The sequence below is a fragment of the Oncorhynchus gorbuscha genome, linkage group LG01 (genome assembly GCF_021184085.1).
Source record: "Oncorhynchus gorbuscha isolate QuinsamMale2020 ecotype Even-year linkage group LG01, OgorEven_v1.0, whole genome shotgun sequence".
In the NCBI taxonomy this organism is placed as follows: Eukaryota; Metazoa; Chordata; class Actinopteri; order Salmoniformes; family Salmonidae; genus Oncorhynchus; species Oncorhynchus gorbuscha.
Window position 1 is genome coordinate 31,566,947 of NC_060173.1, and position 115,910 is coordinate 31,682,856.

Consider the following 115,910-nt stretch of genomic DNA (forward strand, 5'->3'; position numbering starts at 1 on the left):
TATCTTGTGTGGTCACCATCATTTTCCAGCACTGCCTTAACCCTCTTGGGCATAGAGTTCACCAGAGCTTCACAGGTTGCCACTGAAGTCCTCTTCCACTCCTCCATGACGACATTACAGAGCTGGTGGATGTTAGAGACCTTACATTCCTCCACCTTCCGTTTGAGGATGCCCCACAGATGCTCAATAGGGTTTAGGTCTGGAGACATGCTTGGCCAGTCCATCACCTTTACCCTCAGCTTCTTTAGCAAGGCAGTGGTCGTCTTGGAGGTGTGTTTGGGGTCCTTATGTTGGAATACTGCCCTGCAGCCCAGTCTCCGAAGAGAGGGGATCATGCTCTGCTTCATTATGTCACAGTACATGTTGGCATTCATGGTTCCCTCAATGAACTGTAGCTCCCCAGTGCCGGCAGCTCTCATGCAGCCCCAGACCATGACACTCCCACCACCATGCTTGACTGTAGGCAAGACACACTTGTCTTTGTACTCCTCACCTGGTTGCCGCCATACACACTTGACACCATCTGAACCAAATAAGTTTATCTTGGTCTCATCAGACCACGGGACATGGTTCCAGTAATCCATGTCCTTAGTCTGCTCGTCTTCAGCAAACTGTTTGCGGGCTTTCTTGTGCATCATCTTGAGAAGAGGCGTCCTTCTGGGACGACAGCCATGCAGACCAATTTGATGCAGTATACAGCGTATGGTCTGAGCACTGACCGGCTGACCCCCCACCCCTTCAACCTCTGCAGCAATGCTGGCAGCACTCATACGTCTATTTTCCAAAGACAACGCTGAGCACGTGCACTCAGCTTCTTTGGTCGACCATGGCGAGGACTGTTCTGAGTGGAACCTGTCCAGTTAAACCGCTGTATGGTCTTGGCCACCGTGCTGCAGCTCAGTTTCAGGGTCTTGGCAATCTTCTTATAGCCCAGGCCATCTTTTTGTAGAGCAACAATAATTTTTTCAGATCCTCAGAGAGTTCTTTGCCATGAGGTGCCATGTTGAACTTCCAGTGACCAGTCAGTATGAGGGAGTGTGAGAACTGCTCCCCATTCACACCTGAGACCTTGTAACACTAACGAGTCACATGACACCGGGGAGGGAAAATGGCTAATTGGGCCCAATTTTGACATTTTCACTTAGGGGTGTACTCACTTTTGTTGCCAGCGGTTTAGACATTAATGGCTGTGTGTTGAGTTATTTTGTGGGGACAGAAAATGTACACTGTTATACAAGCTGTACACTCACTACTTTACATTGTAGCAAAGTGTCATTTCTTCAGTGTTGTCACATGAAAAGATATACTCAAATATTTACAAAAATGTGAGGGGTGTACTCACTTTCGTGATATACTATATATACAGTGGGGCAAAAAAGTATTTAGTCAGCCACCAATTGTGCAAGTTCTCCCACTTAAAAAGATGAGGCCTGTAAATTTCATCATAGGTACACTTCAACTATGACAGACAAAATGAAAAACAAAAAAAAAATCACATTAAAAATTTTTATGAATTTATTTGCAAATTATGGTGGAAAATAAGTATTTGGTCACCTACAAACAAGCAAGATTTCTCTCACAGACCTGTAACTTCTTCTTTAAGAGGCTCCTCTGTCCTCCACTCGTTACCTGTATTAATGGAACGTGTTTGAACTTGTTATCAGTATAAAAGACCCACAACCTCAAACAGTCACACTCCAAACTCCACTATGGCCAAGACCAAAGAGCTGTCAAAGGACACCAGAAACAAAATTGTAGATCACAAGAATGGTGAGCAAAAATCCCAGAACCACACGGGGGGACCTAGTGAATGACCTGCAGAGAGCTGGGACCAAAGTAACAAAGCCTACCATCAGTAACACACTACGCCGCCAGAGACTCAAATCCTGCAGTGACAGACGTATCCCCCTGCTTAAGCCAGTACATGTCCAGGCCAGTCTGAAGTTTGCTAGAGAGCATTTGGATGAGCCAGAAGAAGATTGGGAGAATGTCATATGGTCAGATGAAACCAAAATATAACTTTTTGGTAAAAACTCAACTTGTCGTGTTTGGAGGACAAAGAATTCTGAGTTGCATCCAAAGAACACCATACCTACTGTGAAGCATGGGGGTGGAAACATCATGCTTTGGGGCTGTTTTTCTGCAAAGGGACCAGGACCATGATCCATGTAAAGAAAAGAATGAATGGGGCCATGTATCGTGAGATTGAGTGAAAACCTCCCATCAGTAAGGGCATTGAAGATGAAACGTGGCTGGGTCTTTAAGCATGACAATGATCCCAAACACAACCACCCGGGCAACAAAGGAGTGGCCTAGCCAGTCTCCAGATCTCAACCCCATAGAAAATCTTTGGAGGGAGTTGAAAGTACGTGTTGCCCAGCAACAGCCCCAAAACATCACTGCTCGAGAGAAGATCTGCATGGATGAATGGGCCAAAATTACCAGCAACAGTGTGTGAAAACTTTGTGAAGACTTACAGAAAACATTTGATCTCTGTCATTGCCAACAAAGGGTATATAACAAAGTATTGAGATAAACTTTTGTTATTGACCAAATACTTACTTTCCACCATAATTTGCAAATAAATTCATTAAAAATCCTACAATGTGATTTTCTGGATTTTTTTTCTCATTTTGTCTGTCATAGTTGAAGTGTACCTATGATAAATTACAGGCCTCTCATCTTTTTAAGTGGGAGAACTTGCACAATTGATGGCTGACTAAATACTTTTTGCCCCACTGTATATATTATATACACACACACAGTAGAGAAAGTTAGATAGCTGGGTTATGTACCAGACATGAGGGAGATGAGTCGCTGGCGGGCCTCGTTAGAAGCCCTGGGGGTTCTGATGCGGTCAATCCACTGGTACTCCGGGTCCTCGTTCACCACCAGCTCCTCAACAAAACCATGGACCAGCGCCGCGCGGTAACACCTCGGGATGGATGTTGCTAACACACGCATAAACACCTTATCATCATTTACTATCATCATCAGCCATTTCTTGTGACTAGATTTCTCTACTATAGTACATCCCCATAGGGAACCAGGACTCACTGCAGAAGAACTTGACCCCACAGGAGGACTGTCTGAAGCGGTTTAGGTCGTTGAAGAGGTCCACCTTTACCAGAACATTAATCTCCCCTCTGATACCTGTAGGAGGACAGAATGAACAGAAACATTACTACCAGACAAAAACACCACCGAACCATAGAAACTAGAGGTCGGCCGATTAATTAGGGCCGATTTCAAGTTTTCATAACAATCGGAAATCGGTATTTTTGGGCACCGATTTCCGATTATTAAAAATAAAATAAAAACAACTTTTTTCATACCTTTTATTTAACTAGGCAAGTCAGTTAAGAACACATTCTTATTTTCAATGACTGCATAGGAACAGTGGGTTAACTGCCTTGTTCAGGGGCAGAATGACAGATTTTCACCTTGTCAGCTCAGGGGTTCCAATCTTGCAAAACACAGTTAACTAGTCAAACGCTTTAACCATTGCACTCCACGAGTAGCCTGCCTGTTACACGAATGCAGTAGAAGCCAAGGTAAATTGCTAGCTAGCATTAAACTTATCTTATAAAAAACAATCAATCCTAATCACTAGTTATAACTACTAATCCAGTTTAGCAGGCAATATTAACCAGGTTAAATTGTGTCATTTCTCTTGTGTTCATTGCACGCAGAGTCAGGGTATATGCAACAGTTTGCTGCCATTGCAAACTAATTTGCCAGAATTTTATGTAATTATGACATATATTGAAGGTTGTGCAACGTAACAACAATATTTAGACTTAGGGATGCCACCCGTTAGATAAAATACCGAACAGTTCCGTATTTCACTGAAATAATAAACGTTTTGTTTTTGAAATGATAGTTTCCTGATTTGATCATATTAATGACCAAAGGGCCGCGGTTTTTGTGGAGCGATGGGTAACGATGCTTCGAGTGTGGGTGTTGTCAATGTGTTCCTGGTTCGAGCCCAGGTAGGGAAGAGGGGGACGGAAGCTATACTGTTACACTGGCAATACTATACTATAGTGCCTATAAGAACATCCAATAGTCAAATGTATATGAAATATAAATGGTATAGAGAGAAATCCTATAATACTATATTAACTACAACCTAAAACCTCTTACCTTGGAATATTGAAGTCTCATGTTAAAAGGAACCACCAACTTTCATATGTTCTCATGTTCTGAGCAAGGAACTTAATTGTTAGCTTTTTTTTTACATGGCACATATTACTTTCTTCTCCTACACTTTGTTTTTGCATTACTTGAACCAAATTGAACATGTTTCATGATTTATTTGAGGCTAAATTGATTTTATTGATGTTTTATATTAAGTTAAAATAAGTCTTAATTCAGCATTGTTGTAATTGTCATTATTACAAATGTATTATTTTTTTTTATTACGTTTTTTTTAAATGATTTTTTAAATATATATATATATATATATATATTTTAATCGGCCGATTATTCGGTATTGGCTTTTCTGGTCCTCCAATAATCGGTATCGGCATTGAAAAATCGGAATCGGTCGACCTCTAATAGATACCCCAACTCTTCACAAGCACACTCCTCTCCCCTCTCAAACCAGGAAGACAGGCACTACTTCATCATTACTAGATAGATACCGTTAAATAACAGCTTTTAGTAAGTTTTTACAGCAGAGGAACAACATGCATTTACAGGCTGTTACACAGAGAACACTGTGTATTTCTTGAGAGGCCTGGTTATGTATCTGAAAAGTACCACTGTGGCCATGCACTTTTGATGGGTAAGTATATAACTTGTGTCATAGATAGTGGAAGTATAAAACTGACTGTGTATAGTGTGGTAGATGGGGAATTACACTGAAGAAAAATATAAAACACAACATGTAAAGTGTTTGTCTTAAGTTTCATGAGCTGAAATAAAAGATCCTAGAAATTTTCCAGATGCACAAAAAGCTTATTTCTCTAAAATGTTGTGCAAATTTGTTTACACCCCTGTTAGTGAGCATTATCCTTTGCCAAGATAATCCATCCACCTGACAGGTGTGGCATATCAAGAATCTGATTAAACAGCATGATCATTACACAGGTGCACATTGTGGTGGGTACAATAAAAGGCCACTCTAAAATGTGCAGTTTTGTCACACAACACAATGCCACACGTCTCAAGTTGAGGGAGCAAGTAATTGGAATGTTGACTGCAGGCATGTCCACCAGAGATGTTGCCAAAGAATGTTAATTTTTCTACCATAAGCCGCAGCAATGTTGTTTTTGAGAATTTGGTTGCATGTCCAACCAGCCTCACAACCGCAGACCACGTGTATGGCGTCACATAGACGAGCTGTTTGCTGATGTCAACGTTGTGAACAGAGTTCCGCATTGTGGTGGTGGGGTTATGGTATAGGCAGGCATAAGCTACGGACAGTGAACACAAGTGCATTTTATCAATGGCTATTTGGATGTAGATACCATGATGAGATCCTGAGGCCCATTGTGAGGCCCATTTTCTTTAAGGTATCTGCGACCGACAAATGTATATCTGTATTCCCAGTCATGTGAAATCCATAGATTAGAGCCTAAGTAATTCATTTAAATTGACTGATTTCCTTAAAGGATGTTTAAAATCTTTGAAATTATTGCATGTTGCGTTGATATTTTTGTTCAGTATCTATAAGAAACACACCGTGTATAGTGTCATAGATGGGGAACCATCCAGAGATGACGGTAGCAGCCTCGCTGGACAGCAGAGGGTCGATGTCAATGTAGACCTTCCCTATTGCATCGTTGGCACTGTAAGTGTCATGGTCCAACACTGTGATCTGTAACGGCTCATCCTGCAAATCCTCATCATCCACCTAGAGGAGGGGGGACAAAGTTGGGGAAACAATAATACAGGACAATCATGTTGACTCTACTGGGTTCGCCCCAGAATTTTTTAACAAGGTGGTGCTGCTGAGTATGGCCGGGGGATGCCCGGAGGGGCGCAAAGATTTTAGCATGTTTTAACACATGTAACTGACATTTCCTGCAATCTAGAGCAAAAATGGCAAATATAGTTTTTTTACATTGTGGCGCAGCCAGTCCACAAAGTGGCGAAGCGCCCCTCTTACATTCTTTGTGGAGAACCCTGCTGCAGCTTCTTCACCCTGTAATCCTATACCATTCACAAACACCTTCCTTCACAGAGAAATAAGTCAAGAAGTCATATTCACACATTTTACCTCAAATTTGAACCACTCTGAGTTCCACTGTGGATTAAGGGACTTGGGGTAGACATCCGTTTTGAAAGTTGTGTTGCCAAACTTGACCTGTAAGACACAACATCAATGAAGAACACCACAAGGCTTGTACTGCATCACTGTAACGAAGTATATGTGTTGGAGGGGTTGTAAGATTACATTGACCTGATGTTTTTTTCAGGGTAAACTTAGAATGGACCATGCTCACCTCTACAAAGGCATCAGTTAGGTCGCTGGCTCTGTCCATGACTGGTAAGTGACGCCCCGCCACAATCTTAGCTTTCAATTTACCCGGCATGATTCAGCTTTGTCATAACCTTCGGATCAAAGAATTACAGGTAAATAATTGCATTACTACAATAGCAATATTGTGTATTTTACCTGTATTCACCAGATCATGATAAAACCTGGCCAGCAGCATACCACCCTGCATCCCACTGCTGGCTTGCTTTTGAAGCTAAGCAGGGATGGTCCTGGTCGGTCCCTGGATGGGAGACCAGATGCTGCTGGAAGTGGTGTTTGGAGGGCCAGTAGGAAGCACCCTTTTGTCTGGTCTAAAAATATATCCCTAGGGCAGTGATTGGGCCATTGCCCTGTGTTAGGTGCCATCTTTCGGAAGGGACTCCAAAAGGGTGTCCTGACTCTCTGTGGTCACTAAAGATCCCATGGCACTTATTGTAAGAGTAGGGGTGTTAACCCTGGTGTCCTCGCTAAATTCCCAATCTGGCCCTCATACGGTTACCTAATCATCCCCAGCTTACAATTGTCTCATTCAGCTCCCCTGTAACTATTCCCCAGGTCGTTGCTGTAAATGTTCTCAGTCAACTTACCTGGTTAAAATAAAGATGAACTGATTCATGTGCTACCAGATCTAATGTCACACTGCAGTTGTGGCTACTGAGTAGTAGAAGGCTGATGCCAGTCCTGCTTGGTCCTGACATGGTGAGGCGACATATGTTGGTGACAGTTGACATACAGAGATTGACCAGCAAAGCAACATATTCTGGCCATATAGCTATAGCTAATACAGTGGTCGTTCTACCTTATTACTTGTTTCACTGACGTTACTGTTATATGTAAGATAAGTTAGCTAACTGATTTATAGAACTAGGTTACTTGGATGACAGACTTAGTTAGCCAACTACTGATTCTGTTAATCAGCCAGTTAACTAATTGAAAGCTTATTGCAACAGCCACACGGTTAGCTTAGCGTTACTGCATAGCAGTTGACTGACATGCATGCATAACGTTACCCCCTGTATTTCTGTGCGACCGGGTCGCCACACAACATAATGAAATCTATGTTACAAACAGTATAACAAACTGGCTGTTATTAGACGTCACTGAGTGTCCTTACCTGGACTATGTAAAACGAGAGAGCTGGGGAAACAGCAGCGTTTTTTCAGACGGACTTTGTTGGCAGCCCGCGCGCCAGACCTCCGCATCTCTACCAAACATGACGAGATCTTCTCTCAAAAGCCCGGTAGATGTGGCTAATATTTACTATAACTACGCTTTATGGCCATTGACTGCTTGAAAAAAAGCTCATTCAAATTCACTGTACACACATTGCGGTTAGCATCCCCGGCCAGCTCAACGAATGCAAAATGCTAGCCAGCGCGGTCTTCTCTTCTGGTGGAAAGGTGGTGACTAAATCTTGTTCACGAGATGTAAAACTGTAACACCGGCTTCATCTTCACGTTTGGCTTTCTCATACTTAGCCCAACTGACCGCATGATGTCGCTATTATTCCATTTACGTCGTTTGTTTCTTACTTTACGCTTTACTATTTAACTAGGCAAGACAGTTAAAAACAAATTATTATTTTCAATAACGGTGGAACTGCCTTGTTCGGGGGAAGAACGACAGATTTGTACTTTGTAACCTCCTTAGCTCGATTTAATGGTTTGTTGGTGAAAAAAACGGGGGACATATGCACACGGTCTTAATAAAACAACATTTTCAACCACCATGCTAGAATGGCTAATGCTAACGTTACTTGCTGATGTTGCCCACCATGTTCAACCAGGGGTAAACAACAAGCGCAAGAGGGGTGCAACATCCAGAAGTTGTCCGAAAATCACAAAAACATATGAGTTGAGTAAATCAACGCCTGTGCACCTTGAATGGAGGATGTTTCATGTACAAACCGGTCCATGGGGGCATAAGTTTTTTACCGGCTGGTCTCGTTAGTCAGAAAACAACATAAAATGAACAATAGCGCCACCTTGCGGCCGGTTGGGCCTGTCCCATACACAATGAGGTGAAGTGTGTACAGTATTAATATAACAGTAGATGTAATATGCACTAAAATAGATACATATGCGTCAGATTTTGCCATATCACTTATGCCCTTGTAACAGTATAATTTTAAACCGTCCCCTCACCCATACCCGGGCGCGAACCAGGGACCTTCTGCATACCATCAACAACAGTCACCCTCGAAGCATCGTTACCCATCGCTCCACAAAAGCCGCGGCCCTTGCAGAGCAAGGGGAACTACTACTTCAAGGTCTCAAAGCAAGTGACGTCACCAATTGAAACGCTATTTAGCGCACACCGCTAACTAAGCTAGCCATTTCACATCCGTTACACCCTTCAAAATGATCCACAATGAGGGAGAGATGGAGTGTGCGTGTGGCTGTAAGTGTGCACATGTGGACGTGTTTAACTATACTTGTGGGGACCATAAGTAAACAAATAGCAATAGCAACCTCCCAACTGGGGAGGTCAAATGCTATTTCTAAGGGGTTTACGGTTAAGGTTAGAATTAGTGTTAGAATTAGGGTTAAGAGCGAGGGTTAGGTTTAGCTTCGGTTTTATGGTTTGGGTTAAGGTTAGGTTTAGTGGGTAGGGAAAATAGGATTTTGAATCGGACTGAATTGTGTGTCCCAAGTTATACAAGACTGTGTGTGTGTCCGTGCTGTTTGCTAGGTAGATTTGTCTGAATTAAATTATAAAGCCTTCTTCTTGACACCTGGTTAGTTTGTCCCCAGGGGTGTGTGAGGGGATAGGCTGATATTTTAATCTCAGAGCACACAGATATCCATAGCATCCTTGGAACCTTTTTTCTCCTCTCTGCCAAAGACCCAATGGCCGCTATCAAGGTTACATGGCAGGCTGAGTGGCCAAGCTCATTTCCATTTCAATCTCTCCTTCCTCTCCTAACCCCCACTCCTAGGAATGGATAGCAGTTAGGATACAGAGAATAGACTGCTGTATACAGAAATAGACCCTGGTCATTACACACTTAACATAATATATACATTGCACATTACCCCTGTTATACACATTGTACACATCTCATAGTCACATAATACATATTGCACATTTCCCTTGCATCACAGGCACTCTTACCACTGCCCCTGAAAACCGGAGGCATCGGAGTTCCCTGCTGAGTCTGGCTAGTCGGGAACACCCCTCTGCTTCAACTGGCCCTCCTGTTGCAGACCCAACTGCCATTGCATGCCCTTCGTGGAGAACGCCTTTATTTGTGACTCTAAACAGTAAACACTGTGGATGCCATAAAAAGCATAAGTCAATGGGGAGGGCACATTATGGTGTGTCAGAGTAGTCATTAATTATGATTTCTGAGCACAGACACATGCAAGACTGTTAGTCTAAGCACTGGAGATTGGGCAGGGCTAGACTGGGGCTGAGGAGGGGGCTGGAGCTTGGGAGTTGGGGCTGGGCTGTAACTGGGTTAGTTTGGGCTGAGATACAGTGCTATAACAGAAGGCTGGGTTAGGTTAGTGTACAGGGTTATGAGAACACTGAGGCTGGGTATAGCACAGGGCTGTGGTGAGTCTGTCACCTGTGAATGATCTATGGTGAGGCAGCGGCTGGGTGGGAGACAGATGGAGGAACGGGCCGCAGCATTGTGTTGAGGACAGAGATAGCAGCAGAAAGGTTACTGAATAAATAGAACACAGAGGAACATCTGCTGTTGACTTAATATAACATACCCCAGGCTCTAACAGTAGACTATGGGAGAATCTCAATTGCACTCTCCTTGCGTCCCCTCTCCTCGCCTCCTTCTCAAAACCCATTGGAGGAGAAAGTTAGAGGGAAGGGACCTCTGGCTTTCTCATCCAATGGGTTTTGAGATGGAGGCGAGTAGAGAAGAGAGAGGACGCGAGGAGTATGCAATTGAAATTCTCCCTATATTCACAAATAAAAGGTGCTGTCTGGTACCTCAAAATGTTCTTCAGCTGTCCTCATAGGATAACCCTTTGAAGAACCCTTTTGAGTTCCATGTAGTGGTTAGAGTGTTGGGCCAGTAACCGAAAGGTTGCTGGATCAAATCCCCTGGCTGACAAGGTACACATCTGTCATCATCCCCCTGAACAAGACAGTTAACCCACTGTTCCCTGGTAGGCCATCATTGTAAATAGGAATTTGTTCTAAACTGACTTGTCTACTTAAATAAATAAAAATGTAGGACCCTTTCCACAGACGGCTCTATGTGGAACCAAAAAAGGGTTCTCCTAGGCAAAAAAACCCTTTGGAACCTTTTTTAAAATGTACCTCTCTCTCACACACATACAGTGCCTTGCGAAAGTATTCGGCCCCCTTGAACTTTGCGACATTTTGCCACATTTCAGGCTTCGAGATCCAATCGAGAATCTGTGGAAAGAACTGAAAACTGCTGTTCACAAATGCTCTCCATCCAACCTCACTGAGCTTGAGCTGTTTTGCAAGGAGGAATGGGAAAGAATTTCAGTCTCTCGATGTGCAAAACTGATAGAGACATACCCCAAGCGACTTACAGCTGTAATCGCAGCAAAAGGTGGCGCTACAAAGTATTAACTTAAGGGGGCTGAATAATTTTGCACGCCCAATTTTTCAGTTTTTGATTTGTTAAAAAAGTTTGAAATATCCAATAAATGTCGTTCCACTTCATGATTGTGTCCCACTTGTTGTTGATTCTTCACAAAAAAATACAGTTTTATATCTTTATGTTTGAAGCCTGAAATGTGGCAAAAGGTCGCAAAGTTCAAGGGGGCCGAATACTTTCGCAAGGCACTGTACACTCACTCAAACAGCACAGCTCGATCACACCAGATCATTACAGTAACTTATACGAATACAGTAATAGAGCTGTGTCTTGTGTGCTGTTTGGGTTATAATCTTGTCATGCTGTGGGAATCTGTAACATGAGTTAACAGTCTGAGATTTCCAGTTGATCCCGCATGATGGACTGATTGATTTACAGCAGTGTCACCGGGTCACAGGAGGGATGGCATGCTTCACACATGCAGCCAATACCATTGTCTGGTGTGTGTGTGTACTATATATACCAGCCGATGCCCACATGCTTGCACAAAGCCTTCAGTCCAAAAGCTTTCAACAAAGAGAGCACCTAACAGTGCAAAACAGGTAAGGGAACAACAGTAGAGGATTTAGTGATTATTATCAATCAAACTGTCTTATTATTGATTTGATAATGTATTGCACTGATTGGTAGCTAGTTAATGTTAATTTATCATACTCATACCATGAGGGGTTTATGGCTCAACTGTAATTTTTCAGGGATGTCTCTCTGACTCTACGTCTCTGATACAAAACAGACTGCTCTCTCTCAAAGGTTCAACAATGGCTGATGAGTAAGTACTACTTTTTAGAATGTTGTTACATAGGCAGTGTTTATTTATCCTAAATAGCTAATTTGTCATATTGAAATAAATGCTTTGTTCAGAAGTGAGTGAAGTCCATGCATTCATATGTCTGTCTGTCTGTCTGTCTGGCTTTCTCTCTCTCCCTCATTAAACTCTAAATGGCCATTGCAGTGATGTAAGTTTTTCTTTTAACTCTTTTGAAGTAAATCTAAATGAAATGTTTTGATATGTGTACTGACTGTGTGTGTGTCCTCAGAATGCCCCCATGCCAATGGCTCCAAAGGTCGAACACACCAAGGTAGATCTAATGTAATAATTGTCCATCTGTTACAATGGAAATGTGTCTGGAACTCTGCTACCAACACAACACACAAAGCGCTCCCAACACATCTACAGGTGTTATCAATATCAATGTTAACTCTCCTCTCTTGTTTTACCTCTCTTGTTTTATTTTCAGGGAAAGGTATGACAGGTGTGGGTAGGACTGAGTGGGGTACGCCAGTCAGAGAGACTTTGGCTAATTGTAGAGCTGGATGCCATGTTGCTGCCTCTGAACATTATATTAATCCAGTCTTAACAAGTATTTGCATTATAATTTTTGCAGTTCAGTTAGCTAGCTTTGTGTAGTTAACTTAATAAAATAATATGTGAACTGCTAGGCCACTATTGCCCAGGAAGAAGCAAAATGGCTGCTGCTGAATTATGTAATGCTGTTTAAATGTGTCTTCATGTGCTTTTTGGTTGAAACCAACATCCCCAATCTCTCTATGTTTATGGCTCTGGGATAGACCTGTGTGGGGTATGGCTGTAGGAATGTGTGGGGTAGGGCCATTGCGCTCAAATATAATGCGTACCGGAACCTAAATATAAAGATTACCGGCACCCAAAATGAATACTGGCACCTATTTCAGTCCACCTCGAGCACTGGGTAGGACTGTAGGAATGTGTGGGGTAGAGTTGTGTGGGGTAGGCTTTTTTGAGGGGTAGGGCTGTGTGGGGTAAAAATGCATGGGGTAGGGACTTGTGAGGTAGGCCCGTGTGGGGTAAGTCTGTGTGGGGTAAGTCTGTGTGGGGTAGGGATTATTGGGGTAGGGATTTGTGGGGTAGAGTTATGTGGGTTAGGGTTGTATATACAGTATTACAGTCTTAGGAAAAAAGGTGCTACTTCGAACCAGAAAGGGTTCTTTGGCTTTCCCTATAGGATAACCCCTTTTGGATCCAGGTACAACCCTTTTGGTTCCAGGTAGAACCCCTTTGGGTTCCATGTAGAACCCTTTCCAGAGGTTTCTACATGGAACCCAAAAGAGTTCTATCTTGAACCAAAAAAAGTTATACCTGGAACCAAAAAGGCAGATCTATTTAAGGAGCAATACCACATATTCCAACTGTTTTGAAACAAGCAAACTTCCACACTGGCTTTACACAGATGTGGCCCAAATCTAGGACCTTGGAACAGAATGTCACACCCTCAATTATTAAACACTTATTTAAATATAATTTATTGTTTTTATTTTCAGCCCAAGTCCAAGATCTCATCCTCCCGCAAGGTGTCACTGAAGGTAACAAAAAGGTCACTGAAGGTAGCAAGCATGGACGCAAACACATGCACACAAAAGCACAATCTCCTCCACACCGTCAAGGTGCCCAAAACAGCTGATAGAGTAACAGACACACAGACACACACACACTACCTCTCCAACCTCCGTTCGTCTACCCCCACCAGATCCTCCTATTGTCACGTGCATTAGAGGAGCTGGAGGCAGAGAAACAAGCCAGAGAGGAGGAGAAGGTTCGCTACCTGGGGGAGCAGCTCCCGCCCCTGCAGGTGTCTGGCCTGTCCTTGGAGGAGCTGCAGGTGAGTGACAGAAACTACAGCAAATCTAGGAGGAGCATGAAGAACTACAGAGGTACTTTACCATTAGAAATAAGGGATACCTCCCGAGTGGCGCAGCGGACTAAGCCGCTGCATCGCAGTGCTTAAGGCGTCACTACAGACCCGGGTTTGATCCTAGGCTGTGTCATAGCTGGCCGTGACTGGGAGACCCATGAGGTGGCGTACAATCGGCTCAGTGTCGTCCGGGGTAGGGGAGGGTTTGGCCGGACGGGACTTTCTTGTCCCATCACGCTCTAGCAACTCTTTGTGGCGGGCCGGATGCCTGCAAGCTGACTTTGGTCGCCAGCTGGTGCGGCTGGCTTCCGGGTTAAGCGAGCAGTGTGTCAAGAAGCAGTGCGGCTTGGCAGGGTCGTTTATCAGAGGTCACATGGCTCTTGACATGCGCGTCTCCCAAGTCCATAGTGGAGTTGCAGCGATGGGACAAGACTGTACCTACCAATTGGATATCATGAAATTGGGGAGGAAAAAAAGGGTAAAAGTACAAAATAAAATAAAAGTACAAAATAAGGGCTAAATGTATACTGTGTGTATGTGTTGTAGAAACTGTGTAAGCAGCTCCATACCAGGGTTGACCAAGTGGATGAGGAGCGCTATGACTGTGAGGCCAAAGTCTACAAGAACGGCAAAGACGTATGAAACCACGTAACCACCTAGAGTACTACACACATTCACACTTATTTAAACAAACATCAAATCATCCATCATCTAATTGATCATCATTTTATTAGTTTAATGTCAGGGACCATGTACAACAAATCGCAGTCATCTGATCCCTCCCCCCACTGCAGATCCACGAGTTGAAGCTGAAGGTGATGGACATGGGGGGTAAGTTTAAGAAGCCAGCTCTGAGGAAGGTCAGAGTATCAGCAGAAGAGATGATGAGAGCACTGCTGGGCACCAAACACAAAGAACACATGGACCTCCGATCCAACCTCAAGTCTGTTAAGAAAGAGGACATCAAACAGGAGAAGGTGAGCAAACATGAAACGACAGACAGAATACAGACAGCAAAACCGGGATCTAACAATAAGCCTGATGAATTGATTCGGGCTAGCTAGGACTGGTCTGATGTGGTTATTTCTGGTCTGATGTGGTCTTGTTTGACCCTGGCAGGAGGGCAACCTGGAAGTGGGAGACTGGAGGAAGAACGTGGAGGCCATGTCTGGCATGGAGGGCAGGAAGAAGATGTTCGATGCTGGTGGTGGCCAATAAGGTGGTTCCTCACCACATGGGGGTGGGGACACAGACTTCCATGACACTGAGGGGTAAAAACAATGTTGGAGAGAGAAGAGAGGAGAGAGAGTGGAGATAGTGAGAGGGACTGGGAAAACCTGTGTCCATGACTGAACTAAAGGTGCGCAACTCAGGTCCTAAACCAGGGCTTTAAGACACCACACTTCTGAGTCTCTGTGTCAAAGGTATTACTGCTGTAGAGCTCATGTTGCCTGCTGCAGGTTATACCGTAGCTACAAAAGTGTCTATCAAATCACTACTGTATTTAGTCTAACCAATGTTCTCTCAAGTTGTATCTTTAAAAAAAAATCAAGTTAAGTAAGGAATGTGAATATACAAAACTGCCCAATGTTATTTGTAAAAAGTCAGAAACTTGTAAATAGTAATTGTGTTGACTTAGCCTACACATACGGACTTGTCTGTAGTAACATAGCCAAATAAAATGACATAAACACAAAAACATATTAAAAATCACTGTAATTCAAAAACCAAAGGTTGTATGTATGAATGTTTGACAGCCAGTTGCACAACATGCTGTAACACCACTATTATAGTATACTGTATACTGAACATAGTAGTTACACGGTTACCCCTGTGGTGTCTCATGAGTCAACAAAACAATTAGATGCTTCATTTTCTATTTTATGAATTGACAATTTCAATATAAATTAGACAGTGATGAATGTACTCTGCATACCACCATGCAGGCAGCTGACAGCATATATCAGTGTGTGTGGAATGGGATGACCTTGTCTTCAGACATCCTGACAGTGTAAAGGCAGAGGCACAGTGTTAACCTCTGACCCAGGATATACTTAGCCTCTGTTCCTTCCAAGAATTCATTCCACTCTGACAAACGCCTCAGACACATCACAGGCGACCGCAGTATAACATCACTGAATGACCTCGGAATGACAGGCGAAGGTTGAGAATCAGAAACACCTCAGGCATGCAAAAACAGAGGCCCCCAGAGGTGGAACACAGGTGTGTGTGTGTGTGTTGGCTCACTCGTTCGATGTCTGTATATGTACAGATTTTAAAAAATACTTGCTCACTCAGAATATTTTTTTTTTGCAATTTTGTGCCACCAAACTTCAAAGAAACGTAATATAACATCACGTTGGATAAAAAAAATTAGGATCACAAACTGTAAACTCTATTTATTGCTAAAACCAAAGTAGATGGCTTGGCAGATGAACAGCAGCTGACGTTTTGTCAAAACTGGTCATAAACCAGTACAACACAGTCACAGGTAAAAGGGTCCTATAAATTACTCTTGGTGGAAGGAGTTGATGTTGCTGTGGTACAGGTGTAGCTCTTCCAAGGATGGTAAGTAAAGGTTGAGGCTGTCTCGTGAATTTGTTTGAACTAAGAGAGAGACCGCTCAGGTTCGTCAGAAGCAGGAATACATTGTGAATGAGACTATCCCTGTCTGTGATGAGTTAAGACTTCTTTACCTAAATGGTTTCCACTCAAAGACAGGTGTTTGAGATGAGAGGGCCAAGAAGGATTCTCCTTTAACTCAATTCTGTTGGGGCTCAAGTCCAGTAAATCAAGACACTTAATCTGATGGGTGTGGTTGGCGATAGCATGGAGTTTCATAAACCTGTTTTTTCTCAGGATGAGGTCTTTGAGCCCTGGGAATATAGGGTTGTGTTCACACTCAAAATGCCAAAACCCTGCAGTCTGTAGGACCTGGTTAGAGAGGTCCAACACCTGCAGGTTTGGCAGGCCTGAAATCAGACCACAGAGCATGAAGTTCATAGGTCATAGTTCATAGTCCCGGAGATCCTCAGCTTTACCAGACTTCTATTAATATGCAGTACCAGTAAAAAATGTGGACACGCCTGCTCATTTTACTTTGTAGAATAACGAATAGTGAAGACATCAAAACTATGAAAAAACACATATGCAAATAATCTGCTCAGACCCCAACCAAGGATCATCAAAAGTCATGCTATAAATTCCCGGACAACCCAAAGATTCCTAGATGCCCTTCCAGACTCCCTCCGCCTGCCCAAGGACATCAGAGTACAAAAATCAGTTAACCACCTAACTGAGGAACTCAATTTAACCTTGTGCAATACCCTAGATGTAGTCACCATCTGGACAGGTTAAAAGCTCTGATGTAAAGTCCCCTGTTTTAGGGGCCCTGCATGGTTCTGGTACTGATTCAGACTGATTTTTAGCCCTTTTTCTCCCCAAATTCGTGGTATCCAATTGGTAGTTAGTCTTGCCCCATCGTTGCTACTTCCGTACGGACTCAGGAGAGACGGTCGAGAGCCGTGTGTCCACCGACATACAGCCCCGCCAAGCCACACTGCTTCTTGACACAATGCCCGCTTAACCCGGAAGCCAGCCACACCAATGTGTCGGAGGAAACACCGTACACCTGGAGTCGATAGAGCACAATGGGACAAGAACATCCCGGCCAGCCAAACTCTCCCCTAACCCAGAAGACGCTGGGCCAATTTGTGCGTCACCTCATGGGTCTCATGAGGAGACTCCGTGCTAGACAGTGCTACTCGTGCTGCTTTAACATACTGAACGAATGAGGTAGTCATAAAAAAAAAATCTAAAACTATCATTGCACATAGTGTGAGTCCATGCGATTTACCATGTGAATTTTTACTCCTGAACTTATTTAGGCTTGCCATAACAAAGAGTTGAATACCTATTGATTCAAGACATTTCAACTTTTCATTTTTAATTAATTGTGTTTATTTTTGTAATTTTGTAATTGTGTTTTATTTTTTGTAATATAAGTCATATCTTAATTGTTATAAATGTATGATGCTCATTTTCCTGAGTCTCTACTCTTTTGTTTGAAAATAAATTGTTTTTACAGCATGGCAGCCCGAGCTCCCAAGACTGGAATGTACAGCAAAACAGAAAGGGAGTGTAGACACGAGACAGAAGGTAGAAACAGCTGCCATGAGTGACTTCAGTAACAAAAAGGTCCGATACAATCACATTGTGAAATGGAACACAAAATGTAGCATTTTTAAAGCGCCAGTGCCGTCAAAAACATGATTTCCAGTTTATTTTGTATTTTTTTCACACGGCATTGACACTGACAATGTGAACATTTTGATAACGCCCTTTTGGTGTAAGAGCCGTTTGAAAAACAATGCCTGGAAATTCAAGCCTGTTCAGGTGGGTGTTTTTTTTGTCCCAGATCATGACATCAAATCTGATTATTCTGACCAATGACCAGCCATCGATAATTTGCATATGCATCCTCCTACTTTGAAGGGGTAAGTGGAGTAGGCTCTCGACTAGAGTTTAGACGATCCAATTCGGGAAATTAGGGCTGTGTATGTAAATATATTAACATTTGTATCAACACGTCCAAATGATGAGACAAAGCATTTCAATGGCAAAAGGAGGCTCATGGAAATAAATTATAAAAATATATTTGGAGATATTTTCATGAAATAAACAGTGATTTATTAGACATACAGTGATGATTTATAAATCTAATGTAAAAGACTACATGGGGGTTTTAACTGACAAGTTCAGGTAGTATTTCCACATTTCAAAAGTTTTCTAAGTTTTGTGTCAACTGAACCCCCTGCTTCGCCGGAGCTGTAGAGAAGGCACGGAGTAACATTTCAAAAATTGTTAACTTGCACAAGGGGTTTGGTGCGGGATCCTCTTAAGTATAATCCATAGAAAATGACATAGACAGCGCTCCCGAAGGATAGATGCAATAGGCACAATGTGACATTCAAGAGTCAGTAATATGTAGTAGAGCTCTACAGTAGCAGAGCTACGGAGCAGGCACTTATGAATACAGCAGGCTTCATAATGCACATTGCATTTTAAAGGAAATATCCCCATCCAGTACAGTAAACTTGCCTGAATCAGAAGTGATCCCCCTTTTCACGTCTTAATTATACGAATAAAACAATGTTTTAACCAAAAAAAAAATACAATTCACAGTGATACAATAACATTGTTGCATTTTGTCATTGTCAATAAATAAGCTGGACCCTGATTACATATAAATGCTGTATGATCCATGACATTTAAAATTGTGTGTGTAGGTGTGCATCGTCTCGGTCTTTGGTTCGGCAGCCCAGGATTGCCCAGACTAGTTCATCAGTACCAGTGACCAGTGCAGGTCATCACTGCTCACAGTTTTCTTATTAGTCTCTTCACACTACCAAAGACATCTGTCATTGTTTAGCCAAAGGAAAATATCCACACTGTGTGGAAAAGGTTTACATTTTTACTACAACAGTATCTCCTTAGAACAGGATCCTCAGTAGTGTGTTGTTAAAATAGAGTAAACCAGTAGTATAATGTTTAAATAGAGTACCCAGTAGTGTTTTGTCCACCTTTTCTCAGATACAGTTGTTGAGGTCTGATTCGGGACTGGGGACTGATTCAGACGCAGGTTGTTATTTATTGTCATTAGTCTTTCCCTGGAGCAGCTTAGCAGTGGTCATAAAATCTGTTTTGCAACCCCAACCACACTGCTAACCCAAACCTTCAATTAAGACCAAAAATCGTGAATTTTTAAGATAGACCATTTTGACTTGGCAGCTGGCCCATCTTGCAGAAACAGCTCAGTTCTGCCTCCAGGGCAAGAATCATGACAATAAACATCAACCTGTGATTCAGACCTGGGACACTAGGTGAGTGACTCTCTGGTCAACCAGCAGTACTGCAGACCTACATGTTCAGATTTGAGTACCTCTGCTCTAGTTTTCAGTAGTGTCTTTTTCCAGAACGATCAGTACTATATTGTGTTCCATCATCACCACACCCTCAAACATTTTGAGTGACAGGGGATATCACCCAATGGTGTCAGGAATCCCCTCTGTCCTGCCCTCTCGTTAACCGGTCGACAGCTGTAAATGGCTGATACGAGGAATAGGGACGTCAAAGTGTGGCTGTTTCCTTGCACCCACGGATGAGTCGTCATGGGTACGGCTGCATCGCTAACGTTTTGGCTGTGTTGTTGTGGGTTACGTGCCGCTGCGTTGGGTGCGTCTGTTCCACATGCCACGTTTAGAGTGGTAGTGATGTAGGAAGTTCCTCATGTAGATACGCTCCACCTCCAGACCCGACTGCAGAATCCTGACACAGAGCAGGGGAGAGCAACATAATTCCTATTAATGATCAGATTGACAGAGCAGGCATGAGCAACAGAACACACAAACATGCACCAAACAACCATAGACAGACAAACACACACCTGTCCAGCAGCTCCCAGTCCTCTCCTCCCCAGCGGTCAGTGAAGTCATGTGTGTTCATGCCTCCTGCAGCATCCAAGTCAGACTTATAGATCCCCAGCAGACCAAACCCATTCACCTCCCAGTAACCTGGAACACACACAGAGAGACGTGTGAGACGTGTGTGTGTGTGTGTGTGTGTGTGTGTGTGTGTGTGTGTGTGTGTGTGTGTGTGTGTGTGTGTGTGTGTGTGTGTGTGTGTGTGTGTGTGTGTGTGTGTGTGTGTGTGTGTGTGTGTGTGTGTGTGTGTGTGTGTACCTCTGGGCTCCCTGGGCGTAGCCCCACAGTCCAGTCTCATGACGATAGGAGCGAAGGCCATGTGTCCCTCCACACAGTGTTTCCTGATTGAGTCGATGATGGAGGGGGGGAAGTGGATGTGGAGGTCACACAGAAACACTATACTGTGCTCATTCTGGGGAGGAAAAGAGAATATTTATGCCCATTTCATGAAACTCAGTTGATGTATGGAACACAAAACAGGACACACCCACTGTCTGTCACAGTGATGATGTCACTGATCATGTCTCACTCACAGTGATGAGGTCGATGCCGGCCTGTAGACCAGCGGAACGCTCAAAGTTCCCACTCAGCTTCAAGTATTGGTACCTGGTACACAGAGGCAAGTTATCAGGGGTGAAAGTAAGCCGCACTGTTCAATCATTTGCTTATCACAATAATTTAAGCAACGATGCCAACACGATAGCATTTTACACCATCCTTTATTATTGCCGCATCTCAGCCAAATGAAAAATTAGAAAATGGGTGGTATATGCTCCAAAATGCAGTGTGGTTTCATATCTGTGACAAGAAAAATTTGAAATTTTATCAAGGCATAGATGAATGTCCAAGACCGAGACAGCAGTGGACAACACCTCAACATTAATGCTGGAATTATTTTAGAGTGGAGGAATGTGCACAAGTAGTCTACGGGAGGCGTTCAGATGACTTGTTTACATACCATTTTTATAATTTATTGCTCAATGAAATGCCACACACTGCGTACCTGTGCAGGGTGGATGCCTTTAGTGCTGCCTCTATGTCCATGTCAGTGCTGTTGTAGTCGGTGATGATAAGGTTGAAGTTGGGGTCTCCAGTGGTCTGGTACAGAGCCTCCATGTCAACTATCAGCTGCTGCACCCAGCGGGCCTGGTTCTTTACTGACACACACAGACACCCACAAGAATAAAGCAATATATCACCCTATAACAGCAGGAGAGTAGCAGTAGGGTGTGTGTTTGTGCGTACCTGGTACGATGAAGTGGACAGTGGCAGTTGGGTTCCAGTGAAAACCAACAGGGTTGCAAAGCAACATCTCAGGGGCAGAGCGAAGCGGCGGGAGTCCCCGGGGGCGAGATAGTCTGTGGCGAATCAGAGTATAGATGTAGTGTGACAGGCGAAGGTGTTGGCCATTCACATCCCTCAGCTCCAGCTCCAGGAAGTACCTGCTGCCCTGAGCTCCATCCACTCTCCTCTCAACGTTCAGCACACGCACCAGGCTGAAACGCCTAAGGAGGGAGGGAGGGAGGGACAGGTTTAACACACTCACACATATACTGTACACACACACACACACACACACACACACACACACACACACACACACACACACACACACACACACACACACACACACACACACACACACACACACACACACACACACACACACTGACCCATGGTGTCTGTGGTTGAGTTTGTCCATGAAGGCCTTGACGACAGGCAGAGCGTCTCTAGGGCGGAGCAGCAGGTTACCAGACACGTTACAGCGGAGGTCTATCCAATCAGAGCGCATCGCTTGGAGGTCTAAAGGGGTCACCTGGAATGTCTGAGCCCAGTTCACCTCAGGATCAAACACTGGTCGAGGGGTGGAGTCATAAGACAAGCCCTCCACCTCTTCAGAGTCTCCCTCAAGACCCCATAAAGACTCACTCACACCCACCTCCTCCCCCTCTCTCTCACCACCTCCCCCTCTGTCAACCCCTTCAACCAGACGGTCCATCCCTCTGACCACACCAGGGGGCAGATCCCCGTGGAGTGTGTTGTCATAGTCAGGTTGCGGTCGTGACTTTATCTGTGGTTGTGCTCGGAGGATGACATCTGTCTCTAGAACCTGGACTCTCTTCCTAGTCACAGTTGCTTTGTGGTCCGACTTAATTAGCGGTGGTTTAACCTCAGGCCGTCGTGTGGTCGACAGTTTGGTAACCGCTGACCACAGCTCTAGTGTACGGTTAACAAGTCTCCGCCCTCGACCGACCTCGATGGACCAATTAGAGACAGTGGGAGGTGGGAGGTGCTTCAGGGGATTGGGTGTTGCGTTACCCCAACCCCTCGGACCAGGCTGTTGAACACGCCAGTGCCTCCCTTGCAGCTGGGGAAGCCTAACTTCTGGTCCGTCTCGCTCTACTGGCAGGTTCTGGTCTAGTTTTTGTGGTGCAGGTAAAATCTTTAACCCGGCTGAGTTCTGTTCTGCTGGTCTCTCTCTTGGTCTGGTTTGTTTTCGGGCTACTGGTCCCATATCTTCGTTGTCTGCTGGCGTCCCTCTTGGTTTCTGTTCCCCTGCTCTGGACTTCACAGGTCTGAGCTGTTCTGCTGGTCTGTCTGCTGGTCTTTCTGCTAGTCTCAGCTGTTCTGCTGGTGTAGTCTGTAGTGATGTATGTGACCAAGGACCAGGGGGGATCCCCAACCCATCCTGTTCTGTTGCTCTGGTCTGGAGTACAGCTTGTTGCTCTACTACAGCTGCTGCATTTGTTTCTCTCCTCTTCCTCCTCTTCTTATACGTGAGAGTATCAGACATGTTTGTGTGTGTAGGTGCCCTGTCGGCCTGTGGCAGGGAGAAGAGTTTACGTCGTCGTCTTTGAGCGTAATCGTCATAGTCGTCTCCATAGTCAGGAGGGGCGGAGTCTTTCTTACTAGCCCCTCCCACATTTGGAGGAGCCTCGCCATCTAACCTCTCCTCTGGGACCGCCTTTCTCCTCCTCAAGATGCCATCAACTACCAAACACGCAGACAGAGAAGAGTGTTAAAATAAAACAAAGGCTGACCTGCGACAGTTCATATACACTGCTCAAAAAAATAAAGGGAACACTAAAATAACACATCCTAGATCTGAATGAATGAAATATTCTTATTAAATATTTTTTTCTTTACATAGTTGAATGTGCTGACAACAAAATCACAAAAATGATCAATGGAAATCAAATGTATCATGGAGGTCTGGATTTGGAGTCACACTCAAAATTAAAGTGGAAAACCACACTACAGGCTGATCCAACTTTGAGGTAATGTCCTTAAAACAAGTCAAAATGAGGCTGAGTAGAGTGTGTGGCCTCCACGTGCCTGTATGACCTCCCTAAAACGCCTGGGCATGATCCTGATGAGGTGGCGGATGGTCTCCTGAGGGGTCTCCTGAGGGATCTCCTCCCAGACCTGGACTAAAGCATCCGCCAACTCCTGGACAGTCTGTTGGTGGATGGAGCGAGACATGATGTCCCAGATGTGCTCAATTGGATTCAGGTCTGGGGAACGGGCGGGCCAGTCCATAGCATCAATGCCTTCCTCTTGCAGGAACTGCTGACACACCACAGCTACACGAGGTCTAGCATGGTCTTGCATTAGGAGGAACCCAGGGCCAACCGCACCAACATATAGTCTCACAAGGGGTCTGAGGACCTCATCTCGGTACCTAATGGCAGTCAGGCTACCTCTGGTGAGCACATGGAGGGCTGTGCGACCCCCAAAGAAATGCCACCCCACACCATGACTGACCCAGTGCCAAACCGGTCATGCTGGAGGATGTTGCAGGCAGCAGAACGTTCTCCACGGCGTGTCCAGACTCTGTCACGTCTGTCACGTGCTCAGTGTGTACCTGCTTTCATCTGTGAAGAGCACAGGCCGCCAGTGGCGAATTTGCCAATCTTGGTGTTCTCTGACAAATGCCAAACGTCCTGCATGGTGTTGGGCTGTAAGCACAACCCCCACCTGTGGACGTCGGGCCCTCATACCACCCTCATGGAGTCTGTTTCTGACCGTTTCAGCAGACACATGCACATTTGTGGCCTGCTGGAGGTCATTTTGCAGGGCTCTGGCAGTGCTCCTCCTACCCCTCCTTGCACAAAGGCGGAGGTAGCGGTCCTGCTGCTGGGTTGTTGCCCTCCTACGGCCTCCTCCACGTCTCCTGAGTTACTGGCCTGTCTCCTGGTAGTGCCTCCATGCTCTAGACACTACGCTGACAGACACGGCAAACCTTCTTGCCACAGCTCGCATTGATGTGCCATCCTGGATGAGCTGCACTACCTGAGCCACTTGTGTGGGTTGTAGACTCCGTCTCATGCTACCACTACAGTGAAAGCACCACCAGCATTCAAAAGTGACCAAAACATCAGCCAGGAAGCATAGGAACTGAGAAGTGGTCTGTGGTCAACACCTGCAGAACCACTTCTTTATTGGGGGTGTCTTGCTAATTGCCTATAATTTCCACCTGTTGTCTACAGCATGTGAAATTTATTGCCAATACGTGTTGCTTCCTAAGTGGACAGTTTGATTTCACAAGTGTGATTGACTTAGAGTTACATTGTGTTGTTTAAGTGTTCCCATAATTTTTTTGAGCAGTGTACTTTTTAACCGAATAAAAATGTGTGTCTCCTACCTCTACCTCTGGCCCGGCCCTCTCCCTCCTGCCCCTCTGGCTCATCCAGCCTCATGTACCTGGAAAACCCATACCTAGAGAGTGGTGATACGGGGGGGGGGTGTTATCATCTCTCTCTGACGACATTATCCATAACTTCAGTGATTGCACCCTGCCCTCTGCTGGTTGGTAATGGTAACAACCTCATACAGGTTAAGCCGTTTCTTAGACCAGAGTCATAGATAGAGAAGTAACAAATACAAACACTCTCCCTTTCCCTCTCCCGGCCTCTCTCCCTCCCCTCCTCACCTGTCCAGGTATAGGGGACTGTCGTGGTAGAAGCAGGTGTTGTCTGTCTCCATGTGTGTGAGCCGCGTGTAGTCGTTGGGATAGATGTAGGACATGTGGACCTGGAGACACAAACATGGCAATAACACGCTCATTTCTGTTAGTTATAGGGTTTCGAGGTGGAATATTTATGGTACTTACAAATTGCAGGCCTTGGTATCGCAGCAGAGGGAAACCTTTGATGATGTAGCTGGGTTTATAGGAGCAGTCAGGTAACACGCCTTGTAGGAACCTACTGTCTAAGGCAGGGACTACACACACACACACACAGAGTTATTTGTTCAATCTAGTGACTGTTGTGTGTGTGTGTGTGTGTGTGTGTGTGTGTGTGTGTGTGTGTGTGTGTGTGTGTGTGTGTGTGTGTGTGTGTGTGTGTGTGTGGTGTGGTCTTACTCTGGTATAGGGTGTCCCGTGGGTCGACTCTCAGCATGTCGGCTGCAGGCTGGTTGCTCAGCTGGTTGTCGGACTGGTTGCTAGGCGAGCGGGTGTGACTAGCAGCCGTTTGGGGTACATGAGTGATGTCACTCATCCTTAGAGCAGACTCATCTGTACACACACACAAACATCTGAAATACATGTCTGAAATAACAGTTAGGTAGTTAAAATTTGTTAGTAATATTGAATAGCTAGAGTGTGTGTGCACGTGTGTGTGTTACTCACTGCTGTAAAGGGATATGTACTTGGAGCTGATGACTGTAAACCTTAGACCCTCCTGGTTCAGCTGCCACTGTGTCAAAACAAATATACACACACATTTAATACTACTGCCCAGATGCGCACGCACGCACGCACACACACACACACAGAGGAAATTGTAGAGAAGAGAAACTCACCGCCACCTCTATGTGGTCTGTTCCTCTGTCGTTCTGTTTATGGACTATCTCAAAGAAGTACCTCCTTTGAACTGACAGCCTGCAGAACACACAAAACAGTTACTGCATGCTAGTTTCTGATAGGCAGTTGTAGACGCCTGTCATGTCATGCCCCTTAACTGTGAATGCCTTTCTTCCTCCCCCTTCCATAGATACCTCCCCCTCTCCTGCCAATACCTGACTATCACCTCCCCCCCTCTATCACCTCCTTTAACCTCTCGCCCCCGGTCCCCCTCCTTTCTACTCTACCCCTCTCTAGCCTGTGGTCCATGCTTCATTATGGTAGTTGTGACAGCTTCTTTTGTCAGGATCAAACCGATGTCTCCCTGCACCATTCATCATTGTACACACACACACACACACTCACCTCAAAAGGTGTGTTTGTGTACATTTCTGAATGCGTGTGTGTGTTCATCCTGGCTAAGTAACATCGCTCCAAGCCACCACAAGAAGAAAAACAACCTCTGCTAAAAATAACTCTCAGCCCTGTGTTTGGATATGTTTTCAGTTATTCACTTGAAACAAATAGATTCATACACAATTTCACTTCCCGACAAACTTCCGGAAATCATAGCCTTCACTCATACACACCCACACAGTGTTTAGCTAACTCACCAAACCGGTCTGGATGTCTGACTGGCATACTTCCCAAACTCACCAGGAGCAGTCCACTCCTTGCCAGTCTGCAAAACACCACACACAGTCAGAGAGCTGCCAGAACCCCAAATAAACACTATCATTACAGTCACTGTAGCCATCGTAGGTCCAAACTGACAAACACTCTCAGAGCCCACCTTGCCAATCCAGGCCAGTAGCTGCAGGTTGAGTGGCGAGTTATCCCGGCTCAGCCAGAACTCAGAGTTATCATCAGAGCTCACCGCAAACACAAACTCACCTGGAACAAAACAGACACACAGAGATGGCAAATCTAGTCAGATAATTCTTTGAATTAGGTGTTCCTCTGGGTTCAGTCACCCTGTGGCATGTAAAGTTGTCAGAACTGATCGTATAATTGAATGGCTGTCTTACTGCACCAAACACAGTTGTCAAAAGCCTTGGTGTTACTATCCACCCAACTTAGATGCTTTACTTCAGAGATCAACAACTACATTCAGCTTTGGGACAATTTTGTCTTGAGTGGATGGTCAGGGTCACGGAACATACTTACAAATAACTCATTTGTAGACTGCGAATTGACTGCAAGAAGCCCAAACATACATAATATTTAACTAAAACAAGCACTTCAAACCTTGCTTACATTTGTATACGATCACATACAGTACCAGTTAAAAGTTGACACCTACTCATTCAAGTATTTGTTTTTATTTTTAAAATGTTGTACTTTGTAGAATAGTGAAGACATCAAAACTATGAAATAACACATGGAATCATGTATTAACCAAAACAAGTATTAAATCAAAATATATTTTCCATTTTAGATTCTTCAAAGTAGCCACACTTTGCCTTGATGACAACTTTGCACACTCTTGGCCGTCTCTCAACCAGTTTCACCTGTAATGCTTTTCCAACAGTCTTGAAGGAGTTCCCACATATGCATATTGTCCTTTTGAAAATCAAATTATAGTGCAAACCAGATGGGATGGGCATATCGCAGCAGAATGCTTTGGTACCCATGCTAGTTAAGTGTGCCTTGAATTCTAAATAAATCAAACCGTGTCACCAGCAAAGCACCCCCACACCATCACACCTCATGCTCCATGCTTCACGGGGGGAACCACACATGCGGAGATAATCTGTACACCTACTCTGCGTCTCACAAAGACACTGCGTTTGGAACCAAAAATCTCAAATGTGGACACATCAGACCAAAAGACAAATTTTCACCAGTCCAATGTCCATTGCTCATGTTTCTTGGCCCAAGCAACTCTTCTTCTTATTGGTGTTCTTCAGTAGTGTTGTTTATGCAGCAAATCGACCATGAAAGCCTGATTCACGCAATGTCTTCTGAACAGTTGATGTTGAGATGTGTCTGTTACTTTAACTCTGAATCATTTATTTGGGCTGCAAGTTCTGAGGCTGGTAACTCTACTGAACTTATCCTCTGCAACGGAGGGAACTCTGGGTCTTCCTTTGCTGTGGCGGTCTTCATGAAAGCCAGTTTCATCGTAGTGCTTGATGGTTTTTGTGACAGCACAACTTTCAAAGTTCTTGAAATTCTCCAGATTACTTTAAGACATGAAGGTCAGTCAATGATGGACTGTCGTTTCCCTTTGCTTATTTGAGCGGTTCTTGCCATAATATGTACTTGGTCTTTCACCAAATAGGGCTAACTTCCGTATACCACCCCTACCTTGTCACAACACAACTGATTGGCTCAAACACATTGAGAAAAGAAATTACACAAATTAACTTTTAAAATCTAATTTTATTTGTCACATACGTGTTTAGCAGATGTCATTTTGGACGTAGTGAAATGCTTCTATTTCTAGCTCTAACAGTGCAGTAATGTCTAATAGTAATATCTAACAATTTCACAACAATACACACATCTAAAGTAAAGGAATTAAGAATATAAATATTGGGTGAGCAATGTCAGAGCGGCATACACTTAGATACAGTAGAATAGAACAGTAAATACACGAGATGAGTAACGCAAAAAATGTCAACATTAAAGTAGCCAGTGAAAAGTAGCCAGGGATTCCAAGTCAATGTAAACTCAGCAAAAAAATAAACGTCCTCTCACTGGCAACAAGAGGGGGGTGGGTCAAAATAAAAAGTAACAGTCAGTATCTGGTGTGGCCTCCAGCTGCATTAAGTACGTCAGTGCATCAGACTGCACCAGATTTGTCAGTTCTTGCTGGGAGATGTTACCCCACTCTCCTTGCTGGCTGTGGCAGAACACTGACATTCCTGTCTTGCAGGAAATCACACACAGAACGAGCAGTATGGCTGGTGCCATTGTCATGCCGGAGGGTCATGTCAGGATGAGCCTGCAGGAAGGGTACCACGAGGGAGGAGGATGTCTTCCCTATAACGCACAGCGTTGAGATTGCCTGCAATGACAAAAAGCTCAGTCCGATGATGGTGTGACATTCCTTCGACGATAAACGCGAATCCGACAAAACTGTGACCCGTCAGTGAAGAGCACTTTTTGCCAGTCCCGTCTGGTCCAGCAACAGTGGGTTTGTGCCCATAGGCAATGTTGTTGCCAGTGAAGTCTGGTGAGGACCTGCCTTACCACAGGCCTACAAGGCCTCAGTCCAGCATCTCTCAGCCTATTGCGGACAGTCTGAGCACTGATGGAGGGATTTGGCGTTCCTGGTGTAACTTGGGCAGTTGTTGTTGCCATCCTGTACCTGTCCCGCAGGTGTGATGTTCAGATGTACCGATCATGTGCAGGTGTCGTTACATGTGGTCTGCCACTGCGAGGACGATCAGCTGTCTGTCCGGTCTCCCTGTAGCGCTGTCTTAGGCACCTCACAGTACTGACATTGCAATTTTTTGCCCTGGCCACATCTGCAGTACTCATGCCTCCTTGCAGCATGCCTAAGGCACGTTCACACAGATGAGCAGGGACCCCGTGTATCTTTCTTTTGGCGTTTTTCAAGTCAGTAGAAAGGCTTCTTTAGTGTCCTAAGTTTTCAGAACTGTGACCTTAATTGCCTATTGTCTGTAAGCTGTTAGTGTCTTAATGACCCCCATATAAACTCAGCAAAAAAAGAAACCCTTTTCAGGATCCTGTCTTTCAAAGAAAATTCGTAAAAATCAAAATAACTTCACAGATCTTCATCGTAAGGGTTTAAACACTTTCCCATGCTTGGTCAATGAACCATAAACAATTAATGAACATGCACAGGTGCATGAAAGACAGGATTCTGAAAAGGGCCGTTTCTTTCTTTGCTGAGTTTATATGGGGCAGCAGCATCTAATGTGCTAGTGATGGCTATTTAACAGTCTGATGGCCTTGAAAAATAGCTTCTATCTCTAGGTCCCAGCTTTGATGCACCTGTACTGACCTCGCCTTCTCGACGATAGCGAGGTGAACAGGCAATGGCTCGGGTGGTGGTTGTCCTCGATGATCTTTTTGGCCTTCCTGTGACAATGGGTGCTGTAGGTGGACTGGAGGGCAGGTAGTTTGTCCCCGGTGATATGTTGGGCAGACCGTGCCATCCTCTGGAAAGCCCTGTGGTTGCGGGCGGTGCAGTTGCCGCACCAGGGTTTTAGGTGCCAAGCCAAATTTCTTCAGCCTCCTGATGTTGAAGAGGCGCTGCTGTACCTTCTTCACCACATTGTCTGTGTGGGTGGCCCTTTTCAGTGCTATGTACACAGAGGAACTTGAAGCTTTCCACCTTAACCACTGCGGTCCCGTCGATGTGGATAGGGGGTCCTCTGCTGTTTCCTGAAGTCCACAATCATCCCCTTTGTTTTTTTTGACATTGGGTGAGAGGTTATATTCCTGGCACCACTCTTCCAGGTCCCACACCTGTTAATTGAAATGCATTCCATTCCACCTCATGAAGCTGGTTGAGAGAATGCCAAGTGTGCAAAGCTGTCATCAAGGCAAAGGGTGGCCACATTGAAGAATTTGTTTGAAGAACACTTTTTTGGTTACTACATGATTCCATGTGTGTTATTTCATAGTTTTGATGTATTCATTATTCTACAAAGTGGAAAATAGTTTTTTTTTTTAATTGTAAAAAAATGGAATGAGTAGGTGTGTCCAAACCTTTGACTGGTACTGTATATCTGGGAAAACTTTGGAACAATTTGCCAAATTTTTTTAAAAATACCGTCGGTATAGGGGTGGAGATAGCCAAAAATCCTGAGGCCGTAGTTCATCCACCTGGGAGAAACAGCCAACTTCTTTACTGTGGTTCTGGACTAGAGGAGAGAGCAAGAGAGGAATGGGTGTAGTCTTCAGTTGAGCTATGACATGTCATGTGTATATGTTGGCTCGGGAACTGTGTTACTCACGTGTGGGTAAAGAGGGTAATGCAGGTTCATGCGAAGCTGAGCTGTAGAGCTGCCACACCAGTCCTCAAAGGTATGGAGATTAGCCCGTCCCTTATACTGGAGGGGAGGGGGGGGGGGCACATGACAGTTTGATCCCATAATAACACCCCCTCTCCATCACACACACACACACCAACACCTGTTAGCGAGACAGTTTTATTTATTCTTTATTTAACGAGGCAAGTCAGTTAAGAAAAAAAAATCTTATTTACAATGACGGCCTAGGAACAGTGGGTTAACTGCCTTGTTCAGGGGCAGAATGACAGATTTTTACCTTGTCAGCTCGGGGACTCGATCTAGCAACCTTGCGGTTACTGGCCCAACGCTCTAACGGTTAGAGTCTAACCACTAGGCTACCTGCCACCCCAATTATCTGAGCTGTGTGAGAGAGTGTGTGTGAGAATTAAGCAGGTCAGATCCAAAGCCTCTAAGGAGGAGCTGTCTTCTAACAGCAGAGAAGCTAATGATTGGTTATTAGCTTGGTGGCTACAGTCACTTAGCTTGGTGACAACTAGTCCCAATGTGGCCATGATTTATTACACAGATGGAAACTAAACACCCCTAGTCTCTCACTAATGTAGGATAAAATTATATTTTAACTTACTCTACCAAAGTCTAACAGTTGCTAAAAACACGTGACAAAATTAAGGAACGACGGACGGCATGTGAACGGCCAGCCGGGCAAATGGCTGGAGCTTTTGGTAAAAAAATAAGATAGATAAGGCTGAGAAGACAGCAGTGTTGACATGTGACATTTCTCTGACATAGCGCAATGCTCATCTATTTATAATGTGAAGCTCTGAGTTGTCTGACAAACTGCACGATTGTGATTGGCTTGAAAAATCTGTAAAGAGTAGGTCAAACAATAGTTACTAGTTTTACATTTGGATAACTGTGTACAAAACATTTGAAAAATATTGTTTTTAAAGTAAACATTTTCTTTATTATAATTTCCCCAAACCCTACCACGCCTCCCCTAACTGGAGTAAACTAATGGACAACAACACTTAGGCTTCTACTTCCAGCTTACATACGTTTCACAGACACTATTTATTAGTGTCATTTTAAGTCCCATCCTTCAGCTCCCCTCAACTCTTCCCATCCATCTCTGAAAACCATCCAGTTTTGATATCTAATTGCAATGCATGTTTTAACGGTGCGGTTTCACAAAAGTTCTGAACCTTTCCATTCTCGTGGAAATTAACATTTTTACTCAGAGTATTGTTATTGATAGATTGACTATGGCTTTAAGTCACCCGGCAATGCTATTTGATATATTAGCTCCAGGTTTTTTTAGCCATTCCTGAACATGCGACCAGAAACAAGCTATATATAGGCAGTACCAAAACAAGTGATCTAATTAGTCTGTCTTCGCAGCAGAATCTGCAGAGCTGGGATGGTTGTATCCCCATATGCATAACATTCTATTGGTTGCAAGAATTATGCATAATAATTGAAATTGCAAAACTTGGTTTTGTGCATCAGTTCATAAACTATGTGCCATGGAAGCGGCACATCGAACATTTCTTCCCAACTACTTCAGCAACCTGTCAATTTTTTGCTCCTTAAATTAAACGGGTATACTTTTATTTATTTATCACAATTTGCTTTAACCAATGTCTTCAATGCAGGGCCGACAGAGGAGATCCTTACATTCTCCCACTTGCCTCCATTTTTGCAGTATTGCTGCAATCAGTTAATTATAATTTTGGATAGATCAGACATTTCCATATACAGTGAACAAAAATCTAAACTCAACATGCAAAGTGTTGAGCTAAAATAAAAGATTCAGACATGTTCCATACACACAAAAAGATAATTTCTCTCAAATTGTGCACACATTTGTTTTACATCCCTGTTAGTGAGCATTTCTCCTTTGCCAATCCATCCACAGGACAGATGTGGCATATCACAAAGCTGATTAAACAGCACCTCGTGTTGGGAACAATAAAAGGCCACTCTAAAATGTGCAGTTGTCACAACACAATGCCACAGATATCTCAAGATTTGAGGGAGTGTGCAATTGGATTGCTGACTGCAGGAACGTCCACCAGAGTTGTTGCCAGAGAACTGAATGGTAATTTCTCTACCATAAGCCGTCAATTTAGAGAACCGACCTCACAACCGCTGACCACCTTTATGGCAGTGTGTGCGAGCAATTTGCTGATTTCAATGGTGTAAACAGAGTGCCCCATGGTGGCGGTGGGATTACGGTATGGGCAAGCATAAGCTACGGACAACACACACAATTTAATTTTATCGGCAAGAATTTGAATGCACTAAGATACCGTGTCATTCATCTGCCGCCATCGCCTCATGTTTCAGCATGATAATAAAACGGCCCCATGCCGCAAGGATCTGTACACATTTCCTGGAAGCTGAAAATGTCCCAGTTCTTCCTTGGCCTGCATACTCACCAGACATGTCACAGGTTGAGCATGTTGTGGAAATTCTGGATCGACGAGTACGACAGGGTGTTCCAGTTCCCGTCAATATCCAGCAACTTCGCACAGCCATTGAAGAGGAGTGGGACAACATTCCACAGGCCACAATCAACAGCCTGATCAACTCTATGTGAAGGAGATGTGTCACACTGCATGATGGCAGACAGTAACACCAGATACTGACTGGTTTTCTGATCCACACCCCTACCTATTTAAAAAAAAAGGTATCCATGGCCAACTCATGCATATCTGTATTTCTAGTCATGTGAAATCCATAGATTAGGGCCTAATTCATTTATTTCAATTGACTGATTTCCTTATATGAACTGTAACGCTGTAAAATCTTTGAATATTGTTGGATGTTGCATTTATATTTTAGTGCAGTATATTTGTTAGCTGCATGTGTGACCCATTTATGATCTCATTAACATGTTTTGTTTTTGTGCACCTGGCTACCGTGTCAGCGTAGCCAGGTGCACAAAATATAAAAATGACAACACTTGTTGAAAATTCCCAGAGCCATTTAAGGAATACAAGTATATTTTTACATTTTTTCACCCCAATATGTGGCTCTTCAAACTCCATGCCCATGCCCTGCGATGACCTGAAATGAACATGACATGGCTTTCTTTCCACTCTCCAAAAATGTCCAGGTGTAGTGCGTGTGCCCACCACAGGAGTCGCTAGTGTGCACCGGGACAGCAACATCCCTGCCGGCCAAACGCTCCCCTAACCCGGACTTCGTGACAGAGCCTGGACTCAAACCAGGATCTCTAGTGGCATGGCTAGCACTGCGATGCAGTGGCTTAGACCACTGTGCCACTCGGGAGGCCAAGCCCTGGATTTTAAGCCCCTTGATATTATTGTTGGATCTGATTTTAATAGTGCCATTTTATTATGGCCAATGAAATGTTAGCTAGTGGACAACCCTGTTTTACTCCTCTTGACAATTTAAATACTTTCTGAGAAGTAGCCATTATTTACTATTTCACACCCGGGGTCAGTATAATAACTTTAACCCATAGTAAAGTATAAGAGATTCTCCAAAATTAAAATAGCCCAGGCATTTATATATAAACTCAAGGACTTTTCAAAAATCAGCTATGAATAACAGATTTGGTTTACCACATTTTTCATGTTGTATTGTTTCCGGTACTTGTCTTAAAGAAAATGTCTGATTAGGATGTATAATATTTGGACAATACATTCAAGTCTATGCATTTTGCTAGAATTATTGCATCACAACGCTGAAGTGTAAGGGGCCTCCAGTTGTTTTTTTAGGTGGACTCAATCTTTCTAATTTACCACCTTGGTTCTGTTTCAGTAATGGTGAAATCAGACCTTCTTGCTGCCCATCTGATAGTCAACCATTTTTATAGGAGTGGTTAAAAAAGGTTTGATATACCTCAACAGGTATGCCGTCCGGCCCTGGAGTTTGTCCAGACAAAGGATTTAACTGTATCAAGAAGTTCCTCTTCTGTAATGTGGCCTTCACCTCAATCTTTCTGTACAGCTCTTCATTTTACACGATAAATAGAAGAAAAATAATTCTTACAATTAACATCAGTTAGTGGAGACTGAAGAGACAAACGAAAACATATGCTCCAAGAACTTTGCTTCCTCTTTCAAAATAGTGTCTGGCAGTCTCTATGGGGGTGCCACAGGGTTCAATTCTCTGGACGACTCCTCTGTATATATCAATGATGTTGCTCTTGCTGTGGGCGATTCCCTGATCCTCCTCTATGCAGACGACACCATTCTGTATACTTCTGGCCCATCCTTGGACACTGTTAACAAACCTCCAAACGAGCTTCAACGCCATACAACACTCCTTCCGTGGCCTCCAACTGCTCTTAAAACGCTAGTAAAAAAAAAATGCATGCTTTTCAACCGTTCGCTGCCTGCACCCGCACGCCCGACCAGCATCACCACCCTGGATGGTTCCGACCTAGAATGTGTGGACATCTATAAGTACCTAGGTGTCTGGCTAGACTAAACTCTCCTTCCAGACTCATATCAAACATCTCCAATCTAAAATCAAATCTAAAGCCGGCTTTCTATTCCACAACACAGCCTCCTTCACTCACGCCGCCAAACTTACCCTAGTAAAACTGACTAGCCTACCGATCCTCGACTTCGGCGACGTCATCTACAAAATAGCCTCCAACACTCTACTCAGCAAACTGGATGCAGTTCATCACAGTGCCATCCGTTACTAAAGCAACTTATACCACCCACCACTGTGACCTGTATGCTCTAGTCGGCTGGCCCTCACTACATATTCGTCGCCAGACCCACTGGCTCCAGGTCATCTACAAGTCCATGCTAGGTAAAGCTCCGCCTTATCTCAGTTCACTGGTCACAATGGCAACACCCAACCGTAGCACGTGCATCTCACTGATCATCCCTAAAGCCAACACCTAATTTGGCCGCCTTTGCTTCCAGTTCTCTGCTGCCTGTGACTGGAACGAATTGAATTGCAAAAAAAAAAACCAAAAAAAAAACTACTGAAGTTGGACATATCTCCCTCACCAACTTCAAACATCTGCTATCTGAGCAGCGAACCGATCGCTGCAGCTGTACATAGTCTATAGTCTAAATAGCTCACCCAATTTTACCTACCTCATCCCCATACTGTTTTTATTTATTTACTTTTCTGCTCTTTTGCACACCAATATGTCTACCTGTACATGACCATCTGATCATTTATCACTCGTGTTAATCTGCAAAATTGTAATTATTCGCCTACCTCCTCATGCCTTTTGCACACAATGTATATAGACTCTTTTTTCTACTGTGTTATTGAATTGTTAATTGTTTACTCCATGTGTAACTCTGTGTTGTCTGTTAACACTGCTATGCTTTATCTTGGCCAGGTCGCAGTTGCAAATGAGAACTTGTTCTCAACTAGCCTACCTGGTTAAATAAAGGTGAAATAAAAAAAAATAAAAGTAATTTGTAACAAGTTACTGTTAATTATTTTGGGGAGCATTTCTACATTTGAAGATTTTTTTTACATCCCCATGTTCCAGCCAGTTTGCTTTATTTTTATAATATATTACACTTGATCTTTCTGGAATAAGTTCCTCCATTTATTTTTATGCCAACTTTCTGTGCCTCTATGGTACCATTTATATTGAATTCCATCTATTGTTAGTTCCTCCATTTCATGACAAACTCACCAGTTGAATCCAGGTGAAAGCTATGATCCCTTGATGTTAAATCCACTTCAAATCAGTGTAGATGAAGGGGAGGAGACCGGTTAAAGAAGGATTTTTAATCCTTGAGACATGGATTGTGTACCATTGAGGGTAAATTTGCATTTTAACGAGGTATGGTAGTAGCTGCCAGGTGCACTGGTTTAAGTGTGTCATGAACTGCAGCGCTGCCGGGTTGTCACGCTCAACCGTTTTCAGTGTGTATATCAAGTATGATCCACCATCCAAAGGACACCCAGCCAACTTAACTGTGAGAAGCATTGGAGTGAACATTGGCCAGGATCCCTGAGGAGTGCATGACACCGTGTAGTCCATGCCCAGACAAATTAAGGCTGTTATGATGGCAAAAGGGGGTTCTAATCAATATTAGGAAGGTGTTGCTAATGTTTTCTAGACTCCGTGTATGGCTGAGGAATATGTAATGCGCCCAAATAAATAATAATATATGCCATTTAGCAGACGCTTTTATCCAAAGCGACTTAGTCATGTGTGCATACGTTCTACGTATGGGTGGTCCCGGGAATCGAACCCACTACCCTGGCATTACAAGTGCCATGCTCTACCAACTGAGCTATGATATACATCTCAAAATAATAGGTCTAATGGGTGAAAAGTAAATTAAGAATTTCCAATGGCTAGATAATAAAATACTGTAAAACTTGAGTAAGACTAAAAAACAATGCCTTCCAATAAGATGAAAGTAAAACGGGAGGTTGACGCATCCTTGTGAAAGAGTTACTTTTATTTTGTGTCATTACAACCTAATTTTGGAGCCACACTTGACTGGTGGACAAATGGAATAATTATTTTGAAATCTAACTACCAATAATTTTATGAAAGTAGCCTATAGCAGGTGCTCCCAAACGTTTTCACTCAGGGCCCCCCTTCCAGCATTGGGGAACATCCAACGCACCCCCTATCGCACAAGCACTGTTCACACCGCTCATTGGTGGAGAGAATTTTGCAAGAATATTTTGCAGTTACAGCAAATTTTCATGCAATTCTATACATTTTGCCATGTCAAATTTTATTTTATTTAACTAGACAAGTTAGTAAAGAACAAATTCTTATTTACAATGACAGCCTACCAAAAAGACACAAAAATGTAAAATAAAAAAATAGAACACACCACAACAGAGACCTAAGAACACAACATAGCATGGCAGCAACACAACATGGTAGCAGCACAAAACATGGTACAAACATTATTGGGCACAGACAACAGCACAAAGAGCGATAAGGTAGAGACAACACATCACGTGAAGCAGCCACAACTGTCAGTAAGTGTCCATGATTGAGTCCCAATGAAGAGACAGAGATAAAAAATAAAAAAAAGTCCAGTTGGAATGGTTTTTTGCAGCTTGTTCCAGTCGCTAGCTGCAGTGAACTGAAAAGAGGAGCGACCCAGGGATGTGCGCTTCTCGGACCTTTAACAGAATGTGACTTGCAGAACAGGTGTTGTATGTGGAGGATGAGGGCTGCAGTAGTCATCTCAGATAGTGGGGAATGACGCCTTAGAGGGTTTTATAAATAAGCATCACCAGTGGGTCTTGCGACAGGTATACAGAGATAACTAGTTTACAGAGAAGTATAGAGTGCAGTGATGTGTCCTATAAGGAGCATTTGTGGCAAATGTCATGGCCGAATGGTAAAGAAACAGCTAGCCATTCGAGAACACCCTTACTTGCCGATCTATAAATTATGTCTCCGTAATCTAGCATGGCAGGATGGTCATCTGAATCAGGGTTATTCTGGCAGCTGGGGTGAAAGGGGAGTGATTACCGTAGAGGAAACCAAGTCTAGATTTAACTTTAGCATGCAGCTTTGATGTGCTGAGAGAAGGGCAGTGTACAGTCTAGCCATAATCCCAAGTACTTGTACGAGGGAACTACCTGAAGCTAAACACTCAGAGGAAGTAATCACACCGGTGGGGAGAGGGGCATTCTTCTTACCAAACCACATGACCTTTGGTTTTGGAGGTGTTCAGAACAAGGTTAAGGGCAGAGAAAGCTTGTTGGATTCTAAGAAAGATTTTGGTGTAGAGCATTTAACACAAACCCAGAGAGGGGCCAACTTAGTATAAGACAATCATCTGCATGTAAAATGGATGAACGAGCTTCCTACTGCTGAGCTATGTTGTTGGTGTAAATTGAGAAGCGCGTGGGGCCTAGGATGGAGCCTTGGGTTACTCCCTTGGTGACAGGCAGTGGTTGAGACCGCAGATGTCCAATTTGTAAGTCGCTCTGGATAAGAGCGTCTGCTAAATGACTTAAATGTAAATGTTCTGATTTATACACTGCACTCATTGAGGGAGCTAGTTTGAAAACCAGGCCAAAGACCACTCAGAGACACCAATACTCTCACAAAAACAAAATGGTCAAAAGTATCAAAAGCTTTGGCCAAGTCAATAAAAATAACAGCACAACATTGCTTAGAATCAAGGGCAATAGTGACATTATTGAGGACCTAAGGTTGCAGTGGCACATCCATAGCCTGAGCAGAAACCAGATTGCATACCTGAGAGAATATTATAGAACCCAAGAAAGCCATTCAGTTGATTATTGACACGTTTTTCCTACACTTTTGATAAAGAGGGTGAAATAGAAATTGTCCTATAACAGTTAGGATCCATTTGATCTCCCCCTTTAAATAAAGGGCACAGTGGCTGAGTTCCAAGCAATGGGAACCTCCCCAGAGAGGAGAGACAGGGGCAGCAACCTATCATCACCAAGCCTTAAAGAGAAAAAGGGTCAAGTTTAAGGAGCTCCTTCAGCACCTCTGACTGACTGCCTGCAGGGAGAAACTTTGTAGCAAAGCAGGGGGGGGGCATGGGCAGCTATGAGGAGGAGGGTTTATTCTCCAGGTCTTTAACCGTTTTGAAGACTTCTTTGAGTTAGACCCACAGAGAGAGAACTGCTCCTTAAAGGAACTAACTTTGTCCTTCAGGATAGCCTGAGTGCAATTACTTCTCATTTGCCTGAACAAGAGCCATTCAGCCCGAGTATGAATGTGCCGAGCCTTTCACCAAATGGAGTTCTTGAGGTTGAGTAACTGCCAGATCATGGTCATACCAGGGACTGAACAGGTTTTTAATTCTCATTTTCTTTAGGGGTGTGTGTTTGTTAACAATACCACTGAAAATATTAAAAAAGAAGGTCCAAGAGTCTCCGACAGAGGGGATCGAACTGATTCTATACCAATTTACAGAGGCCAGGTCATGAAGGAAGGCTTGCTGATTAAAGTTTTTTTAGCAAGCGTCTGACAAATCAGGAGAGATCGTTTCACTGAGCAGCCATTACAAACACAGGCTGTAAAACAGTGATCACAAAGGACATTACAGAAAAAAAACTGATGCCTATCAGGATTATTTGTGAGGATAACATCAAGTAGAGTAGCCTTGTCTGGGTGTTTGGAGTCATAACTTGTGGGACTGGTAATCTCAGAAAGATTTAGGGAGTCCCATTGCTTTAGGACTTGGTCGGGTGGTTTCAGCATGTCCCAGTTTAGGTCACCTAGCTGGACAATTGCAGACTTAGTGGAAGGGACCAGGAGAGCGCTAAGGGCATTTAGGGTACAGGCCGGTGCTGATGGTGGACAATAGCACCCAGCAACAGCCAACAAAGAGCTATTTGAAAGTTTAATGCTTAAAACCAGAAATTCTAATTGTTTGGGGACAGACTTCGTGGAGACAACCAAGCACTGAAGATGTTCCTTGACAAAGATTGCCACTCCCCTGCCTTTGAAAGATCTATCTTGCCAAAAATAATATATATCCAGAAAGGTTAACATCAGTTTTCAAAACACTCTTCCTTAACTACGTCTCAGTAAATTACCAACACGTCGGCATTGGAGCTGTGAACCCAAACCTTCAATTGATATATTTTAGGCAATAGGCTTCTAGGGTTAACATGCAGAAAATCCATGCTTTGAAGCAGATATCAGAGCACAAGTCAGAATTGGGGCTAGCAACAGTAGATGGGCCAGGGTGTAAAGGCACATTTTCAGATATCACCAGCAATAATACAATCAGGGCACGGACGAGGACAGGGAGAGCTCTGCAGTGTTGATTTATGACATTTGAATTTGCATTAGATGTGGGGGGGTGGCGGGGTACCTGTACCCCCGCCACAGGGGGAAACAGTCCAGGACAGACAGTGAACAGATCACCAGGTGGAATCCAAGTAGGAGTGCAGCAGGCAATGAGAGTAGGTGTCACACATCCTTGGGAGAAGCTTTTTTCAGGAGGCAGATTCTTTGTAGAAAATCCCAGCTAGCTAGCAAGTCTCATTTTGAAAAGGAGGTTGTAAGTCATCTTTTTTTATTTATTTTACCTTTATATAACCAGGCAAGTCAGTTAAGAACATATTCTTATTTTCAATGAGGGCAGTGGGTTAACTGCCTGTTCAGGGGCAGAACGACAGATTTGTACCTTGTCAGCTCGGGGGTTTGAACTTGCAACCTTCCGGTTACTAGTCCAACGCTCTAACCACTAGGCTACGCTGCCGCCCCTCTTCAGTTTCGGCGTCCAAATAAAGTTGTCCTGTGGCTGTTGTATTTTGGAGATTGCAAGGAGGATATTTTCTGATGTGATCAAAGCAATAGTACTGTTTCTTATTGAGGTAATTTACAATTGAAGTGTCCTGGCTGTATATCAGTTCAAAATAGAGATGAATCCAGGGGTACTATATTGTAATAACCTCTGCACAGATGGAGGGGGCTTCAAAAGGCATTTGGGTGGGGGAGGCTGTGAAACTCTCCTGCCATTGTTGGGCTAAAAGTATTTTAGTTTCTCACTTCACACCCCAGTGCCAATTGATCTGTTATGTTCTAGCAAGCTCAGTAGCCTTAATTTAGCATTCAGTCCTTATAAAATGAAAACGTATCACTGTCATTTATTTAGCTGACATGGGCTAGCTAATGTGTATTCATATGATATTTGAGTGAATAAAAATGTACAGAAAGTTTAGGCTTTGTGTTTTTAACTTTACAATGTTGTTTTGTAAATTTAGTCCCCTGTAATTACGTCTGTCTTACAACAATATATCCTTATATTAATTAACCACAGAGTGAAGGATGCAGAGGATTTTGATGAGGGTTGAGAGCCACCCCGCTCCCCAGTAAGCACCCCCCTGCAGGTCAAGGTCTTCACCCCCCACTGATTATGTCAATCACCACATCTGATGGTTCTACATCCACTTTTCATAGACCTCTTGAAAAAAGAAAATAAGCGTTTGTGTTACCATTTGTCCTAAGAGCATCGATTTTCCCAAGACCAAGGTAAACATGACAAAGACAGCGGAGAGGGAGACCATACGTTGGATCAGGACTAACAAGGTGCTTTTTGTGAAATGGAAGGACACTAGGGAAGTAACCATGCTCACCACACAGCATAAGGCATTCAATAACAACCATGTCTCAAGGAGGGTGAAATAAACCCCATTCCTGTGAAGGACTACAATGCAAGCATGGGGGTGTCAACCTATCTGATAGGAGCCTGGTAGGAGCCTGGTAGGAGCCTACCAGGCTCCTACCAGGCTACTACCAGGCAGATTTGCTTGCAGTTCTTCCAGGCTCCTACCAGGCTCTCCACAAGACCAGGAAATGGTACAATAGTTTTTTTAACCACGTTGTGGACATTGACACAGTAAATTATTTAATTCTCCAAAAGCAGATGGCCAAAACAAAAAGGTCAAACCCCTCTCTTATAGTTGGCCTTCCCGAGAGCAGCTGGTGTTGGAAATAGCTGAATTGGGGGCCAAAGCAACCATCACAAAAAACCCCACTCAAGGTGAGCGCCACCATCCAACACGCATGCCAAAAAGACAAAAGGAAGCACTGCAAGCATTGCAAATAACATGGGGGGGGGGTTGAAATGACAGATCTTAGTGTTCAAAATGCCAGTTTGCTTTTTGTTTCTTGGCAGAGAGGGACTGCTTCAAAGTAGGAATGCACAATATATGTATATATTTTTCTCCCTCTGAACATTTCGGAATCAGCCGATATTAGATAAAAATGCCAACATCGGCCCAATGTCTAGTTAATGCAGATGTGAAGAAAAAAAACGATGTAAAAGCTGACGTGCATACCTATATAAACGTAGGTACATGACGCAATGACGCCACGTTAAATGTTACGCTACACGTGCCACACAGCATTCCTAACCCACAATGTTTGCTGTGTGGCTCGAGCATTCATTTGAAAGTCTAAATCCATTAACGGCAAGATAATGGATTCAATGCCCTTGACAATCAACGGTTTTCTGTCGTGGAGGAAGTTGGCTTTCGCAACTGGTTGAGCACGGGTACACACTAACGTTACCAAGCGCGCTGTTGTTCAGATGTCGCCCTACCGGAGTTACACAGTAATAGCGTCACTGCTATTAGCTTCATGACATACATACTATGGAACACCGTTTGAGTCCGTGTGAAAAATATACAGTAGCACTGTCAGAGCTGTACAAAAAAGTCTGCAAACATCGGGCACGAACGATGTGTTTACAATACCACATTGGTAATAAAGCATTATTAGTTTGGCCGCAACTTCTGGGGTAGCTAGCAAGCTTTAGTTTGGTACCTAGCTAGCACCAATACAACCAGCCTGAAAACAATGACCAGTAGAAAGTGCAGTCATTTTCATTATTCTTAGCAATGATTTAGAAATCCTTGTGAGTAAGTATTAGCTAGGTAGCCACTTGTTGTTCGCCTATTGAAATTGAACTCCTGTTTATGAAAGCTAACGTTATAAGCAGCCAGTTAGCTTCATCTGGCTAGTGATGCTCGACCGGACAGGGTTGTGTTGTGAGGCTAGTCACAATAGTGTAATTTGCAGTTTCCCTTCAAAATACATGTAAAAGTGATGCAGATGGTTACAAATTGGTGGATTCATGCCATATTTAGACTAGATCATGTTAAACAAGGTTGGAATCTGAAGCAATGAAATATCAATCTACTAGGTGACACCCACAGAACACAACTGAAGAGCGCTGTAGTGCTTATCGCGGGACTGTGGCGGTGTGAAATTACATTTACATTACATTTACATTTACATTTAAGTCATTTAGCAGACGCTCTTATCCAGAGCGACTTAATTACCTCCCCAGTCAGCCTATTGTGTGTATTCTTCTAGGCAGAGTTACTCTGTCCAGTGTCTGTTCTTTTGCCCATCTTAATCTTTTATTTTTATTGGCCAGTCTGAGATGGCTTTTTCTTTGCAACTCTGCTTAGAAGGCCAGCATCCCGGAGTCGCCTCTTCACTGTTGACGTTGAGACTGGTGCTTTTCGGGAACTATTTAATGCAGCTGCCAGTTGAGGACTTGTGAGGCGTCTGTTTCTCCAGCTAGATACTCTAATGTACTTGTCCTCTTGCTCAGTTGTGCACCGGGGCCTCTCACTCTTTCTTATCTGGTTAGAGTCAGTTTTAGCTGTTCTGTGAAGGGTGTAGTACACAGCGTTGTACAAGATCATTCATTTCTTGGAAATTTATTGCCTGGAATAGCCTTCCTTTCTCAGAACAAGAATAGACTAACGAGTTTCAGAAGAAAGGTTGTCGTTTCTTTCCATTTTGAGCCTGTAATCGAACACACTAATGCTGATGCTCCAGATACTCAACTAGTCTAAAGGCCAGTTTTATTGCTTCTTTAATCAGAACAACAGTTTTCAGCTGTGCTAACATAATTGCAAAAGGGTTCTCTAATGATCAATTAGCCTTTTAAAATTATAAACTTGGATTAGCTAACACAATGTGCCATTGGAACACAGGAGTGATGGTTGCTGAGAATGGGCCTCTGTATGCCTATCCATGTAGATATTATATATATTTTTTTATACATATCCATGTAGATATTATATATATTTTTTAATACACATATACATATATATACATACATACATACATATATATATAAATAAGCCGTTTCCAGCTACAATAGTCATTTACAATGTCTACACTGTATTCTGATCAATTTGATGTTATTTACTGGACAAAAAAAAACATTTTCTTTCAAAAACAAGGACATTTCTAAGTGACCCTAAACTTTTAAATGGTAGTGTATATCTGTTGCTTTGATTTTGTTTTTGTTTGTGGGACCAATACATTGGCTATGCCTAGGCTAAACGTTAAGGCACCTGAGATGTTTTTTTTTTTTAACTAAATATCCCCTGTATGCTCCGACACCACCACAATGTTTGAGAGGTTGGTGTTGTGGCCAGTTTTTAAAGTGAACAATAACTTTTCGGCCCATCCAGTTTACTAAAAAAAAAGAAAAAAAAGTGCAATTACCACATTCGGACACTTGGGAGAGGTTGAAAGGACACTTTAACGTACACTGGATACCCCATAACATCACCACAATGTTCACAATGAGTGAGGTTGATATGGTATAAATTGTTTTTGAGACTGAAAAACAAAATAGCATTTGGCGATTGCAAATATGTAATAGCACTGGAATTATCTAATTTACAGACATATGCCACTTTGGAGAAGTTTAGTGACACTTGGAAATGTCCCATGACCACACCTGACACACGATAGTAAAACATCTGCCCATTTCTAATTGTTAGGTCTATCAATACCATTTTTTCATTAAATTGTTCACATGTTGTGGAAGCCATTGATGCGTTTACAGCTCTGGGCATCAATAATTCACATATAGCTTGTCAATGAAAGATTACTTTCTAAATAAAATGCTCAAAAAGCATATAATAAAAACAATTATTTTGTTTATTCTGAACTCTAAACTCTTCCTCAAATGTCTTTCCAAATATACCAAGTTTTGGCATGTCAGAATCAATGTATTACACGTGAATAGCAGTTACTTTTGGCTATGTCTATTTAGGCGTAAATCTACATTTTGCCATTAAGTTAGTGGTGAAGTCTTTTATATAAGATTCTACCAACTTAGCACAGCAGCACACCATGATATAAAAGAAACATGAGGACTCCTACTTAGATTCTGCTCAAACACTGATTACTACGATACACTAGGGCCTAAATACACACACAAGGGGGGGTGTGCAAGCCTGGGCAGGTTGTGGATGCTTCCTGTGAGGTGAATAAGAGAGCGTACCTCGGGCCTCCAGGGCTGTGGGGTGTAGCTGGAACGCCAGGCTTCTGAATCCTCACTCGCATCACCTCCAAACTGGAAACGCAATGATGAAGCAACTAATTATATTTTGTGATAACTGGTATGTGACAAATTCTTTCCCATACACACACACACACGTCTCCTACACGCTCTTACCCTCTTCATACTATCCCTGTCTTCCCCCCCATCCTTACCAATCTCTCTTGGGTAGGAATTCTCCCGAGGCTATCCTCACTAGCAAGACTGAAACCTGCACACAGAGAGAGAGAGGGAAGATATTTTAGAAAGGAGAGAGACACACAATTCTAGGGTCTAGTGAAATGTTAAACCCATAGAATTAAGAATTAGAATACAAGAATGGACATAACATTCTTATGTTGGTCAGGGAGTTGGTCAACTTTGGTTTGCCAGTGCTGTGATAAGATTGTGTAAAATAATGAATGTGAAGAATTGATCTACAGTGTACAGTGCAGTTGGAAAGTATTCAGACCTGGACTTTCTCCATATTGTTACAGCCTTATTCTAAAATAAAATAAACATTTAGTCATCTTCACACAGTACCTCACAAAGCAAAAACTGTTTTTGAAATTTTAGCAAATGCATTACGAATCAAAAACAGAAATATATCATTTACATAAGTATTCAGATCCTTTACTCAGTACTTTGTTGAAGCACCTCCGTGTCACGCCTTGGTCTTAGTATTTTGTGTTTTCTTTAATCATTTGTTCAGGCCAGGGTGTGACATGGGTTTATTGTGTTGTCGTATTGGGGTTTTTGTAGGCATTGGGATTGTGGTTGATTAGGGGTGTGTCTAGTATAGGCTTGGCTGCCTGAGGCGGTTCTCAATCAGAGTCAGGTGATTCTTGTTGTCTCTGATTGGGAACCATATTTCGGTAGCCTGGGTTTCACTGTGTATTTTGTGGGTGATTGTTCCCGTCTCTGTGTAGTTGTTCACCAGACAGGCTGTATTAGGTTCACGTTCAGTTTTTTTTTGTATTTATTAAGTTATTTCATGTATCGTCATTTGTTTCATTAAAGACATGAGTAACCACCACGCTGCATTTCGGTCCGACTCTCTTTCGACAAACGAAGAACGCCGTTACAGAATCACCCACCACACGGACCGAGTGGCGTGGTAACGGGCAGCGACAGCATGAGCAGCGAAAGGAGGATGAATTATTCGGAGAATGGACATGGGAAGACGTGTTGGATGGCAAAGGTTGTTACACTTGGGAGGAGATACTGGCCGGAAGAGATTGCCTCCCATGGGAACAGGTGGAGGCACTTCGGAGCCGACGATACGAGGGAACACGGTTGGCAAGGAAGCCCGAAAAGCAGCCCCAAAAATTTATTGGGAAGGGGCTCAGGGGGCTTACAGGGAGTATGGCTATGCCAGGTAGGAGACCTGCGCAAACTCCCTGTGCTTACCGGGGGGCTACAGAGACCGGGCAGGCACCGTGTTATGCTATGGAGCGCACGGTGTTTCCAGTGCGGGTGCATAGCCCGGTGCGATTCATACCAGCTCTTCGTATTGGCCGGGCTAGAGTGGGCATCGAGCCAGGCATGGTTGGGCAGGCTCGGTGCTCAAGAGCTCCAGTGCGCCTGCACGGTCCGGTCTATCCAGAGCCACCTCTACACACCAGTCCTCCGGTAGCAGCTCCCCGCACCAGGCTTCCTGTGCGTGTCCTCGGTCCAGTACCACCAGTGCCAGCACCACGCATCAGGCCTACAGTGCGCCTCGCCTCTCCTGCGCTACCGGAGTCTCCCGCCTGCATGGAGCAGCCAGAGCTGTCAGTCTGCATGGAGCAGCCAGAGCTGCAAAGAGCCGCCAGTCGGCCAGGGTCCGCCAGTCGGCGCCAGTCGGCCAGGGTCCGCCAGTCGGCGCCAGTCGGCCAGGGTCCGCCAGTCGGCCAGGGTCCGCCAGTCCGCCAGTCGGCGCCAGTCGGCCAGGGTCCGCCAGTCGGCGCCAGTCGGCCAGGGTCCGCCAGTCGGCGCCAGTCGGCCAGGGTCCGCCAGTCGGCGCCAGTCGGCCAGGGTCCGCCAGTCGGCGCCAGTCGGCCAGGGTCCGCCAGTCGGCGCCAGTCGGCCAGGGTCCGCCAGTCGGCGCCAGTCGGCCAGGGTCCGCCAGTCGGCGCCAGTCGGCCAGGGTCCGCCAGTCGGCGCCAGTCGGCCAGGGTCCGCCAGTCGGCGCCAGTCGGCCAGGGTCCGCCAGTCGCCGCCAGTCGGCCAGGGTCCGCCAGTCGCCGCCAGTCGGCCAGGGTCCGCCAGTCGCCGCCAGTCGGCCAGGGTCCGCCAGTCGCCGCCAGTCGGCCAGGGTCCGCCAGTCGCCGCCAGTCGGCCAGGGTCCGGTCGCCGCCAGTCGGCCAGGGTCCGCCAGTCGGCCAGGGTCCGCCAGTCGGCCAGTCGCCGCCAGTCGGCCAGTCGCCGCCAGTCCGCCAGTCGCCGCCAGTCGGCCAGGGTCCGCCAGTCGCCGCCAGTCGGCCAGGGTCCGCCAGTCGGCCAGGGTCCGCCAGTCGGCCAGGGTCCGCCAGTCGGCCAGGGTCCGCCAGTCGGCCAGGGTCCGCCAGTCGGCCAGGGTCCGCCAGTCGGCCAGGGTCCGCCAGTCGGCCAGGGTCCGCCAGTCGGCCAGGGTCCGCCAGTCGCCGCCAGGGTCCGCCAGTCGCCGCCAGGGTCCGCCAGTCGGCCAGGGTCCGCCAGTCGGCCAGGGTCCGCCAGTCGCCGCCAGGGTCCGCCAGTCGCCGCCAGGGTCCGCCAGTCGCCGCCAGGGTCGCCGCCAGTCGGCCGCCGCCAGTCGGCCAGTCGCCGCCAGTCGGCCAGTCGCCGCCAGTCGGCCAGTCGCCGCCAGTCGGCCAGTCGCCGCCAGTCGGCCAGTCGCCGCCAGTCGGCCAGTCGCCGCCAGTCGGCCAGTCGCCGCCAGTCGGCCAGTCGCCGCCAGTCGGCCAGGGTCCGCCAGTCGGCCAGGGTCCGCCAGTCGGCCAGGGTCCGCCAGTCGGCCAGGGTCCGCCAGTCGCCGCCAGTCGGCCAGGGTCCGCCAGTCGCCGCCAGTCGGCCAGGGTCCGCCAGTCGCCGCCAGTCGGCCAGGGTCCGCCAGTCGCCGCCAGTCGGCCAGGGTCCGCCAGTCGCCGCCAGTCGGCCAGGGTCCTCCAGATCCGCCAGTCGGCCAGGGTCCTCCAGATCCGCCAGGATCTTCCAGATCCGCCAGGATCCTCCAGATCCGCCAGTCGGCCAGGATCCTCCAGATCCGCCAGTCGGCCAGGATCCTCCAGATCCGCCAGTCGGCCAGGATCCTCCAGATCCGCCAGTCGGCCAGGATCCTCCAGATCCGCCAGTCGGCCAGGATCCTCCAGATCCGCCAGTCGGCCAGGATCCGCCAGGATCCTCCAGATCCGCCAGTCGGCCAGGATCCTCCAGTCGGCCAGGATCCTCCAGATCCGCCAGTCGGCCAGGATCCTCCAGATCCGCCAGTCGGCCAGGATCCTCCAGATCCGCCAGTCGGCCAGGATCCTCCAGATCCGCCAGTCGGCCAGGATCCTCCAGATCCGCCAAGATCCTCCAGATCCGCCAGTCGGCCAGGATCCTCCAGATCCGCCAGTCGGCCAGGATCTTCCAGATCCGCCAGGATCTTCCAGATCCGCCAGGATCTTCCAGATCCGCCAGTCGGCCAGGATCTTCCAGATCCGCCAGTCGGCCAGGATCTTCCAGATCCGCCAGTCGGCCAGGATCTTCCAGATCCGCCAGTCGGCCAGGATCTTCCAGATCCGCCAGTCGGCCAGGATCCTCCAGATCCGCCAAGATCCTCCAGATCCGCCAGTCGGCCAGGATCCTCCAGATCCGCCAGTCGGCCAGGATCTTCCAGATCCGCCAGGATCTTCCAGATCCGCCAGGATCTTCCAGATCCGCCAGTCGGCCAGGATCTTCCAGATCCGCCAGTCGGCCAGGATCTTCCAGATCCGCCAGTCGGCCAGGATCCTCCAGATCCGCCAGTCGGCCAGGATCCTCCAGATCCGCCAAGATCCTCCAGATCCGCCAGTCGGCCAGGATCCTCCAGATCCGCCAGTCGGCCAGGATCTTCCAGATCCGCCAGGATCTTCCAGATCCGCCAGTCGGCCAGGATCTTCCAGATCCGCCAGTCGGCCAGGATCTTCCAGATCCGCCAGTCGGCCAGGATCTTCCAGATCCGCCAGTCGGCCAGGATCTTCCAGATCCGCCAGTCGGCCAGGATCTTCCAGATCCGCCAGTCGGCCAGGATCTTCCAGATCCGCCAGTCGGCCAGGATCCTCCAGATCCGCCAGGATCTTCCAGATCCGCCAGGATCTTCCAGATCCGCCAGGATCTTCCAGATCCGCCAGTCGGCCAGGATCTTCCAGATCCGCCAGGATCTTCCAGATCCGCCAGTCGGCCAGGATCTTCCAGATCCGCCAGGATCTTCCAGATCCGCCAGGATCTTCCAGATCCGCCAGGATCTTCCAGATCCGCCAGGATCTTCCAGATCTTCCAGATCCGCCAGGATCTTCCAGATCCGCCAGGATCTTCCAGATCCGCCAGGATCTTCCAGATCCGCCAGTCGGCCAGGATCTTCCAGATCCGCCAGGATCTTCCAGATCCGCCAGTCGGCCAGGATCTTCCAGATCCGCCAGGATCTTCCAGATCCGCCAGGATCTTCCAGATCCGCCAGGATCTTCCAGATCCGCCAGGATCTTCCAGATCCGCCAGGATCTTCCAGATCTTCCAGATCCGCCAGATCCGCCAGGATCTTCCAGATCTTCCAGATCCGCCAGGATCTTCCAGACCCGCCAGTCGGCCAGGATCTTCCAGATCCGCCAGGATCTTCCAGATCCGCCAGTCGGCCAGGATCTTCCAGATCCGCCAGGATCTTCCAGATCCGCCAGTCGGCCAGGATCTTCCAGATCCGCCAGTCGGCCAGGATCTTCCAGATCCGCCAGTCGGCCAGGATCTTCCAGATCTTCCAGATCTGCCAGGATCTTCCAGATCCGCCAGATCCGCCAGGATCTTCCAGATCCGCCAGATCCGCCAGGATCTTCCAGATCCGCCAGTCGGCCAGGATCTTCCAGATCCGCCAGGATCGGCCAGGATCTTCCAGATCGGCCAGGATCTTCCAGATCGGCCAGGATCTTCCAGATCGGCCAGGATCTTCCAGATCGGCCAGGATCTTCCAGATCGGCCAGGATCTTCCAGATCCGCCAGATCGGCCAGGATCTTCCAGATCCGCCAGATCGGCCAGGATCTTCCAGATCGGCCAGGATCTTCCAGATCCGCCAGATCGGCCAGGATCTTCCAGGATCTTCCAGGATCTTCCAGATCCGCCAGGATCTTCCAGGATCTCCCAGATCCGCCAGGATCTCCCAGATCCGCCAGGATCTTCCAGGATCTTCCAGATCCGCCAGGATCTCCCAGATCCGCCAGGATCTCCCAGATCCGCCAGGATCTCCCAGATCCGCCAGGATCTCCCAGATCCGCCAGATCGGCCAGATCTCCCAGGATCTCCCAGATCCGCCAGGATCTCCCAGATCCGCCAGATCGGCCAGGATCCCCCAGATCCGCCAGGATCCTCCAGATCCGCCAGGATCTTCCAGATCCGCCAGTCGGCCAGGATCTTCCAGATCCGCCAGGATCTTCCAGATCCGCCAGGATCTTCCAGATCCGCCAGGATCTTCCAGATCCGCCAGTCGGCCAGGATCTTCCAGATCCGCCAGGATCTTCCAGATCCGCCAGGCTTCCAGATCCGCCAGGATCTTCCAGATCCGCCAGGATCTTCCAGATCCGCCAGGATCTTCCAGATCCGCCAGTCGGCCAGGATCTTCCAGGATCCGCCAGGATCTTCCAGATCCGCCAGGATCCGCCAGATCCGCCAGGATCTTCCAGATCCGCCAGGATCTTCCAGATCCGCCAGGATCTTCCAGATCTTCCAGATCCGCCAGATCTTCCAGATCCGCCAGATCCGCCAGATCCGCCAGATCCGCCAGATCCGCCAGGATCTTCCAGATCCGCCAGGATCTTCCAGATCCGCCAGATCTTCCAGATCCGCCAGTCGGCCAGGATCTTCCAGATCCGCCAGGATCTTCCAGATCCGCCAGTCGGCCAGGATCTTCCAGATCCTCCAGATCCGCCAGGATCTTCCAGATCCGCCAGGATCTTCCAGATCCGCCAGTCGGCCAGGATCTTCCAGATCCGCCAGGATCTTCCAGATCCGCCAGGATCTTCCAGATCCGCCAGTCCGCCAGGATCTTCCAGATCCGCCAGGATCTTCCAGATCCGCCAGGATCTTCCAGATCCGCCAGTCCGCCAGGATCTTCCAGATCCGCCAGGATCTTCCAGATCCGCCAGGATCTTCCAGATCCGCCAGGATCTTCCAGATCCGCCAGGATCTTCCAGATCCGCCAGGATCTTCCAGATCCGCCAGGATCTTCCAGATCCGCCAGATCTTCCAGAGGATCTTCCAGATCCGCCAGGATCTTCCAGATCCGCCAGATCCTTCCAGGATCCGCCAGGATCTTCCAGATCCGCCAGGATCTTCCAGATCTTCCAGATCCGCCAGGATCGGCCAGGATCTTCCAGATCCGCCAGGATCGGCCAGGATCCTCCAGATCGGCCAGGATCCTCCAGATCGGCCAGGATCCTCCAGATCCGCCAGGATCTTCCAGATCCGCCAGATCGGCCAGGATCTTCCAGATCCGCCAGATCGGCCAGGATCTTCCAGATCCGCCAGATCGGCCAGGATCTTCCAGATCCGCCAGATCGGCCAGGATCTTCCAGATCCGCCAGATCGGCCAGGATCTTCCAGATCCGCCAGATCGGCCAGGATCTTCCAGATCCGCCAGATCGGCCAGGATCTTCCAGATCCGCCAGGATCTTCCAGATCCGCCAGGATCTTCCAGATCCGCCAGGATCTCCCAGATCCGCCAGGATCTTCCAGGATCTCCCAGATCCGCCAGGATCTCCCAGATCCGCCAGGATCTCCCAGGATCTTCCAGATCCGCCAGGATCTCCCAGATCCGCCAGGATCTTCCAGGATCTTCCAGATCCGCCAGGATCTCCCAGATCGGCCAGGATCTCCCAGATCCGCCAGGATCTCCCAGATCCGCCAGGATCTCCCAGATCCGCCAGATCGGCCAGGATCTCCCAGATCCGCCAGATCGGCCAGGATCTCCCAGATCCGCCAGTCGGCCAGGATCTCCCAGATCCGCCAGTATCTCCCAGATCCGCCAGTATCTCCCAGATCCGCCAGTATCTCCCAGATCCGCCAGTATCTTCCAGATCCGCCAGTATCTTCCAGATCCGCCAGTATCTTCCAGATCCGCCAGTATCTTCCAGATCCGCCAGCCAACCAGAATCTTCCAGATCCGCCAGCCAGCCAGGATCTACCGGAGCCTTCTACCTGCCCCTCAGTCACGAGCTGCCCCTCAGTCACAAGCTGCCCCTCAGTCACGAGCTGCCCCTCAGTCACGAGCTGCCCCTCAGTCACGAGCTGCCCCTAAGTCCAGTGGGGTTCTGGGTGAGGACTATTAGGCCATGGTCGGCGGCGAGGGTGGATTATACCAGGACGCGAAGGGGAGGAACTATGGCAGTAATGGAGTGGGGTCCACGTCCTACACCTTAGGGGGGGGGGGGGGGGGGTCTGTCACACCTTGGTCTTAGTATTTTGTGTTTTCTTTAATTATTTGTTCAGGCCAGGGTGTGACATGGGTTTATTGTGTTGTCGTATTGGGGTTTTTGTAGGCATTGGGATTGTGGTTGTGGGGTGTGTCTAGTATAGGCTTGGCTGCCTGAGGCGGTTCTCAATCAGAGTCAGGTGATTCTTGTTGTCTCTGATTGGGAACCATATTTAGATAGCCTGGGTTTCACTGTGTATTTTGTGGGTGATTGTTCCGGTCTCTGTGTAGTTGTTCACCAGACAGGCTGTATTAGGTTCACGTTCCGTTTGTTGTTTTTTTGTATTTATTAAGTTATTTCATGTATCGTCATTTGTTTCATTAAAGACATGAGTAACCACCACGCTGCATTTCGGTCCGACTCTTTCGACAAACGAAGAACGCGGTTACACTCCGGCAGCAGTCGAGTCTTCTTGGGTATGATACTACAAGCTTGGCACACCTGTATTTGGAGTGTTTCTCCCATTCTTCTCTGCAGATCCTTTCAAGCACTGTCAGGTTGGATGGGAAGTGTCGCTGCACAGCTATTTTCAGGTCTCCGCAGAGATTTTCGATTGGGACATTTAGAGACTTGTTCTGAATTCCCTCCTGAGTTGTCTTGGCTGTGTGCTTAGGGTCTTTGTCCTGTTGGAAGGTGAACCGTTGCCCCAGTCGGAGGCCCTGAACACTGTGGAGCAGGTTTTCATCAAGGATCCCTCTGTACTTTGCTCCATTCATCTTTGCCTCAATCCTGACTAGTCTCACAGTCCCCGCTTCTGAAAAACATCCCCACAGCATAATGCTGCCACCACCATGCTTCACCGTAGGGATGGTGCCAGGTTTCCTCCAGACGTGACGCTTGGCATTCAGGCCAGAGTTCAATCTTGGCGTCATCAGACCAGAGAATCTGGTTTCTCATGGTAAGAGTCATTAGGTGCCTTTTAGTAAATTCCAAGCTGGCTGTCATGTGCCTTTTACTGAAGAGTGGCTTCCGTCTGGCCACTCTACCATAAAGGTCTGATTTGTGGAGTGTTGCAGTGATTGTTGTCCTTCTGGAAGGTTCTCATCTCCACAGAGGAACTCTGGAGCACTTTCAGGGTGACCATCGGGTTACCACCATGAGCAATGCCCTTCTCCCCAGATTGCTCAGTTTGGCCGGGCGGCCAGCTCTAGGAAGAATCTTGGTGGTTCTAAACTTCTTCCATTTAAGAATAATGGCGGCCACTGTGTTCTTGGGGACTTTCAATGCTGCAGACATTTTTGGTACCCTGATCAATGGAAACAGGATGCACCTGAGCTCAATTTCAAGTCTCATAGCAAAGGGTCTAAATAGACATTAACGAGACGTGGTGTACATATTCTTTATCCCTTTACACTTATACACACAAGGTAGTAGTTTTGGAATTGTTAGGTGAGATTACTCGTTGGTTATTACTGCATCGTTGGAACTAGAAGCACAAACATTCCGCTACACTCGCATTAACATCTGCTAACCATGTGTATGTGACAAATACATTTGATTTGAATACTTACGTTTATTTGTAATAGATTTTTATATCATTCTAAACCCGTTTTCGCTTGGCCATTATGGGTTATTGTGTGTAGAATAATGAGGATTTTTTTTATTAAATCCAAAAAGTTACAAAATGTGGAAAAAGTCAAGGGGTCTGAATTACTTTCCAAATGCGCTGCACATGTGTTAGCTAGCCAGTTTTAGAGGAATGATTCCATATATTTTTTCAAATTAACTGCCAATATGCCAAAATTCCATTCAAACTTACTGAAATCAGTTGATAGGATTTAGACTAGTTGTAAATGCAACACATACTGATATTGTATCATAATAGCATTCACAGCTTCCTAGAAAACACAGCTTCCTAGAAAACACAGCTTCCTAGAAAACACAATCTGAGACATGTATGGTCTGTTTACATAGAGTTGAGGCTATTTATACAGAAAATTGGTACAAAACCCGTAAATCTATTAGAAATAAATGACAATATTTTAGGTTGACTATAATTCCATTACACAATTTCTGATACATCACATCCTTTCTATTTTCCTGCATAATCAAAAGCAGGAAATGCATAAACTGCAATTCATTCCAGACTGGTTTGGATTTATCCCAGATGGCTATCATTTAGTACAGCAACCCTAATTTGCTACAGGGGCAAGCGCCTTGCTCAAGTGCACAGACATATTTTTCACCTTGTCGGTTCGGGTAATCGAACCAGCAACCTTTCAGTTACTGGCCCAATGCACTAACCCCTAGGCTACCTGTTGCCCCATTATGGAACTGTTAGGGATAACAGAGATCCTATTAAATTACTAGAGGGGCTATGGTTAAATCATCTGTTATCACACAATCAGCTCATAAAAAAGGGAATGACACATGCACACGAATCTAGTTAGCCACTGCCATCCGTTGAATTATCATATTCCACCGTTTGTAAAATTCATAGTCATTTGAATATAGCGCGGGGGAAATGCCCACTGTGGACAGGGTAGATATTTAAATGTAGGTGTAGAGGCATGACGCGTTTGGAATTCCATGATCAGAACACTAAAGCTGCATGAACTGTCAAGTCTAAACCCGGTCTTTGGTAAAGCCATGGATTGGGTGCATGCATTTAATGATACTCGTTTGCTACAAAACCTTGCTAAAACAAGGACCAGCAAAGTTCCATCCCTTTGTAAAGAGTCAATGTCACCACGGAAATAGTCTCAAATTCATGTCAATGCCGCTGCAGCCCTTCGTCAGCAGTTTGTTACACAACGTAAACATTTCATTTAAATAAATTAAATTATCCTCTCATTGCTCCTTTTATCAGCTGTTAGATGTGAACCAGGCTTACCTTTACTGCTCTTGGGTTAAGTTAGTCAATTTGAAAATTATGTTCATAAAGCGAAAAATATAGATTTATACATACAGTAGATATTTTACGGCTATTTTCATGACTGTCTTCATCCATAATCGTCAGTTACACGATTGTATAATTACCGCGCCAGCCCTATTTAACCCTTTGTAGTCGTGGGAATTGGCCTATATGGCTAGGGATAAAGAGTCATTCCACCTTATAAAGCACAGATTTTAAACACCCACCATCTCAGATTGTTCTGAAATTGTTACTTTTCTTAGAAACATTAGCCTTCCTGCAACATTATCTTGTTGAAATAGAATTTGATCTCTTTGAAATGAACCTAATGGATTAAATTTAAATGATAAAATTGTAATTTATAGGAAGAAAGAATACCTAACATCCAAATTGGACAAAACTTTAGAACAATGAGCTAAACATGAGTAAACGAAAGGACTGGTCAAAAGCCACCCACGGACCCCCACACCAATTCAAAGGTTTGGCGTCACAAATGTTGTTTTTGAAAGAAAAGCTCATTTGTCCATTAAAACAACATCATATTGATCAGAAATACAGTGTAGACATTGTTAATGTTGTAAATTAATATTGTAGCGGGAAACTGCAGATTTTTTATGGAATATCTACATAGGCGTACAGAGCCCCATTATCAGCAACCATCAAACCAATGTCATGTTGTGTTAACTAATCTAAGTTTATAATTTTAAAAGGCTAATTGATCATTAGAAAACCCTTTTGCAATTATGTCAGCACAGCTGAAAACTGTTGTACTTATTAAAGAAGCAATACAACTGGCCTTCTTTAGACCAGTAGAGTATCTGAAGCATCAGCATTTGTGGGTTCAATTACAGACTCAAAATGGCCAGAAACAATGACAATTCTTCTGAAACGCGTCAGTCTATTCTTGTTCTGAGAAATGAAGGCTATTCCATGTGAGAAAATGCCAAGACACTGAAGATCTCATACAACGCTGAGTACTACAACCTTCACAGAACAGCAAAAACTGGCTCCAACCAGAATATAAATAGTGGGAGGCCCCGGTGCACAACTGAGCAAGAGAACAAGGACATTAGAATGTCTAGTTTCAGAAACAGACGCCTCACAAGTCCTCAACTGGCAGCTTAATTAAATAGTACCCACAAAACACCAGTCTCAATGTCAATAGTGAAGCGGCGACTCCAGGATGCTGGCCTTCTAGAGCGAGTTTTTCCCCACAAAAGGGCTTTATTACAGACATAAATACTCCTCAGTTTCATCAGCTGTCCAGGTGGCTGGTCTCAGATGATTCCGAACGTGAAGAAGCCAGATGTGGAGGTCCTGGGCTGGCATGGTTGGGCGTACTGCCAAATTCTCTAAAATGACATTGGAGGCAACTTATGGTAGAGAAATGAACATTCAATTCTCTGGTAACAGCTCTGGTGGACATTCCTGCACTCAGCATGCCAATTGCACACTCCCTCAACTTAAGACATCTGTGGCATTGTGTTGTGTGAAAACACTGCACAGTTTAGAGCGGCCTTTAAATTGTCCCCAGCAAAGTTTCACCTGTGTAATGATCAGGCTGTTTAATCAGCTTCTTGATGTGCCACACGTCAGGTGGATAGATTATATTGGCAAAAAGAAAAATGCTCACTAACAGGGACGTAAACAAATTTGTGCAAAGAATGTAAGAGAAATGCAATTTGTGCGCATATGGAACATTTCTGGGACCTCATTTCAGCTCATGAAACATGGCACCAACATTTTACATGTTGCGTTTATATTTTTGTTCAGTGTAGTATCAGTTCTGTGTCTGACAAGTAAGGATGGAGCTGCGGCTTGGGGGATATTGTTAATTCATCCTATGTAATGTAGTTCCAATGAATGTGGTGATGTTTTTACTTCCCCTGTTCTCAGAAATAAGTAATTTCGGTAGTTGGGCTTATGTCCCATTCTACATCCTGTTATTAACAGGTTCTCACCACTAGATGGTGGTGTTCCTTCTATTAGGTTAAACAAGTTTGAATATTCGCCACCCCCCCAATTAAAAAAATCAATTATTAGTTACAATGGCGGCCTATCCCGGCCAATCACTGACTACGCTGGGCCAATTGTGCGCCACCCTATGGGACCCAATCACGGCCGGGTGTGATACAGCCTGGATTTGAACCAGGGACTGTAGTGATTCCTATTTCACTGAGATGTAGTGTTTTAGACATCTGCACCACTCGGGATAGTTTAAAAAAAAATTACATTATTGGTTTCAGCCTGGAAGCAGTCTATGGACAAGGTATGACAGCAACCCATGATTTGGTTTTGTTGGCCAGTTTGAAACAGGGGTTCTGAACCGGATCTAACCCCAAAAAAAGTTACATTTTACACTGAGTGAACAAAACAAGTTTGAGTTGCACACCCCCTTTTGCAATCAAGATGACGCCGGAGGAGATGGCCGCCGTTTTATGGTCCCCTAACCAATTGTGCTATTATGTGGGTTCTCTCGCGATATTTGTAAATGATTTTGTACATAATGTTTCTGCAACCGTATCTTACGGCAGAAAAGAGCTTCTGGATTTCAGGAGAGCGATCACTGACCTCTGATTAGATGAAGATTTCTTCAACAGCAGCAGCAAGCTGGACTCACACGATATTCTCCAAACAACCCACAGGGCAGACATCCCAATTATTTGCAAAAGGAAGCGACGCAGAGGAAGACGAGCCGGATGCCTCGTCCGGACCAGCAGAAGGCAACAAGGAAAGCTGCCGTTACCGTCAATATTACTCGCCAACGTGCAATCATTGGACAACAAACTAGACGAGGTACGATCACGAATATCCTACCAACGGGACATCAAAAACTAGTATTGTATGTTTCATGGAATCGTGGCTGAATGACGACATGGATATTCAGCTAGCGGGATACACGTTGCACCGGCAGGAGAGAACAGCACACTCCGATAAGACGAGGGGGGGCGGTCTGTGCATATTTGTAGATAACAGCTGGTGCACGAAATCTAAGGAAGTCTCTAGATTTTGCTCACCTGAATTTTAGTATATTGTGATAAACTGCAGGCCACACTACTTGCCTAGAGAGTTCTGAGCTATACTTTTCTTGGCTGTTTATTTACCACCACAGACAGATGCTGGCACTAACCGCACTCAGTCAGCTGTAGGAAATAAGCAAACAGGAAACCACTCACCCTAGTGGCCGGAGACTAATGCAGGGAAACTTAAATCAGTTCTACCAAATCCCTATCAACATGTTAAATGTGCAACGAGGGAAAACAAAAATCTAGATCACCTGTACTCCACACACAGAGACTCGTACAAAGCTCTCCCTCCATTTGGTAAATCCGACCACAACTCCATCCTCCTGATTCCTGCTTACAAGCAAAAATTAAAGCAGGAAGCACCAGTGACACTGTCTATAAAAAAAGTGGTCAGATGAAGCAAATGCTAAACTACAGGACTGCTTTGGTATCACAGACTGGAACATGTTCCGGGATTCTTCTGATGACATTGGGGAGTACACCACATTAGTCACTGACTTTATCAATAAGTGCATTGAGAACGTAGACCCCACAGTGACTGTACTTACATACCCCAACCAGAAGCCATGGATTACAGGCAACTAGCTCAGTGGGAATAAGGGTAGAGCTGCCACTTTCAAGGTGCGGTACTCTAACCCGGAAGATTACAAGACATCCCGCTATGCCCTACGACGAACCATCAAACACGCAAAGCGTCAATACAGGGCTAAGATTGAATCATACTACACCGGCTCCGACGCACGTCGGATGTGGCAGGGCTTGCAAACTATTACAGACTACAAAGGGAAGCAGAGCCGCGAGCTGCCCAGTGACACGAGCCTACCAGACGAGCTAAATCACTTTATGCTCGCTTCGAGTCAAGCAACACTGACGCATGCATGAGAGCATCAGCTGTTCCGGACGACTGTGTGATCACGCTCTCCATAGCCGACGTAAGCAAGACCTTTAAAAACAGGTCAACATACACAAGGCTGCGGGCCAGACGGATCCCAGGACGTGTGCTGACCAATTGGCAGGTGTCGTCACTGACATTTTCAACATGTCCCTGATTGGGTCTGTAATACCAACACGTTTCAAGCAGACCACTATAGTCCCTGTGCCCAAGATTACTACAGACCTGGTAAATGGCTCACATCAACACCATTATCCTAGAAACCCTAGACCCACTCTAATTTGCATGCCGCCCAAACAGATCCACAAATGATGCAATCTATATTGCACTCCACACTGCCGTTTCCACCTGCCACGCTGATCCTCAACACTGGAGCTCCACGGGGGTGCGTGCTCAGTCCCCTCCTGTACTCCCTGTTCACCCACGACTGCATGGCCAGGCACGACTCCAACACCATCATTAAGTTTGCTGACGACACAACAGTGGTAGGCCTGATCACTGACAACGACGAGACAGCCTATAGGGAGGAGGTCAGAGACCTGGCCGGGTGGTGCCAGAATAACAACCTATCTCTCAATATAACAAAGACTAAGGAGATTATTGTGGACAACAGGAAAAGGAGCACCGTGCACGTCACCATTCTCATCGACGTGGCTGTAGTGGAGCAGGTTGAGAGCTTCAAGTACCTTGGTGTCCACATCATCAACAAACTAGAATGGTCCAAACACACCAAGACAGTCGTGAAGAGGGTACGATAAAGCCTATTCCCCCTCAGGAAACTAAAAAGATTTGGCATGGGTCCTCAGATCCTCAAAAGGTTCTTCAGCTGCAACAGAGAACATCCTGACCGGTTGCATCACGCCTGGTACGGCAATTGCTCAGCCTCCGACCGCAAGGCATTTCAGAGGGTAGTGCGTACGGCCCAGTACATCACTGGGGCAAAGCTGCCTGCCATCCAGGACCTCTATACCAGGTAGTGTCAGGAAGGCCCTAAGAATTGTCAAAAAGCCCAGCCACCCCAGTGATAGACTGTTCTCTCTACTACCGCATGGCAAGCGATACCGGAGTGCCAAGTCTAAGACAAAAAGGCTTCTCAACAGTTTTTACCCCCAAGCCATAAGACTCCTGAACAGGTAACCAAATGGTTACCTGGACTATTTGCGTTGTGCCCCCCAACCCCTCTTTTACACTGCTGCTACTCTCTGTTCATCTATGCACAGTCACTTTAACGATACCTACATGTACATACTACCTCAATAAGCCTGACTAACAGGTGTCTGTATATAGCCTTGCTACTCTTTTTCTAATGTCTTTCTGTTGTTTTATTTCTTTACTTACCCACAGACACACCTTGTTTTTGGCACCATTGGTTAGAGCCTGTAAGTAAGAATTTCACTGTAAGGTTTACACCTGTTGTATTCGGAGCACGTGACAAATAAACTTTTATTTGATTTGAGAACAGCCTCAATTCGTCAGAAAATGGACTCTACTAGGTGTCGAAAGCATTCCACAAGGATGCTGGCCCATGTTAACTTACAATGCTTCCCACAGTTGTATCAAGTTGGCTAGATGTCCTTTGGGTGGTGAATCACACTTGATACACACGGGAAACTGTTGAGCATAAAATACCCAGCAGCGTTGCAGCTCTTAACACGCTCAAACTGGTGCACCTGGCACCTACTACCACAGCACGTTCAAAGGCACTTAAATATTTTGTCTTACCCTCTGAATTGCATACATACACAATCCATGTCTCAATTGTCTCATGGCTTAAAAATCCTTCTTTAACCAGTCTCCTCCCCTTCAACTACACTGATCAAAGTGTATTTAACAAGTGACATTAGTAAGGGATCATAGCCTTCAACTGAAATCACCTGGTCAGACTGTCATTGAAAGAGCATGTAGAGCACGACACCATTCTGTATACTTCTGGCCCTTCTTTGTACACTGTTAACAACCCTCCAGGCAAGCTTCAATTCCATACAACTCTCCTTCCATGGCCTCAAATTGCTCTTAAATACAAGTAAAACTAAATGCATGCTCTTCAACCGATCACTGCCTGCACCTGCCCAACATCACTACTCTGGACGGCTTGGACTTAGAATACGTGGACAACTACAAATACCTAGGTGTCTAGTTAGACTAAACTCTCCTTCCAGACCCACATCAAACATCTCTAATCCAAAGTTAAATCTAGAATTGGCTTCCTATTTCGCAAACAAAACATCCTTCACTCATGCGGCCAAACATACCCTTGTAAAACTGACCATCCTACCAATCCTCGACTTCGGCGATGACATTTACAAAACAGCCTCCAACTCAACAAATTGGATGCAGTCTATCACAGTGCCATCCGTTTTGTCACCAAAGCTACATATACTACCCACCATTGCGACCTGTACGCTCGCATTGGCTGGCCCTCGCTTCATACTCGTCGCCAAACCCACTGGCTCCAGGTCATCTACAAGACCCTGCTAGGTAAAGTCCCCCCTTATGTCAGCTCACTGGTCACCATAGCATCACCCACCTGTTGCACGCACTCCAGCAGGTATAGGTCTCTGGGCACCCCCAAAACCAATTCTTCCTTCGGCCGCCTCTCCTTCCATTTCTCTGCTGCCAATGACTGGAACAAACTACAAAAATCTCTGAAACTGCAAACACTTATCTCCCTCACTAGCTTTAAGCACCAACTGTCAAAGAAGCTCACAGATTACTGCACATAGCCCATCTATAATTTAGCCCAAACTACCTCTTTCCCCACTGTATTTATTTATTTAGCTCCTTTGCACCCCATTATCTTTATTTCTACTTCGCACATTCTTCCACTGCAAATCTACCATTCCAGTGTTTTACTTGCTATATTGTATTTACTTCACCACCATGGCCTTTTTTTGCCTTTACCCCCCTTCTCACCTCACTTGCTCCCATCTTATATAGACTTGTCTCTACTGTATTATTGACTGTTTGTTTCACTCCATGTGTAACTCTGTTGTATGTGTCAAACTACTTTGCTTTATCTTGGCCAGGTGGCAATTGTAAATGAGAACTTGTTCTCAACTTGCCTACCTGGTTAAATAAAAGTAAAATTGAAATAAATAAATAAATGTAATGTTTCGCACACTCAGTGTATATCGTTCCTTTTTAAACCTCTGGAATCAAACGTTAACATTAGCTAGACTTCAAATTACTTCAAATCAGTGAGGATAGAGCAGCTTACTATGGAGGGGGCAAGCTATTGTTTACATGCATTGCACAGACAAGTGTAGGGCACGAAAGACTGAAATTTTGCAGGTGGGGTGAAAGCGAGAGTGGAGGAGGACGGCTGGCTTGAAGCTCAGGGCATGTTGTTATGGCATGCATTATCGGAATTTGGCCGACAGAAATATACCAACGGGGGAGTGGCTTCTATTAAGGAACTTTGAATGTCTTTGAACTACTGAGAGTTGGATTAATGTTGGACAAGCTGGTGTATGCAGTGCAGCACCAGATTAAAATAGAAAAACATCTTGCATTTATGTAGGTAATGAATCCAATGTGAAATGTTCGAACTATATCATCCTTAATTAGCATTGAAAGGTAGGTAGTTTACACACAGATTCAGCTAGCAGGAAGAGATTGGAAAAAGTATGATTGACAGAGTGAGGACCTTGAATAGGTTCTTTGTTGCATTTTTTTGTGGGATTGAAAAACAAAATTACCCTGCATGTAACAGTATTAAGCAGTTCCCACAATTTCAAAATAACAGTTATGTTCAAACAGTATAGATCCCTTTCATTCCAGGTTGCGATTCTGTTCCTTGAAAAATGTACCCTTTTTTTCCATTTTCGGTTCCCTGACCCAGATCCAACCCCTGGTTTGTAAACAAGTAAGTAAACAATTATTTACCTAATAGCAGGAACAGCACCATCTAGTAGTAAGAACCCAGTAATATCAGGATGTAGGTGTGTGTGTGTGGGGGGGGCAACACTTTCCATGTCACAGCTCTATATTGTTTGTGTACATCGAGTCATTGTAAATGTACAGCATTTCCCTCACTTAGACAACAAATTTGCAAAAGTTGAACAATTACCGGGATGATTTGGACCAACTTACTGTTGCACGACAAGTGGAAGTTCAGAATGGCTGTCAGTCAAAACTCTAACAGCACTGTGAAGTACAGAGCCAGAGCTTTGAGGTCATGTATAGCATGTTACTGTACAGCAATTATGTTCCAATTTAGGCACTTAAGAGTCCAAATCTGCATTTTATCAACCCTTATACAGGTATGAGTGTAAAGGGTAAGCACACACACTCCTCACCTCCAAATACAACCCTCTATGGCTGATGTTCCAATAAGGGTTGTCTGCTCGATTCAAGACCATGTTAGCCCAGAGAGCTCAAGCCTAGGAATCAGGTCTGAGATAAACACCAGCCTTCTGGACTCAAACACAAACCAGGCACGTACAACAACAAAAAATATACAAAGAAAATGTAGGCTACCCTGTGTGTACAGTGGGGCAAAAAAAGTATTTAGTCAGCCACCAATTGTGCAAGTTCTCCCACTTAAAAAGATGAGGCCTGTAATTTATCAAAAAAAAATGTAAATCCAGAAAAATCACATTGTAGGATTTGTAATCTATTTATTTGCAAATTATGGCAGAAAATAAGTATTTGGTCAATAACAAAAGTTTCTCAATACTTTGTTATATACCCTTTTTTGGCAATGACAGAGGTCAAACGTTTTCTGCAAGTCTTCACAAGGTTCACACTGTTGCTGGTATTTTGGCCCATTCATCCATGCAGATCTCCTCTAGAGCAGTGATGTTTTGGGGCTGTTGCTGGGCAACACAGACTTTCAACTCCCTCCAAAGATTCTCTATGGGGTTGAGATCTGGAGACTGGCTAGGCCACTCCAGGACCTTGAAATGCTTCTTACGAAGCCACTCCTTTGTTGCCCGGGCGGTGTGTTTGGGATCATTGTCATGCTGGAAGACCCAGGCACGTTTCATCTTCAATGCCCTTGCTGATGGTAGGCTTTGTTACTTTGGTCCCAGCTCTCTGCAGGTCATTCACTAGGTCCCCCCCGTGTGGTTCTGGGATTTTTGCTCACCGTTCTTGTGATCATTTTGACCCCACGGGGTGAGATCTTGCGTGGAGCCCCAGATCGAGGGAGATTATCAGTAGTCTTCCATTTCCTAATAATTGCTCCCACAGATGATTTCTTCAAACCAAGCTGCTTACCTATTGCAGATTCATTCTTCCCAGCCTGGTGCAGGTCTACAATTTTGTGTCTGGTGTCCTTTGACAGCTCTTTGGTCATGGCCATAGTGGAGTTTGGAGTGCCAGAAATCTTGCTTGTATGTGACCAAATACTTATTTTCCACCATAATTTGCAAATAAATTGATAAAAAAATCCTACAATGTGATTCTGGATTTTTATTTTGTCTGTCATAGTTGAAGTGTACCTATGATGAAGATTATAGGCTTCTCATCTTTTTAAGTGGGAGAACTTGCACAATTGGTGGCTGACTAAACTTTTTTGCCCCACTGTATTTATAGGCAATGCTATGGGGTTAGCATGTGAGTGTAGCGGGGGTTGAGGTAGGTAGAGAGAGTACTGGTGCTTTGGAAGTCTGTCATTATCACACGGGTGGAGAGTAGCTCTCGAAAACCCTACTCCATGTGTTGGGTTTACAGCAGTTACAGTCACCCACATTTGGCTCCATGTGAACTACAATTCCCACGCTGTGTTTTAACATTTAGAAAAGTCTATAATCATTGTTTAAACCGGTTTTCAAAACATTTGCAGATACGCCCCTTATCTTTGGAGACTTTTATCTCCCTCACCAACTTCAAACATCTGCTATCTGAGCAGCTAACCGATCGCTGCAGCTGTACATAGTCTATCGGTAAATAGCCCACCCATGTTTACCTACCTCATCCCCATACTGGTTTTACTTTTCTGCTCTTTTTCACACCAATATCTCTACCTGTACATGACCATCTGATCATTTATCACTCGTGTTAATCTGCAAAATTGTAATTATTCGCCTACCTCATGCCTTTTGCACACAATGTATATAGACTCCTCTTTTTTTCTACTGTGTTATTGACTTGTTAATTGTTTACACCATGTGTAACTGTTGTCTGTTCACACTGCTATGCTTTATCTTGGCCAGGTCACAGTTGCAAATGAGAACTTGTTCTCAACTAGCCTACCTGGTTAAATAAAGGTGTTCTCAACTAGCCTACCTGGTTAAATAAAGGTGTTCTCAACTAGCCTACCTGGTTAAATAAAGGTGTTCTCAACTAGCCTACCTGGTTAAATAAAGGTGTTCTCAACTAGCCTACCTGGTTAAATAAAGGTGTTCTCAACTAGCCTACCTGGTTAAATAAAGGTGTTCTCAACTAGCCTACCTGGTTAAATAAAGGTGTTCTCAACTAGCCTACCTGGTTAAATAAAGGTGAAATAAAAAAAAATAAAAAAATTGATATCAGCGAGAAATAAAATGCATCAACTAAAAAGACAATTACTGTAGAAGTTTTACACTGATCCACAAGCTGTGTGCCTCAAGTGGATTGACTACACTTCCTCCCCAGTTATGGCTTAGACACAGGTATCCGGAGCACGTTATATAGCTAAATAGCACAGGTGGCTATCTATGTCTTCTGTAAACAAGAGCTGTAACATGGAACACTAACCATTTATCTCCAACACAGCCATAAAAAGGTGTATAGTAATTTAACCTTAATTTATTGCTGATATGAAAAGATGCTGTATTTTTTTTTTTAAACATAAGTAATGTAAGCAATGCATGTTAATGTATAGAGCAAGCATCAAGGCTCTTCAAAAACTCCCCGGTCAGATGATATTACCATCAATAGGCGCTAAAGCAGCTAGTGTCTATGAATGGGGTAGGTGGAGAGTGGATACAGGGTAATTTTAGAGTATTAGACAGAAAATCTTTTTTAACTCAAAATAGAAGAGATTCTATCCTCCTCCTTTCCCTCTTCCCATGATTTTATGTCTCTCGCTCTCCTCTCCCTAGGTGTATGGGCACACAGACCAACATCCCATATACAACATTTGTCCCATCTCTATACAGACACACATACTCAGAGGGTGATGTCCTCACTCCCCATTGTGAGGAGGCTCAGGAATGCACTGTTTGTACCTCTAAGGCAGCTCCTTCATGAGGCTTGGCGTATCTCTGTCCCTTAGTGATGAAGATACAGTTGAAGTCAGAAGTTTAATACACTTAAGTTGGAGTCATTAGTTTCAACCACTCCACAAATGTCTTGTTAACAAACTATAGTTTTGGCAAGTGGGTTAGGACATCTACTTTGTGCATGACACAAGTCATTTTTCCAAGAATTGTTTACAGACAGATTATTTCACTGTATCACAATTCCAGTGAGTCAGAAGTTTACATACACTAAGTTGACTGTGCCCTTAAACAGCTTGGAAAATTCCAGAAAATTATGTCATGGCTTTAGAAGCTTCTGATGGGCTAATTGACATCATTTGAGTCAATTGGAGGTGTACCTGTGAATGTATTTCAAGGCCTACCTTCAAACTCAGTGCATCTTTGCTTGACATGTGACCTCAGAAAAAAGAAAAAAAATTGTAGACCTCCACAAGTCTGGTTCATCCTTGCGAGCAATTTCCAAACGCCTGAAGGTACCACGTTCATCTGTACAAACAATAGTACGCAAGTATAAACACCATGGGCCTACGCAGCAGTCATACCGCTCAGGAAGGAGATGCGGTCTCCTAGAGATGAATGTACTTTGATTTGCACTTTTCGCACCAATCCCAGAAAAACTGCACAGGACCTTGTGAAGATGCTGGAGGAAACAGGTACAAAAGTATCTATATCCACAGTAAAACGAGTCCTATATCAACATAACCTGAAAGGCCGCTCCAAAACTGCCATGAAAAAGCCAGACTACGGTTTGCAACTGCACATGGGGACATGTGCACATGGGAAGCTTGTGGAAGGCTACCCAAAAAACATTTGACCCAAGTTAAACAATTTAAAGGAAATGCTATGAAATACTAATTGAGTGTATGTAAACTTCTGACCCACTGGGAATGTGATGAAAGAAATAAAAGCTGAAATAAAATCACTCTACTATTATTCTGACATTTCACATTCTTAAAATAAAGTGGTGACCCTAACTGATCTAAGACAGGGAAATTTACTAGGATTAAAAGTCAGGGACTGAACTGAGTTTAAATGTATTTGGCTAAGTGGTATGTAAAACTTCCGACTTCAACTGCATGTCTCTATGTCCAGAAGGCGGTGTATTATTCATTTTCTCTCCTTTACAAATGCACACACACCTCTTGAACAAGAACTGGAAGGAGTGTGCATTTGAGGTTGTGAGAGAGAGGGGGGGGGGGTGGGGTTAGTAGGGCCATCTTTACAGGAGTGTGTGTGTATTGACAGCAGCGTTCCTAAGCTCTACCCCTCCAGCCCCAGGTATGAGGCTACCACTGCTACATACAAGTTTGTGTACTAGTGATAGCAGGTACAAGGGCAAATGAAAGGAGCACCACTCAACAAAGACCAACATGTACACACACGTCCCACATACTGTGTCTGGACACTTGTATGGTTGTGTTTGCATGTCATATTTCCAGTATTGATGCTTCAACAACTTCAACAGGCTTCATCACAGTGTGTGCAGTGTTGTTGTAGTTATGTTGAATGGTTGACTCTTCCTGCACTACACTATTATCAGCATTCAGAACTAAGGGAAAAGGGAACTCCCAGATGAGTTGTCTCATTGTGTAGGCAGTATGTGTGATCACCTGCAGAGTATGGGACAGTCCTGTAAATCTCTCATGTCAGCAGCCCATCAGCCACACCTTACATATTTCTAAAGTTGGCTAGAAAGTTCTTAGTCCTTACAACAACATAGGATTTGAAAAAGTTGGTTGACTACAGTGGAGTGTAAGTGTTTATTTCCCACCTTGCAGAAAAGGCCCACCATTCAATGACACTATTGAATGTACCATTGATAAAATACCCTAGAATTGGTGAAAAAAATATCAAGTTAGCTCATTTGGTAATAGTTGATGAACTACCAGCACACACACACACACACACACACACACACACACACACACACACACACACACACACACACACACACACACACACACACACACACACACACACACACACACACACACACACACACACACACACACGTGTTGATCATAGCCTACTCACGGCTTTTGGTGCTCCTCCACGCCTTAGTAGCAACAAACTCGTGGTAGACAGCGAAAGCTCCCAACATCAGCAGAACTAAGAACAACATATGTTTCCCACTCCGTCTCAGTTTCTTCAGCGGGAAGAAAGACTTGACCATGTTGACTGCTGCTTGCTCCCGGGAACCCAGTCAGTGAATTTGGCGGCTTTGTTCGTTCGGCAAAATTGGACCAGGCTGACCGCCCGTCAGTCTCGCAACCCGGTTCGCGATACACGGACGGCGACCCCAACACTCCCACCCCCCGATGGTGGCGAGGTGACTTATTTCATCCAGTAAATAACCCGGCAGACTCCGGCTTTGAGTTTGCTTTGACTCGAGCGCTATGTTGAATTTACCCCTGTTTAATCGAGTCGAGACTGGCTGTTGGGTTGGTTGACTACTACAAAGCTACATATCGAACTAAACAAAAAAATCATAGCAACCCCGCACTGTTTCCTGTGCCCTTCTCGCTTCACTGCGCAAACACAAACAGAACAAGCACATAAGCACCCGCTCAGAGAGATTTATGGGTGGGGTTACGTGGCCACGCCCGCGTCGTATCGCAGCCAGTGGCCCAGGTTGTAGGTTTCGACGAGATGGGATGCAGCTTTTGTAACCATAACTCTTTTCCTAACCTTAACCCAATTCTTCTAACCTGCTACGAAAAGTCAAATCAGGTAGAAATCTCGGAGAGGCTATACGGACACGCTTGGTGCCCAAATTGATGACGTATGTCGCGCAGCTGAGAGTTGAGACGAATGGATTAGGTTCAGTCAGTTGTCCTAAACCATTCCCAGCCAGCTAATTTATGCTGGCAACAATAGCATGGCGCTAGTTAAACTTGTAAAATAAAGTAATATGTATTTCGATGGGGGAGGCAGAAATAACTTGTAGTATTGGTCACCTTCTGGAAGTCACCTTGACATGACATGCTAATTAGCTAATGTATCAACAAGCTGGTGTGAATGACCAGTGCAAGTGTTGTATCCATGTGTAGCCAGCAGATCCGACCCACTTGCTTACAGCTGCACTAGGGTTGGACAACATAACTGTGTAGATTAAGGCAATGGGGAGCTTGGAACATGTACGCAATCCAGGGATGAGATGCGTTGTATTCTGATTTTTCTCTTTATCCCAACTGTTACACCGAGAAGATTGAACTAGCAGTCTTTCAAAATGTGCTCCTTAAGGCAACCCGCGCACATTCATCCAAACACCTACGTTTAATTGTAATGGTATTATGCGATTGTTATTAGACCTACACAAAATCAAATGTATTTGTCACATACACATGGTTAGCAGGTGTTCATGCAAGTGTAGCGAAATGCTTGTGCTTCTAGTTCCGACTATGCAGTAATATCTAACAAGGAATATAACCTAACAATTTCACAACAACCTTATACACACAAGTGTAAAGGCATTATTACGAATATGTACAAACAAATCTATAAATGAGTGATGGTACAGAACGGCATAGGCAAGATGCAGTAGAGTACAGTATAGAGTACAGTATATACATATGAGATGAGTAATGTAGGGTATGAAAACATATTGTAACGACCCTGGGTTTATAAGCGCGGAAATCGACTCTGCCTCACGAACATGCTTTTGCGGCACAGCCGATAGCGCGCCGGACCTCGGGCTCGAGGGTTCGAGACCTGCCCCCTGCTGTTTCATTACATTGGTGTCAGAAGTGATCGGACCTTGCATCCACGACAGTGCGTGTGCATGGTGGGTGAGCGCGTTTCTGTAAAACGTAGAGTCGCAAACGAGCGCGATGACGCGTTATTTGAAAGGAGTAGAGTAGTGTAACCCTGTTTTTATAAGCGCGGAATCGACTCAGCCGCACGATAGTGATACATTTAATTACATCAAGATGGCAAGATGCAGTAGATGGTATAGCGTACAGTATATACATATGAGATTAGTAATGTAGGGTAAGTAAACATTAGAGCCCAGGCTGCGACAGAGCCTGGGCTCAAACTCAGAATGTCAGGTGGTCTAAGGCACTGCGCCACCCGGGAGGCCTCTTTTCAGTTTTCTGAGGGGGAAAAGGCATTGTCGTGCCCTCTTCACAACTTTTTTAGTGTGATTGGACCATGATAGTTTGTAGGTGATATGGACACAAAGGATCTTGAAACTCTCGACCCGTTCAACTACAGCCCCATCGAGGTGAATGGTCTTCGGCCCTTCTTTTCCTGTAGTCCACGATCATCTCCTTTGTCTTGCTCACGTTGAAGGAGAGGTTGTTGTCCTGGCACCACATTGCCAGGTCTCTGACGTCCTCCCTATAAGCGGTCTCATCGCTGTCAGTGATCAGGCCTACCACTGTGTTGTCATTAAACTTAATGATGGTGTTGGAGTCGTGCTTGGCCATGCAGTCGTGGGTGAATAGGGAGAACAGGAGTGGAGTGCAATTGCAATTGAGATTGCTTCATCTGTGGATCTGTTGGGACGGTATACGATTTGGAGTGGGTCTAGGGTTTCTGGGATTATGGTGTTGATGTGAGCCATGACCAGCCTTTCAAAGCACTTCATGGCTACTGACGTGAGTGCTACACGGCGGTAGTCATTTAGGCAGGTTACCTTCGCTTTTTTGGGCACAGGGACTATGGGGGTCTGCTTGAAACATGTAAGCATTGCAGACTTGGTCAGGGACAGGTTGAAAATGTCAATGAAGACACTTGCCAGTTGTTCTGTGCATGCTCTGAGTACACATCCTGGTAGTCCGTCAGGTCCTGTGAATGTTGACCTGTTTAAAAGTCTTGCTCACGGAAATTCACGCACTTATCAAGAGAACATCCCTGGGCATCCCTACTGATCTGATCTGGCGGACTCATTAAAGTAAAATGCTTCATTTGTAAATGATGTCTGAGTGTTGGAGTGTGCCCCTGGCTAGCTGTAAAAAAACACACACAAAAAAAGACAATTGTGCTGTCTGGTTTGCTTAATATAAGCACTTTGACATGACTTATACTTTGATACTTAGGTATATTTTTGCAATTACATTTACTGACTTAGTATTTTACTGGGTGACTTTCAGTTGAGTCATTTTCTATTAAGGTATCTTTACTCAAGTATCACCATTTGGTATTTTTTCAACCACTGCCAGTGGAGAAGTTACTGTATGGTCAAATTAATGTATCCGGAAGCATCACACCTGGTCCTGTTCAGTGTTTTGTTGTCATAGTCAAACTATGCTGGCAGCTCTATCGCTAGGGATTGAATAGCTTATGTCAGAGTGTGTGACAGCCTGTGTTCATCAGAAGAGTCAGTGTCTGTAAGATGACACTGCGGATGGCCCTGCCTTGGCGCCCAGTAACCCAGTGTGTGTGTGTTACCCAGCAGTGACCCTGCAATGGGGAGAGAAATCTAACGTTCTTAGCCTTGAATAGGCCATCTTTAAGTCTTCATACAGAAGTCTTTGTATACAAGGTTATAAGAGCATATAGAATAAAAACCGTAACTGAAGTAGCTACAATATTGACTTAATTCCGTAGGAACCTGTCCTCTTTTACATTGATAGCAAAGAACTACAGGTGAAAGCAAAAATCTGACATAAGCTACGCATCCATCATGTTGCTTTCACCGGTCTTGTTTTCCCACCTTTATCTCCAGCCACAGCATGTGACCTTCATATGTTTACCTATTCAATGAGATGGAAACCAGGACACAGTTGTATGTGAAGGAAACAGGAAGTAGAGCCACCTGATGTCATGGCCACCTAAGCAGCCATGCAGGTGAAAGGAGACAGGTTCAGCTGATGGTCAGTACTACTGACCCACCACCAACTGAACACAAATGTCTAGTGAACTGAGTTAGCTTAGTTCCTGTTTGTGGTGGGTTCATATCCACAGTTAACAGAACAAACTTCAACAACTCTAGTCTGATCTAGGATCATGTCGATCCAGATCTGGTTCAGATAGCTGGTTTACAGAAGAGGGTGGTAGGTTTGAGCTCTGCATTGGCCACGTATACTGATTTATGGCTCTGGATGAGGGCTTTCCAACCCTGTTCTTGGAGATTACCCTCCTGTAGGTTTTTCTCCAACCCCAGTTGTAACTGACCTGATTCAGCTTATCAACCAGGTAATTATTAGAATCAGGTGTGCTAGATTAGAGTTGGAGCAAAAACCTACAGGAAGGGTTGGGGAGCACTGCTCTGGATTAAAGAGAAAATGATACCAGATTTGATTTTTTAAACCTTTATAAGTCAGTTAAGAACAGTGGGTTAACTGCCTTGTTCAGGGGCAGAACGACAGATTTTTACCTTGTCAGCTTGGGGATTCCACCCCGTTAATCAGATCATTACTATCTGTAGGATTTAAAAAAAAATACATCACACACAGGAGGCCAGACCCTTCAAACATGCTGAAACTGCCATGTTGCAAACCAGCTTTAGGAAACCCAACTGTTGTGCTTGTCCCGGAATCCGGGACCCGAATTTGTTGTCACCCCACTGAAGTTTCCATTTAAAAGGTTAAGAGTTGGTTTAGGGTCGTCCCAAGGAACGGTCTTTGAATTTCCTTGTCATACATTATCGGTAGATTCTATCTGAAATGGGAGAATTGCTTTTGGTTCACCCAATTAGTTTGTATTTGAATCTTGTAAAAACTACTTTTATTGTTTCCACTGTATACTACAAAATCGATTGGTCAAAATATACAGTGACCTAAGTACAAAAAATGAGGACACAGACCAGAGTTTGAGTAATTTCTGTTTATTAGTCATTAGAGCCTTCAGTCTGAGAACCAATCGTGATGCTCCAATCAGATAGACCTCCCCCAACCAACCAGCATGCAGTTGACACCCCAAACCCTGACCAATCTCACTCCCTAGCTGCTCTGCTTCACAGGACCTTGTTTAGCTGAACCTAGAGCCAGGTCTGCTGGAGATGCTGTATGCAAGAATAAGATTACAGTAAGTCTGCATCTCAAAATGACACCAATTACCTATATAGTGCACTACTTTAGTAGCCACCTCTGACTATTGGTCAAAAAGTAGGGCATATTGAGCCATCTACAACAGGGTCTCCCAAACGAGGTCCCCCGCCCCCCGGCCCCCGCCCTAGCACTACACAGATAATTTAATTAACCAACTCATCATCCAGCTTTGATTCTTTGAATCAGCTGTGTAGTGTTGGGGAAAAATCTAAACATGCACCCATTGGGGGCCCCAGGATCGCGTTTGGGAAACCCTGATCTACAAGGTATAGAGTGTCATTTGGAATGCAGACAGACTACAGTAAGACTATATATGTAATGTGACTGAGCTTGATACTGGTTCAGTCTGACCAGAAGAAGCGGCTTAAGCTGCTTCACACACACCCTTCTAGGTGTGAAGTAAATCATCATCCCATGAAGAACAATTAAGAGAAATCATAAACCCAGAGTAAGAACATACAGTGCGTTTGAGAAGCAGAGAGCAACCGTTTAGTTAGCGAGGGAGCTGCTACTGTCACACATACACATGAAGCAGTCCCCAGGAGTTGATCAGTTGGCCTTGGAAGGTGGTGAGAAGTGAAGGGGATTTGGGGATTAGCCCTTGCTGGGTGAAAGGGGGGTTTACACACACATACACACAAATACGCACACCCAGTACTGGGCTTCCAACTCCATTAAGCAACGAGCTCTATGAGTAAGGGGGGGGGGTAGCGGGAGTGGTGGAGGGAGGGACAGCCTGCTACATGCTAACCAGAGGGATGGGGGGGCACTCCTTTTAGCCACACCTCCTGAGTGCAGTCAGCTACAGAAGGCCCACCCAGCCAGCTAGCTGCCATGACGATAACACGCAGACACACACACACACTCACACAGGGGATACAGTTGAGCCATGGACACACACACACTTATCACAAACACATTCTCTCTTTATAAACACGAATGTCTGAAGTTTTAAAAGTCTTCATGACACAGTCTGACATCTTTCTCCAGTAGTCATTACTCCTGTCCTCCACTCTCCTCTACATCCATCCCACCTATGTTCTCCGTCCCCTTGTCAGCGTCCTTCTATTCATCACAGCAGAAACAAAAAGAGAGACATTAAAACAATAATTTACACGGAGTATACAAAACATTAAGAACATGCTCTTTCCATAACATAGGCTACCCAGGTGAAAGCTATGATCCCTTATTGATGTCACTTGTTAAATCCACTTCAGTGTAGATGAAGGGAAGGAGACAGGTTAAGGAAGGATTTTTAAGCCTTGAGACAGTTGAGACATGGAATATGTATATGTGTGCCATTCAGAGTGTCAATGGGCCAGACAAAATATTTAAGTGCCTTTGAAAAGGGTATGGCAGTAGCTGCCAGGCACACTGGTTTGAGTGTGTCAAGAACTGCAATGCTGCTGGATTTTTCACACTCAACAGTTTCCTGTGTGTATCAAGAATGGCCCACCACCCAAAAGGACATCCAGCTAACTTGACAACTGTGGGAAGCATTGGAGTCAACATGGGTCAGCATCCCTGTGGAACACTTTCTTATATGATGCTAAGTGTGGGTTAATCTGTTCTGATGTCTCTCCAGTAGTCAATCTCAACTCACCTTGGGGCTAGGGGAAGAGTTTAATCTGTAGGAGCTCGGGGAAGTGTAGCGTGGCTACAGGAAATGTGTAGTGTGTTGGCTGTTTGTCTCACCTTGGCGTCTCTCTCTGCGAACTTCTGGAACATGTTGGCGTAGAGCCTCTTGTCCTTCTCATGCTGCTCCTTAATCTGTTTCTGGCACAGAACCACCTGGGAGGGCAGACAGAGAGCCCCGGATCAGACAAAGAGCAAGCAGAGATGGACATCCAGATGAGAGGAGAGGGAAGTTTAGACGGGGCACATAAAGACCATTCTAGTACAGTACCTGGCTCTTGGCGGCCTTGTTGCTAGGATAAAGCTGGGTGACGCGCTGGAAGTCTGCTCTCGCCCTATCAAACTCCTTCATGGCAAACAGCGCCTCCCCCCTCCGGAATAGAGCCTTTTCATTGGATTCGTCTAGCTCCAGGGCCTTCGCACACATGCGAGAGAGAGCAGAAACCAAAAGTAAGTGGGGGAATAGGTTTGATGTGGAATATTTAGGAAGTCAGATATGTTAAGACACACACCTGACCTGACTGTATCTCCTAATCGAGTCTGTGTGTACCTTGTCACAGTTGTCGAAGGCAGAGCTTGGTTCCTGAAGCTTGATGAAGCACATGGCCAGGTTGAGGTGAGCAGCCAATCGCAGGGCTTTAGCTTTCTGGTCCTCCCCCTCAGGCAAACTTGATTCATTCTCCAGCCATGACACAATCCTCTTATACTGGACAGATGCTTGGCGATGCTTCCCTTCCTACACACACACACACACACACACACACACACACACACATTATACTAAACATGCTCACACAGTCTCACCTCAGAATTATACATTCATCCAGGTTTCTCAAACGTCAAATTTCAAAGTGTTTCAGGTAATCTCCGAAATCTTAAAGTTAGGCATTAACTGCAAATGGCTACGGTAAGGGTTAAGGTTTGGGATAGGCTTAAAACAAAAATCTAAAAAACAACTTTTCATCGCTGCTGGATTCAAACATGCAATCTTTTGCACCAGAGGCAGACGCTTAAACCCATCCACCAACCCCACTGCCCTAGCAAAAATAAAACGTATTTAAAGGCAACAGCGCGTTTCCACATCATCTCCCGACAACCCCAGACAAGGCTGGATGTCTAATACTGACTTGTATCACGGGTGACCTGGCTAGTTATACTGCACTGCTGCTTGAAGCTACTTATCTCCACCCACACACAGGTAACCTAGCGGTTAAGAACCTGTCGATGTGCCCTTGAGCAAGGTACTTAATCCTAATTGCTCCTGTATGTCTCTCTGGATCTACTAAATGACTCAAATTTACTCAAATCTAAACCTTGAAGTACTGTGTTCCTTTCTCCTTAATGATGACGCTCTGCTCCAGTTTCTCTGCTGAGTTCATCTCCCAGGATTCCTTAGCCTGGGGAATAGGAGATCCTTCAGTCAGCCAGCAAATCACCTCTCAAAACACCAGACTCATCTGGGGTACACTTAGTAGGCAAACAGTTTGGAAATGTCATGAATAAAATGCCTAAGGCATGTCTCTGGACAGGACTCTCAGGTTGATAATTGCTATAGGGTGAGGGGTCATACCTTCTCGAAGGTGGTCAGTTTGAGTTTGTACTGCAGAGTGGCTCCACCAGGAATACTGTACTTGCTGCTTCCTATGTTTCCATAGCCATACCTACACACATACACACACTTAGAAATTCATATCGACACACACTACAATTAGATATCCATACATACACAGCCACACAACTCAGCCAATATACCCAGAGAACACACCATTATACACTGCTCAAAAATATAAAGGGAACACTTAAACAACACAATGTAACTCCAAGTCAATCACACGTCTGTGAAATCAAACTGTCCACTTAGGAAGCAACACTGATTGACAATACATTCCACATGCTGTTGTGCAAATGGAATAGACAACAGGTGGAAATTATAGGCAATTAGCAAGACACCCCCAATAAAGGAGTGGTTCTGCAGGTGGTGACCACAGACCACTTCTCAGTTTCCATGCTTCCTGGCTGATGTTTTGGTCACTTTTGAATGCTGGCGGTGCTTTCACTCTAGTGGTAGCATGAGAAGGAGTCTTTAACCCACACAAGTGGCTCAGGTAGTGCAGCTCATCCAGGATGGCACATCAATGCGAGCTGTGGCAAGAAGGTTTGCTGTGTCTGTCAGCGTAGTGTCCAGAGCATGGAGGCACTACCAGGAGACAGGCCAGTACATCAGGAGACGTGGAGGAAGCCGTAGGAGGGCAACAACCAAGCAGCAGGACCGCTACCTCCGCCTTTGTGCAAGGAGGAGCACTGCCAGGGCCCTGCAAAATCACCTCCAGCAGGCCACAAATGTGCATGTGTCTGCTCAAACGGTCAGAAACAGACTCCATGAGGGTGGTATGAGGGCCCGACGTCCACAGGTGGGGGTTGTGCTTTACAGCCCAACACCGTGCGGGACGTTTGGCATTTGCCAGAGAACACCAAGATTGGCAAATTCGCCACTGGCGCCCTGTGCTCTTCACAGATGAAAGCAGGTTCACACTGAGCACATGTGACAGACGTGACAGTCTGGAGACGCCGTGGAGAACGTTCTACTGCCTGCAACATCCTCCAGCATGACCGGTTTGGCGGTGGGTCAGTCATAGTGTGGGGTGGCATTTCTTTCGGTGTGCTCACCAGAGGTAGCCTGACTGCCATTAGGTCCCGAGATGAGATCCTCAGACCCCTTGTGAGACCATATGCTGGTGCGGTTGGCCCTGGGTTCCTCCTAATGCAAGACAATGCTAGACCTCATGTGGCTGGAGTGTGTCAGCATTTCCAGTTCCTAATAAGAATATTTCATTCATTCAGATCTAGGATGTGTTATTTTAGTGGTCCCTTAATTTTTTTGAGCAGTGTATGTTTCTCAAAATAACAACATAATATGTAGACTAGGTTTGTAATGTTTGTGTCTATATTACTTGGGTTTGATGATGAAGAGTGACTCCTCTCCCTGTTCCATGGCGGTCAGGGCTTTCTCCACCCCACTTGGCAGACCCAGACTCTTTCCATCTCCCAACTCAAACTTCAGCTCCCTCTGGTCAAAGACCTTGCCCTCACAGCTGCCCTCCACGCACACTGTAGGGGAAAGAGACCGAGAAAGGTGAGAGAGATTGTAGCCTGTACAGTAGGTCTTAGTTTGGAATATCCCTGTTCCTTTCTGATGATGATATGTTTGTGTGAGTACCTTCTACGGCAGCTCCTTCATTAGGTTTGGAGTATCCCGCTCCCTTAGTGATGATGCGACGGATAATTCCTCCATCCTCTCCCTCAGTGATGTCCTCCCCTCGAAACTCAAACAGCTCCACCTAACACACACACACACACACACACACACACACACACACACACACACACACACACACACACACACACACACACACACACACACACACACACACACACAAACAAATTTAAGCACTCAGTCACACACGTCAATGTTGACACCGAATGTTTACCTAAAACAGACTTAATCCCTCACAGACAGACAGGTTACCTGGAAGACAAGTGTAGCATTGGGGGGTATCTTCGGGGGGCTGCCGGCAGTGCCATAGGCGTACTCTGGTTTACAGATCAGCTGGCTAATCTCTCCTACTTTCATAGTAGCCACTCCCAGGTCCCACGCCTTGATTACCTGACCTACACACACACACACACACACACACACACACACACACACACACACACACACACACCACACACACACACACACACACACACACCAAAAGTTTTGATCACCTGGCATGTACTTCAACACACACACACACACACACACACACACACACACACACACCTTTGCCCAGCTCAAAGGAGAACTTCTCTCCTCGTTCGCGACTGGAGTCAAATGGGGTTCCATCCAGCAGCGTGCCAACATAGTGAACAAACACCTTGTCCCCAGTCATAGGCAGCTCTGTCCCTGTGCCCTCTTGCTTCACCAACTACAGATGTAGGAGAGGGGGAGAGGGAAAGAGCGACAGTGAAGGTTAGTTATGCTGTAGCAGTGTATGGCATAGTCTGTCTGTGGTAGTGTTAGGTATTTTATTAGGATCCCCATTAGCTGTTGCAAAAGCAGCAGCTACTCTTCCTGGGGTCCACACAAACCATAACATAACACAGAACATTAAATAGACAAGAACAGCTCAAGGACAGAACTTCATCAATTTAAAAAAAATGTATGTAAAAAGAGGCACACGTAGTCTACATATCAATACATACAAACTATCAAGGTCAAATAGGAGAGGCGTTGTGCTGTGGGTGTTGCTTTATCAGTTTTTTTTAAACCAGGTGTGCTGTTCATTTGAACAATATGAGATGGAAGAGAGTTCCATGCAATAATGGCTCTATAGTACTCTACGCTTTCTGGAATTTGTTTTGGATTTGGGGACTGTGAAAAGCTAAACGCCAAGTAATTTAGTCTCCTTAACATGTTCAACAGCCACACCATTCATTACCAGATTCAGCTGAGGTATAGCACTTAAGGAATTATTTGTACCAAATACAATGCGCTTAGTTTTAGAGATGTTCAGGACCAGTTTATTACTGGCCACCCATTCAAAAACAGACTGCAACTCTAAGAGTTTCATTGACTTCATTAGCAGTGGTTGCTGATGCATATATAGTTGAATCATCAACATACATGGACACACGTTTTGTTTAATGCCATTGGCAGGTCCTGGTTAAAAAAAAAAAATAGAAAAGAGTAGAGGGCCTAGAGAACTGCCCTGCAGTACACCACCCTTTACATGTTTGATATTAGAAAAACCCTCTGAGTTCTATTAGATAAACATCTCTGAAGCCACGATATGGCAGAGGTTAAAAAACCATAACACCTTTGTTTTCTCAACAACAGGTTTTGGTCAATAATATCGAATGCTGCACTGAAATCTAACAGTATAGCTCCCACAATCTTATTATCCATTTCTTTCAACCAATCATCAGTCATTTGTGTCAGTGCAGCACATGTTTAGAAATAGCATTGTATTTGGTGAAACACCATTCTTTCCAACAGTTTGCTAAGAGCTGGCAGCAAGCTTATATAGGTCTGCTGTTAGAACCAGTAAAAGGCTGCTTACTATTGCTTCCCTCCAGGCCTGAGGACAAATACTTTCCTCTAGGCTCAGATTAACCCTTGTGCAGTGTTCCTTGTTTTTGTTAGTAACCCAATGTTCGTGGGTCTGATGGACCCACAACATCATTGGGTTTTTAAAACAATACAGCCATAACAATTTACATAAAAATACTTAACACTTAAAAAATATAAAAAAATCTCAAAATCAAGACATTGGTGTAATAAATCATGTTTATCTTTAACAAATATAAATGAAACAAGGTTTTATCACTATTGATGTTTAATGCTTTGAACAAACTGAAAGGACACATTTTACATACAGTATTTTATGGGAATGATAAATGAGCCCAATTGAACACAAATTAAGGCCGGTCTACACACCACATGAGGGACAGAGTTTTACTGTGTGTGTGTGTGTGTTGCGAATGTATTTCTTGCACTTGATGCACGTGTCTTTCTGTTCTTCTTGGGTCCACACACATGGCAGCAAATCTTCTTGTTACTACCGGCTGCAATCTAGGATGATGAAAACACTTCAGGAATTTTACAAACATCTCACTCACATATATAAACTCAGCAAAAAATAAATGTTTTACTCACTGTCAACTGTGTTTATTTTCAGCAAACTTTAAATATGTAAATATTTGTAGGAACATAACATTCAACAGACAAACTGAACAAGTTCCACAGGCATGTGACTCAAATAAATTAAATAAGTGTCCCTGAACAGGGGGGGGGGCAAAAATCAAAAGTAACAGTCAGTATCTGGTGTGGCCACCAGCTGCATTAAGTACAGTGCAGTACAGTGCAGATGCAGTGCATCTCCTCCTCATGGACTGCACGAGACATTTCTGGGGGGGGGGGGGGGGCTAGCCCTCACCCTCCGATCCAGCAGGTTCCAGATGTGCTCAATGGTATTGAGATCCAGGCTCTTCGCTGAACATGGCAGAACACTGATATTCCTGTCTTGCAGGAAATCCCGCACACAGCGAGCAGTATGGCTGGTGGCATCGTCATGCTGGAGGGTCATGTCAGGATGAGACTGCTGTAAGGGTTCCACATGAGGGAGGAAGTCTTCCCTGTAACGCACAGCGTTGAGATTGCAGACAATGACAACAAGCTCAGTCCGATGATGCTGTGACACACTGCCCCAGATCATGACAGACCCTCTACCTCCAAATCGATCCCGCTCCAGAGTACAGGCCTTGGGGTAACGTTCATTCCTTTGACGATAAACGCGAATCTGACCATCACCCCTAGTGAGACAAAACCGCAACTCGTCAGTGAAGAGCACTTTTTGCCAGTCCTATCTGGTCCAGCGACGCTGGGTTTGTGCCCATAGGCGACGTTGTTGCAGGTGATATAAGGCAGGTCCTCACCAGACAACAGGCCAACAAGCCCTCAGTCCAGCCTCTCTCAGCCTACTGCGGACAGTCTGAGCATTGATGGAAGGATTGGGCGTTCCTGGTGTAACTCAGGCAGTTGCTGTTGCCATCCTGTACCTATCCCGCAGGTTTGATGTTCGGATGTACCATTCTGTGCAGGTGTTGTTACACGTGGTCTGCCACTGTGAGGACGATCAGCTGTCCGTCCAGTCTCCCTTTAGCGCTGTCTTAGGCGTCTCACAGTACGGACATTGCAATTTATTGCCCTGGCCACATCTGCAGTCCTCATGCCTCCTTGCAGCATGCCGAAGGCACATTCACGTAGATGAGCAGGGACCCTGGGCATCTTTCTTTTGGTGTTTTTCGGAGTCAGTAGAAAGGCCTCTTTAGTGTCCTAAGTTTTCATAACTGTGACCTTAATTACCCTATTGTCTAAGCTGTAGGCGTCTTAACGATCGTTCCACAGGTGCATGTTCATTAATTGTTTATGGTTCATTGAACATGGGAAACAGTGTTAAAATCCTTTACAATGAAGAACTGTGAAGTTATTTGGATTTTTTAGTACAACAAGGTAGGAGAGTCAGAGACACACACACACACATATGGTCGAATCTGGAAACTATCATCGATCATCATCACAAAACGTTTATTCTTTCAGTGAAATACAGAACCGTTCAGTATTTTATCTAACGGGTGGCATCCATAAGTCTAAATATTGTTGTTAAATTGCACAACTTTCAATGTTATGTCATAATTACATAAAATTATGGCAAATTAGTTCGCAATGAGCCAGGCAGCCCAAACTGCTGCATATACCCTGAAGTGACACAATTTCCCCTGGGACCTGTGCTGCCTGCTAACCTGGATTTCTTTTAGCTAAATATGCAGGTTTAAAAAATATATACTTCTGTGTATTGATTTTAAGAAAGGCATTGATGTTTATGGTTAGGTACAGTCGTGCAACGATTGTGCTTTTTTCTCAAATGCGCTTTTGTTAAATCATCCCCCGTTTGGCGAAGTTGGCTGCCTTTGTTAGGAAGAAATAGTCTTCACACAGTTCGCAACGAGCCAGGCGGCCCAAACTGCTGACTATACCCTGACTCTGTTGCAAGAGAAGTGACACCATTTCCCTAGTTAAAATAAATTCATGTTAGCAGGCAATATTAACTAAATATGCCGGTTTAAAAATATATACTTGTGTATTGATTTTAAGAAAGGCATTGATGTTTATGGTTAGGTACACGGAGCAACGACAGTCTTTTTTCACAAATGCGCACCGCATAGATTATATGCAACGCAGGACACACTAGGTAAACTAGTAATATCATCAACCATGTGTAGTTAACTAGTGATTATGATTGATTGATTGTTTTTTAAGAGAAGTTTAATGCTAGCAAGCAACTTACCGTGGCTTCTTACTGCATTTGCGTAACAGGCAGGCTCCTTGTGGAGTGCAATGTAAGGTAGGTGGTTAGAGTGTTGGACTAGTTAACTTTAAGGTTGCAAGATTGAATCCCCGAGCTGACAAGGAAAAAAAATCTGTCATTCTGCCATAATAATAATTTTAAAATAATAATTTTTAAAAGAAAAATCGGCCAAATCGGTGTCCAAAAATACAGATTTCCGATTGTTATGAAAACTTGAAATTGGCCCTAATTAATCGGCCATTCCGTTTAAAATCGCGACCTTTAATACAGTTTCTTCTTTTTGTTGAGTTGTCACATAAGTCTCAATTTGCAGTAAGTCAGCCAGTCAGATGTGCAGCCAGACTTATCAGCCACTCCTTTTGCCCCATCTCTTTCAACCATACAGTTTTTAAATTCCTCATCAATCCATGGAGGTTCTAAGAGCTCTAACAGTCAGTCAATTTCTGAACAGGTGCATGCTTACTTTTATGCATGTAGTCTAGTACTTTGGGCTGCTGTTATGTTTAGGTCGTGGGCTCAAACTGTTCAAGGGATGATTTATTTGTGTGATGATGTGGAAACTGTCTGAGACACCATGTGCAAGTCTGCCTTTAGGGAAATACACCATGGGCCAGAATGACTGACAGTCTCTCTCTCTCACACACACACACACACACACACACACACACACACACACACACACACACACACACACACACACACACACACACACACACACACACACACACACACACACACTTCAGTGTCAACATTGACCAGCCATACTGCCTGCAGATATAGGATATTCAGCTGGGAAGGATCAGGTCACCAAAACCAGAATGAGAACCCCCCCCCCCCCCCCCTCCAAGCAGCTGTAGGTATACCAAATATGGCAGGCTCTAGAAAAAAGTCCAGGTAACCAGATATGTTTGCTGACAAACAAGAAACTATGAAATGCTTTTACGCAGGCCAGAACCTTCTAGCCAAAACTACAACACTTCTAGATCACTGCTAAGTCTGAATAGTGATGACTAGACATTTGATAGTTAGCTGCAGAAACACCTATTTCAGTGACCGTACAAACTACCTAGCAATGATAACATCTCTGATTACATGGGGAAGTGAGATGCACCAAGCTGCAACCCCACAGCAGCCTGAGACTGAAACTAGCCTGTCACTAAAACCAATACTATCGCCATCTAATGGCAGTGGTTAATCCCTACCACATACATGTGAACTTTTCTTTCCTAGATTCCTATCCTCACGGGTGGTCAGGACTCCACAGTGACTCCACTTAATATAAAACATCAATAAAATCAATTTAGCCTGAAATAAATAATGAAACATGTTCAATTTGGTTTAAACAATGCAAAAACATATTGTTGGAGAAGAAAGTAATATGTGCCATGTAAAAATGTGTGCCATGTAAAAAAGCTAACGTTTAAGTTCCTTGCTCAGAACATGAGAACATAAGGAAAGTTGGTGGTTCCTTTTAACATGAGACTTCAATATTCCAAGGTAAGAGGTTTTAGGTTGTAGTTAATATAGTATTTATAGGACTATTTCTCTCTATACCATTTGTATTTCATACACCTTTGACTATTGGATGTTCTTATTAGGAACTATAGTATTGCCAGTGTAATAGTATAGCTTCCGTTGACAACAGCCACACTCGAAGCATCGTTACCCATCGCTCCACAAAAGCTGCGGCCCTTGCAGCGCAAGGGGAATAACTACTTCAAATCTAAAAGCGAGTGACGTTTGAAACAGTATTAGCGCACACCCAGCTAACTAGCTAGCCATTTCACATTGGTTACACCAGCCATTAGGCTGATAAGCTTGAAGTTATAAACAGCGCTGTGCTTGGAAAGAGCTGCTGGCAAAACGCACGAAAGTGCTGTTTGAATGAATGATTACGGGCCTGCTGCTGCTCAGTCAGACTGCTCTATCAAATCAGACTTAATTATAACACACAGAAATACGAGCCTTTGGTCATTAATATGATCGAATCCGGAAACTATAATTTTGAAAAAAAAAAAGTGTATTATTTCAGTGAAATACGGAACCGTTTGATATTTTATCTAACGGGTGGCATCCCTAATTCTAAATATTCTTGTTACATTGCACAACCTTCAATATATGTCATAATTACGTAAAATTCTGGCAAATTAGTTCGCAATGAGCCAGGCAGCCCAAACTGTTGCATATACCCTGACTGCATGCAATGAACACAAGAGAAATGACACAATTTCACCTGGTTAATATTGCCTGCTAAACTGGATCAGTAGTTATAACTAGTGATTATGATTTATTGTTTTTTATAAGATAAGTTAAATGGTAGCTAGCAATTTACCTTGGCTTCTACTACATTCGTGTAACAGGCAGGATACTCGTGGAGTGCAATGGTGGAACCCCTGAGCTGACAAGGTGAAAATCTGTCATTCTGCCCCTGAACGAGGCAGTTAACCCACAGTTCCTAGGAAGTCATTGAAAATAAGTAATAAGTATGACGCTACACACTTGTATTTGCAGAGTTTCTCCCATTCTTCTCTGCAGATCCTCTCAAGCTCTGTCAGGTTGGATGGGGAGTGTTGCTGCACAGCTATATTCAGGCCTCTCCAGAGATTTTAGATCAGGTTCAAGTCCAGGCTCTTGCTGGAACATTCATGGGTATTCAGAGACTTGTCCCTAAACCACTTCTGCCTTGTCTTGGCTGTGTGCTAAGGGTTGTTGTCCTGTTGGAAGATGAACCTTCGCCCCAGTCTGAGGTCCTGGGCTGGTTTTCATCAAGGATCTCTCTGTACTTCGCTCCATTCATCTTCCCCTCGATCCTGACTAGTCTCCCAGTCCCTTCTGCTGAACAACATCCCCACTGCATGATGCTGCCATCACCATGCTTCACCATAGAGATGGTGCCAGGTTTCCTCCAGACATGACGCTTGGCATTCAGGCCAAAGAGCTCAATCTTTGCTTCAGCAGACCAGATAATCTTGTTTCCCATGGTCTGAGAGTCCTTTAGGTGCCTTTTGGCAAACTCCATGCAGGCTGTCATGTGCCTTTTACCAAGGAGTGGCTTCTGTCTGGCTACTCTACCATAAAGACCTGACTGGTGGAGTGCTGCAGAATTGGTTGTCCTTCTGGAATGTTAATCCATCTCCAGAGGAACTCTGGAGCTCTGTCAGAGTGACCATCGGGTTCTTGGTCACCTCCCTGACCAAGGCCCTCTCCCCCGATTGCTCAGTGTGGCCGGGCAGCCAGCCCTAGCGAGTCTTGGTGGTTCTAAACGTCTTCCATTTAAGAATGATTCAGGCCACTGTGTTCTTGGGGCCCTTAAATGCTGCAGAATTGTTTTGGTACCCTTCCCCAGATCTGTGCCTCGACGCAATCCGGTCTCAGAGCTCTACAGACAATTTCTTCGACCTCATGGCTTGGTTTTTGCTCTGACATGTACTGTCAACTGCACCACTCGGTAGGCCCTCACTGGCTTATTTACAAAATTACACTGATTGGCCCAAGGGGGGAATTGCATCATTCGTGAGAGCATGACATGTTTACTGTAGAATAGTTTTATGTTGTTCTTGATACCATATCCTGTTTGGAGGTTTTTTGACTAATGTCACATTATGCTAATATAGCAAAAATTTGCACGCTAGCCAATCAACAACTATAATGATGTATTTAAACAACCAACCTGTCTATGAAGACATTGCAAGCTAGCTCAGTGCTGCCCCCTTATCTCAAGTCCAAGGCTGACCGGGGTACTGCAGGCTGCCATTAGCTACTAAATGGGGCGCCAGGGTAGCCTAGTGGTTTAGAGTGTTGGACTAGTAACCGGAAGGTTGCAAGATCAAATCCGAGCTGACAAGGTACAAATCTGTCGTTCTGCCCCTGAACAGGCAGTTAAACCACTGTTCCTAGGCCGTCATTGAAAATAATAATTTGTTCTTAATTAACTGACTTGCCTCGTTAAATAAAGGTTAAAACATTTGTTTTTTTATTATCATCCAGTGTAAGATTTTATTCAATTTTTTATATAAATCAGTTTAAGGTCATATATCTGGTGTAATATAAAAAAATATATTGGTATCATGACTGTAATGGTAGGCTGAACAATAGAACGAGTCAAAATTCCCCCAAGGCTTTAAAATGGCAAAATAACATTGGCTAAGCTGGAACACTAGCACGAGCCCATAGCAATTGAATGGAATCGAACGGTCGCAGAGCCTCTTCTGACTGGAGTGATGCTTGGAATTCCTTTTCACCTAAAAGGCACAAAGAAATGTATCCCTTTATATTTTACTACTACCACCATCTGCTCTTAGGACGAAACTGAAAAATAACTTGTGTAGAAAGTAAACGTCCTCACCTCAATGGTGCCAAGTGTGCTTATGTCTGCATAATGAGGAAGAAGATTTTTTTTTTTACTTTGACTATTTCAGGTCTAGCGATCGATGACAGTAGAGTACACTGCCCAACCTTATGTAATTAGAAAGAGATTATCCTTATTAAAATGGTGTCCGATTTGGAGAAAAAAAATGAAAATACACACATTGGAAGATATTTGGCAAAATATACCAGCATGCCTCTCCATAGGAAAACAAAGGGAGAGGCTCAACGTTCCAAGGGAAAAAGGTATTCCCGGGCTAGTGTTTGATGACAGCGAAGTACGCTGCCTTACATAATTAGAAAGAGGAGGTTCTCATGTTTAAATGGTATCCGAATTGACAAAAATGAAAATATACATATTGCAAGATATTTGGCGAAAGACAGACATACCTATATTTCCCTACAGTAAACAATGGGACAACCTCAAAGTTCCATGAGTAATTTTGTTGTTGTTGTTTACATTTTAACTACCAGAAACGTGGGCAGGTCTCATTGACAACAATAACAAAGCAGCCATTGTGACATAACAATAAACTGGGAATATAACTTTCGGAAGGAGAGTTGGTGCCACGGTGCACAATAGAATGAAGTAATAGGAGCTGCCAGGTTGAACAATCCCCTAAAATATGGCCTGTTTATTTCGTGATTAATCCAAAACTACTGCAAGCAGCTGGGAAATATGGTAATTTAGTGAAAGTGGGCTCCATGGCAGATGAAATTAACTGGGGGAAGGTAGCCTAGTGGTTTGGGTGTTGGGCCAGAAACCAAAAGGTTGCTCGATCGAATCCCTGAGCTGACAAGAATCTGTCGTTCTGCCCCTGAACAAGGCAGTTAACCACTGTTCCCAGGCCGTCATTGTAAATAAGAATTTGTTCTTAACTGACTTGCCTAGTTAAATAAAAATACAGATTTTTTATATCAGAAAAGGCCATTATTAAAAACGTCATGTGTCCAGCCTAACAATGCCTGCAGAACCGTGGTCGGCATTGAACTTCGTGGCTTCAATGCGAGGGTTGCAGTCATTCTCCCCCGGGTTAACCACAGCCAGTAGTTGGCGATATCATGGTTTTAGTCACAGGCTGCTGCGGACCTGCACCTGGATACTACAGGGGAAGATGGGGCTGGTGAGGAAGCTAGCATGGTCGAGGTGACGTCACGATGTGCTCGTCAGCCAGCTAGCTAACGTTAGTTAAGTTTAGCCCGCAGATATAACTACAGTAGCAAACCCCAAATGTTGCATATAGATCATGGACTGCGCTGCAAAATCTCACTAATCTAAATCACCCTACTGTAGCCAACTGACCAAAATATTTTAGCATTTTTTTTTCTTCATTCAAGCCTGCTAGGTAGCTGGTTATACCATTCAATGAATTGCTATTGGCGAGATAGCGAGCATGCTAATGCTAGCTTGTTAGCTCGCTAGGGGGGTTCCACTAGTTGACACAGCTGCAGTCAACATGGGCGATATCGTACAAATTCGTGACAACAAAAATGAGATTTTTGTCTTAAATTAAGGTTAGGTTTGGGTGTAAGGTTGGCAGTGTGGTTATGGTTAGGTTTAAAATCACATTTTAAGAAGATAAATATTAGAAATAGGCGGGGTTTAAGACTTTGTGGCCGTGGTAACTAGTGACGACCGCTAGTTAGTTAGTTACCTTTAAAACCCCTCCATCTTTCTTCTGCGTGATATCATCTCCCTCCATTGGTAATGGGATGTTCTGTCCTTCGTTGGTCACCTCTTCCGCAGTCATAGCCCTGGAGCACTTCTTTCTGCAAACCTCTCCTTCTCAGCTAGCTGACGTTAACTAGCAAACCACACAACTTCAAGTTTTGACTAACTAGATTAGAGCTAGCTACCAACTAGGGTTCTGCAGGAGAGCTGCGCCACAAATCAAAGCTAACGCGCTTGATGGCTTTAAGAATCAGCTTTTCTCGTTAGCTATATTTTGGGTTTGCACTTTTAGTGACAAATTACGCTGATGTCAATCGTTCTGCACCAGTCTCCAAACTGAAGTTGTGCCGTTGAGTTGCTTAGCTAGCTAATAAGTCCAGAGGTCCACTTTGCTGTGTTGCTTGCTTGTTTCTCTGTCTAGCATCTGACAGTTGTCTAGGCTGCTAGCGTCTGGAAGAAGGGCCGAGAACTTTCGATACGCTGCAAGGGGGGGTGGCGGGCTTTGGAAGGGACGGTCGTGAAGTGACTCATCGCCATCTAAACAAATACTGTACATTATCTCACACATTTCTTTCTTGAGTAGTAAACACAGCAAGGAATATTTTTTTTAAACAATTAACGTTTTTTTGTGGTGGGAGAAAGAGCATTGTTTTTTTTACGTCCATCTTTCATATGGTCAAATTCTTTAAAATAAAAACCCAGACAGAGCTCAGCGCTCTCTCGCCACGCCCACGTCCCTCTTGACGTTTCATTTCACCGGCGTGTCATTGGTCCGTTTCTGAAACACTTGGCGCGCTTGTAGAAGATGCACGAACTCTGTCAAAACATATTTGCTCGCTCCAGCCAGCCTCCAACTAGTCATTGAACTAAAATCAAACCATATCTGTGAGTATTTGTATTTATTGTTTTAACTATTCAACGGTTAAGTGTCACGATCGTTTCGAACTAACATCATCGACAACTGACCAGACTAGGAAGTAGCTAGCTGATGCATACTCCATGCAATGTAGCTATAGCATAATCATTATTTGCCAAGGCTGACAGTACCATGCATAACGTTACAATGTAAAATGTATGTTAGACTCCACTACCTTCAGTTTAGACACAACGTCCCGTTCTGCCTTCTGCACAAAGTCAGTGATCCAGTCAGGCCCAGCAGAGGAGGATGGAATATGTTAGACAATGATCTAAAACCATTGATCTAAAACCCATAGGTAACAGGGTACTCCCAATGTAGTGTCACATCAGTTACCATGTATTGCATTGAGAAAGTCCGGTAACGTTAGTTTAACTGAGAATTCTCAACAACTTGATATGATAATGCTCAGCTTACAACAGTTCTGCTACGAAAAAAAGTACCTAGCTAGCTCTAAATGTGCATTTCACGTACTAAAGAGTTTATATTGTACAGGTAATTACAACTGAGTTTGTCAGTGTTCTAACCCCCAGGCAGCAAGAGTATTATTAGCAGTGATGGAAGAGGCTGGTGCCCCCCACTTCCCCTTCCCCTACCAGCCATACCCCATCCAGGAGCAGTTCATGCAGGCCCTGTATGGGGCACTGGAGCACAGCAAAGTCGGCATCTTTGAGAGCCCTACTGGAACGGTGTGTGTGTGTGTGTGTTCGTATCTATGTAATAACGTGTGTGTCTATCTGTCTCAGTCTGTGTATTAATATATTGTTGTTCCAGGGCAAGTCTCTGAGTCTGATCTGTGGAGCTCTGAGCTGGCTGAGGGACCATGAGGAAAAGAGGAGACAGGAGGCAGACAGACTGCTGCAGGGGGATGGAGGTACATCTCTCTCCATCTCCTCATCCCTCTCTACCACAACATCCTCCACCCCGACATCCTCCTCTGCTGAGCCTGACTGGATCACTGACTTTGTGCAGAAGAAGGCAGAACGGGACTTTGTGTCTAAACTGAAGGTAGTGGTGTATATATGTGTGTGGAGGTTGGGGAGGGGTCTTTGAGATAGTTTGGTGTGACTTATGTGTTTACAGAATGTTAGCATCACTCTTGTGTTTCTGTATCTTTGTGTGTGTGTGTCAGGATGAAGAGCTGCGGAGGAAGAAGAGGGAGGAACACCTGGAAATGATCAGAAACAACTCTCAGCTGAAATACGCTCTGAAGAGAAAGGTAGAGCATAACATTCTAATATTCAGTAGAGTATAGCTGTATACAGTAACAGCTTAAATGTTGTGCGTGTGTGTATATGTAGAGCTGTGAGGATGATGAGGCAGTGAAGCTGCTGCAGCTAAGTAAGGACCCCCAGGAGGGGGAGCTAAACAACCCTGAGGAGGAGCTTATTGTGGCTGAGTATGAAAGCGATGACGAATCAAAGCCCAAGAACAAGTAAGGACAACCCAATTACTAGGCCACAATTGAGTGTAGCTTAATAAAATAGTATAGAGTGTTTCAATTTGACAACATAATGACACCCCTGTCTCAACTCGACAGGTTCTGTGGTGGTGATGACGATGATGAAGATGACTTGTTGGAGGAGCATGTCACCAAGGTATACCGTAATTGCTGGACTATTAAGCACACCTGAATATAAACCGAACCCACTGAATTATTAAAAAATATGTATTTTGTACATAAATAAGCCACACATGTCTATAAGCCGCAGGTGCCTACCGGTACATTGAAACGAATGAACTTTACACAGCCTTTAAATGAAACACGGCTTGTAACAAAAATTAAAACAGTAGCCTACCAAGCCTCCTCCTGTGCACTGAAACCACTGAAGTCATCTCCTTCGGTGTCGGAGTTGAATAGCCTCAGAATTGCTTCATCCGATGTTGGATCGTTTTCATTGTCGCTCTCGTCACTTTCATCCGGAGGCAAATACCCCGCTGAGCTCATGCTGCCCCTTCAACACGCAGCAGTCCAACCTTTCGAAACCCGTTGATGATAGTGGATTTTTTGACAATGCTCCACGCTGTCAGGACCCACTGCAGACTTGACCATAAGTTGCTCTTCGCATGCGGCCCGTTTTAGTGAAGGATTTCTCCCCACTTGTCATCCAAGCCTCCCACTGAACACGGAGCGCCACCTTAAATGCACGATTTACACTGATGTCGAGTGGCTGCAAATACTTTGGGCCATCTGCTTTTCTTCCCTCTGAAAGGTTTGTTGTCTTTTCCTCACGCTGCTGTTTACAAAGTCTTATAATCGACTCATTAAGGCCAAGCTCCCATGCAGCAGCTCTATTTCCTTTTCCAACAGCCAGATCGATCTCCCTCAACTTGAAAGCTGCATCATATGCATTTCTCCGTGTCTTTGCCATGATGAGGGTGACAAAATTACTACCGTAATCAGAATGTTGGAAAGTTTGAGCGCGCTCGATTTACGTCACATTATGTGACGGTGCTCAGTTTTTTGGCGGCGGCATGAATCTTGCGAAAGCGGGAAAAATCCATCAATTTGCCGCGTCATTGTATAAACCGCAAGGTTCAAAGTGTGGGAATAAAGTAGCGGTTTATGTTCCGGAAATTACGGTATTTGGGATTCTTAGGTTATTTCTCTTATGTAGAATTTTGTCCTCGGTCAACACCACTTAGTGTGTGTGTGTGTGTTCGCGCGTGTGTTTCATCAGATCTACTACTGCAGCCGTACACACTCCCAGCTGGCTCAGTTTGTCCATGAGGTACAGAAGAGTCCCTTCAGCCAGGACATCAGCCTGGTCCCACTGGGGTCCCGACAGGTACACATACATACACACACACCGGCCTTTACACATTCTTTCCATTCCTGTAGATCCTGTGTATTAATAAACTGTGTCTGTGTAGAATATGTGTGTAAATGAGGAGGTGCGTCAGCTGGGAAGCGTCCAACGTATCAACGACCGCTGTATGGAAATGCAGAAGAACAAACACGGTGAGAACATGTGCTCCCAGAATGTATGGGGTATTATGGCAATGCTGACTCAACAAAATATGGTTATTTGGTATCTCAGTAAGGGAATTCATATTCAAAAACTGTCTTGGTGAATCAACAACAGTTAAGGAAAGTCATATACATTTATTTTAGGCGGAATCTATCCTTTTTAAAGAACTCCAGGCCTACCACATTGCTCTCGTTTCTCAAAGATGTCCTCTCTTTCTCTCCTGTATTCTCTCTCAGACCAGCGTCTGAAGGAAGTGGAGGGTGGTAAGAGGAAGAGGGGTGCGTCTAAGGCGGTGTGTCCATACGTAGGGGCTCAGGGGCTGCAGACACTGAGGGATACAGTGTTGGGGGCGGTACGAGACATAGAACAGCTGCTCAGCCTGGCCAGAGAAACACGCTCCTGTCCCTACTACGCTACACGCCTCGCTATACCCCCTGCACAGGTACACACCATCACACACACCTTTTCCCTCAAATGATTATGGTATTACATTGTGAGACCCTGGTCTTTGATGTATTTGTGTGTATAGCTGGTGGTGCTGCCCTATCAGACTGTACTTCACGAGGGGACGAGGAGAGCATCGGGGGTGCAGCTCAAAGGACAGGTTAACCATGCTTAAAACACACACCTTTGAACATGAATATTTTAGCTTTCTAAAGTTCACCGTGTATTTCGCCCTTGTGCTATCTCTACCTATTCTACAATGTATTGAGCTGTTTTACCTGTTTGATTTGATTGGTTTAGGTGCTGATCATAGATGAGGCTCACAACCTCAGTGATGTTCTCTCCTGTATACACAGCTCAGAACTAACTGGAGCACAGGTACACACACAAGAACTGTAGTTTGTCGATGTGTCTGTGATAGAATAACATTTGTTGCTGTCTATATTGTTTACTGACGTTTTTTACTGTGTCCAGCTATGCCGTGCATACTCCCAGCTTGCACAGTACTCTGAACGCTACAGGTAAACACACACACACACATACACACACACGCACACGCACACGGTGTCTGATTTTGTGTGTGTGTGTAACAGGAGTCGACTGAAGGCCAAGAACCTGATGTACATTAAACAGATCCTTTTTGTGGTGGAGGGGCTGGTGCGTGTGCTGGGAGGTAAGTGTGTGTATGTGTGCCCTGTGAAAAAGAGCCAGAACAAGATCCCTATATACAGTGCATTCGGAAGGTATTCAGACCCCTTCACTTTTTCCACATTTTGTTACGTTACAGCCTTATTCTAAAATGTATTACGTAGATTCTTTCCCCCTCATCAATCTATACACAATACACCATAATGACAAAGCAAAAACAGGTTTTGCAAATGTATTTTTTTAAACAACTGAAGTATCACATTTACATACAGTGGGGTAAAAAAAAGTATTTAGTCAGCCACCAATTGTGCAAGTTCTCCCACTTAAAAAGATGAGAGAGGCCTGTAATTTTCATCATAGGTACACCTCAGCTTTGACAGACAAAATGAGAAAAAAATCCAGAAAATCACATTGTAGGATTTTTAATGAATTTATTTGCAAATTATGGTGGAAAATAAGTATTGTAGATCCTCTCAAGCTCTGTCAGGTTGGATGGGGAGCATCACTGCACAGCTATTTTCAGGTCTCTCCAGAGATGTTCGATCGGGTTCAAGTCTGAGACTTGTCCCAAAGCCACTCCTGCGTTGTCTTGGCTGTGATCTTAGGGTCGTTGTCCTGTTGGAAAGTGAACTTTTGCACCAGTCTGAAGTCCTGAGCGCTCTGGAGCAGGTTTTCATGAAGGATCTCTCTTTACTTTGCTCTGTTCATCTTTCCCTTGATCCTGACTAGTCTCCCACTCCCTGCTGCTAAACAACATCCCCATAGCATGATGCTGCCACCACCATGCTTCACCATAGAGATGGTGCCAGGTTTCCTCCAGACGTGATGCTTGGCATTCAGGCCAAAGAGTTCAATCTCGGTTTCATCAGACCAGATAATCTTGTTTCCCATGGTCTGAGAGTCATTTAGGTGCCTTTTGGCAAACTCCAAGCGGGCTGTCATGTGCCTTTTACTGAGGAGTGGCTTCCGCCTGGCCACTCTACCATAAAGGCCTGATTAGTGGAGTGCTGCAGAGAATGGTTGTCCTTCTGGAAGGTACTCCAATCTCCACAGAGGAACTCTCAAGCTCTGTCAGAGTGAGCTTCGGGTTCTTAGTCACCTCCCTGACCATGGCCCTTCTCCTCAGTTTGGCCGGGTGGCCAGCTCTAGGTTCAAAACTTCTTCCATTTAAGAATGATGGAGGCCACTGTGTTCTTTGGGACCTTCAATGCTGCAGAAATGTTTTGGTATTCCTTCTCCAGATCTGTGGCTCGACACATTCCTTTCTCTGAGCTATACGGACAATTCCTTTTGACTTCATGGATTGGTTTTTGCTCTAAGATGCACTGTCAACTGTGTGACCTTTTCTATTGACAGGTGTATGCCTTTCCAAATCAAATGAAGTTGTAGATACATCTCAAGGATGACCAATGGAAACAAGGATGTACCTGAGCTCAATTTCGAGTCTCATAGCAAAGGGTCTGAATACATACAGTACCAGTCAAAAGTTTGGACACACATACTCATTCAAGGGTCTTTCTTTATTTTGACTATTTTCTACATTGTAAAATCATAGTGAAGACATCAACACTATGAAATAACACATAGGGAATCATGTAGAAACCAAAAAAGTGGTAAACAAATCAAAATATATTTCAGATTCTTCAAAGTAGCCACCCTTTGCCTTGATGACAGCTTTGCACACTCTTGGCATTATCTCACCCAGCTTCACCTGGAATGCTTTTCCAACAGTCTTGAAGGAGTTCCTACATATGCTGAGCACTTGTTGGCTGCTTTTACTTCACTCTGCGGTCCAACTCATCCCAAACCATCTCAATTGGAGGCCAAGTTATCTGAAACAGCACTCCATCACACTTATTCTTGATCAAATAGTCCTTACACAGCCTGGAGTTGTGTTGGGTCATTGTCCTGTTGAAAAACAAATGATAGCGCAAACCAGATGGGATGGCGTATGGCTGCAGAATGCTGTGCTAGCCATGCTGGTTAAGTGTGCCTTGCATTCTAAATAAATCAGACAGTGTCACCAGCATCATCATACCTCTTCCTCCATGCCTCACGGTTGGAACCACACATGCAGCGATCATCCGTTCACCTACTCTGCGTCTCACAAAGACATGGCAGTTGCAACCAAAAATCTCAAATTTGGACTCATCAGGCAAAGGACAGATTTCCACCGCTCATATCCATTGCTCATGTTTCTTAGCCCAAGTAAGTCTCTTCTTCTTATTGGTTTCTTTTAGTAGTGTTTTTTTGGAAACTGGTTGAGAGAGTGCAAAGAGTGGCTACTTTAAAGAATCCCAAATATAAAATATATTTTGATTTGTTTAACACTTTTTTGGTTACTACAGGATTCCAGATGTGTTTTTTCATAGCTTTGATGTCTTCACTGTTATTTTACAATGTATAAAATAGTCAAAAATAAAACCATGGAATGAGTAGGTGTGTCAAAATGTTTGACTGGGACTGTATGTAAAGAAGTTTTTTTTTTTTTTTTTAATACATTTGCAAACATTTCTAAAAACCTGTTCGCTTTGTCATTATAGGGTATTTTGTGTAGATTGATGAGGATATTTCTTGTTTAATCCATTTTAGAATAAGGCTGTAACGTAACAAAATGTGGAAAAGGGGAAGGGGTCTGAACACTTTCCAAATCCACTGTATATGGTAATAGCTCTATCAGTATTCTGAACGCCTTCTGTTAGGCTAAGTGGAGTTTAAAACATATTAGATATAAAACCATGTTATATCAATATTGTCTTTAGGTAAGGTGGGGCAGAATCCACACAGCCAGACTACTCAGCCAGGTAAGAACACACACACACACACACACACACACACACACACACAAAACACACACCGCGTAGTGACCTTCCACTCACTTTGTCTCCCAGCAACCGAACTGCTGACCATCAACAACTTCCTGTTCAAGGCTCAGATAGACAACATCAACCTCTTCAAGGTAACCACGACCACAACTAGATCACAACCACAACACACTGCGATTGGCACAGAAATTGGGGAAGGGATTGATGGATTCTATGGTTATTGGTGACAAATTGCTTTGCTTCCTTCTCTTCCTCTTTGTCTCTCTATGAAGGTACAGCGATACTTTGAGAAGAGTATGATCAGCAGAAAGGTGTGTGTGTGTGTGTGTGTGTGTGTGTGTGTGTGTGTGTGTGTGTGTGTGTGTGTGTGTGTGTGTGTGTGTGTGTGTGTGTGTGTGTGTGTGTGTGTGTGTGTGTGTGTTTTTCTAATGTTGTTTGTTCTCTTTCTAGCTGTGTGGCTTCATAGAAAAGTATGCAGGTCACACACACAAACCTCACACACACAGACACAGTCTGCCAACAAAGAGAATCGTCGGACTGAAGGCTTGAACCGCTACCTACAGACACTGCAGAGCAGCCAACAGCCTGACACAGGTAAACACACACACACACTAGGAATGTCACCTTGTAAAATGTTGACGGTATTGTGATGAACCAAGCTAACTGATGTACGAAAAACGGACTGCCACCATGTTTAAGGTGCAAGGACTGCCTAACAGAGACACTCTCTCTCTTTCCCCCTCTCTCTCTCTCCTGTAGAGTCACCTCCAGGCCAGCAGGGAGCAGCAGAGGACAGGGAGCTGGCAGCATCCCCTATGATGCAGGTAGAGGGCTTCTTCATGGCTCTCACCAATGCCAACACTGACGGACGTGTGGTGCTACACACACAAGGTACATACACACACCAACTTCTCTGTTGAGCAGAAACTAGTTTCTCCCAACATGCTAATGTTTCTCTATGACCTCTTTCTCTCCAGGTAGTGTAGCGGTGAGTAGTATGAAGTTCCTCCTGTTGAACCCAGCGGTCCACTTTGCTCAGGTGCTGAAGGACTGTAGAGCTGTCATCATCGCTGGAGGAACCATGCAGCCTGTAAGAACACACGCATGTACTCATTCTTATCTTCATCCCCTGTGATGACCTAGGCAAATTAAAGTCAAGACAACTACTCTGTGCGTCTGTGTCTAGGTGTCTGACTTTAAGCAGGAGCTGTTGTTCTCTGCTGGTGTTGGACCGGAGCGCATCATAGAGTTCTCCTGTGGTGAGTACCCTAAGCTACTGCACCCTGGGATAGATCTGGGAGGACTGGGGGTAGTTAGCTAGAATAAGAGAGCAGGTTAAAGGTCAGTGTTATAGTGATAATAAACCATAAAGTCATTTCTCATTGAACACAGATACTAATTGGTTCTAGCTGAGAAGCTCCTGGTTTGGACAAACTGACTGTGTGTATGTGTGTTTGGCAGGTCATGTGATTCCTCCAGAGAATATCCTGCCCATAGTGCTGTGCAGTGGCCCGTCTGGTCAGGAGCTGGAGTTCACCTTCCAGAACAGAGACACACCACACATGGTTACACACACACCTTTTAAAACGGCATTATGCCATTCTGAGAAGCCAATGTTAATGCTAATGGGCGGAGGGGAGTGTAATGTGTATGTGTTTGTGTGTGTGTAGATGGAGGAGACTGGCCGTGTGCTGTCTAACCTGTGTAACGTGGTGCCGGGAGGCGTGGTGTGTTTCTTCCCTTCCTACGATTACTCCAGAAGGATTCTGGAGAACTGGGAGGCCAGCGGAGTTCTGGCACGCCTCTCTAGCAAGAAGAAGGTACACATACCATCTTGCTATCAAGTATATATGTTTCTCTCTTGAAAGTTCATATATTCAGTGTGTGTTTCTCTCAGATCTTCCAGGAGCCAAAGAAAGCCAACCAGGTGGAAAAAGTTCTCAATGAGTTCTCACGCACAATCCAGGTGAGACACAAAACAAACTACCGTCACTTGAAATGACTACAAAACACCTCATCTCACCTTTGAGATTTAAACATCAGATAAAGATATTGCTTTTTGGAATGCTTGTTGAATGACTATCTCTCAGAGGTGTGCTGTGGATGGGGGTACACTCTCTGGAGCGTTGCTGTTCTCTGTGGTCGGGGGAAAGATGAGCGAGGGTATCAACTTCTCGGACGACCTAGGCAGGTGTGTGTTACAGATCTCTCATTGTGAAAGCATTGGTTGTTTGTTTCTTGGATAAAGACGGTGTATGTCAGGGGTCGGTAACTAGATTCAGCCGCTGGCCGATTGTTGTCAGAGCGGATGGTCAACGGAACATAATTATAGTAGTTGTGGTAAATTTGTAGTGTACAAATTAAGCCCAAAGAGAGATTGTATTTGAAAATAACAATAAAGTCATACCTTTATTACATTTACATGATCATATACAGTGCATTCGTAAAGTATTCAGACCCCTTGACTTTTTCCACGTTTTGTTATGTTACAGCATTATCCTAAAATTGATTTAAATAAATGTTTTTCCCTCATCAATATACACACAATACCCCATAATGACAAATCTAAAGGTTTTTTTATTTTTTTATTTTTGCAAATGTATTAAAAATTTAAAACAGATACCTTATTTACATAAGTATTCAGGACCTTATTATCTGGATAAAAACATTCCTGCAGCTAAATGACTTCCCAAGAAAATGCCTCCATAAATGTAATAAAATCCACCAATCAGGTCTTTATGGTAGAGTGGCCAGAACACACTCCTCAGTAAAAGGCAACTGACAGCCCGCTTGGAGTTTGCCAAAAGGCACCTAAATGACTCTCAGACCATGGGAAACAAGATTCTCTGGTCTGAAGAATAAGGCTGTATCGTTGCCCAGCCAGAGCCCAGACTTGAACCGAATCAAACATCCCTGGAGAGACCTGAAAATAGCTTGTCAGTGACGCTCCCCATACAGCCTGACAGAGCTTGAGAGGATCTGCAGAGAAGAATGGGAGAAACTCCCCAAATTCAAGTGTGCCAAGCTTATAGGGTCATACCCAAGAAGACTCGAGGCTGTAATGTGCTTCAACAAAGTACAGAGTAAAGGGTCTGAATACTTATGTAAATGTATTTAAATCGTTTTGATTTATTTTTTTATTTGCAAAAATTTCTAAACGTGTTTTTGCTTTGTTATTATGGGGTATTGTGAGTAGATTAAGAAAATAAACAATTTAATAAAATGTAAGAATAAGGCTGTATTGTAACAAAATGTTTAAAAAGTCTAGGGGTCTGAACACTTTCTGAATGCACTGCATGTCCTTTTTTCTATTCATGGGAATACTTGGAAACAGATTTCCTGAAGTAAACTCATTTTAGCTATAAAATCACTAGGTATCAGTCTTTATTGACCCAAAACTAAAATGCCGACCCCTGTGGTATGTTAATAAAATGTGAGTGTATGTGTAGGTGTATTGTGATGGTAGGGATGCCATATCCAAACATCAAGTCTCCAGAGTTAAAGGAGAAGATGGCTTACCTGGACAAGAACCTGGTGAGACGGAAAACACGCGCATACACATTTTCGGGTATTCATTTACCATTCTCACCCTTCTCATAGGGGCCAATTCCAATTTAGGAATTTATGCCTTTCCTACCCAATTAATGCCTTTCCTACCCAATTTATGCCTTTCCTACCCAATTTATGCCTCCTACACAATGTATGCCTTTCCTACACAATTAATGCCTTTCCTACACAATTAATGCCTTTCCTACACAATTAATGCCTTTCCTACACAATTTATGCCTTTCCTACACAATGAATGCCTTTCCTACACAATGTATGCCTTTCCTACACAATGAATGCCTTTCCTACACAATGAATGCCTTTCCTACACAATTAATGCCTTTCCTACACAATTAATGCCTTTCCTACCTTATTCAGTCACGTAACGTGCTCTGCAGGTGTGGCTACGTTGCGCACTCTGAATACATTTCATTCAACTGCTGAAAACCCTCTCACTTGCTGGCTAACTGATTTTCTCAAGAAGTTTTCATTCAATGGGGTTTTGAGTACATTTATCTTAAGCCATCCCTTTAAATATGGTGCACCTTTTAATTATAATTTTGTCGACAGAATAAATAAAATACATCGAGAACAGGTTCACAATATAGGGATCAATTTAAAGAAAGCCATCTATGCATATTCATCTCCATTTCAGCACCAACTGGTAGATAACAAAATACTCACATTTTGTAGATTTAGGCACATTTTAGGGTTAGGAAAGTATGTATGAATCATAAAAACAGTTTAGAGAGCCTTTACACACACAATACTATATATTGGTGGATAAAACAAGTGGTTTGATTCATCCTGGATGTTGTCATATTAAAGTTCAATCCATGAAATATTAGAAGGTGGGGAAAAGTGTATAATAGGGGTTGAACAATAATCCTATAAATATACCCTAATCCTTACTAATCATGGAACTGTATGACAATGGTCCAGTCATGGTGAACCGTGCACCTGGCTCCAGGTTTAACCTGCTATGTGTGTCTGACTTCCATTTATTTATTTATTTATTTTTCACCTTTATTTAACCAGGTAGGCGAGTTGAGAACAAGTTCTCATTTACAACTGCGACCTGGCCAAGATAAAGCATAGCAGTGTGAACAGACAACACACATGGAGTAAACAATAAACAAATTAATAACACATTAGAAAGAAACAAAGAGTCTATATACATTGTGTGCAAAAAGGCATGAGGAGGTAGGCGGATAATTACAATTTTGCAGATTAACACTGGAGTGATGAATGATCAGATGGTCATGTACAGGTAGAGATATTGGTGTGCAAAAGAGCAGAAAAGGAAATAAATATAAACAGTATGGGGAAGAGGTAGGTAAATTGGGTGGGCTATTTACCGGTGGACTATGTACAGCTGCATCGATCGGTTAGCTGCTCAGATAGCAGATGTTCGAAGTTGGTGAGGGAGATAAGTCTCCAACTTCAGTGATTTTTGCAAATCCGTTCCAGTCACAGGCAGCAGAGAACTGGAAGGAAAGGCGGCCAAATGAGGTGTTGGCTTTAGGGATGATCAGTGAGATACACCTGCTGGAGCGCGTGCTATGGGTGGGTGTTGCCATCGTGACCAGTGAACTGAGATAAGGCGGAGCTTTACCTAGCATGGACTTGTAGATGACCTGGAGCCAGTGGGTCTGGCGACGAATATGTAGCGAGGGCCAGCCGACTAGAGCATACAGGTCGCAGTGGTGGGTGGTATAAGTTACTTTAGTAACAAAACGGATGGCACTGTGATAAACTGCATCCAGTTTGCTGAGTAGAGTATTGGAAGCTATTTTGTAGATGACATCGCCGAAGTCGAGGATCGGTAGGATAGTGAGTTTTACTGGCGGCGTGAGTGAAGGAGGCTTTGTTGCGGAATAGAAAGCCAACTCTAGATTTGATTTTAGATTGGAGATGTTTGAAATGAGTCTGGAAGGCGAGTTTACAGTCTAGCCAGACACCTAGGTACTTATAGATGTTCACATATTCTAGGTCGGAACCACCCAGGGTGGTGATGCTAGTCGGGCGTGCGGGTGCAGGCAGCGAACGGTTGAAAAGCATGCATTTGGTTTTATTAGCATTTAAGAGCAGTTGGAGGCCACAGAAGGAGTGTTGTATGGCATTGAAGCTCGTTTGGAGTTTAGATAGCACAATGATTCAAATAGGCTGCATGTCCCATATTATTGCACAACGTTGCCTAATATGGTCCACTAATGCTAGCGACCCTCAGGAACAAATACACCGATGTGATAGAGGAAAGAAAGGTGAATGGAATGATGTAAAAATACATGTATGTGGGTGGCTCCCGATAGTGGCTAATATTTAACATGATACAAATTGTAAAATAAAACTGAGAAAAGCCTGGGCATATAATCAAATCATTCTAAAGGTCATACATCAACTCTTTTTCCACTGGGAACTGGTAGGTTCGCTAGACCTTATTCATGGTTTCCTCGCGCGTATCACTGCTGGAACAATTGGAGAATTAAGTCGAGGTCAGAATACGGTGTTTCTGTAGACACTTTCATTTATTCAAGCTCCACCTCAAACAAATCGTGGGTGAATAGCATGCTATTCTCAAGCTTAAGTTCAAGGTCAGAATACGCATAGAGAGAAAAGCGAATAAAAAGGTTTCATTTATGTGCGCTTAACTCTGGTCAGAACCTGGGTCATAGAGATGAATGGAAAACTCAGTCCATCCTGCATTAAGTCTATGGCTTAGGCACACTCACACTCTGTTCTGTTTCAGCCTCACTCAGGTGGGAAGAGTCCAGGCCAGGCTCTGATAGAGAACCTCTGTATGAAGGCTGTCAATCAATCCATAGGTACTCTCTATATTTATACACCTTCTCAGTTAACTATAGATTGACTATCTGTATTACAAGCTACGTTGTATACCCCTGGCCTAATCAATCATTCTGTACCCCTAATCAAACAATCTTCTGGGGATGACCTCATTTCCTCTCCCCACAGGAAGAGCCATCCGTCACCGTGAAGACTATGCATGTATCGTTCTGTGTGACCGACGGTACTCCCGACCTACAACGCTGGCCAAACTCCCCGACTGGATCAGAGCACACACACACACACACACCAGCTTCGGCCCTGCCTTCGCCAGCCTGAGACGGGTAATACACACACACCTGCAATGGATAATACACACACTATGTCTGTAGAGCACAGGCCCTCTGACCCAAATTCTTCTTTCCTCTCTCAGTTCTTTATGGAGAAGAAGAAACAGCAGCAGCTATGAGAGGAAGGGGTAGCAGGTGTTCTGGTGTGTAACGCTGGTCAGAAGAGAGCTACCTCACCTCTCGGATATCCTCGCTCTGGAGACAAGACTTCTGATTGGATTCTCCTCGAGGGATGTTAAAGCACACACTCGTCAAAGCATGATGGTTGAGGCTCTTTGTATGTTTTACACCCATACCTCTCCAACAGTACAGATCAGTCAACTCTCCACTGCCAGTATTTTATGCAAAATAATTTTTATTGAATGATGTTCATAACATTCTGATAGAAATGTTGTGCTGCTTTAGTGTGTTAGTTATGTAATTATATTTACGTGTTACTTGATTATACTTAATAATGCTGAGATGAGGTCTGACTTATCTCCTGTAGTTGTCTGTCCAGTATTCTCTCAATAAGGATCAGTACATTTGTGTATCATCTGGAACAGGGATGGGCAACTTTGATGGGCTGTGGGGGCCACACAAAAAACGGAACTCACGAACAGCCGCAGTGGCTCGTGGGTTTGCAATTCAACAATGCTTACTACAAGTTTAGATAGATTGGTAAGTTAGCTGGCCACTAGACTAAATCATTTTAGCTGACATGGGCTAATTGAGTGACTGCTGATGCACAACCAAATGTCAAAACTGCACCTTAGTTGCCCATCCCTGATCTTGAAGGAACCCTACAGACAGTACAGCATCACATTTGTTTTTTAGGGATCCCGGTCTAAGGCACTGCATCTCGGTGCAAGAGGTGTCACTACAGTCCCTGGTTCGAATCCAGGCTGTATCACATCCAACCGTGATTGGGAGTCCCATAGGGTGGCGCATAATTGGCCCGGGGTAGGCCGTCATTGTAAATAAGAATTTGTTCTTAACTGACTTGCCTAGTTAAATAAAGGTTTAAAAAAATATATCAAGCGTTAGTTTCCTTCCTCAGTATTCTTTTCTTTGTTCTGATTGGCTAGTCTCAGGCCTCCCAGTCGTCCTCGTCTTCAGTGGTTGGCTGATGGGGGGCAGGAAGAGGCGGGATTACATCGGACATCCTAGCGAATGCGCTGCCAGATCCAGCTGGGCCCTCCCCCGAGTCCCCGCCTACAGGACCCTTACCAGAGATACCTGGGAAACACACAAATTCTACTATCACCAAGACCTAGAAATACTACTATCAGAGGGACAATAACCCAGGGAGAGATGAGAGAAGAATGGGGGAGGAGGAGCGTTCTAACCTTTCCTTCGCATGGCCAATTTATTGAAGAGATCTGACATGAAGTCTCCTCCACTGGCTGCTGCTACCACTGAGAGAGGGAACACAATGCAGTGAAGCAGAGATGATATTACATTTCTATGGCGTTTTTAGTACAGTGGAGGGACCAGAACAGTTACATCTACTGTAGCTACACACAACATAAATAGTTCAGCTAGTGAACAACTAGTAGTCTTTATTTCCTGTTCAGATGAACCCTGCTGTTAAATGTTTGAGTGGTCCAGCAACAACTGAACCAGCACTAATGACTGTGGACTCACTCAAAGGTCTAACACACAAGCTTGCTCACTCACACACACAAAGCAAAGTCTTACAGATAAAAACAGTGTAGTTAAATCAGTGCTTTAATGAAGGTAATGTTTATATATCTAAAGGTCATGCAGCCCTGAGCTGTTCTCTATGACTAGTTAGGTAACTGTTGTTTGGAGTCTACACACACACACACACACACACACAATGTCCCAAATATGCTCTGTAAGTTAAATCAGCAGTTAAAACAATAAAGCGTTCTCCCCACCACTGTTTCAGCAAAACGTGCAGGGATGAGGCTGGAGAAATGTAACCACTCAAATTCAATCCATGATATCAAAATTATAGCTTTAACTGTTTTAGATTATACAGTGTTTGTTTATATTTATTTGGTTTACAACCATTGGAGTAAAACAACCTTATATTTTGGGTTCAGATGGGGTACGACAGTTGAACTACGCTCATGAGGCATTGATAAGTTGTACTCTTTAAGAATCAATGGGTACATATAATTCATTTATAAGTACAAAAATGGATGTAGCAACTGCTGATTTCCCCTTTAAAGAACTGGAGGCCTGTAGCGATCATTGCTCTGTTGGGACTATAAAATGTTCTCAAAGAGTCACCAGGTTCAAGAGCAATTTCTCGTTTGTCATTCAAGAGGAGAAATCAAGACACTCATCCACCTCTCCCTCCCTCTTTACCTTGTTCCTGCTCCTTCTGTTTTTTTTTCTCCATCTTGCGTTCTTTGACGTTGCGTAGTTTGGCCTTTCCAATGCCTCCAGCGTTGCGTATGGACTCTAGTAGACTGGCCCGGCTGTTTGATTCAACCACCTCGCTGGGAGCGCCCACTACAGGAGCGGGAGGTAAATACACCTTTCAAGAGAAGGAGAGTGCGTTTGTGTATAGTGTGTGTATACTGTGTGTGCGTTACCTGTGCTGGCGTCTGCAGGGCTATTTGCAGGCTCTGGTGGGGGAGGAGGTGGAGGAGGGGGAGACCAGGGGGAGGGGTGGGGATATGTGTGGGCTCTGGTGGTGGGGGAGGGGGAGGTGGGGGAGGAGGCTGGACTGCAACTTGGAATTGAGAACCTGTAACAAACAAACAAACAAATCAACATAACCAATAGAAACATTTGCCTCATTTGATATGACCGATTTCCATGGAAACGTCTGTATAATCCACGCAACAGAGACAGTCTGTGTACCGGGCATGTCCTCCCCAGAGAAGGAGGGTAGTTCAGGGAAAGTGTGTGTGGGTCCAGAGGGTGCGATGCCGGGCCCCAGGTCTTGGCTGTAGGACAGGTCGTCAGCAATGCCTGGCAGGTCTGGTAGGTAGGAGGGGACGTCTATCTCTGGGACCTGACCCAGGTCTGGAACATAGAAGTAGCTCTCTGCTGTCTACAGGGACAGATGGAGAGAGAATGAGCAGAAGAAATAAAGTGTAATAATTTACAGTCACACTTTAACTTGTTAGTATGGCCCATTGAAAAAATATTATAGTCCAAAGACAGCAATGCCACAGGCCTCCAGTTATTTTGAGAATAGTGTGGGAGTGTGTATACAGTATGTATGGTGTGAGTGTGTGTACCTGTCTCTCCAGCTGTTCTCTCTTGGTTATGGATAGGGGAGCGTCAAATGGTTTCTCTTCCTTCTCTGTCTCCAGAGTGGTGTGTGTTTTAGTCACCGCCCCCGCCAGGGGGTCCAGGAAAACATACTTCTTATACCTAAACACATATACGACCAGTTAGAGAGTGTGTGTGTGTGTGTGTGTGTGTGTGTGTGTGTGTGTGTGTGTGTGTGTGTGTGTGTGTGTGTGTGTGTGTGTGTGTGTGTGTGTGTGTGTGTGTGTGTGTGTGTGTGTGTGTGTGTACTAACAGGTTCTCTGTAGTATTGAACAGCAGCAGGGAGCTGACAGAGGATATGTTTCGAGGCAGACCGCCCAGCCCCTCTTCGGTCTCATCCTCCGAACGCTTCTTACTGCTCACACACACTGGGTAATAACACAACTTCTCCTAGAGGTGGACAGAGAGAGAGAGGGGTGTAGAACAAGAGAGGACAGATATTAGATGGGATGAGTCTAGTAAGAACCTCCTTCAGTAAATACAAATGGCCACCAGACGTAATCATGAATTGGCTTTGCTTTCCATCTCTGTTTTTGTACGAAATGAGAGCTAGTAGCTTTCCAATAGAGACAGCCTTGCAGGTAGGATAAAGAGACAAATTCAAAACCTTCAACAGAATGAATAACTCCCACTCTTTCTCTTTTTGTCATCAGCCCCTGTCTATCTCTCTCTCCCTCACACTCATTCACTCGCTCTCTCATCTCCCTCTCTCTCTGCAGTGCTTGAGGTTTCATAAATAATACATCTCTGAGCCAGGAAAGTGCACAAATCGTTCTCTCCCTCTCAGACACAGCAAAAGAATACTCCTGTTTCTGTAAGTTTTTGGTTCTGGCAGCGAGGGAGAACTCAGTAAATCAATAATGCACAATTTCACTGCTGAGCTAAGGTACACACACACAAAGAACTGCAATGCTGCTGGGTTTTTCACACTCAACAGTTTCCTGTGTGTATCAAGAATGGTCCACCACCCAAAAGGACATCTAGCCAACTTGACACAACTGTGGGAGGCATTGGAGTCAACATGGGCCAGCATCACAGTGGAACGCTTTCGACACCTTGTAGAGTCCATGTCCCGACGAAGGGCAAAAGGGGTGGGGGGTGCTACTCAATGTTAAAATGACTTGGAGCTAGTTTGCTAGTGTTTTTCAGTCTCCCCCCAAAAAATGTTTTGACCTGCAGGCTGCAAGTTGGGGAACCCTGGTGTAGGGAGTAGTTTCCTGTGGGTAGTTTTAGTCAGGGCTTTTCATGTCATGTCCCCAGGTCAGAACAGGTCACATGCGCCGAATACAACAGGTATAAACCTTACTGTGAAAAGCTTACTTACAAGCCCTTAACCAACAATGCAGTTCAACAAATAGAGTTAATAAAATATTGACTAAATTTAATTTAATTTTAAAAATCAAATAATTCAAAAAGTAACACAAGAAATGTACATAATAGGCACGTCTGTAAATGCAGCAGTAAAAGCCCTGTGGACTAAGCAGACTGTATATCGTGGATGAAAGCCAAAAAGGTATGGTCATATTACATATCTAAACGTATCTAAACAGCTAGGCCTATACTGCTAAAACACTGCATTTGCTTTATGCATATACAAACTAGTTTAGCAGTGTGGAGGAGCCAGTGCTTTCTTTTCCAAAGTCCTATAATCTGCAAGACCTCTGAAAAATGCAGGTCCTTTGTACTGAAATGTTTTACAGTAGATCCAAATAAAGTTGTGTACATTTGTGTGTATATGTGTTACCTGCAGGGCCTTGTCGTCAAGGGGTCGTAGTTTGGCCTGTATGCGATATCGGGGGCGTGTCTGGGAGGCAGGGTCTGTGGCTCCACTGAAGATGGAGGAGTAATCCTGGAGACGCTCTGGAGCTGGATACTTAGCACTGGAGAACACCTACACACACAAATCTAAATCTCATAGTACTCTCAAGTAATTGTACTCTCAGAGACCTGCATGTATTGGGAACAGTGATTAGAAGAGGAACATGTGTCACAACTCTGTGTGAAGTGTGTGTTACCTTGGTGGCCTTCTTGCTACCTTTGATCTTGTTGACACGGGCCTGGGCTAGCCTGATTCGATCTGTCACACTCTGCAGCTGACAGCGGTTCCGCTCTACACTCTCAGACACTCTACACACACCAGGGGAAAGTCACAGTATGTGAGTGTGTGTGTTCTGCTGATAAAGTAGTTAAATGTGTGTCATGTATAAACTAAGAGCATCTTAGCTAACAGGCATCATATGTAGAACATGCTATTTTAGGAGGACTTACACTCCTCTATCTGTGTCTGTGTGTGTGTGTGTATGTACCTGGTAAAGATGTCAGTAGAGATAGTCTCTAGGTAGAGCAGGGTGTCTGCTATCTGATGAACAGCCTCCTCCCTCCTCAGGTCTGACTGTATCAGAGGCACAGAGTACACCTGACCCTCCAGACACTGCTTCACACTCATCCTACACAGAGAGAGAGAGAGGGAGAAAGACAGTGAGTGAAAGAAAGAAAGGGGGGTGCCAAGGGACAAAGGGATCTTGCAAATGGAACTCTGAAAGCAGAATGCTGTAAGTAGCTAACTAACCTTTCTGACTTGTCACCTACAGGTGCTTGTGACCTCTCATCTGTCTCTCTCATTCTTTCTCCTAGACTCAGCTGACTGTCATGTGATGGGGTTTACCATTTAACCTTAGCTGACGTGACAGCTCTGGTCCTTCCTGGACCTGTCACCTCATACACAGAAAAATAACCTGGGAAGTGACAGCCTTAGCAACTCATACTTATAATGATGTCCCATATAACAAAGTTAGCCTTGTGCACTGTCCAGTTAGCTAGCTAGCTATAAAGCTAGTGTATCTTCCGTGCAGCGAGATCATGTAAACATTTTACATCCAGCTCTCGGCGGCCCCAGCCACTGATGTGCTGCAGTCATCATCTCCCAGGCAACAGCCCTCTCTCTCCAGGTTGTGGACCCAGACAGCTCGGGAGATTGGCACACTCTCAGCTGGAGTCAAATAACGTTACTCATTGAGCTATCTTACTATCGACAATATAATTAAGTAAATATATGTTTCATTGGTCTTACCTGACCATTGACAGCGTGTAGTGTGTACACGGACGCAGGTATCTACCTAATAGTTGGTTGTTTATTACTTTCCGCTAAAACACAACGACTCTGTCTGTCAGACTGTCTACTTCCGCATGGTCATACCGCGTGACACGTTCTGTTCCTTAAAGGGACAGTTCACTCACAATACAGACATTGAGGCTGTGCCAGAAAATACATATTAATGTTTCATGCCACATACATTATTTAAGATAACATATATCATAGATGTCTTATACCATATTGTTTTTGTGTTCTACATTCACTGATCCCAGTCAAGGAATGAAGGACGGAAAAAGCTCTCATTTAAATTATTTGAATAAGCACAACTACTCCATGGCTCGTTGCTGAGAATTCTAATCCCTGTGCATAAGTTCCCAGATGTTTGACTTTATCTATTACTAATGTAGCATCCAGAGGTTCAAACCTCTTGGTGTAATGGCTAAGATTGGACTGAGAGAATCAAGGTCACAGGTTCAAGTCATGCCATATCTACTACATGGGATGTGAGATCTATCCATCTATCAATGTGTGTGTGTGTGTGTGTGTGTGTGTGTGTGTGTGTGTGTGTGTGTGTGTGTGTGTGTGTGTGTGTGTGTGTGTGTGTGTGTGTGTGTGTGTGTGTGTGTGTGTGTGTGTGTGTGTGTGTGTGTGTGTGTGTGTGTGTATGTATGTATGTATGTATGTATGTATGTATGTATGTATGTATGTATGTATGTATGTATGTATGTATGTATGTATGTATGTATGTATGTATGTGTGTGTGTGTTATATCACAGAAGAAAAGCACTCCTTTCATCTTGTCTACTGCTGCACCATGGAAACCATCTGTCATATTTTCTCTCTCTCTCTCTCACACACACACACACGCACGCACGCACGCACACACACACACACACACACCCACACACACACGCACCCACACACACACGCACACAAACAATGTCTTACTATACATGTCAATACTTTTTGGATTCTCATTCAAAATTCTACCTTCCCATACCCCTATCTTCCCCTACCCCAACAATAAACCTTAACCTTAAACCTAACTCTTACCCCAATCCTAACCATAACCTTAACCTTAACCCTAACCCCTAACCCTAAATGTAAGCATAATAAGCCTAATTCCCCAACTAAACCTAACCACTAACCTCTGACCTTAACAATAAACCTAATTCTAACCTTAACCCTAATTTGAACCCTAAGCCTAAAATAGCCTTTTTTACAAGTGAGGACCGGCAAAATGTCCTCAGTTCTCTGCATTTTAGTTGGTTTGCTATTCTTGTGAGGACTTCTGGACTCTCAAGTATCGTAAAATGTGCATACAAACAAACAAACACACACACACACACACACACACACACACACACACACACACACACACACACACACACACACACACACACACACACACACACACACACACACACACACACACACACACACACACACACACACACACACACACACACACACACACACACACACACACACACAAATAGTATTATAATTTATCATTACCAACAGGATAGGAGACCGGTCAAACACACACGTAGATGACAGTAAGCAAGCAGCCCTTTGGCAACAGCACAGTCAGTAGGGGATCACCATGGCAACAGTCAGTAATGGGTTACGATAGCAACAACACAGCGCAGAATCAAAACACCAGTTTGATTTCATTCAGCCTTTATTTGACCATTTTGTCCAGATGACCTATGTGAACCATTAGGCCTACCAATGATGACCTAGAGACAGACACAGCTGCAGACTGAGACAACAGTTTAGTAAGTCGCTCTGGATAAGAGCGTCTGCTAAATGACTTAAATGTAAATGTAAATGTAGTAGATGTTACAGCAGATGCAGCGAGCTCCTAACAGTCAATACAATGTCAAACAGGTACACAAACAAATCAAATTAACAACCCAAATAGCACTGTAACAGTAATCCAAATGCAATCTATACGTATCTACACCGTATCTACACCGGCAGAATTTACACAAGATAGACTAGGAATGATATGTACAGCAGTAGATATATTAGAGTGAGCTATGTCAAGAATCCACAAAATAAATAAATATGTGGTGTGTATAAATAGTGTATAAAAATAGTGTGTAAAATGCAACATTGGAATGAGCAACATTATAAGGAACTATTTCGAGAATACACAAGTATATATTGTATATAAATACACAGTACAAAACCCCATTGCAAAATGAATAGAATTGCAGGAAATTAGCTTCCGGACCTGAGTCCGGAATATAAATAGTGTATATGTACAGTATGTGAATGGTGTGCATAGACAGTATGAACAGTATGTGAATGGTGTGTATCGACAGTATGAACAGTATGTGAATGGTGTGTATCGACAGTATGAACAGTATGTGAATGGTGTGTATAGTCAGTATGGACAGTATGTGAATGGTGTGTATAGACAGTATGAACAGTATGTGAATGGTGTGTATCGACAGTATGAACAGTATTTGAATGGTGTGTATCGACAGTATGAACAGTATGTGAATGGTGTGTATAGTCAGTATGGACAGTATGTGAATGGTGTGTATAGACAGTATGAACAGTATGTGAATGGTGTGTATCGATAATATGGACAGTATGTGAATGGTGTGTATAGACAGTATGGACAGTATGTGAATGGTGTGTATCGACAGTATGAACAGTATGTGAATGGTGTGTATAGACAGTATGAATAGTATGTGAATGGTGTGTATAGTCAGTATGGACAGTATGTGAATGGTGTGTATAGACAGTATGAACAGTATGTGAATGGTGTGTATCGATAATATGGTCAGTATGTGAATGGTGTTTATAGACAGTATGGACAGTATGTGAATGTGTGTATCGACAGTATGGACAGTATGTGAATGGTGTGTATCGACAGTATGGACAGTATGTGAATGGTGTGTATCGACAGTATGGACAGTATGTGAATGGTGTGTATAGACAGTATGGACAGTATGTGAATGGTGTGTATAGCAGTAGTTACAGTGCATTCGGAAAGTATTCAGACCCCTTGACTTTTTCCACATTTTCTATGTTACACCTTGTTCTAAAATTGATTAAATAATTTTTTCCCGTATCAATCGACACACAATACCCCCTAATGACAAAGCAAAAACAGAAATACCTTATTTACATAAGTATTCAGACCCTTTGCTATGAGACTCGAAATTGAGCTCAGGTGCATCCTGTTTCCATTGATCATCCTTGAGATGTTTCTACAACTTGATTGGAGTCCAGCTGTGCTAAATTATATTACTTGGATATTATTTAGAAAGGCACACACCTGTCTATATAAGGTCCAACAGTTGTACAGTGCAAGTCAGAGCAAAAACCAAGCCACAAGGTCGAAACAATTGTCCATAGAGCACAGAGACAGGATTTTGTTAAGACAGATCTGGGGAAGGGTACCAAAACATTGAAGGTCCACAAGAACACAGTGGCCTCCATCATTCATAAATGGAAGAAGTTTGAATCCACCAAGACTCTTCGTAGAGCTGGCCACCCGGGCCAAACTTAGCAATCGGGGGCGAAGGGCCTTGTTCAGGGAGGTGACCAAGAACCCTTTTTGACAGAGCTCCAGAGTTCCTCTGTGGAGATGGGAGAACCTTCCAGAAAGACAGCCATCTCTGCAGCACTCCACCAATCAGGCCTTTATGGTAGAGTGGCTAGACGGAAGCCACTCCTCAGTAAAAGGCACATTACAACCCACTTGGAGTTTGCCAAAAGGCACCTAAAGGAGTCTCAGACCATGAGAAACAAGAATCTCTGGTCTGATGAAACCAAGATTGAACTCTTTGGCCTGAATGCCCAGCATCACATCTGGTGGAAACCTGGCACCAGGGCTCTGAATACTTATGTAAATGTAATATTTCAGTTTTTTATTTGTAATAAATTTGCTAAATTTTCTAAAAATCTGTTTTTGCTTTGTCATTATGCAGTACTATGTGTAGATTGGTGAGGAAAACAATGAAATTAATTAATTTTAGAATAAGGCTATAACGTAAAAAAATGTGGGAAAAGTCAAGGGTTCTGAATACTTTCCGAATGCAGCCATGACTACAATACAGTATATACATATAAAGTGAGTAAAACAATATGTAAACATTATTAAAGCGACCATTGTTCAGTGACTCTATGTACATAGTGCAACGGTCTCTAAAGTTTAGGGTAGAGTACCGGGTGGTCGCCGGCTGGTGACAGTGTCTGATGTTCAGGACAGAGGCCGGCTAGTGGTGACTGTTTAACAGTCTGATGGTCTGGAGATAGAATCGGTTTATCAGTCTCTCTGTCCCAGCATTGATGCACATGTACTTTCTCCACCATCTAGATTGTAGCAGGTGAACAGGCTGGGGTCTTTCATGAACTTCTTGGCCTTCCTTTGACACTGTAGATGTCCTGGAGGGCTGGCAGTGGGCCCCGGATGATGTGTTGGGCTGACTGCACCATCCTCTGGAAAGCCTTGCGGTTGCAGACGGTGCAATTGCTGTACCAGGCGGTGATACAGCCCGACGGGATGTTCTCAGTGGTGCATCTGTAGAAGTCGGTGAGGATCTTAGGAGCCAAGACACATTTCTTCAACCTCTTGATGTTGAAGAAGCACTGTTGCACCTTCTTCACCCTACTGTCTGTGTAAAGGGGGCATTTCAGGTCATCAGTGATTTGCACGCAGAGAAACTTGAAGCTTTTGACCCTCTCTGCTGCCGTCTCGTTGATGTGGATATGGGTGTGCACTGTGCTGTCTGCTGTAGTTCACGATCATCTTCATTTTGTTGTTGTTGAGGGAGAGTTTTTTTTCCTGGGACCATTCCGCCATGGAACTCACCTCCTTCCTGTAGGCTGTCTCGTAATTGTTGGTAATCAGGCCTAACAATGTTGTGTCGTCAGCAAACTTGATGATTGGAGACATGCATGGCCACGCAGTCATGGGTGAACAGGGACTGAGCATGCACCTCTGTGGGGCCCCCATTTTGAGGATCAGCGAGGCCGAGGTGTTGTTGCCTACCTTCACCACTTGAGGTCGGCCCTTCAGGAAGACCAGGACCCTTTTGCACAGGGAGAGGTTCAGACCCAGGGTCCTG

General features: G+C 44.6%; 6 protein-coding genes across 18 annotated transcripts in view; 2 read left to right on the plus strand and 4 right to left on the minus strand.

The window, feature by feature from the left end:
• Positions 1–8,073, minus strand: part of c2cd5 (C2 calcium dependent domain containing 5) — a 71,367-nt gene extending 63,294 nt beyond the window's left edge. The window contains exons 1-7 of one of the 6 annotated variants that reach the window (XM_046350061.1): positions 7,602–8,057; positions 7,075–7,178; positions 6,453–6,561; positions 6,227–6,313; positions 5,689–5,860; positions 3,058–3,153; positions 2,796–2,951 (exon numbers count right to left, since the gene is read on the minus strand). In XM_046350061.1, coding sequence (XP_046206017.1) covers positions 2,796–2,951; positions 3,058–3,153; positions 5,689–5,860; positions 6,227–6,313; positions 6,453–6,542 — 601 coding nt within the window. In that variant the 5' untranslated portion in view covers positions 6,543–6,561; positions 7,075–7,178; positions 7,602–8,057. Of the gene's footprint in view, positions 1–2,795; positions 2,952–3,057; positions 3,154–5,688; positions 5,861–6,226; positions 6,314–6,452; positions 6,562–7,074; positions 7,179–7,601 lie in introns of all 6 variants that reach the window. The other 5 variants (XM_046350097.1, XM_046350088.1, XM_046350069.1 and 2 more) reach the window with 5 other exon arrangements.
• Positions 8,074–11,543: 3,470 nt separating this feature from the next.
• tnni1c (troponin I, skeletal, slow c) lies at positions 11,544–15,482 on the plus strand. 7 transcript variants are annotated; one of them, XM_046350141.1, is made up of 10 exons: positions 11,544–11,623; positions 11,777–11,850; positions 12,034–12,037; positions 12,119–12,160; positions 12,320–12,325; positions 13,380–13,421; positions 13,586–13,717; positions 14,297–14,386; positions 14,545–14,727; positions 14,870–15,482. In XM_046350141.1, the coding sequence occupies exons 2-10, from the start codon at positions 11,840–11,842 to the stop codon at positions 14,966–14,968; spliced, it is 609 nt and encodes a 202-aa protein (XP_046206097.1). In that variant the 5' UTR covers positions 11,544–11,623; positions 11,777–11,839; the 3' UTR covers positions 14,969–15,482. The 7 variants fall into 7 exon arrangements, with proteins under 7 accessions (XP_046206097.1, XP_046206123.1, XP_046206107.1 ...); XM_046350151.1 differs by having other exon boundaries at positions 11,575–11,623; positions 11,815–11,850; XM_046350160.1 differs by having other exon boundaries at positions 11,585–11,623; positions 11,832–11,850.
• A 2,212-nt stretch (positions 15,483–17,694) lies between these two features.
• LOC124036033 (beta-1,4-N-acetylgalactosaminyltransferase 3-like) lies at positions 17,695–69,972 on the minus strand. Of its 2 annotated transcripts, none has more exons than XM_046350111.1 (20): positions 69,459–69,972; positions 45,989–46,044; positions 45,777–45,848; positions 31,012–31,107; positions 30,828–30,918; positions 26,871–26,971; positions 26,692–26,759; positions 26,038–26,116; positions 25,865–25,931; positions 25,598–25,750; positions 25,346–25,455; positions 25,166–25,266; positions 24,878–24,951; positions 21,906–23,223; positions 21,478–21,737; positions 21,236–21,389; positions 20,766–20,838; positions 20,491–20,644; positions 20,196–20,322; positions 17,695–20,077 (listed from the first exon to the last, which is right to left on the minus strand). In XM_046350111.1, exons 1-20 carry the CDS (start codon positions 69,595–69,597, stop codon positions 19,966–19,968), a joined length of 3,405 nt encoding a protein of 1,134 aa, XP_046206067.1. In that variant the 5' UTR covers positions 69,598–69,972; the 3' UTR covers positions 17,695–19,965. The 2 variants fall into 2 exon arrangements, with proteins under 2 accessions (XP_046206067.1, XP_046206075.1); XM_046350119.1 differs by having other exon boundaries at positions 17,696–20,077; positions 23,181–23,223.
• A 3,830-nt stretch (positions 69,973–73,802) lies between these two features.
• LOC124036075 (peptidyl-prolyl cis-trans isomerase FKBP4-like) lies at positions 73,803–90,484 on the minus strand. The gene is made up of 11 exons (XM_046350210.1): positions 89,985–90,484; positions 79,878–80,022; positions 79,581–79,723; positions 79,272–79,392; positions 79,006–79,162; positions 77,625–77,715; positions 77,368–77,451; positions 76,605–76,790; positions 76,326–76,469; positions 76,115–76,210; positions 73,803–75,484 (listed from the first exon to the last, which is right to left on the minus strand). Exons 1-11 carry the CDS (start codon positions 90,078–90,080, stop codon positions 75,416–75,418), a joined length of 1,332 nt encoding a protein of 443 aa, XP_046206166.1. The 5' UTR covers positions 90,081–90,484; the 3' UTR covers positions 73,803–75,415.
• Positions 90,485–90,686: 202 nt separating this feature from the next.
• On the plus strand, positions 90,687–105,232 carry ddx11 (DEAD/H (Asp-Glu-Ala-Asp/His) box helicase 11). The gene is given in 29 exon segments (XM_046350196.1): positions 90,687–90,886; positions 91,436–91,606; positions 91,692–91,925; positions 92,050–92,136; positions 92,219–92,352; positions 92,458–92,515; positions 93,599–93,706; positions 93,792–93,879; positions 94,126–94,331; positions 94,419–94,493; positions 94,634–94,711; positions 94,808–94,854; positions 94,927–95,006; positions 97,744–97,785; positions 97,873–97,940; positions 98,079–98,117; positions 98,257–98,286; positions 98,289–98,400; positions 98,566–98,697; positions 98,784–98,896; positions 98,993–99,065; positions 99,268–99,371; positions 99,477–99,626; positions 99,704–99,772; positions 99,897–99,997; positions 101,256–101,340; positions 104,102–104,177; positions 104,326–104,480; positions 104,570–105,232. Coding segments are annotated over 28 exon segments (2,712 nt in total). The 5' UTR covers positions 90,687–90,886; positions 91,436–91,474; the 3' UTR covers positions 104,606–105,232.
• LOC124042046 (WASH complex subunit 1-like) lies at positions 104,822–110,726 on the minus strand. Its single transcript, XM_046360376.1, has 11 exons — positions 110,293–110,726; positions 110,030–110,170; positions 109,739–109,850; positions 109,468–109,614; positions 107,977–108,113; positions 107,690–107,825; positions 107,307–107,499; positions 107,036–107,190; positions 106,806–106,977; positions 105,815–105,883; positions 104,822–105,704 (listed from the first exon to the last, which is right to left on the minus strand). Exons 1-11 carry the CDS (start codon positions 110,343–110,345, stop codon positions 105,556–105,558), a joined length of 1,464 nt encoding a protein of 487 aa, XP_046216332.1. The 5' UTR covers positions 110,346–110,726; the 3' UTR covers positions 104,822–105,555.
• Between the last annotated feature and the right edge of the window lie 5,184 nt (positions 110,727–115,910).

Bases quoted from the DNA above. Each gene is read 5' to 3' on its own strand.
- LOC124036075 (XM_046350210.1), bottom strand. From the start codon at position 90,080: ATGACTGCGGAAGAGGTGACCAACGAAGGACAGAACATCCCATTACCA. The intron at 76,791-77,367 runs GTTTAGATTTGA...GTGTGTGTGTAG, and splicing joins AAGGAACACAGTACTTCAAG to GAAGGGAAGCATCGCCAAGC. The intron at 76,211-76,325 runs GTACTGTACTAG...CTGCCCTCCCAG, and splicing joins ACAAGGCCGCCAAGAGCCAG to GTGGTTCTGTGCCAGAAACA.
- LOC124042046 (XM_046360376.1), bottom strand. From the start codon at position 110,345: ATGAGAGAGACAGATGAGAGGTCACAAGCACCTGTAGGTGACAAGTCA. The intron at 109,851-110,029 runs GTACATACACAC...TGGTGTGTGTAG, and splicing joins TCTACTGACATCTTTACCAG to AGTGTCTGAGAGTGTAGAGC. The intron at 105,884-106,805 runs GTAAAGAGGGAG...TCCCTCTCTCAG, and splicing joins ACAGAAGGAGCAGGAACAAG to TGGTAGCAGCAGCCAGTGGA.
- tnni1c (XM_046350132.1), top strand. From the start codon at position 12,195: ATGGAAATGTGTCTGGAACTCTGCTACCAACACAACACACAAAGCGCT. The intron at 12,259-13,379 runs GTGTTATCAATA...TTTTATTTTCAG, and splicing joins CGCTCCCAACACATCTACAG to CCCAAGTCCAAGATCTCATC. The intron at 14,387-14,544 runs GTATGAAACCAC...CCCCCACTGCAG, and splicing joins TCTACAAGAACGGCAAAGAC to ATCCACGAGTTGAAGCTGAA.
- LOC124036033 (XM_046350111.1), bottom strand. From the start codon at position 69,597: ATGGTCAAGTCTTTCTTCCCGCTGAAGAAACTGAGACGGAGTGGGAAA. The intron at 21,738-21,905 runs GTCAGTGTGTGT...CTCCCTCCTTAG, and splicing joins CTCAACCACAGACACCATGG to GCGTTTCAGCCTGGTGCGTG. The intron at 20,078-20,195 runs GTGTGTGTTTGT...GCTCTGTGTCAG, and splicing joins GACTGGGAGCTGCTGGACAG to GATTCTGCAGTCGGGTCTGG.